This window comes from Varroa jacobsoni, unplaced genomic scaffold (genome assembly GCF_002532875.2).
Source record: "Varroa jacobsoni isolate VJ856 unplaced genomic scaffold, vjacob_1.0 scaffold_989, whole genome shotgun sequence".
Taxonomy (NCBI): Eukaryota; Metazoa; Arthropoda; class Arachnida; order Mesostigmata; family Varroidae; genus Varroa; species Varroa jacobsoni.
The window spans coordinates 1-124,920 of record NW_019213891.1 but is presented as its reverse complement, the minus strand read 5'-3'; the positions used below and the strand labels follow the sequence as shown (position 1 = coordinate 124,920).

At 40.6% G+C, this 124,920-nt stretch overlaps 2 protein-coding genes and 1 long non-coding RNA gene across 7 annotated transcripts; 1 reads left to right on the top strand and 2 right to left on the bottom strand.

Annotated features, from left to right (window-relative positions):
• Window positions 1-12,703: 12,703 nt before the first annotated feature.
• Window positions 12,704-14,294, bottom strand: LOC111265577 (uncharacterized). The gene is made up of 5 exons (XM_022842379.2): window positions 14,158-14,294; window positions 13,740-13,847; window positions 13,539-13,589; window positions 13,182-13,265; window positions 12,704-13,047 (listed from the first exon to the last, which is right to left on the bottom strand). The coding sequence occupies exons 2-5, from the start codon at window positions 13,815-13,817 to the stop codon at window positions 12,856-12,858; spliced, it is 405 nt and encodes a 134-aa protein (XP_022698114.1). The 5' UTR covers window positions 13,818-13,847; window positions 14,158-14,294; the 3' UTR covers window positions 12,704-12,855.
• An 8-nt stretch (window positions 14,295-14,302) lies between these two features.
• On the top strand, window positions 14,303-124,483 carry LOC111265576 (MAM and LDL-receptor class A domain-containing protein 1). 5 transcript variants are annotated; one of them, XM_086970542.1, is made up of 19 exons: window positions 14,303-14,359; window positions 14,693-15,247; window positions 50,793-51,027; window positions 52,703-52,866; window positions 67,898-67,949; window positions 68,158-68,337; window positions 77,192-77,400; window positions 80,537-80,710; window positions 93,592-93,760; window positions 94,682-94,861; window positions 99,131-99,275; window positions 104,056-104,183; window positions 115,923-116,093; window positions 116,328-116,598; window positions 119,984-120,117; window positions 120,399-120,659; window positions 121,356-121,515; window positions 121,814-121,943; window positions 123,225-124,483. In XM_086970542.1, the coding sequence occupies exons 3-19, from the start codon at window positions 50,793-50,795 to the stop codon at window positions 123,342-123,344; spliced, it is 2,883 nt and encodes a 960-aa protein (XP_086826668.1). In that variant the 5' UTR covers window positions 14,303-14,359; window positions 14,693-15,247; the 3' UTR covers window positions 123,345-124,483. The 5 variants fall into 5 exon arrangements, with proteins under 5 accessions (XP_086826668.1, XP_022698109.1, XP_022698108.1 ...); XM_022842374.2 differs by having other exon boundaries at window positions 14,310-14,574; XM_022842373.2 differs by lacking the exons at window positions 14,303-14,359; window positions 14,693-15,247 and adding an exon at window positions 18,421-18,669.
• LOC111265579 (uncharacterized) lies at window positions 29,761-44,218 on the bottom strand. The gene is made up of 4 exons (XR_002683529.2): window positions 43,909-44,218; window positions 40,478-40,543; window positions 39,216-39,328; window positions 29,761-30,433 (listed from the first exon to the last, which is right to left on the bottom strand). It is a non-coding gene; the product is annotated as an uncharacterized LOC111265579 (long non-coding RNA).
• Window positions 124,484-124,920: the final 437 nt, after the last annotated feature.

The window sequence follows — 124,920 nt, the reverse complement described above, 5'->3', positions numbered from 1 at the left end:
GCCCAATTTCAGTAACTAGCAAAAGAAGCTGCTTCTGCAAATGCACAGTTAGAAACAACCAGGTTAGGCATAACGAGGATTATGTATAAAGGCGCTAAAAGAAGTCAGAGGTTTTTCTCTCCACGAGCCCTTCACTGGCATTATGCCCCATGTATTATAATAATAACTTCGCACAGTATTATCTGTTTGCGGTAGAATAGGTTAGGATAGGTAGAGGAACTTTGAATTGTTCTCTATGTATTATTCCAGAAGGCGTAACCAAGGGTAGGCCTAAATAGTACGCAGAAACTATCTTTACTTGATTTCAACTCAGATGGAGTTAATAGTTTTGTGTGTAATAACTTCGAGATAGCCAACATTTTACAAACCTGTACATAGATAGGCTCACCACGAGTTCGAACCAACGACTAGGCCTCAACTCGGCGCAAAGGTCCCTGCACAAATATCTGAGCGTGCTCTGCTCCTGCACTTGTGTGCTATTACGTTGTCAGAGGATCTGCCGACTGGAAAAAGAAGACTTTTATTATAACAGGTTGGCAGTGAAACGTATTAGCCCTGCGACGTTTGCGTCTTTTTCAAGCAGTCGGAAATTGTATGAGATGATCTATTGCGACTGCCATCTCGGTTGCTGCTATTTCCTAACAAAATTTGTAACGTGATATTGGGATTTGTTTCGTAGCCAATTGTCGAAACAAGCGTCTATCGGGAGCAACGGCTTGCTGACCAAAGAAGCCGTAATGGTGTTTTTTTTTTGCTGCACCCTTCTTGCTGATGTAAACCCATCGTTCCTAGCCAAAGGGGGTAGTAAATAGTAAACGGATAGTAATAGTTGTGCTCCTTTTTTCTGGACATTCTAGTTATTTTGAAGCGATGAGTCTTTGCTGATCAGACGTTGCCTCGGTGCTCTAGTTGCTGCACTCCGGCGAACGAAGGACAGGTGGTTCCAATTGGCTAAGTATCCAAAGTGTATCGGTGGTTCATAAGGTAACATACATAAAGTCCGGATAAAAACGATCGTTGGCTACCTATAAGCGTATGGAGTGAGTCGTTTGTAACCCAAACGGTAGAAACGATTCTACGAATACACAAAAACGCTCCAGCGAACAGAGATGTGACGCTAAGGTATAGGGGGGACAGGTGAACTGGGGAAAGTGGCAAAAAAGCAATGAGAACATGATGCAGTAGCACGAAAAATCCGAAAAGGGTCATGATTCCACGGCCGACCGTCGCCTTCGTACCTGTCTCACTGCTTTCGTATCAAACTCGAGACGCGAAAAAGAAGAGAGAGACAAAGCGTCACAAAAAGCAAGCATCTATTTCTTCGTCGTTTTGTTATTTTCGCTTGACTAGCGTTGTCAGCAAAATTGCGAATCAAAGTTGTGCTCTATCGTCTTATTCTGTTCCGCTGCTTTTTTGCTGATACGCAGCTTATTTGAATGACTAATTCTTTCTACCTCTATCGCTTTACAGTTTCTCCCCACTGCCGCGCTTAAAATACGCAAGCACATATCGATACACAAAGGAATAGCTCTCTCTTCTGTACTAGATCACTTCAACCACGTCTGTCTAGAGTGTCTATCCAAAGCTAGAGATGGACTGTTGCTTGACTTTTAGGCCTGGACCTCTTTTTACTTTACCCGATAACGCACGAATGCAAGCAAAGAGTTCAAACAAGTCATTCAAATCTTGCCTGCCTTAGCTCTTTGGCTTTCTGCTTACCGTCTGGAAACGCGTGCAAATTCTTTAAGGTTGAAGAAGCTTTCGCGTGCAGGGAGGTTATTGGGCCGTGGGGCCAACAGAGGCTTGGCGGAGATAGGACAAATCTTTTCATGCAAATCGCAAAGCTGACTGTGCGTTTTTCTGCCCTTTTCTCCCACCATTTGTTGCCAGAACCAGACTCAAATTTCGATATAGTCAGATCCTAGCTCTGTTACTGATCCTTCCTTCTGTATAGGCGCCAATATGAATTGGCGTCGTGTCTCAGACAGAAGGAAGCTCAAAGAAAGAAAAAAACAAAATAAGAGAGGGAAATCGCAAAAGCAAAAGGATGGTAGAAAAAACCGGAGGACCGGATCTGTTGAAAAGAATTGATTTTAAATTCCCATGGTATTTTAAACCGTTTCTCAGTTACGAAATCTTCTGATTCCCGCATAGTGACGGTGTTATCAATTTCATGTGCGCTTTGAAAGACGCTCATGTCTGATCTTTTTTAAAAAAACAGTGGTGTTTTGTGCAATCGATGGACAGATATACTCTAGGGAGTGATGGTGCAGAATCTATTATCAGGAATGCTTTTGAAGTCTCAAAATCTTTACTTTTGCTGTCTAGGTTATCAATGTTTATTACCACGCTTTCTTTTAAGTCGCTTGTGGATTGCTTAAATGCAAACCTCGCCCAACATAGCCAGATTATGTAGGATTCCCGATCTGCAGTTTCCTCGGTGGTCCGATTTGGTGACCCAGTAAAGCCTCTCCCCTGCAAAGAAGTGCATGTGTATGTAAGGTGTTTGCAGGAGAGTTAGACGACCGGAAAAGCCAAGGCTGGCTACGCATGAGCATCCACTCCTATCGAGAAAGCGAAAAGGGGAAAGGAGAAGAGAGAAAGGGACAGAGGTAAGAACAGATAGGTCATCCCATTGCGTTCGCCTGATCCAATAGACGCATAGGTTTCTCTATCTTAAGAACATCATCTACAAATTAACACATTTTCATTTGGATTTTTTCAAACGGTAATATCGTGGGGACCCGTTGGTCAACTGTCGGTAAGAAACCCATTCTCCTTTCCAGCTCCACCCTAAGGATTCCAAAAACGATGGACTCCCAGAAATTGTGCTCAACCAAATAATTTACAGTTCCATTACAAACCTGCGAACAGCATCCGGTGACGTACCTACGCTAAACTTCTGACATGCTTTTTTTTTTGTCCACCTGCTCAAATATCTTGTGGTTCATTCATATACCAGTGGATCCCACGAAACCTATCTAGCGATCACAGTTACTCACCGAAAGAGATAAATCTAAGTGCTTCACCTGCTTTTGCTATAACTATTTGCTATTGTATATTACTTTTGGATTGCCCTCTTAAGTCGAACAGTTTTTCTTCTAACAAAGATACATTCCCAACGTAGATACTCGATAGGAAGCAACCGAATTCATTACTCTGAGGTCCATTCGCGTCGCACAAGATCCTTGATAGACTGCTAGTCACCTAAAAGTCCATTTAGCGTAATATCTAGAATTGAAGCCAGATCATTTCTAGTGTTTTTTTTTTGTGGAACTGCATGGCCACGTAGATTCATGCTTAGGTTGCCAGCCTTTTTAAGCTGGCTGGATGTTAGAAGCTCCATCTTCTCTAAAGCTAGTTCGAGGCCATGGTCGGTAATTCAAGCGCTAACTAGGTTAAAGGTATCGTTGATATCGCTCCCTTCTTCCCTCTAAAGTTCCTTAGTGTCTTCTCCTGCTATTACTACTGCTAGGTTATATACAGACGCCACTAACGAGTCCAAATAGTTTTATTGGATGTCATCATACACTATATTCTAGAGAAGAGGGCCTACCACTGTGTCTTAAGGCGGGCCTCTCCACAGACGATATTTGGTGCCACCGTGTATAATGTGCCTATCATTAAAGTAACTTGCGACTATCCCTTGCAGTAGGATTCGACGCGTTTTCTTCAGACCATTTTGTTATGACCCTTCAGGGCATAGGGTCGAACGCGTTTTTAATACTAACTAACGCAAAAAATGCCTTTTTCCATTTTTTTTATTCTGGCCTTTGAACTTTCCAGAACCGCCGCTACGGCATCTGTTTGTTATCTATCTTCCCTTTTTAAACACGAATTGGTTGCTTAATATCAGATGCTTCTCGTTATATTTAAGCAGTCTGTTGGAAATCATCTTTTCCGCTATCTTATCGATCATGTTCAGTAAACATATCAGCTTACAGGTTGATGGTTTATTCTTGTTCCTACTAATAGAGAAAATAAGGCCTGCGTGCTGACAGTCCGCTGAAAATAACCTTATCACCCGTATCTCGTCCATAACGTTTGCAAATAACCATATTCTATCTTATTAGCTTTTTAAGCAGATCTGCAGGGATGTCGTCCGGACCTTGCAGATTGTTTACTTTTGAAAAATTTGACAGCTCAACTAATCTCCTTTGCCGTTATACGGGACGAGTCAAATTTCTAGGACTGTCATCAGAAACCAATAGTCTTGTTCTAACCTCAACTGCCAATTTAAGGTTTAGATTATGGATACAATTACCGTTAAACATCTTGATCATACGTATATTATGGCCTGGTCCCCGCATCGTTAATTTATGAGTCTGTCCTAATGAAATGACTTATTTCATTTTCTCAACTCGTATATAAGCGCTTGGAATTCTTAACCAGTTTTGGTCCTGGAAGAGTAGCATTTCTTTCGCTAATGATCTTCTCGAATCGAGAGACAATCTCTACTTACTTTCAATATCAGAGCTCAACCAGATTTGCTAGAAGACTTCTGAGGACGCCGCCGCTAACATTTGGTACCACAATTAGTATCAAGTTTGTGTCCAGAGGTTTGTTCAGGCGGGGAACTTGTTAGACAGAAAGTCGTTTGGCTAGTTTATTAAAAGCTCTATGGCATATCCTGGAAATTGATGTTGGGAGCTACACACATATATATAGTCCTTGTTTAGCCTCAGCCTATTATATGGATAATAAGCTTTGTACGTCTCATTAGCGTGGACTCCTATTCTCGTGTCCACAAGAGAGATGAGTATTCCGGTCATGAGAGACTAGTTTTCATTATTTACGGGTCTGCGTAGCAATTCGTTCTCTTCGCATGACACTGCATGTAGGTATGTTATGCAATTTTACAATCCCTCGACAAACGTGCAGTTAATGCGTATTTTTTTCCGCGAGTATTTTGCTGGCTTGGGTGAAAGAAAAACGCTTGTGACAGTTTAATACTGATGGAGTGATATTTTTCTAGCTGTTTGCCTGTCCCTTCGAAACAACAGCGACTCAGGGGTTAAAGGCGATGGAAGTCGAATTAAACATCGGATTATCCATGAAATATAAAGATACAAATTAGACACTATTGGCATAAATAACAAAAACAAAATCATGAACTTCTATAAACACCGAAATTTCTCCTATCCCTCCGAACCTCTTTTCCTTTATAGATGCTTAGAGGTACAGCACAACGTCAGTGCCACAGCCTGTAATAAAGGCTACAGGAGAAAGCCAGATTCAAAACCTAGTCGCCCTTAGACCTTCCTCCGACAATTGTTTTACAACTGAAAACAAACACGATTGTAAAGCGATATATTTAAATTTGTCTAAAGCTACCATTCGTTTTTGCTTGATATAGGTGAAAGTGCTTGCTGTTGCTACAGAAAAATCAACACATTCAACAGATACACTATCCGGCCTAAAGACGGCTCGAATCAAGAAAAATCGTTATGTAGGTCGTAGTACTCATCGTCATCCTTACCTGTTTCTTATGGCATTGGCTTCACTTACAAAGTCTAAATCTATTAAACACGGAACATATTCTAGGCATGCCGAACGCAGAAAGGTGATCTTTGGAGATAATGGCCCTTTATCAAATGTAGCGACAAAGTTTTGGAACATCGTTCATCAAGGACAAACATCCCGCCGTATCTCGGCCAAGGTGTAAGCTAAATCTGTCTTTATCCAGCTAGCGCCCTAAATTATTATTATCACAATATTAAGTGTGCCTATGTAATTACTGTCTTTTACTCGGCGCCGTATATCTAGTATTATCGGGTTAGCCCGGTGCATAGGGCGACCCCTACCGCAGTGAGAAGTTACGAGGCAAATGAGGTAGGACCTGCGAAACGATATCGGGCCACAGCAATTAAGTTAATAACGTCACGCCGATTATTAAGTTTGCACGTATATGGAAACTGCAAATAGCAGGCCTAGAAACTTAACAGCCAATTTCACTTCAGATGGTGAAGCCCATGTGCATGACGGTGAATTGTTATTCAGTGAGATTTTTAACGGCTTTCCTTTAACTTAATTATTTGAAACATATAAAATACTTATTTCATAATAGAACAATATATGTTACGCATAAGTACAACAATCAAAGCATTATTAGTATAGGGTAACATACACATTCGTAGGGCTTATCGTAATAAATAAAGCGCACTAAGTGATCCTCGAGGAAGTTAATCTGAAAATTGGAGATCGACAACGTATATAACCGGGTGCAAACATCGTCAGTTCTAGAACTGATGATGTTTGCACTCGGTTCAGACTAGAATAGATGAACTGAAGGCATATAATGATTATACTCTGGAATATTTCAAAAAAAAAAAAAAAACAAAAAAAAAGAACATTTTTAAACAATAAAGAAAAATATAACTTGAAGCCTGATGTTAGCTTATTCGGTACAAACTTCACAACTGTCAACGTAAATAACTCTATTTTCTTAAGAATTTGTTCGTATTGGCGATCATAAGTAGAACAGAAGGCACTCAAGCATTTCTGTGGCAAGTGAGAAAGATTGCGACTGAAGTTGAAATAAACGGCATGAAAAAATAATAGGTATGTTGTTAAAGCGGCATTGCATGTGTGCAACAATGCAGTACGTTGCTCTTTATGCACAGTCGACATCAGTCCGAAGGCTTTTGCCTAGTGATCTAACTATGAAGCTTCTGGAATTATCATTCCGATACAGGGCAAGTATAGACTCATACTTCGGCCGTTTCAATACGGAACGTTGTTCCATAGGGCATTCCTGGAAGACTGTCTTGTGCCATCGAGGGACATTATGCCACTGAGAGCGGCTATGACAACTCATACTAGGCGTTCCTAGGCGTACGTCTAACGTTCAAAAAAAATAACATTCATGGAATATTCTTTCTCATGGTTCTAATTAATATTGTAATTATTATTTAAAGTATACAAAATATATTAAATAGCATCAATATGCAGTTGTTGAGACAACATAATAGTGTTAAATTTGTATTCGGATCGATGTATGCAGTGTAAAAGACCGTAACCATTTGTAGCATTAGCAACAAACGGGTTCTACAAATAACCGTCATATCTTTTTCGTCATCTTAATCAATAGGCTGACGACAACGCCAAAGGGCCAATTTGCGCGTAAAGGTTTTTTGACGAAAACTCAAACGGCTTTTTATGTTTACGGAAATAAAATAACTTGTTTAGTCAAATGTGAAGCATCTCCAAGCGGAAATGGCCAGGCGACGCCACCCCTAGCCTTACTGTATCGGCAGGTAGCTTCGAGCATAGAATAGCGACCGAGGAATCAATCTCTATTATCAAATCTACAAATTACTAGTCAGTTCGACTTAGCTTAATGTCACCATAGGCATGTTGTGAACTATCGAATAGAACGATGGCACCTGATCGATTAGTCCAACCCTGATTTATTGATACTTTCATTTAAGCCTTAACAAGGCCTATTATCCTCTTCTCCACATGCTCCCCTTTCTTTACTACTCTGACTAAATCAAATAGCGAGACTAAAGCATTACAAACAATGCAGTCAGTCACGTAACTCTACTGTTGCGGGTATATAGTCACACAGTTTTTTTCACGAGGTTTTTAGGCGTGAGACAGATTTGGTTTCCGGAGTACGGCGAATCGAAATCATTACGCCAAAGCAGCGATTGATTAGGTTAGCCACTCGAACCACTGAGTCAGAATGTTCAGAATGACCCAGCGGGAAACCGTGCGCCCATATGATGTTATCGCAATAAACAAGTCGAGTTCGTTTACTGTTTGACGTCAACGAACGTTTATGGGAGACCTAGAAAAATGTTCTGCAATACATTAAAAAGTTTGCATTTTTTTCGAGGAACGCTTGTTAACATGTATGTTCCTCAGTTTAACCAGGGAATCATACGAAAGGAGTCACGTTGTTTTTCGTGGGATTTCGTGAACTCTGTGAGTGTTGTCTCGTTTCGTGAATTTTATCTTGCGTTGCTGTATTGACGATTTGCCACGTTTGGTAACCCTGATCGCTTCACACATTTCTGTTCAGGCGAATGATTTTGACCTCTCAATATAAATACCTGACTTAGCAGATTGCGAGCTAAGCGCACTTCTAGGGCAAAGTCTGCCTAGCTATCTTGAAATACACCAGATTGTGTGATCATGTAAAAGTGTTTTAGGTCGCTAATCCTGATCCAGTGAAAAATTAGAGAATTCAGAGTATATCAATCGGTAGACGTTTATATAAGGCCCATATTTACCCAAACACTAATTGACTATTTGGTAACCATAATGTCCAGCAAAAAATAAACCCCGTCGCGTTTACTAGGAATAGTGCAAGTGGGAGTCTTCCGCTCTTCCTCGCTTTGGACCATTCCGCTTGGGAGTACTAAATTGTTTCCGATATTTACTTCAACAATCGGACTTTGAACGCCGTAAACCGTTAATCGGAACACTCTAGCCTCAATTGAGTAATACATTTGTTTCTACCTTGCTAAGCATGGTAGACGTTTCTGGCGCTTTGAACAGTTACGTATTAATAGGCGATTTTGATATCGCTAATAATGAAAAATGTCTACTTTCATATGGATTTATTGTACAGTATTTTCGCTACGCCGTTTACCGTTCGAGAATTGTCGACCAAGGAATTATCCTATACATACCATATAGACATTCTCTATGTGTGTATATATTCCATATATACATTCACTATGTATATACAGGGTACGCTTCGGCGGCGACAGTAAGCGACCAAAATTTATTTAACCCTTTGTCAACAGGTGTTTGAAGGGTCGATTTATTTAAGTTATCAACATACGGTGTTGCGATGTGTGGCGAATTAGGAATAGTTCCATAGATTTACGTAACCTCTTTTAGTAGTCGGTATGTTTTAAATGGATCCTTACATAACTGGGTTGCTACCGAATGCAACAAGTGCGGAAATGGTACATAGAGGGCAGCGCTCAGCATCTCGCAGCTGCGTCACACTAACCGATGCACCCCCCATCAACTTCCATCTTTGATTAACTTGATATTACTAATCCACTCACATTCTTAAAATAGGCTTCGGACGTTAATAACATAATATTTGTGATACAACGCATATTGTTACTAAAATTCGAATCCGCTAATAAACGTCAATGGCCCGTGTGTATAGATAATGGTCGTAACCAAACCTGAAAAATTTAGACCTCTAAAGGCCTGCCGGCTAAACGTATAGCAGTTGCAGCCTAAGGTGTCCGTCATTTTGGACGCATCTGTGGGGAGAGGGAAAGGTTAGGTGGGTAATTGTACTAGGGTCACTATTACACCCCTTTATCTCGGGGATCTTATATAATGTTCTTTAGACCTGGTCTGTAGTCGGCGTTAGGCAATCGAAGAATAATCGCCCACGTCATCCTAGATTTAACAAGCACTGAACTGGAATTTTGATAAGGCTGAGCTGTTTTCGTATATCTTCGTCACTTTTCATAGCTTACGATGTTCGTCAAGTTGAGACACTAAATTGAAGAAAGTGCTAGAAATTCCTTCTCCTGTTGGGAATTAATAAATTCTACGAAACTTATCTTCGTCCAATCATTGAAATGAGCACAGTCGACCGTGGAAAAAAATAAAGTACGACATGATAATAAAATATACGGATTTACGGAGGAGATTAATCGCTGTGAAACTAGACTAGTCCTTCTTTGCCTATGGCTCGAGGTGTTTCAAAGTTGATTTGCCACGTTCAAAATTCTTCGAGATCAAATTCGCAATACAAATCCCATATAATATTATATGTATCCTACTTCTGTAACTTGTTTTCGCACGACGAGACAGCTGTACTACAGATCAAAGAAGACTGAATGAGATATCAAGATGGTTTCAGGTCGGATCCACGTGAATTCACTCACTCAGCGTAGACAACTGGTTCCATCAAAACAAATACTCTCACGTGTTTATGAGTGAGTGGACATACGCTCGTAATTTTGGGTTGTCTGTCGGTAGATGTGTGATGTACTTGTGAGCCTGTCTTTGCGATCCCACGTAGAAGCTGGGCGTCTAATGGGTGTGTAGGTCCTGTTTGTGATAAAGGCCAAAAAATTGTTCTGAAGTTCTGGATAAATTAACCATATTAGAGTTTTGGTTAAACTTGAACTCAACATAGTAATTGCATTGGCTCAGTGCGCATTATGTAATGCGATGCGAAACTATCTTATACAAACATTTGCTCTAGCCACACATATATTGTAAGTGGTACGCGTAGTTAACGCTATGTGTGGCTTAATGGCGTAATCAAAGCTCTACAGTGTGGCAGACTTCTGCCCAGGGTGGATGCTTTCAACAAGCTAGCGAAAATCGGACATATGAAAGCATCTTGATGATCAGTACTCTCTTACCGGATACGGTCCTAATTAGGTCGCGCTTTCTTCTCGAGTAAGCTTCAAATATATTACGCACACGTGCCCCCCAATATCAAGGAATTGCCTGTCAGAACGACTTGCATAGCAGAGGCCTTAATTGTGAAGCTAAGAAAACCTTTACTTTGAGTTTTACTGTAAAACACACGTACAAAAAAAACAACTGAATAACCGGCTCCTATGTAATAAGGTATTGCTAGGATCAGATTTGTAAATGAGTAGAGTTTTGTGCTAAAACCCATAACGGCCTTCAACAAGCTTTCATGCGCTTACTTTGAATGTGCTTGTTTACCATCAGCACATCGCAAATTCTATAAGAAGCTCGTCCTCCTGCGAAAATCTCCAAGCTAAGGGTGCCCCTGAAGAAATGCAGTCATCCCGTGTGTAGATCACTGAATTGATCTCGAACGACTGCCCGACGACGAACATCTTCTTAGGCTCAGCACCAGGCAAGTGTTAGAGCAGGATTAGATCCCCCCCCCCCCCTCCCCCCCCCTAAACGCTTCTCCGTATCCCCCATTGGCCCATTTCATGGGCCGAGAAATATATTTTTGTGGCTTCTACTAAGAATGGACAGGCAGTATGACCGGCAGAACTAGGACACGCGAGTAGGGCCCTTCATCAAAATCTCGGGGAAGTGAATTAAGTTGATCGCCTGATACTGGTAGAGAAGAAAGCAGGTCGGCCATAAGATCTAAAATCTTTTTCGGGGTCGATAATACACGAGAAGAAGAAATCTCTTCATTTCTTAGCTAGCAAGCTAGTCAGCCATCTGGTGCCACAGAGTTATGTTTCGCTACCCTATATCTTTTATAGTGTTAACTTAAATTGAGTTGCGATGATTTTTACAAGATACTAACGTCTACATGGCTGGCGTTACATTCACGAGTGAAGGAACTATTTGATTTTTTGATATTTTTTTTTCTGAGAACCAAAAACTCTTAGGTAATTCACTGGAATCTGTTAAAATTACCATAGTGTCTAAACCGAATATGTCAGAAATAGCAATCCTTCTATAGATTTTCAAGCGTTGTATGTTATTTTCATCGTTTACTTCTGTTCCACCAAGGTTTCTTCCTGTTATTAGAAAATGCGAAAAACTTCTGTATTTAGTGTTTATTTAGTGGGATGTTTTACATTAGTAACTAGTAATAAATCGCTCTATAATAGCGCTTAAGTGCATTTTGTCTTATGTCAGGACATAATAGTATTTATGGGGGTACTTCTGCATGCAGACGCGCTATCGCTAGAATAAGTGATGTTTGTGCGGGTGTAGTAGGTATATAACTACTAAATTATGGTCTAGATGTACACACCGGTTCATTCGATCTTGGTGCTTTTGCCCGAACTCCAATGAATCTCCAATCCAAAAAAATATAATTGCACCCATATTCCATACGTATATTTAGCTATTATGTTTTATTGCCCTGGGAACTTTCATTGCACAAGCACGCAACGATGAGGTGACATTAACAACGGTAATAGCTGAACTGCTGCCTCTTAACACGCCCACCCCCTAAATACCGTTCAGAGATTCTATAGTAAATCCATGCTATTGGAGCATTTAAAGCAACTACTATTATGACTTCCCAATGCATTATTTAATACAATACTGTTAGACAAACAGGGAATTCACTTACTACTAGAATATCTTTAAAGTTATCGTGGAACTCAAATCAGTCCATTGCATTGATGGATCGTATGCAAGTTGAAAAATCCCCATAGATCTAGCGATGGTTCTCCTCATTTTGCCTCTCTGATTTTGCGGTTAAATATTGTTGGAATTCGGTAGCGGCCAAGGCTCTGCGGTAGATAGTTTCCACGCTGATATCGTTATGCCATACGACGCTTGTGTAAACAATGCGCTTTTTCCATATGCGTCATTGATTTCTACACGTCCAGTCTCAGCAAGTGGCTGAATATCTAGGCGTCGTTCTTACACTTCTTGATCGAATAAAAGTGTGCTACGCATTTTGTAGGACCCTTATTTCGCATATGAATATCTAAGAAGCTATATATTATCATATTCTGTATCAGTTAGCATATTTAGTACGCCTTTAGGCATTTAATTAACCGAATTATCTATACAATCGATATATAATAATATTTGTTGATTACAGACTCGCCCTGATACCTCCAAACTGGATTAAACCGGCAATAATAAGGACCGGTTTAGAGTAGAATGGAACTCGACCAAGAATTTCTACCAAAGCTTAAAATAAATACTAATACGCTCACTAAAAATTCACTGAGGCCATAATAATAATAATGGCCGCTTTTCAGTTGCAAAGTGAAACTATGGGTACAAAAGCCATTTCAAGATACTGTTTTATACAGAAAAAATAATTTTCGACATTTATTGACAGACAGCCATGGGATCTCTTCATATATATTCACTTTACATCATTGGCAACAGATCATTCAGGCAGACTTGTACCGGCTTTGGTCCGCATTCGTTGCTAAATCTGTCTGGTCCTTTTTAGGAGGCGAGCGCCTGCTGAAGGCAAGCCTTGACTTTGACAACGTTCTCCTTCTGCTTTTCGTCGAGGGTCGACTCTTCCCCGTGAACCTTTTCCTTCATGCATTCCTGGAACTTTGTTTTGCGCTCCTCAACATGATCATGGGCAATACCTTTGATTTCTTCGCTGCAAGCAGCGACGAGCGGGCTCAGCTGGACATCGCAATCAGAAACATCACACAAATCATTTATAAGCTATTATATTTCTATATTGATAATACCTTACTCCTTGCTACTAGTATAGGTGCGTTGACGGTAATCATTAAGTGCGCAAAGGCGATCCTAACCTTGGTGATGTAGTCTTGAATGCGTTCTGGTCCGGCATCAGCGGCAACACCTTCAAGGCATTCCTTCGATTTGTCAGCGCTGGTCTAGGAAACGGCATTCACGGAAAATAGCATAGCCATTGAAAAATACTTCGCATTGCTCTTCGCTGTTAAAATCCTAGGTCCCTTCAAGCCAAGAGTCGATCAAACTGGACACATGAATATGCTAAAACATACGCTAGTAAGTAGAAGAACTTATATATATATTGTTGGACCAGCAGTAGACGAACACCTAACAAACTGTAGAAAGCAAAGTTAGCAACGTATTGTCAATTTGTTGTTTTTTTTTTTTCGTACACGCAGATGTGTGTAGCTTACCTTATAAAGAGCCTTGCGTTCATCGGGAATATCGAGATTGTCGATAGCGGTCTGCAAATAAACATTATAAATAAGTGTAAATGAATCTGAACGATCTAGACCTCACGCATGATGAGCGCTGTATTCATATTGGCTGCGCCTAACTCTTCATTTTATCCGAAAATTCTAGCCCATGTAAATATCCGTTATAAAGTAACGAACCTTTAAAGCCTCAATGGCTGGCTGCACATCAGCGATGGCTACAGCCACGACGGTCGCGATAACGAGAAGTTTGAACATGTTGACAAGAGTTTGTAAATTGTAAACTTTCTGAAATCACAATGAACATTCGTAGGCAGACGCCGCTTTACACTTTAGAGCTGAGAATGAGATAAGTTGCATTGGATGTTTGAAAGATAGGAGAAAAGAAAAGACAAATACTAATGAAAATTGTCACTCAAGTTACCGTGTCTCTTTAAAGTTGACGAGATTGAAATACACTCATGAAGTGATCAACTTCAGTTCCCATGCGCTCCATTCTCCGCGATAGGAAAAAGCTGCAGACGTTTTCTGCAGCTTTTTCCTATCGAGGACTTTCGATATGGCTTAAAGGCACATAGAATTAGCTGTTCAGTCTTACCTGGACTGTGACTATTGCTTTCGTCAGTGATGTTCCTGGGGTTGAGGGCAACGTTTATATATGATTCCTATTGTGGATACTTGAGAGAGGGCAGACCACAACGATAGGTTTCACGTAACCGCTTTCTATTTGAATCAATCCCTAGAAAAAGGTTGAACTGTTCATGCAGAGAGCAAGAACGAACCATTGCCGAATGTTATCCGTACGGTTTATTATATAACACTACATACAGTAAATTCTCGGTATTTTGATGCGTCAGTGTTTAAACAACGTATTTGCTATGAAATAAGACGTTGGTTGAAAGTTGAGACTAAGCCCTGTCTGCAAAGTAGAATTTCAAAAAAAGATGACCAACCGATGCTGATCTTTATAGTCGAACGCGCGCTAAGAGAAGGTGTTTCTCAGAATAGAGACCAGGTGTGCTTGTCATCCATTGCTTAGTTCTTGCCATAGCAAAGTGTACGTGCACTTGAGCAAATCCAGAGAGCTAATCTTGTGTACCACTTTTTTAATATTACGTTTAATTATGTGTCAGGTCCAAGGCGGTAGCTCGAACGAGACCCATGGAACATGCATGTCTGTGAAGAACGTTCAGATCGGCTTCTGCTAATGGTATACGTACACAAATGCTACAGGGTTTCGGGAACGTATCATTTCTTGCCGTACGATTACACGTCACGCTCGTACCACTTCCTTTCTTTTGGGACATAATAAAGCGCATTTACTTATTATAGAAGTGTAACATCTAAGCTTTTACGTCCAATGAAACTGAGGCGTTTTTAAATAAAAATAATACATTTTATACTTTTTTTTTAAAATTTATTTAGAAGTATTTGGCTTATTGTGACTATCAGAAAATATATAGCGATTTTACACCGAGAGAGAGATAAGTAATGACGACAAATTTTGATTCGCATTTATATCAGATGTAATTTCACAGTTGGAAGAATGGTAGCTAGAAAAAACCTACGTTGGTATATCTATTTCAGCTGTGAAACCACACCCAAACCTTCCCCTAGGAAAATACTTGTCCAGACATCACAACTGTACACAGACAGTGACTCTGGAGATTTACCTGTATATGTATTAGGTAAGTTTTAAAATCAGACAAAGATCACATAATGCCGTTAAAGTGATCTTAATTTATAGGTTCTCAACACATTCATCAAAAAAACACATTAAAATTATTCACTTTCTTGACAACTGAGTAAAAGCTTCTAGTGTTATATGTTAGGTATTATAGTACGTTGTCAAGCTATTTATAAAGCAGAAGTTTAATAGTCTAGTATTCTGGTGGGTTATGATTGGCCCATCGATAAACCTATTTCCGATTAAGTGAACTTTTTTCATGTCATTAATGCCAATACGAGTCTAAACAATAGTCGTATATAGTGTGTCACACGTCAATTCTCTATTTGATGACTTTCCTTTATTAGAACAACCTCACCTCCCGCAGTGACACAAATATGACAAACGGACGAATCGACTTCACAACACTGTGAATGCTTTGTTACCTATGAAATGTTCTATTCAGGAGATGGCGAAAGGAACCCGACAATATGCGGTGTATCCTAACGCCAAGTGAAGAAGCCTTGAAAGTTTGTTTGAAGCTTAGTCCAGCCGAGAGGTAGAAAAATGTCTGACCGTAGTGCGTACAAGCTTTTAGTTTGACGATACTCACCACTTAAAATACTTCTCTGACCACAACACAGAAATATCCTGTAAATTCTCGTTAATACGTTCGCTCTCAGCACTGTGATGTATGCAAGGGGTGCCTATCCGAGACCAAAGATTTTTCGTATTTTTTACCAAAATTTGTTCTGTTTTTGTGATGATTCTTTAGTTGTGCCGAAATAACGATGTTTCTATTATGTCGACGTTACAACTGTTAGACTGAGGGATGCAAAAGGAGCAACGAGCGGAAATGAGCAATGCAATTAGGCAATGCAGAGCACCCTCCTTTGAGACAGTGGTCTTTTCCTGAGTAACAACCCAGGACACTTTGTTACAAAATTGTTTTTCTTGGCAGTGCAAGTTCACGACGGTATGCCACTGTCCAGAGTTCCTTTTAGTATTATCGGGCGAGAAGAAGTGAGAACATTTAGGACTACAAGTGTACTGGGTTCTTGCTTGCCGGTTGCATCCTGATACGACTGTATTATGCAGCAGGCATCAGGCAAGCCTTGTAAAAAAAACTACGGCTCGCTTTAGCTTCTTAGTAATAATCGTCATATTATAGGATTACGTTGTAGCATAATCTTACGCTGGTAAGCAGCATAGTCATCTAATAACCTCTAAGGTAAGTATTTGGGTACGTCATGTCCGTGTCGGTCGTATGTACTAATGTTTTCTTAGTTTCTAGATAGGACTTATCAGGGATATAGGAAGCTCAGCTGTATTTTCCTTCTGCTTTTAACGGTCCAGTGATCACCATCACCATCGAAAAACGCGGATCAGCTTTTCGTCTTGCTCTACCTTGTTAGGATTCCTTCCGCCAATAAAGTATGTACAGTGAGCACGTACGCTGTCAGTGTTGATTCAGGCGTAAACCACCATAGAAATCAATTTTAGGACACCCTAATGGCTGGCAACAAACTCCAACAGGGGCGAATGGGTTTTAGTATACAATTGAACTCCCACAAGCCGTTTTTTATTCTGGCAAAATATACGCGAAATTACATATGCTATGCAAAAAACACAAAATGTTAGTAGGCGTAGATGACCTTCTTTCTTATTTTGTCCTTATGGACCGTGTACTGCTTGCCACTGTACATCGTGATAGACCGCGATTTTTGAACGGTCTATAGGGCTCTGTATGAGATTAACTTTAGGTTTTACTTGAAATTTAGATATTAGTCAATATTGACTCGTATCTATATGTAAATCATTATATTATTATTAAATGAAACTTAATAATTATTAAGTTAATAGTACTACGATAGATACTTTTCAGGCTTTTGCTTACGAGATGTGAATGGCCCACTCTAAGCTGGCTATGTCTTTACTGATTATTTCCGTTAAAATGAAAAATTATATATTCCAATGGCGACCTTAAATAGCCGTACGTAGGTTTTCGTATCCGTATTCGTTATTTTGTTGGCACAAGAATAGATACAAATTACAGAATGGCCGTCAGAGACGAGAACTACCAAGCAACGCCTTGAAGATGTAATCAATTTTTTTTACTACTTAAGTCTAAACATGTATATGCTTATCATCCGTATCGATAATGCTATTTAGTGCAAACGTTAACGGACGTCAAAATAGAGAAGGTCAGACACGATAATCTTGGTAGCTCGCTATTGCATAAGAAGTCGTTCGCGCTCTTAAAGCGATCTTTTTAAAAACAGTCGATGACTTCAATGCAATAGAAGCTACTTATGACGCTTGAATGCCAATTTTTTGTGCGTCCGTGGCTAGGCAAGTTGTACTATTTTCTGATATTGTTCAGTGGTAGTCAGTATAATTTTTAGATGGGTGGCTAACAGTCAACCATTTTGAGCTAACTAAGCTCGATTGGTCGTATGATTTAATTATATAACTATTATCAACTGAAAGAGACCCCCTATTCCAAATAACAAGCCATAGCCATAAAGCTATTTCCACCGTCTAGCCAAGCCTTCGATTTATACGACTGATGCTAAATGGAAGTTTAAATTCGATGTATCCGACTCAGTTGTACCTCATTTCCTCTATGACACCGCATTTTACGTACTGTCGCAGCGGTTGCTGCCGTGCTATTTCAGATAATGAAGGTCGGTTGAATTTTTCTATTTTTTCTCATTGATCGTTCGTTTCTGGTATCGTCTGTCCAACGTGCCTAAAATAGCCTATACAAAGAGCCTAGAAATGGCATTTCGTCCCCGCACCCGACGATATGTTTACATCCCTGCAACACAAATACACTTTATTATGCAGAAACGGGCATGTGACACTCATTCGTTCGAATCGAGTCTCAAACAACGTTTCCAATCATATCTGCTTATACCTTTGACCGAGTTTTCCGTCTCGCTTGAGGCATATCCTGGAGGCTGCTGATCTTATCATCGGTACCTATGCGCCCGGCTGTGGATAGACGACGTTACAGAATGGTCTGTAACAGACCAGCCCGCTGCATTTTTCGGAGAGAGTAAATTATGTGAGATCTCTGCGTACTTGGGTGGGCTACCTACTGATTCAGTATGCCGTTTTGCCACATTTGTTGTCACTCGGTCGCCGGCTGGCGTACGACGTCCTCTCGTTGCTGACCTTCAGCAGCGGCAGATTGGAAAATTTTCCCAATATAACGATAAAAGATATGGCAGTAACGATGTTCTCGTTCTGGACAACAACACGTGTTGAAATGGTTATCTTTTATACGTGTTAGTAATACCGCTCTCACGGTCTACGACAGCGGCCGTGCGTCTATGCGTGGGATCGAAAACGATTCAGGAAGAAGTGCGTATCCACTGCGTAGACAAACACTAGCATGCTTCAAGATAACGTAGATACCCCGTCAACCTGTCAATATCGGTACGCGACAATCAACAAGCCTATGCTTCGTTTAATCTATACTGTGTCATAGCTAGGGATAGCTAAGGACCAACTAGGGTAGAACGGAAAGCATGATTTCGTATACAATTTGTTAGCGATTTATTTGCCGGTAGGAAGACAATAAACTGCTAATTTTATCCATGTCTTTCGAATAAATAATCACCTATAATAATAAATAATACTATTATAATCGTTATGGGTAGTTTCGCATCGTAAGACCACAATTGGCAACGTTGATCTAGTTGCTCTAGGCTAGCTTTTTCAGCTGGCATTTATTTAGCCAGGCATGACAAAACGAGCGCTCTACTTCAAAACCTCGCGCTGTTTTAGTGCTACAGAAACCATGATAAATCATCGCGCGATTTCTCTCAGATAGTATGTTTGAGGTAAATTGTCTAACGAAGACATCGAAATGAGCCAAGAAGCACATGCAGCCCAACTAAGCGTGTAACTTTATAGTTACCTGCAAATTTACTGGTTAGTATAAACTGAAGGTATTGACTATTATATCAAGCATTATTGTAAGTTCCTGCTAAATACGAAACTGCATTATGAATGGGACAGCTGTAAACTTGTCAACAAATCGACAACGGTACGTTAACATTCTTACGAAACAGTAAATGACGCTGTTTTATTGATTGCCTCCATATACTCTCATTAGGCCTTTCTATTGATTTTTCTCCCAATAACGGCCCTAGTGGGCAATATGCCGTCGCTGCACTCCTATAATTACACTAATAACTTTTCTATTTCTGCAGGGGTTTTTTCAATCACTCAACACATTTGTAAACGAAGCCGGTTCAGGAAACAGGTTTAGAAATATTCAAATCCACTCAAAAAAAAATCCCATAACGACTTTTTCGTTCGAAATTACAGAGTTTGTTAATTTAAGCCAACTTCCCAGGATTTCTGTTCCCTTTCGACCACCATCCCGAAAACGTTGGCTGAAGCAATTTTACGTCAGCTAGAAAGAAATCAATGCAGTCTCTGCTTGCAGAGGTCCTATTCGTACGACGTAAAACATATGGGAGGCTACCTCACTACTGCGTCACGCCATACCTTTTTGCATATTAATGAGGGCATGTCCTGCCGCAAGACCTGAGCGCTTACTTAGCGTTCTAATAATATTATCAATTAACGCTCGAGGGTACAGGATAATATTATTCCTGTTACTGTTTGTGGCTTTAGATCGGACTCGAAATGTGGGCACGGGCAAGCTAATGCATATGGACAAACATTATACAATTAGGATATCAATTGTAGCTGGCTATAGAATTACCATAACTGAATTGAACGTAACTAGGTATGTACAAGTAAAACGTTGTGCTTACCCACATCGTGGATTGGGGTAGCCGAACGCGGCAAGTGCAACAGGCACAGCTGCGAGTCGCAAAGTACCGAACCGAAAAGTTCTACGCCAGTTATAGCAGCGTACTCTTTCATGTCCGAAACATCGTCTGCTAGTTTTTCAAAAAAACATTTTATCGATATATTACGTTTCAATTCGTAAATATCGTTAATTTTAAGCCACCGTTGAACAAGATGCCAATGTGCGTATACATTTTTTTTTTCTTTTTATTATAAAGCATTGGTGTTTGCCAAAGTACCTGGCAGCTAAACGAAAGTACGTATGACAACATAGCAAGAAGTACGTATTTAACTTTCTCATGTAGAAATACGGTATCGCTACACCTATAGTTCGATGCTGTTGTGTTATAATACTATGGTGATCGTGTCATAGCTACGACAACGAGAACCGATTTAATTAGCTAATATAAGAATATCCTGTGGTATGACTACGATATCATATTATGGGACCATAAAAATACTAGTAAAAGTGTACAGTTAAATCCGCCTTTATCGCAAATCCGCTAATTTAATGTATGCGAAACGAAAAGCTTCAATATGTCAATTGTAGAAGGTTTTTTTTTGTCAGGGTTTTAGCGTTTAGACTCCCCGAGAAGCTTTGACATACCGTCAGCTTTTGTTTGAATTCCGTAGATACACTTCCTATATAAAATGGAGTTAAAAAATAAGAAGGCTTAAGTCAAAAATTAGAGCGGTAGTAAAAGTAGGCGCCAATTGGGTCGGGTTCGCCATTTTTAATCTTAATTTGGACACAATTTTATTTGTTCAAATATTAAACAATTTGCTATAATTGTTACTTTAGAAGGATATAATCAGATATGATGTTGCAAAGAAAACATTTACAGTTGTGGGTTATGATAAAGAATGATAGACGTGTGCGCAGGCCCAGAATGTACATCCTTCCAGTAATGTAATTATCTACACTTTGCGAATTAAATGCTAGTAACCCATTTAGGGGCCCAAAAACCACTGCGTCTTAGTGCTAGAGATGTCAGTCGGATGGTACGTAGGAAAAAATGTATGGCATTTTTCTTTGCTTATATATATATATATATATGTATGTATATGAAGCTTTCGGAAATTTAAAAAAAAACTTTGTCGGAATAGTCGCCTAATTTTTTTGAGCTCATTTTGTCTGTCGCCATGGAAGAATCATTATTATCTGTATTTTTTTTTTGCACAACACACATTTCTATTTAGCGCAAAGCGAGCGATGACCATCTCCAAAAAATTGTTTTGTATTAGTTTTTCAACTTGAAGTCTACAAGGTGGCTATAAACTTAATCTCGGCGCAGAAAGGCGTTAGAAATAAATGTTGAAATTTTAACAAGTTACAGCCGCTTATCAACAAAAGGCCATATATATCTGTTACAGAAAAAATGGTCAGGGAGTAGTTTAGCTAGCCAACATTTGCTACAGAGTAATATCGAAAGTATCTCTTTTGAGAAGTATATGTAGTAGTCCAAAATTTATTAGACTGCACAAAACAATAAAGGACGTCTATTAAACAGAACTTTAATACAAATAGTAAAGAGATATAAAGAGTAAATTGATCGGCAATAAGCGGCACTTTGGAATCAATACGTCGTCACACGGCTTTATTGCGTGACAGGCGAGGCACTATAGACATTAATTTTTCGATTCGTATAAGCCAAATATGCTACATCCGTAATTTGAGCGCGTACGAGGTTGCTTAAAGGTAGCCTTAAACAGGTCGATAAGGTTGTCTGGCCTGATAATTTCAGTGCACTCCGTCAAATAAAGAGTCTTGCAGACCACACCGTTCGAGTGAGCTTAAAAATAAGCAGCTGAAAGTTGCGTTCGGCGATGCCCATAAAACCTAAATCTCTAATGAAGTTCCCGTGTTAAAATCATTAGATCACTGTTACGTTTTTCTAACTTACTTGTGTCATCTAGCACAAGGTACGACATAATTGCCATATTATTAGTGACATTAAACTAACTTATTAGAGCTGATAGTCCGAAATTCAACTTGACGCCTGTAACTATCTCTAGGAATACGCTCAATTAGCGAATGGTAAATGGCATAAGGGACCCTTCCCATAATATTGGTCAAAGTTATTTGAGGCGATATAGTTGAGTGTGTTGTTAGCAATGTCCACGCCTAAAGACGTTGCTCGCAACGTTACGAATGGCTCCTTTCTTACTGGGTCATTGTTGAAAGTGTAGGTTTTTAGGACCGACGGAAAGTTTGTGGGCTGTAAAGAGAAACTGATTGTTCCCCACACAAAATATAACTTTGCTTTTTGGGTGTCTTCAGTTGACCTTGAGCTGGTCGAATCCTTGAGAAATATTAGCAAACACTTCAAAAAGATATCCACAGAATGCTATTTGCTTTGATCTCGTAGACTGGCATTGCGAGCGATAATCTCTGGCCTAGTGTGCAGCCAACACGTGGACCACGTCCTCATGGTTCCTTCCGTCGTTTGCAAATGTTTATAATTTTTGTACAGGGTAATTTGATTTTTGGCTTTACTTCGCTTAGGGACTTCACGCGTAACACTAGACATTTTACTAGCTTTTAAGCAGATATCTATATCGTTACTGCGTGAAGTCACAGGGAGAACGTCTGTGGGTTTATATTCTGTGACAACTGAACCAATGTATGGTAGTTAACGTTACTTATAGACATAAAATATGAACTATTTCATTTACAGTAGTAACCCGAAGAACAGCTACTTAAGACCAGCACTAAAGAGGCTGGTTCAGGTAGGCTAAAAGGTGTGCATGAATAAAATTAAGCTTAAAAAGCTCAGCATAGCCTCCTAACCATTTAACAGTAGAAAAAACAAACGGCGCGTTGGAGTTCCTTCTTTGTGCAATTCAATGATTAGGTATTAAACGGCTGCCATTAGCCGACTGTGCATCCTGGGTCTATCCTGCAAGGAAATATCAATGTCTTTGGAATATTACATGCGAACAAATTTCTACCTGCAATCACAGCCATACGCATATATACCTAGACAACTGACAATCGTTGTAGAGAATCATATTCTAATATATAACGATAATAAAATTTCAACCGCACTACTTTTTGCGCTGTTTTAACAGCTTGTAATTAGCAGCCATAGCTTTATTCGCTGTTTTTTTTTTTTTTATCTCTATGATAAACGCTACCTGATGCTTAGTATTCGTGTTCATCATTAACGACAAAGCAAATAAACCCAGCGCCCGATTGAGTCCAAACGATACCGACGCTCCTCTCCGCTTCGTCCGTTTCAATCGATTCGTTTACAGGAAAGTGTTATCTATCGAGGTCGCAGTGTCGCATCGCAATGAACGAACAAGCAGCATTTCGGATCACGTCGCAGGGTACGAGCGGCCAGCGGTCATTGCTCCGATCCGACCTCGATGCTTCTTTTTGGGCAGCGATTCCGCAGAAACACTCAATGAAACAATTCCTATCCGTCTAAAGACTGGCCACGTTCCTCGTGTCACGATGCAGGATCGTATCCGAGCTTTGTTCGGTTCTGTGGCGAGGCGAGAGATAACTGTAGGGACGCAATCAGAGGACAACTGCGAAGTGGGTCGGGTTTCCTTCTGCTTCATGAGTAGCCTGTGTCAAACTGTGTCGTAAATTTCCACCACAACACAATCGGTGGCCTAACAAATTTGGCGCGAAAACAAAAAAAGAAGAAGCTGCAACCGCGCAGAACTCAAGAACTAGAGAGCGTATAATGCGTCGAACAGAATAAAATAATATTGGGGTTTTAGCTAGAAACGGTAAATGCAAGCGAGAACCTATACCACAGCGACGATGCTCACGGTCCCTCTGCCGCTGCTACGGCTGTAGCATCAGGGCTGCACTGTACTGTCGTCTTTTTGTCTGTCCCGCCTTTAAATTCCCTTTCGGGCGAGCGACCGCCGTTCGGTTCTCGCTTTTGCTCGCTGTTTTCCTGCTGCCGCTGAACTGAGAGCTACCATCGTTATCGATGCTTCAGCTGACAGCACAGAGAACATAATAACGGCAAGCCGACGACCTACCGAATTTTTCGTCGTATAGCGAACGGCACCCCGCTTCTAAAGCCAGTGTATCTGCAGATCCTCTAATAAAACTAACTCTCTCATTGAAGAGTTAACTCTGTCAAACTAACGCCGTTCGCAAAAGTGCGGGGTTGCTGGAGCAGCGAAATTCGAATGCGCCGCATTCGATGAAATTCATAAATGCTTGGGGCTTTAGGGTGCTTTATAGTTTGAGGCCCAAAATATGGACATCGTGTAAGATCACTATAAGTCAAACTGCTCAACAAGTGGACCGATTTCTGGTTGTCGGTTTGGTGTTTTCATCGTTGTCGGGCTCCTTTCACACTTGACATAACCGTCACGTTCACATCGTGAGTCACTCTGCTTTCCGGCCGTCCCCAGTGCAATCAGACTAGTTAGGTGTCTAGCAAGCACATCTGTAGGTCACCATCCCCGTTAGGTGCAACTGTCGTAGGTGTACTGTATACTACATAGCGTCCGTATATCTATCAGTATGCAGAGAAAGGGGCGACTAGAAAAAAGCTTCGTGGCCATTAACCATATAGTAAGCTTTCGACCGTTGTCAACTAACGTTCTGTTTACAAATCAAAGTAAGCAGTAGCTGAAAGAATGGGCTTTGAACGTTCGATTTGAAGAGCTCTGGAACGTATCAACAGCTTGTTCGAAGAAGCTGGCTCTCTCGAATGATGTTATACAGCTTCAGGACCTGATGGTAGTCGGGGGAACGTCCTCAGTTTCCTTTCAGAATGGTTTAATCTATTTGATGTCGGCTTTTTGTCGTTTTAACATGCCAGCACGGACGTGGAAAGCCCGGGAGCGGAAAGGCACCAACCATCCAATCCTAGATTGAAGAACTTAGAAAGGAGATAGAGAGACAACGCCATTTTTGATGTTGTCAGAGGAAAAATGTAGAATTACGCGAATTACGAGGTGAGACCACCACTAAGTCAGACGAGGAGCTAATGTGGACTCGATATTAGTAGCCCACACAAAGTATAGTTTATGGCCTTACCTAGATAGTAATCGGGAGGGCAAGTTTATAGTGTTGTGTTAGGCCACACCATCTCTTGTTGGCGTGCATTCGCAGCAGATATTCGACAAAATTCTAATTAAAAGTGTATTTTGAGTCGATCGAGCTTAAAAATCATTATCAAAGCCCCTCAGTTGACTCAAAATAAAGTAGCAAGAAGGAAATGAAGATAGACACATTTCCTTCTCTATGTTATTCACTTGAACAGCATACAGAAAGCTTTATTAGATATAATTTAATCTATATTATTCGTTTTTATGTAACTTGGGTAATCCGTGGCGTCATATCAGAACAGACATATCTATTAGGATCATCGAAACTGGGGAATTACAACTAAGCGATTAGTTATCTCTAATTAAAGTGCTCAGATCAGATCGATAGGCCGATAGTTATATCCTAATAGTTTATCCTACCTGTCAATCTGAATTTTTTCACTGTAAATTACGTTAACGTTGAAAATGAACTCGCCTTTCTGGTAAAGCATTCTCAGCGCTGAGGTTTTTTGAGCCTTCTAAAAAGGGGTCATGGATGTGTCCATGAAGGCAATAATACCACCTGAAGGCGTACGTGCAAATCATCCGCGAACGGGGAAGTTGAGCGGAATTGGAAAGCGAAAACAGGGCAGATATCATAAAGGCAATAGCCGATGCTGTTTTGTTCAGACAACCAATAGTTGAAATGGAGGGGGTTTATACGCCTATGTTTTAGACTCGCTGTCTTGAAAGGCATCCATTATTGGCAACGATAATTGAGAATAGAGACGATGCCTCTGTACTAAATGCCTATCCGTAGCATTACAGACAGAGAAAATCAGCGCCGAGACGTTAGTGCGCCTTCCGAACTATTACGCCGATTGACGTGACCAAAACTCACAAGTTTAGTTCTATATAATCGCTAGACATTTTGCTCTGAGATTATATTTCGATTGCACAAAGCTTAATTTTAAAGGAATCCCCATAAAAATTTGAAATCTTGACCGCATGATGTACATCAAATATGCGGTAATATAAATGGTGACCTGAAGAATTCATTTTTCACTATCAGTATTTTAAATTGAAAAAAGCACCTTAATAATCCAACTAAGTTGGAGAAAAGATTAATTTATTAGTCTATGTTTTCTGTTACTCGTAACTAATGCACCTGTTTCCAGCAGAATTTAGTTATTAAAAAAAACCTTGTTTCAATATAATTTGATAATCTCATTCAGGTCTATAAAAACGCGTTTGACGCATTCAGATTGTCCTAACTAGGACATGTTCTGATATTGAGGCTTTCGCCTTGACCTGTCTGGAAACTTGTTAGATCAGATTATTTCTTTGCGGCTACCTAATTATTTTATTTTTAGCTGGCCTTAACTATGAAGCTGATACATCTTTTTCGCACGAGCTCTACCAAGGCGTAATCACAAAGACCGGCTTTCAATATCACGAAACTGAATCACCCGAGCTGGATATAACGGACAAATTCTACCGCAAGGGATAAATACTGCTAGACGAAGCTTAATACCTATGGTAAACAGCCCATTGTTAGGTGCTAAAATCGAATACGATTGATGTCGACTGACAATGCCAATGCTTGTATAACCGACGTAACGCAAAGGTTGCTCCGATCACTTGCTGGCTGAGTATAAGGCCGTGTTGACATAGGTCCAATGCTATAAACATTCAGGACTAGATCCATACTACCCTTGGATGCACGCCTATATATGCATTTATGTATGATCGACCTATATGTCTAGACAGAGGATATGGATTTCAACTAGTTTACTTATTGATATTACAATGGCACCTTACTGCCTCCTAGAGCTTCCAAAACCACCTAAGAACCAAAGGTATTCATTGCAAACTTAAGCGAATCCCTGAAAGAGAGCATTTGCCACGCCTATTCATTAGCAATAAAATGTCCAAAAAGACCAAGACTGTGTTCCGCATAGTCCATCACGACCTTCAGGCTATGCCATGAATTGATTCGTCTCTTCCATGCCAGAATCGTTTTTGTGCATGATAAATTCTAGCTTTCCCGGTAACGGACGTGTATCTCGGGGCCGTTCGATCAATTGCTCTGTGTACTCGTGTATTCATATAGCTGTTAACGTGAAATAATAACTCCCGATCGGGCTTTCCATTCAGAGCCATCACACCGTAGAACTACAATTGTCTGATCAAGAGCTAACATAGGCCAGCAGAACATTTATCCTTTGTACGCCGTCATGTAAGCAGCGCGTCTTATTCATTAAAGACACCATGTCTACACGGTTCGCTACGCACTAGCAGATGACTAGAGCATTCGGAGCCAACACATCAAACACAGGAGTGACAATAAAAACAACAACTGCATCAGAGGTTGTATGATCGGGCTAGAATCAAACGAAGCAGGCTAGAGTAGGAATCTGATCCTGAACAACCGGATAAGCCTGCTCAAAGATAGAAAAACGATTTCAGTGGTTCACCGAAATCTCAGAAGAGCTTTGTCTCATACTAAAGAAAGCGTAAACTAACTTCAAACGTTACGCTCAGGATCGATGTACATAGTGATCGATGATTTGTTTAATCTACAATACAATTTTCTTATATATACACAGATGGAGTACGTGTTTAATTATTTGGTCAAAAATGAACCGCGATATACTGGGTTGTTGCATAAAATAATGAACAACTCGGAAAAGGATTCCGTTTAGTAAGGAATAATTGGACCTGTTAATGGGCCCGAACGTCTATTAGTAGGTCCTAATAATCTGTTTTATATCGAACGTATAAAATAGCTATAATACACGCGGGTATTCAGTCATCGAACGATGCCTTTATACGTTTGCTTAGTTCTGAGTTTAACACTGAAATCATGGACGATTTGGCAAAATAGACCTACTTTGATTGGATGATCAACGCACTCCATAATATTTTGTTGCATCGGTATTGGCTCACTGTGTGTCGGGTACCGCAGCCCGGTAATCTAGTAAATATTGCCCCACGTTGATCTGTAGATTATTGTGCATCTTCTAATATTAAATGTTTATGTTATATACTTGACTAATGAAATCGAAACCTCACAGGACACCTGAAGACATTGAAACGCACCCTTGTGTCTCGGCCAGTTCGCGTTGCCGGACAGTCTCGGGATGACGAAACAGGTGACTCCAAGATGTCGTTGGAGCATACGATACTAGTCTGACACAAAACGATTTGCAGTCTTACAACAACCTTACTATGAAGACTCTGTCCGAAGCCACATGGCTAGATAGAAGCACAGTCGTTGCCATTCGCTTGCGGGTGTTTATAACTTTTGTAAGCCTTTTCAGCTTGCGGTCCTAAAACCTGAAGAACGCCTCTTGTTTCGTAAAGAAGCTTTTTTTCATTTAAAGTTTGACAACGCCTTGTGCTAGGCCAGGGGCGTGCCTGAAATGCGCTTCAATCTCTCCGAAAATAGCTACTAGTGTAAGACGAGAGTGCTCATCAGAAAGCGACTATTGTTCTTGTTTAGGACAACAGGCAAAATGCATTACCTGACGCGTCACGTAACGCTGGGAACCGAATAGAGCTAGTAGTTGTGTGACACTCTAAAATCGGTTTGCCTAAGCGCGCCCAATTAATTACTTCGATTCGAACACTTTCAATCTCAGTTTAGGCAGATGTTTTGCTCGAACAGAGTCTAGACGCCTCCTCATTAACGACACCTTTGTAAAAGCCCTCAAATTCGTTCGACTCCCTGCATCAGAGAATCGTAATCGGTCTGTATAAAAACGATGGACGTAGACCGCAGTTATCTCTTGACACAAATGTAAGGCACCAATTTAACTGGGTCCTGCTGTCGCCACTCTATCCCGTTCATACATTTACTTCGGAATGGTGGTATCGAGCCATGCATCTTAGTAGAATAAGATAAACTTCGAAGAAATATTCCTTTGACAATGAATAGCTACTTCATCTGTAGCAATTCAAGCCCTGTGCCGGACCAAACTTCCTGCACGGAGTCTCTTGTAGATTTGACAGAATCCCTAAGGCCTAAGTGCCTAGATATTTCATGCTGCAAACGGATGTAGAGCGATGGCGCAACGAAGGCGTGTCCATGAGCGTGATTTTCATGTGGTACGAACAGAACGAAGTAGGATGTTTGTTATGCCATACGTGATTGCATTGCACAACTGTGAGATTTTGTGACATTAACATATGTGATGATGACGACAACGATTTCGCCTGAAAAAGCTATGTAACACATACTTCTGGGTTTTTACGTGTAAACGAAGCTAGTTATGCATCAGCTAACAAAATTGAACGGTTTGAATTTGCATTGCAATTAAGAATTGAAACCCATGTCCCTTCCATATTCCTTATATGTAACTATAGAAAACTGTGTATTTACGTAATTATAGTTCGCCGTGTTAATTCTACCATATATATGTGTAGATGAAGGTCCGTTTAAACTGGACACAAATGGAGGAGCTGGTCAGGAATCGTTCCTTTGGATTATCGTCCTGCTTACACGTATATCTATCTATATATATATATATATATATATATATTTGTATTGCGATTTATAAAACTGAGTATGTAAATATAGGAACGTGTTAAATTCACTCAGCTAGTAAAAAAGATACTGCAGACCATATCCTGGTTTACCATGCCTAAATAAAGACTCACAGATTTGACATAACATTGTATTCTCTCTAATGGTATGCCAGCCGTTTATCCATAACATGTCTATATTCTCTATTAGAAAGACCATACACATTAAAATCTTCGATATATCAATTTTCCGCTGTTTACTTCGCCAACGTTTCTTGAATGATGTCTACGCAGGTCACATTTTCCCGGTTTTTCCCCTTTACAGCTATACGGGCAGTTTTTGTTTTGCCACAGTTTTTTTTTCCTTCTTTTCTTATTTTCCCCCTGACGTTTTTCACTTAGCGGATTTACGAATATATTGAGAGTAAACTAACAGACAAGACGAAAAGGAAAATAGAAAAGAGAGGGAGCTCTTTTATATTTTTTCGAACGCTGCTACCAGCCATCAGCAAGAAGAAAATCACTTGCTAAACGTAGTCCCAACATCGTTCCCCCTGGGTAGTCTCCGGCGGCAGAGAAGACCGCGCAAAGAGGCGCGCCCCGGCGTTTTTCCGTTTGTTTACCCAGTCTGTACGCAACGAGGAAACAAAACGGTGAGAGACTTTTCTTATAGTCCTGTACCTAACAGATGTCTGCAGCTGGCATTGTTGGTCACCAAGAAATGATATTGAGCGGGTCGGCCTGTGCTTCCCGCGTCCTGGTATCACCATAAAGCCAAACCTCCTCTTGTTGCTGTCTGAGGCGCGCCACTGTTTGTAAGTACCATGGTAGACTGCTGTTCCTACAACAAATTTACTGTAAAAGTACAAATCCACAGACACGGGGGGGGGGGGGGTCTATACAGGTATGCATAATAGAGAAAACCATGATATGTATGTACGATGTCTTCAGACTAAAAGCTGCTGTTGCTTTGCTTGTGCGCGAACGTGTCGATACTGGTGACGAAACATTTATTTGTACCGACCATCGGAAAAACCGTCGCTGCTATGTCATCGAAAAAAGAACCTAGGGGTTCACCTTCGTGTACTATTGGACTGTAGAGGCTAGGCAAACGAATGATGAAGGCGGCGAAACGAAGGTGGGGAAGGTCGTGATGGTACTGCTTGAAGTGGATCAACCTCTACACTTATCTCGATTCTCTTTGCTGTACATTCGACACGAAAGCAAACGACTGCGAGACGGATGTTAGCTTCGGCTGGCCTGGTCACTCAGCGTAGTATCGTTATTAGATTGCATTTCGCCTCACCACTTACGCGATTCTGTAGACCCCACTGAAGGCGGTCTCGTATCGCGTTGTGTTGTATAGCTCTCGTTCGAATACGCATGTGTATAGACGCCTACATACCGTTTTGTTATTTCGTAAGTCCTCTTTGTTTGAGACTTGGTAATTCTGGTACGTTATCCTCTATTTTGTATATGGAGGCATTTGGTGAAACGCCAGGAAGGCAATGTCGCGCCGTTCACAAATGAGGCCAAGCCGGCTCTTTTTTTTTACAGCACGGCCTTAACAAAGGTTTTGACAGAAGGTCCGACGGTATCCAAAAAGTCCAGGAGAAGATTCGAGCGATCTAGGCCGACAAAAATCGAAGCGAGTTCAGTCGATTCCGCACTCAAGTAAAAAGTGGCCACGAGAGCAGCAGACCCTGTTCACGGTGTCATCAGACCGTTCGTACAGGCCATTATGGCCAGCCAGCCAGCCAGCCTATCACTTAGTCTTGCCTTTCGGCCAAGGATCTTGGCGGTAGAACAAGATACGGCCGCCGGCTGGATAAAATGAGCCAGCCCGACGAATCTCGGCGGGACTCCATTGCGTAGCCCGAGGCTTTCCACTCAAGTCGAAACGCAGCGCACTTACACAGCTGGCGCCCACATAGAAACCAACAGTACCGGAAGTGCACTCTATGAATGATTCGGCCTGGCTGTCAACGGCTTCGCTTCATCCATCCGCTGCCATAGTAACAGACACGCCAACAGCAGCAGCCCTAAGAGTGCATTGGCGGACTGCGACGATGCAATGTTCTCAAAACGACTGGCTTATGAGTAGCCTGATTCCGACTCTGCTGAATAGTCGGCCTGCTGCATTGGTAGGACACTATTCCACAACTACTGTGTTAGTCTCCACTGGCGCTAGCATTGTCAGGGCTCGCTCTGGTTCAATCTACCGTCATCGCTTCGTGGCCTGGAAACAGATTTCCTCCTAGTCATCGGCTAAGCTAACCAAATGCGAAGTTAAAGCAATCACCTTGGTCATCACTTGTCCAAGTTGCATTATGGTATTATTTTATCGGCTCTGAGAAAAACTTCACCGTGGTCCGTTTGCTGCGCAGTACCATAAGATTCGGCTTCTTCACTTATTCTACGGATAAAAAAAATATTCGATTTCGCCTCTATCTCAGTTTGCAGCTACCTGTTCAGCTAATAACCGATCCATTTACCCGTATCGTACCATCAATTTGTTTGGATACTTCTTGCTAGGACCACACGATCGCACCACACTGAATTGTTTACCCCTTTCTTCCGCATCCTTTTGAGTATTTTCTCCAGACAACTGGAACAAAATTCGCTGAATGTTGTTCAGTGAGGAAAAATTGTATTGTCAACACTAGGACTAGAAGAATAAACCCTTAATATTATATATGACAACGTTGCACCCTTGTGGTCACGATGATCGGGTAACATAGTGCACGTGCATCGAACAGCGCTTTGAAGCGCAAGAGAGCGCAAGACAAATGCAGCATCCAATGAACGATCTGCTTTATACACTCTAGCCACTGCAAAATCCACCCAGCTCCGCTTTCCGGGACGATTCAGCGGGATGTTTGACTACTCTTTAAAGCGTACTCTACTGCCACAGAGGAAATGTGTCTTGCGCTTGTAGCAACAACAACAACAACTGGCAGTGGGCAATACCGTCTCCTAAAGTAAACTCGGAACAACGACAACCTAAGTGGCACATAAGGAATGGGGAACAGGGCAGAAGGGGTAGTAAGGCCAGGGTTGAAGTGGAGTCGTGTTGTCGTCGACATAAGTCCATTACATACATGATTGCCTTGTCGTCGTTTATTACCCTGGCCTTGCCTTTAGGCGTGCTTGGGGAGGCGTCGTGCTACGCTATGTATTCTGGTCCACTGACTTCACGCATCGCACATCCGCTATCAGCACACATCTTCCGTTGTATCATTCGTTGTAGCGGTGGCAACGGCAGTTTCGGGACAAACGGACCCAGTAACCCGTCTCGCGTACCCGTTCTCTAACCCCATCGTTATTTCCTTATCTCTACCCATTGCTAGCCGTCTCTAAACACGATGCTGCCAACCAGCGTGAAGAACGCTACATCTCGCCGACGCGAACTTGCTCACTTGTATGAACTTACTGCAGTTGTAGTGAGACATAACTCATGTAGCCGCTGCTGACATCGTGGATGACATGACCGCCAAAAGGTGTTGCTAGTCTGACGTATATTTGACACGAAGCTAGTAAGGGATGGCAGTAACGATGGCTTTCAGCGTATAAAGAAGCTAAGGCAGTTGTTGTCGCTATGTACATACGTTTCTAGAATACGAGAGAACCGGCCCGAACAGAATCAGAAAAGGAGATGACAGAAGAAGGATAGTGCATGGCTCTCGCTGCTCGATGGCTATGTGAAAGAAACGCGCTCTCTAAGGAGACGTTTAGGCCTTCGTAAAATCAACTTTTAAAGCGAGAAACAGGAAGTTTGTTCATTTGTTGTGGACGCAATGGCTGAAGCAGATGAACACAGTCAAAGTCAGCGCTGAATTGTATACAATGGAGCTGCTGAAATTTGTCCGGTTTACAAAATGTGCTCAAGGCCATTACTGTTTTCACTTGTTAATTGGCCTTCATAGGTTATTTTCAGATAGTGAATTGTCGTATGATAGGACCTCGTGATTTTTTAGAACAGCAATTCAACACAAAAGTGCGTTCCTAAGAGAGAAGAAGCCACGGAAACAAGATGAATGAAGAAAAACCACGATACTGAATGATTGTCTGCGTGGGAAACTGAAGCCAAGCAGAGAGAGCGGCAGTATTAGATTATTACTACCGAAAATTTTCAAGCGTCCCCTGGGAAGAGCGTCTTCAAAGCGGATAACTTCCCCTGAGGCCCCTGCCATTATCGACATAACGATTGTTTGGCTCCGTTCATAACTCTCATGTCAGCCCCCTTGAAGCCACTAGTTTCTAGATTTGTATGCGTTCTTGATTTTTACTACCTGCACATGATTTTCTTCATCTCTAATTATAAATAAAGGAACGTAATTGTTAGTTAACGATTACTCGAAAACCGAAATGACTCTTAAGGTTCTTATTTCTCAAATTATCTTCATTTTCATTAAGGTACACCTTAGGTAAAGCGTGCGCACTGTGGTACATCGTCTGGACGTATGCAAGGGGAGAGGCACCAATAAGCTTACACTTACTATAATTAAAACAGATTAAACTTTCAGTTAGAAAAAAAATGGGTTAACCCCTAAAACAAACGCTACCTTAACTGAAAACCTATTTTCTAATTGAGAAAACTTTCTTTTTCATAACTTTAAACCAAAATTCTACCTGAATATAAGCCTATTTTTGCGGGTCTCACAATATCGTAACCACCAAGAACTTGATAGATCGTCATTATTTAATATATACTATCATATGTTGAAAGTCATGCCATTCCGTTTGTAGAATGCTGTAGAATCCCGCTATAGCGTTGCGCTGCGGGAACATGCTTAGGTCCACTAACCCTGAACGAGAATTTTACACAGGTGTTTGAATTGTGAGGAGAATACCATCCTAAAGTTAGGTTTATGGTAACTAAGTTTAGAAAATTAACGAGCTATTGCAAATACCTGAGGTTTACGATCATCAATAGAGGTTTCAATAAGTTAAATGCCTTTACAGCCTGGAACGCTAGACCTAGTCTGCTTGTTTTTTGGTAAATTTTACCTGAATTCGAAGCCCTAGCGTCTCTTGAGCACGTAGATGTCGCTTCACTTGCCCTAATTCAATAATTTCCATAAACTTTAACGTTGCAATGGTCAATTAGTGTCCCCTTTTCATGTTAATGACGACTATACAACGTCCATCTTCAGAATGGAAACCGTATGTTCAATTGGTTAATTTATTTATTTATTTATTTCCTGAGAGCAATATAAATGTAACCTCGTTTCAATATGGTTGGATGATCGTATGGCTTTTTGCTACGACCAAAATGAAGCCCAACCATTTTCATTTCACGACTAAAAATCTTGTATAACCAATAAGAACAATATCCTATTTGTGGTAGGAAGTTACGTTCTGATCTGGCAAAATAGTGCATTTAAGTTCATAATTTTGAGCGCGGTACATATGCCCATATACCACATTGCACAAGAGACTTGCAGAAAAAGTAAGTTTACAAATAAGTCAACTTTGGAAATTACTATATCAATCGATGTTTATATATACAGGGACGATGATTATAGTTACTATCAAGTATATTTATTATTTTAAGGTGACAGCTTTGCAGGACTAATTACTCGAGTAAACGCTCAGTCCTACTTATTGAAACATCCTGGAGCTACACGCTGCTAGCGACACTTAAACGAGCACAAATACAGGAAGCGTTTGCTTTATGCTTCTGTATGCGTTCACAACGTGCGCCTTACTTTTCAGGCGTTAGTTGCTGCATAGGGCCAACGGTTATTTATTTATCTGCATTTAATGCACGAAATGAAATAATTATATAAAAATTAAGCCACGACAAAAGGCCAGTAGTAGCTGAAAACTCCGCATTATTTATAGGCCGTTTGAACACATATACGGATAATGAATAAACAGTGGTGTCGCGCCGTCGTGATAATACACGTATTGCCTCATATGGGTAGCTGTAGCACTGCAAGTGCCTACTTTTTGCCACCGAATAGATGCCTGTCGGAGGCCTACTCTTCCGCTGCACTTTCGTTAACGCAGAGAGGGAGCTATTTGAAAAACAGCCCATTGATAGTGCTATCCTTTAGAGTCCAATTTCCCTACACTATGCTAAGTTAATTAGGGGCACCTATGATTCGATCGGATTTTCATTTAAAACACGATGCTATACCGTTAAAACCTTCAGTGACTAAATAAGAACGGATTAACATAAAATAGCCATAAAGTTGTCTGGAAGACGTATTAATGAATGCCACTGAAAAGGATTTAACTCGGCAACCTCCTCATTCTGAGCTTTGGCTATGTGGATTGGCTGTCTTATCTCGCTGTCCACATCGTCGCTTCGTATGACGAATGACATCTTGGAACGGACGAAGAAGAAGCAAGCTTTGAGCTTACCACACAACTAGGAGTCAACGTTGTGCAGCTTCAGCGGTGGCCCCAGAAAGGTAACAAACCCGACGATTTGAACCTTCCGTGGGCAGCTTACCCTAGATACTGTCCTGTGTAGGACTTTGGCCCCGTGTTAGGTCAGCCGGTTTCACTGAACCGACGTTAGTCGATGAGAGACTGCGACTGACGGTGAGCAGCAGTACGTGGGGTACGTGTGCACGTACGTGGACTGGATACACAAGTAAGAATGTTTACAACAGGGGCAGAATTACTAATAGCGGTAGCTAATAGTGAAGCAAAGTGAGCCGCCGGCATTGGCGTGGCAAGCGTCAGACTACACAATACAATGCACTCGGCTGTGACTGTCGGCAGCTCTAGCAGCAACGGCAGTGGTAGCAGCAAAGAGTTCGTGTTGTTATGGCAAAAATGCAAGCCATTCTGGCACGTTCTTTAGTGGCGTAGAGATAGCGCCGAAAACAACTTTGGAAAGGAGTGAAGTAGAAGAGCCCGAAGGGCACGCGCAAAGACAGATTTCGCTGAAAAAGGCCACGAAAGATGGAAAAAATAGAAGTGTGCTTTAAAAGCTATCTTTGGTCGCGCATGCACGGTCGACAAACGCGTATCTGCATCGTAGTGGACAGACGCAAGGTGAACTAGACCCTATATCTAGACTCCAGCAAACTCATTCGTCGTCAGCCCTGCATTACTACTTCTTTCTATCTGACACGCTTGTTGTCGTAATGTAAGCAATATATGGGAGCAGACGCTGTTTACTACGCGCCACAGCATCTTCTCGGCGGGAAATAGAACTTCTCCCCAAAAGAACTCAGCGGGAAGCAGACAGAGAGTGTCTAGGTCGGAGGCGGGAACGGTACAGAGATGCGAAGTGGTCAGGCGCAGGTTTGAGCGACCGAATGGCGCAAGGAAGCCTAAGCCGGTGCTCGCATTTTTTAGGTTCTCTGCTACCAACCTCGTTTACGGTGGCTCGGTTTACCTGTCTGTCTATCTCTCTGCATCACCGTACCGAATTATTTTTCCTTTCCTCCGGGCCCTTTTGCCTTTCCCTCTTTGCTTTCCTCTTGCTTTAGTGGCCATTACGGTTCCTTGATTCTTATTATTTTTTCAGGGCGACAGGCAAAAAAAGCAAAGTATCTGCTTGCGTGAGGTTGTTCGTGTATATGTGTGTCAGGGTGTGAGTGTAGATCCTCACTGGGAAAGGTCTTTTTTGCAATTCAACAATACTCATATAACGCTGCCAGGAAAATAGGGACATGTCAGTCTGCGCCTGCTTCCAGTTGGTTGCTTGGGCTGTGGTATTCAAACGCGCTGGAAAGAATCCACGTATCCACGAATAACGACAATATCCGGCCCGGTTACGACCATACTACTGCCGGACTCTGGCCGACCTCGGAGTTCCTTTTTCAGGAACGGATTTCCTTATAGGGTTGTTGCCCCCCTAGGACAAAGCGTTTGATGAGCCCCACTAAAAAACGATAGCTTTTCTATCGTAGCCCGACGGTCCATTCTGCTTCTACCACTCTTGTCATTTTCATTTGTTTTAAGTTTTCATTTTCAGTCACACCGAAACTAGCAGATGAAATCAACTCTATTAATAAAAATTTCCTTTTTCATTTTGGAGCTTTCAAGTATCAGATGGCTCTCTTCCCTCCCACATGCTAGACGGTGATCAATACAATGGCACGGATGATAAATATATGAACGGCTTCGGCTGCCGTAAGATCAAATAAAGTAAGGAAGCAAAGCGGAACCCCTCAAAGCTCACTCGAAAAGGGGCCAGAGCAAAAATAAAGAAGGACACAGTTTTGACTTTAAAATACTGACACAAACGTGTAAAACTTCAACATGATTGATTGTAAGGCACACAGTAACTAGTATCGTAATAACAACAAGAACGATAACAGCTACAGGTAGAGTAACATAAACAACCACTATACCCACATGGCTTCTAAAGTTGCGCTGACGTTCATTGACGGCCTTCAGTTTAAAAAATGAATAATTTAATCAAATATAACTAAGTTTTTCGTTAGTTTTGTTAAAAGTGCATCTATCCGATGCTCTAAGAGGCAAGTCTATGTAGAACCTAGTACAATCTGAAAGAGTACTTTCTCCCCGTAAGAAAGTAATTCTTCCTGTAACAGAAAGTCTAAGTGTTTATTTGGTCGCCAAAGTTGATTTTGAACACCCTAACATTAAAGAAGGAGGCCACTGTTTGCCGCATGTCGTAAAGTCTCGAATGAAACCGTTAAGTCTTATAAAGTTTGCCGCGCAAAGTGATTATGGAAACACATGTTCTCTGTAAACAAAATCGCTTTTTCCTACTCCATATCTGGTTCCAACACCCATTTGTACTCAGTCTTTTTCTAGCATCCTTGGCTATTTCTACTATATGAACAAGGTATCAGAATGAACCTCTTAGGTACACCATCAACGACCTGCCCCTATTGACAGATCAAGCCAAGGTGAGTTTTGCTGGCTTTTCCTAGGGTTTCTCGAAGAAGCTTATAAAACGGCATAACAATCCTATGCCAACGGTAAAATTTGAATCAGTGACTCAACGATATGTGCATTGCTCACCCAAGCCACGTCGCGCTTTAAAAGCTATAGTTAAACATTTTAGTTTTTCAGGGCACTTAGGTAACAAACAGGTATCATTCGTAGAATCCTTCTGTTACGTCGATTGTCTAGTCAACTCAACAAGCGAGAGATAATATCTTCTATCAGTATTTATTCGATAAATCCTTCGAAATAAGATCATTGAACGTACAAAAATTCTCTACGACACTGATAGATTTTTATGTGAGCTCAGACGAGCAGATGTGGACCATTTAGACACTATATAGACCGATGCGAACGTGATGGCCTCAGCCTCATAAGATATATATCATTACAAAATGTTGTGAAATCCATGCATCAATATTCCTCAATGAAAAAGTTTCACTGAATGTTTTTCGTTTTTACCCCGTCCAACGAGACACTCATTGCTATTTTTGGTAGCAACAGCAGTGGTCAGAAAGTTGAGACCTTGGCTTTGTGTTGAATGCTACAACTAAACGATAATCGAAGTATCTAGTTGCCTTTGGATTTAAGTTTGGGCGTGTGATGGTGACTCAGATATAAGTTTTTGCCCCAGGGTATCATTCATTATTTCATCGGTCCCGGATAGTCTATTTGGCCCGTTGTCATCGTTGGTTGCTCTATTCTGAACTGTACTACAAGGAACCGCCGGTGCCACTTACTGTGTTAACACCGTAGCTCGCTGTCTCTCGTAACTTGCTGCTCCTGAAGCACACAAACAATATCGGCGTGCAGTATTTCTCTGCTACCCATTTATCAACAATAGCATTTCAACCTAAACAGCAGAAACAAAAACAAAAAAGTAGTTACATTATTGTGTCGGCAATAGTCATACAGTTATCATAGACTTACTACTGGCTGGTAGAAGATCTATCGCTCACTAGTCCTGTTCAGTTTAGGATCGATAGTTCGGTCAATTGACGTAGGATTAATACCTGTGGATCGAGACTACCCTATCGCAGCCTCTTTCAGCTGGAGGCTTCGAACATTGGGTTTTAGCCAATTGAGATAGACTCATGCAAGCGCCTGTTCGTGGTGAGCAAAAGAGAATGCGATCGAATACTTGTGGTCACTAGATATACTGTTTTGTTATTAATAAAAACCCGTAACTGAAAAACATAAAGATTAACCGTATCAGTGACAAATCCAATAGCTATTATTATTATTACCTTTTCCGCCCAGATTCGACTCACACACGGTATCACTCGAAGCAGGAACTCGTTATTTCCAGAATAAATTGTTTTTATCATTACGTGAAGAAAATAGGTATGGCAAAGGTGTTTATCATTCGAACATTGTAAGTTTGCACAATTATCGGTCCAAATAACAGCACGACACGTAGGCGTACGCATGAATAACGCAAACAACAATGCCACCCATTGAAATTACTATTTGAGTTTAGTATAATTTTTATAAACGGCATCTAAATAGAGCTGGTTTTGATGAAGCGCAAATAGTCTACGGACAATGCTATTAAGCATAGTGGCTGTGTGCACTCGAGAGGATTTGAAAACAACGAGATGCATAATTTCGAAATACGTATAGTAGACGGCGTTGCATCAGATCAGGTACTCCCAAAAGATCAGTGATGCCAATAGTAATTCTATTGGACAACGCGCGTTTACGTAGGTCACCCTGTTGTTCCACATGCGGCCGAGCTTTTCCTACAACAATTCTCGTCTGTTTGACGAGAGCTGCCCGTGCATGTTTGTGCGTAAAACTTGTGAGTGATTGTTTTCCCCGAATGCACACTTTCATTTAATATAGTTTCTAACATGTATTATATTGCTCGCAAGCTAATTGACTCAGCTGAGTCGCCGATTCTAGATATATCGTCCTCGACTGTTATTCAGACGTGCATTGTCACCTGAACGAGTAACAGTAGCAGTTAGGCCAGAGTGTCTTGTCAACAAAGTAAACACACCTTTTTTTTTGTAGTCAATTGTACACGACGGTCGTCTAGTGAACTCGGTCGACGGGCGCTCGCTGCCTGTAAACAATGGATATTGCGTGTTCACAGAGAGATTTCATCCTCTTTTCTCTAGAGTTGCACCTTCAGACACACCATCGTTCGCTGCTACGAGCATATCGCACACTGGCAAACGCCTCGGAATTTCTTTCTTTATCTAGATATAAAAGTTAGCGAAAATATCTCGATTTTGGCGCTAAGGTGAGCGACTCGCGGAATGTTCAAGCAGAGCCTTAATCGTTCTGATGCTACAGTAAAGCAAGATCTAGAATCTGTTGGGTGACAGAATTTAATGGTATCTTGACGGATCTGGGTTGCTTGATCATTGCTATAAAATATGATTCTGAAGAGGCAATGCTGAAACAAATTGTCGTAAGGCAGAGCGAGTCGAGCGAATTACTACTATATCAGTGCCAGCCATCATAGGCCAATATATAGATACCTCAACGCTTGCAGTGAATATTGTATGTAGGTAATGACTTCTTTCTATGTTGCACAGGCACGCATTTTCGCGCGTTACGTGTTTCTTCTACCACCTAATGACTAGCAGATGCCTAGCTCGTCCATCCGGCATTTCATGCTGTATCCATCGATTGGACAGTTTTTTTTCCATAATGGACGTACATGCTATCGCAATGTACGTCTATTATGGAATTTATACGTAAACGTAAAATACGTGAGAAGTGTTCCGATATTTGTGCCGATATTATCCACAAGGTATATTCCGTTGATCTTGAGTGTAATAGATGACCGATTAAGTGCATGCTATCAATATACTCGTAGATCGCCAGGGTTATAGGGGGAAAAGTTGAGGTTAAATCCTAGGGGTGAATAGCTACAGCCTAATGCCGTACTCATGAACAAAGCCGTTGTAAGCATCTTTTTTTTTTTTTGTAACATTTTTTTTTTGAGTACAAAAGTTGCTGTTCCGTCGTTCTATGATTTGTACAGTGCTTCATCTTGATGTGATTGTACTCCATATGACAAACATTTTCAAGCGGCAATTCGCCCTGCAAGAGTATGAATGCCCCTACGGCGATAAAGCGTTACCTAGGGTTAGGTCATTCTTTGTCTAATGAAGAACGATGGTGTACGAGAACGGCTGTTTCGAGAAATTAATTATGACTAAGATTTGCTTCAATATTGATCTTAGAGGAGGGACGTTTCGTGGCACCGAAGAGGGTTCAGACGTGCCCGTCGAATTCAGAAACATTCTATTGAGAATTGCTAAGAACTCAGACCAAGTTGTAATTCGAATACGCTTTCCCTATAAATATAGCAATGGTCTCTAGCACAATATGAGAGAGAAAGCTGACGGCCGAATATCGTTGCCAAGTACGAAGTAGAAGAGTAATTTGACGTATTCACAAAGATGTCTACCGTTAGAGTCGCCGCTAGCAGTATTTGAGTTTGCTTATCTTCGAGAAGACTTGCACAGTTGCGTTCGGAATGACAAAATCTTGGTTAAATTGACGCGTTTTGCTTAAGGCAACGACAAGGGCGAACGTGATTTTGTGGCACGCAACGTACTACTAGTGATCAAATAATCTCGCGGAAACAAACAAGTGCAAAACGTCTATTGCGTGTCTCACATACGAATTTCTATTGCGTAAGTATTATTTCGGCAATGTGCTATTACTTGAAGAGGGAAACAATAGTAAATCTCACCGCACTTAGTTTATTCCCATAATAGCAAGCGTCCTGCAAAACACGTTCATATAAACCTTTACGAACCCAACGTTACGAACACACACTAGCTAGCTCACCTATAGGCCTAGGTAAAAATATTTTCGAGCTATGCGATATAGTAACCTGTACTAATTCAGGGTCCCAAGTGTGATTATTCATGCAGTAGATCATGCTGTAGAATTTTTTCTGGCCTTCTTTTTTCAAATCATTGTGATAGTCGATTGAGACTTCAGAGCTCGATCGTCTTAACAGGCTCCATTTAAGGCCTCGTTGTCACACGACTGATTCAATTAATCAAATAACCTTATTTCGTGTACTCAAGCAATCGCTCACTTGACACCCGCCGTTGGCAGAATTCGACGGCTCCAAAGCTCACCGGTTTTAGAAGAGACATTTCGAAGGCGCACTAACTTCCGTATTCGGTAGATCTGAGTTAAAATTTGATTCTTACTCAGATGCGTCTGAGTGCGAATCTGGCTTGGCGGTCTTTCGGATTCTTTCCAAATGCGATGCACGTAGGAATAAAGCGGGAAAGCGTTGAAAGATATTTGAAATAGTCATATTACAGACCTCAGAGACTATCGAAATCATACTTCAATCATATTTAGCTCTACATAAATAGATTAATAGCAAAAATGCAGCTAACTCTGATCGTAGGTATCTTTGGGTTACCACATACTGTATATAAGCGAATTCGAAGTAGCATTTTCAGCTTAAATGCAAAAATATAAGGCAGCTTGACGAAATGTTAACACTTGGATTGCAATGGAATGGAGCCCTTCGAAAGCATTTGGTAATAACCTGACATAGTAAAATAGGCGCACAAAAGACGTTCAAAAGCGCCCACTACACGAAGGGTCCAACACAATATTTTTAGGTTTATATATTTTTTTCGACGCTTCGTATATTATATAGTTGCTTTGGTTTACCTCTATTGGTTGTGGAACATTGGTAGCGTTTTCGTCTGCTAAATCCAGTAAAAGTTGGTGTAAACCCAGAATTATAGAGATCTTATATGGTAACGATGTTAACAACATTTAAGATAAATTGCACCGAAATTTTCTGTCCTGTACTTCTTGTCAAATAACATGAGTGTCTAATCATAATTTTTCCATAGAATATCATACCCTGATACTTCAAACAAAACACAGGCGCGTAATAATAGTTTTAAATCTATTGTGTACTCTAACCGAAGATGAAAAATAATTATATAATTAGAACCGTGACACTATTTAAAAATATAAAAAGTCCATTTTAAACGTTTTTATCATAAACGATAAGAGATTAGAGCTTAGTACCACCAGCTTCCTCCAAGTTTCATGCTGTTGTTGTTATTATTATTATTATAGGTGAGTTCGAGTAAAATGATGAGGTTCTACTAGGACTTAGTTTGGACATTTGGGTTTATTAAATAGGATCGCTATGGCAGCCTAGATTATTACAAGAGGATCCAAAGTCAACGATCCAGAGGAAATGAACAAGGCTAAACCTCAATTCCGTTAGCTGCATTTATCCCGTTATCGTCTTCGTTTTTTCCGCTGTAATCCACTACGAATCGTATGATCAACGCATTTATAACGCAGTATCTAGCGACCATCTGTGGTCGGCACCATTGAACAAAATGACGTAAGTGAATCCGGTGCGATTGTTGTAAAATGCCGATGGAGGCGGACAAAAGCAGTGAAGCGTCTACTTACCACTCTGGTGTAATATCATAATACGTGTGTGATGGCTCAGTCTACCCTCATTGTCGATTTACTCCAGTTTTAAGTTAGTTCGAGACGACGAATTAGCGCGGGATACCAGTGGCTGCAGTGCCCTCAGCACGTACACGTTCGATGGCAACGTGCTATCTGAAAGCAGTGACGGTTACGGTGATAACCTGCGCGCCAACAAGGCATTATTCAGGATGCCAATTGGCTATTACAATCGGGCCTTTGCGGGCGTGCCGCTCCTGTTCCGGATGTCAATTGTTTCAATGCTCCTAATGCTTGCCAGCGCGCAGCGTCGTCACAGTTTTCACGCGCTTTCAACGTGACATCACCCTTACCATTTCGGCGATAGTCCAGCATAAGCAGTCATACACACATCCAATGAATTAAAGGGGTCTTCAAGCGCATAGTTTCTACCTATTATCTGGTTAGCTATCTGACGATTGCTGTTCAGATGACGATCCGCTAGCTTCGTGAAACAGCCACGATCTTCTCGAAAGTGAAACACTATATGCATTTGGCTCCAGCGCTTCGTCACCAAAACGGCGATGAGCATATTCTAGTAACGTACTGACTGAACAGCACATGGAATACGTCTGATAAGGATTTAGCAGTGAAGTAACGGTTTGCTTTGAATAACATTAAACGTAATAGAGACAATAATGTAACACATGGCAGATTTTCTTCTTATTATTTTGTCCACTAACGAAATGTGTTAAGAACAATTGTGTAGTGATAAGCGCAAGAACATTTAGGACTTACCTGTGTGAAGACCAAAACGTACGTGGCGTTTGATTTTTAGATAAAAATGGATTAGCACGAACATTGTGTCCGTTTGTGTCATCAATGCCAAGTCACATCTGATCCGATCTAAAAACATTTAATCCCGTGATTAAATAGGCATAAGCAGTGGCATATACTCACCTAGTCTACTTGCGGGACTTTGTGTGGTATAAGGGATTAAACAATACTGCAGGATCACTCACTACCAAGTAAAAACAAATACTATCTACCTTAGTCAGGTTCAGACGTTTTACGCGCAAGCTATCCGCATCCAAAGACTCGTATAGGATATGCTCGTAGCCAAGACGGGATGTTGTCAACCTTTCATGACAATGAAAATTATTAGGTGATCTGAGCTACCATTTCGTCTGGTTTGTTTCCGACTATCTTGGTTCGTCGCCGTACAAAAAAACCTTATATCCTTAGAACTCAAAGAGGAGGAAGAAGTGAGCATAACCGCTCCTATTAAGGTAAGTTGGTTCGCGTTCGTTGGGCCTTCTACAGGGAAGCATGCTCTCCCGAACACAGAGTCCAGAAGCAGATTTCTAAATAGAGCAGCCTTTTAAAGTGACCTCAGTTATCGACTCTTCTGTGCTCCATCTGTGTCCCGAACTCCTTAGCTCTCTCTTCACGAAACGGCTATACCTGAAATGTAGCCTCCAACTTCGACATCTGCTGCCGTGTCATTCGAAGCAAGCCTATGCTAATACTTGCCATCCTTCTACCTCGATCTATATGACGATCGTCCTAAGCATCGGTCGTTCTATTGGACAACTATTAGCTGGTATTGGGATGCAATGTCGAGCAGTTTTTTTCCTCATGCCGCTCTGACCAGATTCTAGATATAGATTCTTATTGTTACTATTATTGGGAAGGATAAAACTTCTTCATTATCAAACAAGGAAACGCAATCTCTAGAGTTTGCAGTGGAGAATTATCCGTGACGCAAAAGGAACCGTGTTTTTAGTTTCCGTGACCATCAACGACTATGTAAACGACTTCCGTTGGTGACCAAACAATATAGACACGAACTAAATTATCGAATATGTTGGCATCTGCAATAGGGCAGCAATAAAATATGAAATAATAGATTCGAAGTTGTATAAGCTAAAGCAAAATGACACGGATTATCTTGCCGAACCTAATTATGCCCATGAATCGTATGCATGTGTTTATCAGTAATCGAATGCACCCGTGCAACATCGTGCAGTTCACGGTTTTCCACCCAAACCCGGTGAACAATACGGGTCCCATTTTGACGTGCGTTCCCAATGTGAACGTCTAAAAATTAAGCTATAACGATAATGCTTGAGATTTATCAAGGAACATTTCGCTTGAAGCGGCTCAATTCTATTTCCTATGACTTCTTTCTATAAGAGTCCGCTGTCTTAGGTATCGCATCAATAGGGAAATAAGTGAGCTTTAAACACTAGGTAACTATTTCCTTTTTTAAGGAAAATTTCAACATTTTGTAAAAAAAAAAAAAAAGAGAGTTACGAGTTTTAAGCATCTGCAAGCAGAAATAGAAAAAGATCAACATTGAAACCAGTTGTGAAGTCGTACTGGGGGGTAGGCGTACCCGACGTACTAAATCAATAAGAAAGCGGTTCCTTTTGGTTAGCTCATTTAAAATTCTTTTCGCCTTTAAAAGAGATTGATCTAACATCTATAATTTGTTCGAAGTTTCGCGAGATCGTCAAAACTATATTGGGCCTAGTAGTGACATGCAACAGGATCACGTTGATCTACCATTTTTATTTAGAGCGTTTGCCAGTTTCCATCTGTCGACCTAAGTTTAGCCGTAGTTTTATTGACGGTTTCACGGCGTGTTAGAATTTCTTCATTGATTAGTCCTATCAGAATTAACTCCCATATAGCAATGAGATAACATTGCTGTTTGTCAGCAGGGTTCGAGCGCGAATCCGTAGTAGCCAAAACTAGTAAAAGATGGATCGTTTATAAGCCAGATAGGTGAGCTATCTAAAAATGCGGATAAGTGCCAATGTGACCTGCTATTTACAGATAGAGCAGTAATAAGTAGCTTAAGAATAGAACAAAATATCTTAATCTTCTGCGTGGGGGGTTGTTTTTCATGGTAGTCTTTTATAATGGAAAAAAAATCGTAAATTACTCCTATTGCATCCACAGTACCGAGGACTATCTATCATATGGACCTATTTTTCTGCCGTCCGAACAATAACATGCGTTCTCTTCTGTTCGACATTCTAAGGCCTGGCAACTACGTTTCAACTGATCTCCTACAAGGCTTATTGTTCGATCGTTAACGTTTTGCTGGTGCATGCACAATTAGAAACAAACGTAGGGGGGAGCTCTTGGGGCGATTTGACCAAACTTCCGTGAATACAGCCCGCAGCTCATTGTTATTTGATTGTTACAGAAACACACTAAAAGGTTCTGCTCAGTTGTTTTTGACTTGATACACAATTTGTACTTCTCCAGCGACAAAGTGACACAGAACGCAATGGGCGGCCGAAAAAGAGCAGTACAGAGATGTGGTATCCCGACGATTAGTAGTACATTGCTTCAATATATAATACGTTACAAAATGTCACACAACAAATTTCAAAAAAATAACCACTTTATATATGCTTTGGAGACGAAATTCGTATTTTGTTTAGGCAAGACGCTCCAATTTAGCATGAAGGCTTTGCTACAAATAAGATGTTGCCAGCCTCGTATATTTCAATAGAATCTTCGCTACATGTGTAGCCATTAAAAATGGCGATGCCTCGCGAACAACCTGCCAATAGACCAAAATAGGTCAAGTCACCCGATGGCTTGGTGGGTAGACGTATAGGTAGATACGACGTTTTCCACGCCAATTACGCCCAGTTGCATCGGGCAGCCCTGATAAAAGTACAAGTCAAAGAGGGTTATTTCGTGGCGGGTTCAGAGCCGAAAAAAAAAACTGCTGATGTATCATCGGCGCGCAGTGGATAGATTACGTACAATTAACCCACCTAGTCAATTGTCTACGACTGATAATTTCAAGCAGAAAACTAGAAATATGTCTCTTATAGTTGTTATTATTATTATTATTATGCCAAAAAGTATTGAGAAGTATCAAAAAAAATTAAAGGCTCGGATAATTAGTAGTTAAAAGACTGCAGGCGAAAGTGAAGACAGTTCAAATGTTGCCATGAAAACTAAGCCACGAACTTCATCGCCAGTGTACGTAATCATTACAGATTTTGAATAACACGAAATAAATAGAGTTTGCTTTAAGCTGCTGAGCTACGGCAGAAGATATTCCTTCTATATATAGCTGAGGGTGTACACTCGTTCCGTGATGATTCTACTAGAAGTTTCCTGGTACACTTATAAGTTGAATTCAGAAGGGTCTCTTAAAGGAATGTATACAACGCTTAGTTGGTTAAAAGTTTTCTGGTTGACCCTTTTTCCAAGCGTTATTAACTGCGAAAAAATGCATTCAAAAAAATAATTTGTAGTATGAAAATGTACAAAAAAAAAAATACAAAGGCAACATTGCAGGAATCTTTAGACAGATCCACCTATGTGCCTTATAATGAATCAGGTAAAGGATCGTTTTGAAACGGACGGTACACGTTTACAGAGTTACAAGGCTGCGGAAGAATACCAATGAGCTTCATGAGCTAAAAAAGAATACTGAGAATATATAACAAAATATCCCAACAATTTGTAAGTGAGATACATTAGAAGTTTATCGCATTTTAATGTATGAGTAGAGTATGACACGGACGATGGACGGAAGAAATCAGTTTTCTAAACAACTGTAAGCACGATACACAGTTTTCGGCAGAGTTTATTATTATTGCCCCACTGGACGAACGCAACTCTGTGTGTTACGTGTTATTACACCATGTAAATTTACCAAAAAAAAAAAGTTTGCGATACAGTGCGGCATGTCTGCTTTATCACGAATTCGGTAAAACTTTATGAATTTGATTTCTATCACAGCCATAACAGCTGCAAACATATGTGATAAAAGAAAAAATTATGCATTTTATTACAGATTAACTTACAGTTTAAATATTAGCTAGATGCAAGTAACGACGTTCCGTGACACTGTGTATACATTTTTAGGACACCCTATGTTAGGTGCCGTTTCGAAACCCCTATAAGACGCGCACCTATTCCGCCTACCTATTTACCATCTATCCTAATGAGACTTGTCTTGGCATCTTAATAAACGGCTTCTCATCAGCCTTACTCATGTGTACGATATTGTGCGGATTATCAAAGGCTGGCATCGACAAGAACTAAAGAACTTTACTCGAATCAAAGCAGACGCGATGGCGCTGTCTTCTCTTAGTGATGAACTGGGCTAGTGCTGAACGATGTACTGTAAAAAAATATCTATGCATTTGTATCATTAGGCAAAGGGTATTGCCGGTTTTCCTTGATTCTTATCGTTCGCCTTACCTTTTACAGTCTGCTGAAGGGAATTTTATCTCTAGTTCAGACTAATTCTTACACATGTTTCTGACTCACGTTGCCCTCTGTCGGAATATAACAGCCCAGAATAGTTTCATCGGGTACAGCAGAGATTACATAGCTAACAGAACAACTGGAAGCAGCTTTGCTATGTCTAAAGATAGCATCACTGGCCTAAAGAGTTACTTCAAGCGCTTATTAGAAATCGATAAAGACCTTGCATAGCGAATAACTCATTAAATGGCTAGAATATGGGATGTGTGTGGTCGACTATCGCCGATTTTTTGAATCTATAGGGTTTAGAAGTGAATTAGGAGCTTTGGTGTTACGTAAATTGACAACGACTTCCGATACCGAGTCACAGGTAACCGAAATAGCAGATACCTGTTAGGAACTGTTGCTGGTAACAAAAACTGCTGTCTCTACGCCGATATGAAGCGGAGATATGGGTAAATACACCTAAACCTAGGGCTGAGCCAGCCATCTTTCCGGGAAAGCCTGGCGAAATTCGAAGGGTCTTATACATTAGAACACATTTGAGAAAAACGAATGGACGATGAAAAACTTGATACGACTTATTATTACGACGATATTATTATCAAGTAAACGAAGTAGACAGCTTAGAGTTGCTGTTCTCATAAAGAAAAAATGACTACCGGCACACGTAGCAAAGATAATTGAAGTTCCCCTGCAAGGGTTTGAAAGGGATTCGCTTTGCACCCACCGTATTCTTTAAATATCGCCTCTACAAATTATTGCCTTCTCTGTTCGTTAACGAGTGAAACTTATAACACGATTGTTGGCGATAAAGATGTTTCATAATTAGGCTAAACAAACTTTCCAGTACCACCCCCGAACTCTTAATGTGACAGCTCTTGATAGGTAACGTGAGAAAAGGATAAAAGGCCATCAAAAATTAGATAGATGTCAAATAAATTTATTAGTAGAATTTAAATGAAGCATTGTTTTTCTTCTCTAATGGAAGAAAACATACATAGGACTTTCCAATCAAATGCATTTTACTCGCAACGAATACGTAAAGTAGGAGGATTCGGCGTGCTACAGCTGACCGCCAGAACAATCGGCATGAACCCAAGTAGCGCTGGGTTACACCCAGCAGATACGTTTCTCTTCCTAGCAGGCGTGTGCTGATCACGCAGAGACACCAGAATGTCTAGTTTCGGCACAGGATTAGAGGGTGTTGATCGACAAAGGGGGTAGACTCACCACACTGTCCTGCACAATTTCAGTAGCGAAACCCTAGATACGATGGAAACATTAAAAAATATGGAGTTATTTAAATAATAGTGTGACTAGCAGCTGGTGATTATATGAAGTACCGGGACACGTGCCAAGAGACTGGAACCTGTATACACTGTTTGCTATAGAGAGATAAATCACAAGATAAGCAAGTATAACATGAGATAGATAGTTTTTTTTACCCTGTTTCCTTGATTTATGCTATTTTAAGCTAGCATCAACAAAGTAAGACGTACTTTGAGTGCACTTTTTACGATACAATAATTCAGACATCTTGCGTTCTCTAGAGAAGCAAATTCTAGCTGAAACTGCAGCGGCTGCTAAAAAATCGTAAACGTTATTTTGATGATATGACTAATAAACTGCTCGATTCACGTATTGGATTTTAGATGCGTCCTCTACTGTTCGCATGTATTTTGATGGCGTCTGGAGCTTTCGTGCGATCTGTAACTACTACAGTTGCGCCCCCAGCAAATCTAAAACATATGGGACACGGTCACAGCCAGGAAGGAACAGTTGATTGCGACTCTTCGGAGGAGGAAAGCGATGACGAGGCATTGAAGCGACACGAAATCGTAAAAGCACAGGCTCGGGCCGCTGCACATGCGCGTATGGTTGCCCTCGGTACGTAAACTCGACGTCTGGTTACGTCATATTGTATGCAGGGGGCAAGGGAAGTTCTATGGCAAAAAGGAGAAAGATCTCAAATAAAGAAGCATTGGTCCGCCTAAGCACCTTTCGATTTCATGCCTAAGCTTTATGATGTATGTTTTGTTTTTATGATGTATGACATTCGTTCAAATTATATTGTTGTGTATCTCGCAGTTCGTGTAGCATTTAAAAGCCTATTCGAAATAGCCACCTGTCACCACCACTGAACTGCAATAGGTTCAGAAAGATTCATAATGCTGTTGTAGCAACATATTGCAACCATATTCTGATTTCGTGGGCGTGTGTTCAATTCTGGTATGTACACCCTGTGACCAATCCTTAGTGGCCGCAAACTTAAGTGTGGTTCCCAGGCAACAATCTCCCTGTCGAACGCTGGTCGACGATCAGTAAAGTGCTTCCATGGATCAGAGATAGTTAGACAGATCACTTTGCATCGAATGAAAAGGCAAAATAAAAACTTGAGCCGATAGAGCTAAAGTGAATAAGGTCAATAGTTCTTATTTATATCGGCATACTGAGTAGAGCTACCTACGTACACGTTTCTCTAGGAAATATTTGTCAGTTAGGTGGTCATCATTGGATCCTGCATCATACAATATTATTACCTTTGTAAAATAACGCAGAACATTAGAAACAAACATGGATCGCACACGGTAGAGTCCTATTATCTGTCCAGTGGAACAGGGTCTTTCGTAAGCGGCATGGTGTTCCGAAATTGCTGTTGGCCCCATCCTGACATCAGACAAAGCCTACCCTGTTCCTTTAGCTGCACCCTATCTAGGGTCACTGTTGTCAATGCTAGAAACCGATACCCCGGTTCGATATCGTTTGACTGGTCGAACGTGACTCGCTGGACCGAGCGATCCAAAGGAGTTACGTACTTCGATTTGCAAACTAGGCCATCTGCACGCTGACCTGCCTTCTGGGTCGGGTAAAGCCAATATTGGCTAACTATAATGTATACTTTACTCTTGTAATGGCAGGTACCTAACTTGAAATGCTAGTTAGCCCCACTCCCGTAATCGACGTCATTATCGATGTAGCAGTTAGCCCCCACGTAGACGTGAACCGATCGTAGCTTAGAGATAATTCGTCGTTTCCTTCCTGTTGTTCGCCCTGCTTCGCTCCCTGCGTTTTGCCTGATATTTAGCCTTGAAACAGTATTTTTGCTTGTAATCTATTACTTACTAGGAGCGTTGTCTGTGCAATACGCACCAGAGCACTCATTTATTTATGATAGACTCGTTCTCCGATTTTGTGATAGAATTCTAAATCTTCAGTGAGGTTAACGGATGAGATATTGCATTCAAAATTTTTTTTTGTATGCGTGCTGTTTCTTGGGATTCAGTAAAATTGTGTTCGTCATCCTGATATGTCAACGAAGTCATAATAAAATGAATGTATAAGTTTTCTGTTTGGAACTTGAGACTGCACGACTATCAACCGGTGTGCGGAAAGGCTGCATTGATTATAGTCAACGAACCAATTTTCCTTGTCAACATCAGTGCTACCATTGCTTTTGTGTGGTTGTAAGCCATTACTAATTGGCCTTGAAAGAGGGGTTCTTCCAGTGTCAATAGTTACAGCGAAGGGTGTCATTTAGTAACTGTGCGTCCTTTCTTTCGAGGTCTGAAACCGAAACCGACGCTAACCCCTCGGCCTGCTGTGGAGGTAGAGAAGCAGGCGCAGGCCAGAGCGGCAGGTGAGCGGCAACGGATAGCCGTCGTAGAGGCTAGAACCGCGCAACGAGATGGAGAAAGCCTGAGTATTACTCCAGTCAAAGACTATCTGGTAAGCCATACCCCGTTGAATAGATAGTGTCATTGGCGTCTTCTCTACTTCTAAATTGAAAAGTCATAAATTAACATTGAATGCTCATTAACTAGCAGAAACACTGATTCCTAATTTATGATTTATCTAATTCTATAGTTCTATTAGGCCAGATTAATAATTTCCAATTTTATTCAGCATGCGCGTGTCTATTAAATGTAGCAATTCTGGGATCTTTGAATCTGTTCAGGCGAAAAAAAAAATCATTTGTGTTGTCAATGGAACAAATCAAACTGTGTGGTCAGCTTTATTAGTACCCACTCTTCTGGGGCTATGTATGCACAAAGCCGGTGTACTTCATTAATAAACCGAATATGTCAGGTGCATAAACCGAAGCCTGCGTCAACCAGGATTTGAAAGGAATCGCATAAGACGTCTTGTTTGGCTTAAGCACCTTTGCAATTTACTTCTACCAGGAAATGGCATATTTGAAAAGCTGAATGGGTGCGCATTATGGACTTTACCTAGCGCCGTGGGTCTACCTCCCCCTGAACAGTTCTTTTGCTTGGCGCACCTACGAAACAAGAAGCACACACGCGTACGCGCTCGCATCAGTGACGAAAATATCTAACAAACCTCACTCACATTACTACTACTGTTACTCTTGTAAAACGCTATCATCCTATACTAACATGTCTCATAGCCATAAATTAAAACAAATACATCTTCGCCCTGGTAGTAGTGTTCGAACGTGGACAGTGTACATATTAATTAAACTAGGCACAATGTGTTCTAGTTAATGCGAACCGCTCTAGTCCAGCTCCCGACTAATTACTTCTATGCCACCCCTCACATAACATCTGATTTAGTAAAACCCACGAAATCACGAATTCGCGCAAGCTTTGAAACCGACACTTACGTACTTCGCCGCATCGACTGATTTATCGCATGACGCTGAAAGCCTCGAAAAACCCAGTAAGCTCTCTTGCTCTAGGCAAAAGAGCAGCAGCCTATAGGAACTAGGATCGCGGGTTGGCGATGGTGGAAACGAATTGATTTTGGAAAAGGAAAATATCTAGAAACGTGAATGCAACCATTAATAGCTTTATGATGATTCAATTCAATTGTAATGTGGCAAAGTATAGAGAAAAAGAAGGCCTCTTTACTACACGGTGCATAACGGGTATCGGTAGAAAGGCGCTTCACTATCTAGCTGCTTGTTTAATGTTTTGCCGTCGTAGCTCATGGACAATTCCTATCGGTCGGTATACTGATTTTAGTAAATCCGCAATGAACTGTACAGGAAAAAGAAGTTTTATTATGTTGTTAGAAGCAGAGAGAAATTTACTTGACGGACTGCAATTTAAATAAATAGCAACGATTTACTAACTTAAATTCGTACCTAAGTTTTTTCAGCTACAGTGAAAGCTCAGGAAACCGGTACGATTGACCGGCCTATCTATCGTGCACCTACTTTCACCTGTAGTTCTATGCACTCGTGCCGCATGGTCACGATTCACAGTAGTACTATGTATATCAGTGTGCTCAGTTCGCTGAGAGAGACGGAACGAGAGAAATTTCCCATTGGATCTATACTGTGGAATAATGGAGGCCGTAAACTTTGACTCACTGTGTCATCATTGCTAGCTTTTCATACGCGTCTAATTTTTTTCAAGGTCCTAGAATGTTGCGTGCTTCATGCTCCTGCGCTAACAATGAAAACAAGAAGGGCTTCTAACCGACACAAATTCCGAGCCGAAGTTAAGAAGCGAAACGGTATGAAATTCGTATTGTTCAAAAGACGCTCTTTTTACAATGATGTGATGGCAGGCACGGTCGACTACGTAACACGTATACGAGACAGCAAAGCTAATTTAAAAGCAAAAAAAAAAACACATTTTTACTACTATATCATCATATCATAGTGACATAATAGATATATAGTACATATATATATAAAGGTGGAAAAATATTTTGGTGCACGATGAGTAAAGCGTTCAGGAGAGTGTAACTAAAGAAGTTGAAAAGCTCCGTTGACCTTCTTAGCGATGCGTACATCATTCGAAAATTGATAAATGGTGTTCATATGTCACGATGATAAAAAAACATCGATCTGTCTATGTAAAGTAAAAAATACGAAGATAATGTCTGGACGATTACGAGGCTACCAATAAGCAAATCAATAATAATAGTAGGTCTATTTCAAAGACGTAGAAGCTGATCTCGTTAGAAAATATGCATAGCGTATGTACTTTCTTTGATCTACGTAGAAGTCTAAATATCGTATCGAGCATGGCTACGTCTTCCTAGTTAAACTGAGTTTATAAATTGGCAAAATAGCAAAAGGTCTAGCGGTGATCAGAATTAAAGCTCGCACTGATCAATCGAGATGCCCTGAATCATGACATGCTTCGTGATAAGGTCAAATTTTACACGTAAAGGCATGGCATCTCAGATAAAGAAACGGTTCCTCCATCAGTTCTTTGGTGCGCTAACATCGATAAATGCATCGACAAATATTACTGGCTTAGGGCTCAGTTCTCTTTTGGCGGGCATTTAGTTGATTCATGGCGTCGTCTCCTTTTTTCCGGTTTGCAGTAACGATCGTTCCGTTCCTGTTCTCATTGCCAAAAACTACATGAGAAAAAACTACACGAGAAATCTTACGATGCACCAAAAGCAGATGGATAAACAAATCATTGAAACACTAGCGACCTTTGAGACGCGGGGTATTTTGCCTGAGGACAAATGATAAAAATGACGCAGAAATATCGCTATCATTAACGATTACATTTCGCCTCTCGCAGGAGCAGAAACCTCGTCCCCTTCGTAGGGTATTTCGTTTTCCAAAAGTTAATAACTATGCATTATATAGAGTCATACGTTTTTCTCACTTTATACAAAACCGCAAAATATAGGTCCACCACAGCACCTGTAGACGCCCAAAGATTGACTGCGATCTCGTGTTAAGGCTCCTTTCCATCCTTCCAAACGTTTTTGACCAATAAGTAAATCACTCTATAGGTTGGTTTGAATGAGGTTGTTCCTATTAGGATTTGTTGTCTGCAAAACAAGTCTTTGCAGAAAAAGGTATGCATATCCTTGAGCATACGCTCAATTGCGACTGCCGAACTTACTACTGCAGTAGCTTGACGGAAGTAGCAAGAAAATTAGGAACTAGGAACCCCTTAGTATGCTAGTATTTTAATTCAACTATAGAAAACATGTGACAAGTTCCTAATAAATTTTCATAGCAACCGTTATCGGGTTTCGAAGATTTCACTTCAAGAAACTTTCTTTATTATCACTTAAGACACTTTAAAAGTGAGTCTCTCTAGGTAATAACGCCGAGTGAAGCAGTAAGTATACGTTCGATAATAACGGTCAAAAGCACAATTTGAGTAACAACCTTGCAGACCAAACTTGACATTATCGGAGATAAGCTTCTGCCTTTATCAAACAATAGAACACTGTCCGAGAAGTTTCGATTCAGAGATCATTCGATTGATGTTGAGGCATTATTAAGGAAAGCGGAGTTTGCCGTGGTACATGCCAGGTAAAGACTGGGTGGGGTCTTTCACCCCCGATCGATGATGATGGGAACGATTTAGATTCCTGTGCAGTCTCAACCTGTCGATATGTTCTCCGCCCTTTAGCACTGATTTTACTAAATATCGTATAATGCTCTCGCTGACACTGCTGTCATTGGAAGGTATCATCGAATGAAGTTGATGTCTACGGCTTGAGTCGAGAACCCATTTTTGGCTTGACCCCGCCGTCGAACATTTCAATCACTTAGTGCTGGCCCTAAATTGTACAATGACACAAATCCATTCATCGTTGTCTGTCTAGACTTAGCAGCAGTGAATGTCATTAATGATTTTTTTGACTGATGATAATTTTCATCAAAATTATCACTGATAAAGGAAATGGTCGTAATTGTTTTGTAGTAACATGTTTGCCTACGAATCTTGAGAGCACGTGAAGGGCTATACTTGTAGGCGCAATAGTCGTGCTGGGAAGCCAGCCGTCCAAAGTGCGGCGTCTGACGGAGGTTCCGAACGTAAAACTTGATAGTATTCAATTTACTTTGAAGCACAATGGGAGCAAGATTGAATTAAGCTTATTACAGACTGCTGTGTGGCTTTGTACAAGATAGTTGTCATTCATTCCAGTTACTGGCTCTATACGACGATTACGGCCCCCCGCGTACCACATCGCTTCATAAAGCGTTGCTGTGTATGATGACCTATGACAAAACGCAAAAATAAGAAATGCACCTTTCGCATAGATGATGTATATCGTTCTGTAGAATACTAGAGCCAAACGTGATAAACCGTCTCGAACATTTTCTAACAATATTTAGTACGATTTATAGGGTAAATCGTTGACAGCGCGACACTTGATCGCGAATCAAGACATGGCTGCGATTTACAATCCGCGATCTTCACCTACGCCATTTCGTGATAGACGAAAATTGGCTACGCTGCTAAGACAAAAAATAGAAAAAGAAAACGTTGTCATGCCTCATTTTCCCATTACTCTAGGAGTCAGGGGTCAGGCACTTTTTTTTTTTAATTAACCCTGTTACATCTTCTTATAGCAGCGTATTTTATTTTTCTTAATCTTCGCGATTCATTATCTAGTACTTTAACTAAGTCTATAGTGCTAACGAAACCGACGCGAGGTCGTACTCGGCTCTATCAGCGACATGCTGACGATTGCCTAACTATGAAGGAAATAGCAACTAATCAAGAAATCTGAACGATAGCAAACTTTCAACTTCAACCGAACGGATATCTATCTAATATTTTCTAAGGTCGCGCTCGTTAATCGTGGTACCGATTGCAATTTCTCTCGAAAGGAGACCAATAGTTTCAGTTCTGTAACAAAGCCCACGCTATGAGAGCAAACCGCAGTTTAAACGGTAACGAAGTCTCGACCATCGGCTAATAGATAGATATTTCATCTACGCTTTTCTGAAACTACACGGTTCTGTAAATTTGCTCAACATGCCACGTGCCAGTTCTCTAGAGCGGAACAGATTTCTTGTATTTTACATCCCGTATCGCCGTTGCCTGAATTCTGCAGACCCTTATCGTCTACGTTGTATTAGTTGATTGATTCTATGGTTTCTAGCATGATCGTGCTAGAGATTTGTCTTTTTAGTCTCGTATAGAACAAAAAAGCTCGCCGTTCAAACACGATCGGCGATGGAACAAGATGATAGGAATAAAATGATGCTTGAACGACCATTAACCGTGCACGCACTCGTTACTTACTCTAAAAGGCTACGCATTATACCTCACATTTCGCAAGGCCGTCTAAGGTTTCCGGTTAGAAACGATGATGATTCCATACGGTAACAAACAACAGATCTACTTACGAATCAGATTGCTACTGTCCTCGAACTTCTACGTTGATGTTTTCCTAATTTTAGACCACGCCTGCAAAAGCCCGGAAACGAAACCATCCCGTTTGAAATAAAAATCCGCAGTAGAATCATTTAACGAATTGGGTGTTTCGCTCTAGCTATCCAAGACATTAAGTTTCTAAATATCTAACAAAAAAGACCTCGCAAAAGGATACGAGCAGGCGGTTGTGATGTGGTTAGTAGAAATGGCGCCTGACGCCACACATAAGCGTCGCTAAGGCGTACGTCGCTACTGGCCGCGATACATCCATCAGCGATAGTATGGGCGTTCCCTCCCTTCGATTAGTATACGATTATTTATACTGTACATTGAGGGAAACGCATCGAGTGAAATTATTCAGTCTTCTAGAACATGAATTCATAATTGTTTATTTTTGGGATAGTCCCTAGTGTATATAAATTGATCTGCCGTCAATAACAAGATCTTCTCAATAACAGTAGCATAGATATTTGGCTGGTGACTGTTGTGACACTATTGAGAAATAACGTGACCTGGGTGGTTGGAAGTTATAGAACGTATTATTTATTATGAGCTATTCAATGTCAAGGATGCGCACAAGGGGTACTAACGAAGTGCCTCGACTACTATTTTTGGTTTTGGATGTCGTTTTTAGGATAATAATAATTGATAAAACAATTGCAATGAGCTTATTAAAAAAGTTTATTAAGAAAAATTAATTAAAATAATTAGGGCAAATGTGCTCATTAAATAAAAACACCTTTGATTAATTACTTTCGACGAACATCGAAAACGTTTTTACAATATATTAACTTCGCTGATCTGGGTTCCGCATTGCACTGCACTGCACCGATCAACAAATACACTTGTCTCTCTTGAAATATTTCTTTGATCCAGTTCTACATAACTTACGGAAAACTTTTCGGAAGTCAATTTGTTTGTCTTAGGTCTGATAGCAAGTTCGCAGACTAAAAAAAGGCGTTTTCCCCTTCTTTTTTCGATTGGAAAAATAAGCCTTCAATCAGGACAAAATTTCAGAAAGAGGCAAGCCAATACAAAAACCAATAAAATGACACAGACACATCGAAATAGGGTGCCAAGCGTAGCCAGGAAAACCTGTTCGCTATTGCACTGATAGAAGGCTGAGAATCCGCTAAAAAAAGAAAACGGTTTTTCTAATTTTATTGAAAATTTCGAAATGGAAGGGCACGTCTTATTGAATAGTGTTGAAAGCAGTAAAAACTTTATTGGAGACGAAAAAACCTACGTAGAATATAGCGGGCTTAAACCAAATGTAAGCTTGAGAAACTCATATATATAACCTACGTGGAATAATACTAATAGAATTATATTAATTGAAAAATCATCAATGGGATGTTTTTGGTAGGAAAAAAACGGAGACCTTAAATGGTATGTGGCTTTAAATAAGCAGACGAGGTATACCCTACAGGCCCATATTTCTCATATTTCTGCCTATATTGGCGGCTGTAAGTTACGAGCTGCTAAAGTCTGGAGAAGAAAATTTGGGTTTTTATCGTTTTTCTGGGGTCAAAAATGTTGATGTTCAGACGCATCACCTAGGCTTGGCCTATTCAGGCTTAGTGCTTAGTGATTATGTTCAATTCATGAATCCAAATACGATTCAATAAGAAATCTGACGTACGGGGCGCTATATAGTAAGTCTGTAAGAAGGTCGAATTTTGTTGGCATTTTTAAATAAAAAGTATCGAATGAAAAACTTTCTACCCTTTACTTAAATGAGAATATCCTTCGTCAGTGAACTGAAGATACTCAAATAAGCATCATTCAGTTTTGCAAACATTACGAGTATTATTCAGTGAATACCGTTTTTTTTTCTCCTTATGATGCGTTACTGCTGTGAAGCTGAATAACCTGAGTTTGAAGTTCGAGCATTGGCGTTCGATTTATACCCGAATCTACCCGGCCACTTTACTCACATTAGCTATTTTCTTATGCGATTTATTTGGATCCTACTCTAACGTGACTTTATTTACGAGAAGAAAGGTATACCGACCCAAGCCACTCACAACGAGCAACCGTGCGCGTTAGACGAGCCCTATTATAATTGCAAGCTCAATGAAGCTTAATATTTGGCAGAGCGACGGGTTGAAGAATAGACGTTTTTTTTCTCTAAACAAAACGTCATTTACATGTATTATGTAAATCTGACTGAAAGGAAAGCGTCGAATATTCCTAAAGCAAAAATACGAAGCGAAAATGCAAAATCAAGATGAAGACGATGAGTTTAGACTTCGTTGAGGCTTTCGGTGCTCGAGAATCACTTTTGTGTACGTTTAGAAGAAGGATCGTTGCATTGGGCATAAGCAGAAAATTGAAGATCGGCAAGAGATTCGACGGAATTTAACGTACCTGTAACGTAACGTAAGTTTATCTTGCTCCATCTTAAGCCCCTGTTTTCTTCGATCTGTGTAGGACTAGCGAATTTCAACATTGGAACATCTAAGTCTATAATAGGGATCAATCTAAAAGCATTTCGCTCGGCCCAACAACAACAGGATTTGCGTTCTTATCAAATCACAAGCACAAACAATCGAAATTGATAAAATAAAATTGTTTATACTTAGTTGCTTTCATAGATTTATTAAAATGTTGTCGCCACATTTAATACGTACATTTAGCTTTACATAAAACTTCACATAAGAAAATATAAAGGCTTACATAAAATTATGTAGTAAACAAATAATTGTGTAAATAAAATAACAAACACCATTAACTAATGTTTTACACGCAACGCCCGCTGACTGAATAATTCAAAGTATCGCCGTTTTCTACAGTCATAAAGTTGGTGACCTCATATCGTGCCTAACGAAGAACAACGCCATTATTATACGCGGCCAGTGATTAAGTCTCGCAGCAGTCTATTTTGGGCCAGGTTGTATGGAATCAGCGTATGTAATAGTGAAACAAAACTCGCAAGTGGTCTGAAAGCGGCGTCCTCTCGTTCTGCCTCTTCTCAGTCGTTATCGGCTACTGTCAAATGCCTCCTTTATGACGTCTAGTTAAGACGGGAACTTATCTACAAGTTTCCGTAACGAATTTCTTCTACTAACCGACATTATGTATGGTGAAACTTATACGAAGCTTCTGGTTGAAATCTTCCTGGCTACAGTACAGTCCTTCTAGGATCGGAAACGGTTGGCTCAACAACTTTTTGCTTTTGATACCCTTTCCCTCTCTCCTTTTAAAATACTCTGTCAGAAAACGTACGCGTCACAAAAGCAATAATACCTTCGAAGAGGAAACCTGCACGTAGTCGCTGCACGGAACGTCAAGTTATGCAAGTAATTAACATAATAGGACAGCCTGACAATTTGCCGGAAATGTTTGGGTCAAGGGATACTGCACCACTTAGGTGCCCTTTCTGGCCGCAGTTTGGGAAGAGGAAACATCAATGCAATGCTATATGCTTTAACAAGATCTTACAGTGCAGGAACTATCGCAAGGTCCTCAGACCTACGCAATAAGAAATAGGGGGTTTAAGACCAGCATCTCGATTATTACGTCATTATGGCACCGTACTGGGTGGCACTATTTAGTGCTTGCATACTAGTACATTTCAAGCCTAGTGAAGAGATGCTGCCCTGTTGGTAATCCTTAAAGGGAAGGAAGACCCGACTGCCTCGTCGTCATGGCGGCAAATAACGAAGAAACCTGTTTGTTATAAGCTGCACTCTGAATTGCTGACTGAGACACTGGACAGCTCCTTAGACATCGTACACGCTACTCCAATAGAACAGTATGGAATCCAGAAAGAGTACTCTACATGCAGGATCCTGATTGCCGACGTTAAAAGAGCACTAACCATGCCCCGCAATCCACTATAAAGAACGTTCGTCGACTCGACGACAGCTTCTGACTCGGCGCCCAGGGACAAGGTTACACTCGCGCTGGCCGAGGTAAATGTCCCTATAGCCAATAGGTTCAACTTTCTTGCTGCTATTTCACAGGGGAACAAAATATCCACCGACGACGGAGTGACAGAGCCACCGATTTTCGCACAAATAAGTGATCTGGCTGAGAAGAACAACCTAAAACCCACTAAAACCTAAAACCGAAGACTTCTCTGATCTAATAAGAAAACTCAGCAGGCAATCAGTCTTCTACATAAACGACTTAGTGATAGCTGGGTCGAACAGGTTCCAATTACATTAAGCTTTGCGCGGCAATCAGATCTGCGACTGACCGTAAGACGGGGCGATAAAGTTAAGAAGGAAATGGCAGAACGGCGGCCACTAATACCTTGTGCCTTTCTCGGTCGCCTCTTACCTATGTGAACCATTTTGTGTAGTTGGGGTTGCTCTTCTTTGAGAAGGGCAGAAGGTTCACGTCAAAGAAGTGTGTGCAAGATACATGTTGGCACATGAGCGATCAAATCGCGTTATCGCTTATCTCTCGCAACTCGTTCGTCCTCAAAAAAAGGTGCGATCGCAAGGTATGGGACACGCGTTATTTGCGAAGATTTTATAGCAGAAAACTTCAAACAATTTAATCATGCCAAAGCTTTTTGCGTGACTAGGGGTATATAAAGCGACCCGCAATAGCTTCCGTTTTTCCCAGCTGGCTCGTCACCGCTTTACAATGACTAACGTCGTTGTTTTGAGCTACTAGCTAGGCTATCCTTTGAGAGCAACCTTAGAAACGGGTTGCTGAGTAAAATCTTTAGCCTTTAAACGTCTTTACTAGCCTTTAAAGGTTTTGTATGCATTAATCATTAACGCTTCATACATAAAGGTCATTTAGGACTACACATAGAGCTAGAAATAACGGTTTGATTTGTACTAGGCCACATGAGGCATTTCAACTCATGTGTTTTTTCCGCTAATTTTACAATATTATTAAATATTAGATCATTTACATTAAGCTCACGAGTAGTTGAGTCGGATCTTTCATTTATTAAGATAGAAAATGTACACGCGAGACCACATGGCGACTGGACATCCTCTCTGAAACACTTCGGGAAGGTAGGAGCCACGCATGCTGGAGCCATCGCTTGCTGTTACAGAAAAAGATCGCTCGTCAAGATCTTCCCAAATCAAATGAGCATACCGCGGATCAATCTCTAACAGCCTTTCCTAAAAGTAATGAGTCAATCTTAGCAAACCGATACAGCCGAAGAATTTTTTCTGTGTTTTATCTTTTAAGGGCAGTTTTAAGTAAGATTGATTAGCTATTGCCAAGCAGCATGACTTAATCAACCTAGCGCTCTGCATATTGCATCAGCCTAGTGCTGGCAAGGGGCTTCCGCGCCGAAGACCGGCGAGATTCTTTCGTAAGCACAGTAGGGACAGGAATCGTACGCGTATGCGAAGCGCCTCAAGCATGAAATAACATTTGCATACTTGTAACGGCTGCCGTAACCGGTCCATAAAAGGCCCAGGCATCGCGGGGCAACGGACGGGATAGTCAGCGATCGATGAAAAAACATGGCATATGCCACTTTATATGTGCACTAACACTGCACAATGCCAGTCTGCCCTTCATGAACTTCGACGCGAATTTAAAACGGGCCCGTGCATGCCCTGGACCGGCCTTCTGGATGACCCCCTGTAGTGATACCTATTGTTCTGGTCCAGGATAGTTCGAGGCTGAGAATTAGCCGCAGGTTAACAAAATCATTTGTGGTGTAAGGCTAGATATTTCCTTGCAGAACCTTACCTTTGTTGATCTAATAGTTATTTCATTTAAAAAAAAATGCTCACAAGTTTCAAATACAATAGATATTATGGAAGATTAAATCTGTAGTTGCCTACGCATGACTTGGATCCAATCTTGTTATAAAATATATCATATTTGCGTGCTGTTCAACGAATAATTTGACAAAGCACTGCGTTTTCTGTTGAAGTTGGCGCAATTTGCAGTCATCTTGAATTGTTCCAGCCAGAATTACGTGTAACTATTAGAAATTTTCGCGTAACACGAGTGTTCTCGTAATGGTCTCTGATCTTAGTTTAGTGTGTAATTAGGCGAGCGTTCAGCAACGACCGGTCCGCAATGTAGAGTATGCTTCCGTGTTATCTGTGCTGTAATTTGACTAGAAATTAAAAAAAAAAAAAAAAAAAAACTATTAGTGCTCTTAGCAGATAGTATTTACATGTAAAGAAAGACATCTTTCCATTAATTTTACTTAGGCCAAACATAAAATCTATTAAGGCCACTGCCGGGCGATCCCTATAGCGCTGGCAGCCGCTTTCATTCAGAAAACTAAGATGCATTGTTTTAATATACATCTATATATATTTGCATAGGTACGGCAGTTGTGATCAAAACATGGCATTTACTCATCGTCTCGCATTCGAAAATATTTTTTGGTGAATTTTAGCCCAGAACGTCACCTAAAAAACGCTACCAGTCTCGTTAATAATTTTTATTGTTGACATTGATTTTGTCCGCCAACTATTTGCGCTTATTGGTGCACCCGCGCGGTTCTCCAGAAGAGTATAATATATAATATCACAGACATACGTTCTACGAATGTCAACAATACAGTTGTGTGTATATATATATATATATATATATATGTATATATATATATATGTATATATGTATATATATATATATATATATATATATATATATATATAGCTTTTGCAAAAAAGTACACTTTACTCGAAATAACCCATACAGAAGTTAGGCTACATGCTTGAATATGTGTAGTTCTATGGTCGTGATCGGATGTGCACGCCGCACACAGCAGAGTCGTTTCGACCAGAGACTTCTGGAAGCACGGATTTCGATCCTCTAGAAATAAAGAGTCTCTACTCCGTCCCATTTTAGTCGGCTTACTGACATCCACTCCTAATCAGCAGCAGCATCCCGCTAGCAGTGGTACTGCCAGGCTATAGTCGAAGTAACGACCCTCTAGAGGCACTTCCGAAAGAAGCTCTTATTGTTGTGTGATTGCCTTTTTTCCTGTTCTGTTTCTTCGCGTTACTAGATCCCTAGGAGCCTCTCAGTCTCTTTCCTCTAACTTCCATCTTCTTCATTCCCATTTTTCTTTAGGTTTCTTTAGACTTCTCACTTCTCGCCATGCCTCTCGCGGTATGCGAAGAGCCCTTAGCGAGGACCGGTCGCTCTATGCGCCGCTGGCAGCACGCTAGCAAGCCAGCGGCCAGTTTAGATCCTTTGGTCCTGCTAGACCTACTGCTGGGATCGAAGCAACAGTGGCAGAGTCGACTGCGACCAAGGCTTAGTTCGACTAACGGGGTCATCTCTGCAATATTGCGGTTATAATCGCCTGTACACTAAAGCGCGAGGCACGAGCCGGCAACCGCGCGCACTCGGTCGTCGACTCTTCGACTGCTTGGATTCATCGTACTCCCATGTGCTCCCAGAAACAAGCAGATTGGAACGAAGCAGATTTCCCCTTCGTCGTGTCGACTTCCAAGAACAAACTACATACGGTACTAGATAGCGCAAAACGGACGACGCTACGCCTTGTAGCGACGCACACGTAGTCACTTCTGGCTTAGCCAAACGACCATCTTACACAGAAAGTGAACTACTGAAGGCGGTAGCAGGATCGGCAGAGGAAAGGAAAGAACGGATAATGGATTGTTAGCCCCGTCATTATCAGATGCGCTATTGCTCGGCCAGCTTTCGCAACACCAGAGAGCTTCAACTGTCCCTATATGAACGGACATGCGTTGCTACTGCATATGCATATACTGCATGCGTGCGTGTGCCTCAAAAGCCATAGAAAATAGGTTCTATTTAGACTGCTTGTAAATTTGGGTTCTCGTTGTAGAGGGTGTCTTGAAACTCGAGGTCAACCCTTACCAAAGTGATAGAGCTTAACAAACAAACCATTTTTTCCTGAAGCGATATTCAATTCGCTGTTGAAAATTGAAATTTACTCAAAACGTCATGTGGCAAAATACTATTTTGGGAAATATTTGATTTGAACGCCTGCGTTGCGGCAGGACAAAGCAGGGGCATGGGTTTATACAAGGGAGTCCGTTGTTCCATTTCATATCAGTTATTGCTGCTAATAATAATAATAATTATTATTATTTTTTCCTTTATGAATTTTAATTCATCACGCTTGCTGTTTTCGCTTCGGAATCAAATCGCTTAAAACCATCCATTGTGGCGGTAGTCGTAGAAGAACCTACGTGAAGCTCAACCACTGATTGCTAATTTTGTAGCATCTAATGTGGACTAACGAAACACTGGCAAAGCCTTTAGCTGGAGATAGTGACATAGCATTTTTTTAAAAAGTGTTGGAGTGAATTCGTTTTGAAGTCTGAGGTCCAAGCGTGATGATACAAAGCTTGCATGTGACCGATGGTTATGTGACTTGTTACCGCTAATTAATTGTAAGGCAAAGAGAGAACAAATTCTACTTTATCTGCGCATATCCTTATTTTCTCAGTAAAAAAAACATATATATATATATATATATATATATATATTTGTTATACATTCACATATATTTCAAGTTTGTTTTCTAAAACATTTTCACCGTTAACATCAAAATGAGAATTTTTACTCTGCTTTTATAATCAATTTAAGCATTGGGTAATCCTCTAAAACGCCTAGAAATTTTCCCGTGACAATAACAGCTGTAACAACTGAGCGAGAGTACAGACACTGGCAGCAAAGAGAAAACTAATCGGGGGTAGAAAAAAAAAAAAGGAAAAGAATTGATTCGGTGCGCTCCGGTTTTATTAATTAGGCTATTCAGGTAATATGAAAATTGGTCTAGTCTCTCAGTATCAGTTAAACTACTCATAGATCCCTATGGCTGAAGATGACAAATGCGCGTATTATGAAGCCACCAACAAAGGCTAGACATCGAGCTTACAAACACAAACGGAAAGTGGGGCAATTTCTACAGATTAATATTCACGTATTTGACATTACTCGTGTACGTACGTATGCCGACGCAGCATTGTGTCACTTCATTGCATGATAACTACCTGACAAAAAATCTATACGATCAAATGGAGATCGAGCAGGGATCGACACTTGCTGGATCACGGCCGTTTGCGATGAGGTCAACTTACTTAGATGAATAGTCAACGTCCTTTTGTTCGCTCATCCATCAATCTTGTGTATATGTAAAATGCAGCCATCGATCCAGCCCTAAAGAGTTGGCGCTTCTTAGACTATCGCTACGCAATAACTTCATGTAAATATGATACTTGTCATAATAGTCTTTTAGACATTTTATAGATAACGCCACACTCGGGGACTCGTAACGAGCCTGCTAATGATCCAGGTCCATTATTTCAATGTATCATATTTAGAAGTAAAGCGTAATCAAAATTATAATTTAGAATTTCTTAAATTTAGTAAATTAAAAATTTCGAATATTTTAGATGTAAAAATAGCGAGATCAAGAAATCTTAAGGGGGCTCGTTTTATTTTTGTTACTTTTTTTTATCGCAAAATTCTCTTTTTTTGCATTATAAATAGTGCCACGTAGATTTTCATCTAAGGAAAAACATCAACGAGCGTCCCTGTATTTTGGGTAGCTGACTGGAAGCCATTTGCTAATCTTATATTTTAAGTCCGTTATAGTTGTCTGGCATTTGTTGTGCGTGAAAGTTTTACAACGCATAGGTATCTACGAATAATAGACGCATCCTATAATCGCCATTTTCGTATTTTTTTAGACTCGTGAAAAACGCCAGGAAGACGATGACGAAGAGGAAGACGAATTTTCAAGTAAGTTGCGAAGTTCCGCTTCGCTTTGCCACGAAGCAAACCTGTCATGCTCAAAGTAAGCGTGACAATTGCGCTTCCTGTACATATAGGTTAGTGTAACTGTTAAAGTTTGCAATATGAAGGCATGTAGCATCTTAAAGATTACATTGTATATCCGTTGGTTTGTATCGCACTTCAGTTACCCTCCTATTATTACTGCCAATTACAGAACTGATAGAGAGGCCTGAACCTTGCGATTTTGGAACGGGTGAAGAGCTTCGCGCCTGCGGATGGGTCAATACACCTAACATAACGGCTGCGCGAAGCATACCCTGGGTTGCCTCTAGGGGCGATGACGCTTTGTTCCGCGGTGGACCACGGACAGACCACACGGAGAACAACGGCGCCGGTATGAATAACTTCGGTTCAATTAATACGAACTAACTAATTCAGTTTAACTAATTAGCATGGCACATATGATTACCTTCGAAGCTAAGTTAACTTTAAAGCGTTTATCTATTCCGTAATAGTCTACTGTGAAACTGATATTTGCGTATAGAGATGGTTTTCAGTAGAAAGAAATTCGGGGCATTATAGTCACAGATTCGAACAGCGGGTGAGAAGAGACCCTATTCAAATACATGTCAACTAACATATCACAACGCGAGCCGGACGGTCAAATCTGCCGAGACAACTCCACGATCGCTTTAACGATCAGACACTTGAATGGAATTTACTGATGAGATGTCGACTATGCCGGTTGCACCATTAGGATTGCTAACGTTCACGGAATCGGCAGTGGATTCTGTTATTAAGGCGGTGTCGTTGTTATTCTCAAACTATATACGTATAGTGAGACGAAAATGTTTATCTAGTCCATTAATATGTGTGACTGAATTTGTACGCTTCCTTTGTGAGATAAGCTAAGCTTGATAAATCGTTGTTTCTCTATGGGCAATCGGCTATAGCAGAAGGCAAGAATTGACTACTTCTAGATGTCACTGATTTAGCGCCGCTGTGGAATGGAGCAGTGTCAACACTGACCTCTAACGTCATATCTGACAATTTTCATATTAGTTTTCGTTTGCTGCAAATATCCCTCTGAATTGGCATATCTGTTAAAGACCGAAAAAAAGAAAAAAAAGTCAAAGTCTCACACGACGCAAGCGGTAAAACGTCCAGCATCCAGCTAACTAAATTCTTTCATGCTAATTACGTTATAGATAACTTGAATGCAATTTTGATCAAATAATAGTAAGGGGACGAGGATTGTTAGTGGCTCGTGAAGGGAGACAAGATGTAGGGGCGGGAAAATGGGAAAATTTCCTGAAAACGCCTTGTTATTTAGTTGAATAACAGGCAACGGGAATAGATTAATACGGGGGTCATTAGGATAGGACAGCGGCAGTGCTCAGAGGAATTTATGCGATGAATAATGAAAGAGTACCGTTTATGCCGCTCCAATGTGTTTGGTTGGCCACGAGGTCCTATTTTCGTTTACTTTCGTTCTGCTGTGATTTGCGGGAAAATAACAGCAGATGCGCGTACACGAAAAGTACGTGAAGTTGGACACACAATGTATACAGATTGACGTACACAGGACTTAATGCGTGCACGGCTCAATTGCATTAAATACAACCGGCGACTGCAGCTCTCCTGAGTCGAAACCTGTCGGTGAAAGCTTGACGTCAAAGAGGTTTCTCATAGTATTCATTTGCTTTTATGGATGAAGTTTAAAAAAAAGGCGTACGTTGAAAGCCTACGACGCTTTGCGTTGGTTGTTCCTAACTCGTCCTTGCCGCGTCCCCGAAAGGAATAACAGCATCCTTTTTACCTCTTCAATTGTATGATTATACTGTACAGACTTAAAGAAATTTACAGTGCATCCAGACAGGGCGTCGATTCCTCCTATCGCACGCTCGATAGATATCAACACTTAGAATTAATTACATAACAGCATACGTATGCATCGTAACAGATGTACATTGCTTAAAATTGTCACTAGTAGATAACCTGCAGACTGCTTTTGTTTTATCAGATATCAAGCCATCGTTCGAGAGACTTGAATAAGGGCCACCGCGTAGATGCTCAAAGCAAACAACAACATTCTTAATACCGTCTATGACGGGAACTTCCCAAGTTACATTTTAGCAGTCGAAAATCACATACGGCAAGCGTTGTCGCCATTGCTTTTACCTGCTGCTGTCACTGTCGTCTGGGCGGTACTTGTAACATGACATTGAGCAAGTCATGATCGGGCTGGTGGATAAGAGGAAATCTTCACTGCATTACTTAATCGCGGCGTTGTGCTGTGAGTAAAAAGTCTTCGCAGAAGGCATCCCACCGTAAAGATGTCGTGTAGTCGTTCTCTGAAAGATGAAGAGATCTGCCGCGTTCGTCAAATATGTACGGGCTATGTTGACACATCTCTAAGGCTAAAAAAGCGGCATGCCGTTGGGGCGGACGTGGTCGACAACTAAGTAAGCCGACACAGTAAAGGCGCTGTAACCTGTCGAGAAAGTTGAGAAGCCAGAGTCTCGTATATTTTTGTTGGAGTCGAAGCTGTCGGCCCATAGCGATTCTGTATTGGCAAAAAAAGCAGAGACTTTTATTTAAACTGGCCCTGCGAATTTCTCTATGTACAATAAAAACTAACCACTGCAGAGCAGCAATTGTCAACTAATTATACGCGTTGCATGATTTTTGCTACATACATTAACATACCCCTATTAACAAGATGGCAGGATTATATCGAACTAGCAAAATGTAGGTAGAGCTGCCGTAGGTTCAATGCGAGTCAGTGTCGAAATATGGCTTATTTATATACAGAGCTAAAATGACATTTTAGTTTGGAAACAATACCGAAGTGAAGTAAAGGTCAGGCTAGCTGATGTCGCTGGCCGCGCGCACGTCTCTTCTTCTCTTGAAAACTCATAGCCGATGAAGTTTGCCCACTCTGAGTTTTGTTGTCGTTGGTCCCGGCAGCTCGTTTCGAAATGATAGTGCGGCCCCCTAGTTTTTTTTTCTAATGATGATTCGAATAGAAAGGGCATCCGGCGGAAATGGCAGATCAGTGCAATTCTCAAAGCGACAGTCATTTTTGTCATCTGTTGACAGAACGTTCAACTGGTTCCAGCCAACACGAACCGACAATAACAAAAAAAAGAACATTTTTCTCTATCTCGAAATCATTAGCTTATTTACAGGCACACGACAAACGATGACACTCAGTATCATCATTAGTGGATAGGCTTACGTCTAAAATTCGCAAGCTGACGGCCACCACTGTTGGTGGCATATTCTATAATTAGTTAGTTTTGGATACTACCACTGGCGCCGATACTGAAATTTGCTTTATTCAATTTGATTAATATAACAATAGTGTTAAGCCACATAGCTGCAGACGCCTCACTTCTGTATAGAAGCACATAATGATAAAAACGTACCGGGTGTAGGGCAAAGACAGTGAGCGGCGCCGTCTGTCGAGTAACCCTTTTAAATGTCGCAGAATTTTCATGAACAAATATCCGTCGTGCTTTGCTACGTCACAACTATCTGTGGTTTTTTTTTTTTTTATTCACTACCTAAATTAAGGATCGTCTTTTGATTGAATTCGGAATACAAAAATGATTGTATCAGTGTCGTATCTGCGTTTTGATGGGAAGACACATAAATCATAGACCTTACTTCTGTTCAACATCTATAAGAATTGGCAACTATAGTTCCATAGCGGCATCTGCACGTTCCTGACTACTGCGGACTATTGACATACCGGCAATAAATCGTAGGTCGCCTTATTTCCTATCATTTACGATATTACGCCTAGCTTGGCACTGTTGATCGACAACGGTTTGAAAAACGAAGCCTGGAAACGTAGCGTTGTGTACCACCCGTGTTAGAAGGCTAACTAGAAAAAAAACTTTATCCATTAAAAAGAATTGATACCAATGGTACTTCAGAATAAGAATCGATACCGCTAGATAATGCCACCAGTATCAACCATGATCGGATGAGTTGGGCGCTAATTCAGTAGAGCGAGCCAATTAATAGTAGTACATATGCAGATCCCAGATGCCTTTTGGGCTTATAAACCATTTCGCAACTATTCAGTGGACCTGCGACCCACTGCTTAGTCCTCGCGCACCTAGCAGAGACGAAGTCCACGACCATGCCTAATGTTATAAGCGCTCACTGGTGACCTTCTGGGCCATTGCTGCCTATCTGCTATTCTTATAGTCAGGGAATGCCGGGACAGCTTCGTGTAGAGTCCACTAGATTTCCAAGCAAGTAAACTATAACACCAACGATGTACTATTACTCACTATCCAGTTAAAATCAGTAATTGGGCCGTAATTCTGAAGTATATCTTTCAAACAGGAGTAAAAAAACTCGGTTTCAGCTGTCTTTAATCCCGAGCAAATTTAGCAGAAGCAGAGGCAGTCCCTGCGATAGTTTACTGAGTAACTTATTTACCTGCTAACCTTAGGGACACGTTGTGGTCTAAGTTCAAATCCAGGCATAGACATACGGTCCGTTTTGTGGTGGAACCCACTCGAAGAGGTAGCCTGCGAACTCGAGTTCGATAACGATTAATATGGGAGGTGTTATTGGCACCGTTGAGACCAATATGTAAATATATGACTCCCAAGAAACGTACTCGGAACTAATCCATCATGTTACCATAAACAAAAAGTGCTACTTGCTGCTAGTTGCAAGAATTTTATTTTCTCTATCTAAACACACGTATACAATTTGTATTTTAATGTATAGCCACACGAGCCGATTTCATGATATCACCCATAGTGTATGGGTACGTGCAATTTATTAGTAACGTATTCTGTATGCGTTCGTTTGGTGCATATATTGTCTGGCTGCGTTCATGTAGCAGTCATACGAATTTTTTTCCAATGCGATTAGTTCTCCTTAAAGAGTCTTATGTGGGCAAAGTTATGAGAATGCACTGTATAAGTAGCAGTAGGGGAAGCAGGCCACGAGTTGAACAAGGAAACAACGGGCATGTATCGATCATCGTTATCCTAATTAATCCCATGGTAGCAATTGTACTTTTCCAGAATTGTAAGTATGCCTGATTGTGTAACTCTTAGTACCTTGAAAGACAGTAAAATCTAAGGGTACCAATCTTCCTTGGCCAGCGACGCGTTATCAATGAAACAGATTTTTTACAGGTTAAGTACGGGTTTATTTTTTACAATCCATCCGATGCACAATACGACTAACTATTATAAGCCAGAAGAAGAGATGCTTATATTTTTTCCGTCTAGATAATATGTTTACAATTCAAGTTCAAAATTTTGTCTCTGCTGGTGGGCCATTGCGGCAGGCATGTCGTTTTATGCCTGCTAGCGTTATCCAACAGCTTTGTTACTGCATGAGCTACCACGAATCTCTCGGATTTCCTCGAAACACCGAGTCCCAACCGAGCGGATCGCCGACAGAGTCTAACGCCCGCACGTCGTATCTTTATTCTTCGAGTTTTTACGTCCGGTATCTATTGCTAGTAAATCTGCAATTTCATATGGTAAAGCAGATCGTTTATACCATACAAGCAGCTGGCAGCGGACTTTGCAAATGTTGGAGAGGTTATAGCGAGCTCTGTTGCTTCGTATTAGGTATATATTGCCCATCATTCGGGATTGTAGTGGTAAACCATGTAGCTATTGTTACTTATATCGAATATAGGACGTTGACCAGTTAGCAGTCCGATGGCTTCGTTTTCTCTCAATAATTAAAAAGGTAAAAAGAAAAACGACTTAATGTTTTAGTCATTATTGATCTGAATAGAGATAGATAGGTTGCTCATATGCTCTACGTGAAGCATAATGCTGAATCTATAGAACCGTTACCAATTGCCAAAGTTACAAGGTCTACGGTACGCCACCAGAGGTGGGGCCGTCGACATAGTTTTCAAAAAGAGGGCTTACAATTGGCAAAAATGAGCTAACAGTTATTTGTAAGCAAACGCTAAAACTACTTTTTCCCGACGGTACGCTTGCGTCTTCGACCAGTCTGCGCCTCGCGCCCTTTCTTGGCTCCTAAGAGTCTAACGTCTCGCTGAAACTCAGCTTATCTGGCTGTTTGTTCGCCTCTGTATACACGTGCAACCCAAATTGATTTCGTGAAGTAATTGCACGCTTAAATGAAATCCTGACCAACTGCAGAAGGGTACTGGATCCGGAATACGTAAAATCCGAGGTCGGTGTCGTGTGTGCGGCCAAAGGTAAATTTGTTTGGATTTTGCTGGCAAATTTAAAATTGGACCCGGTTGTTTCTTCGCATCGCGGAATATGTGTAATGCATTAATCCCATAGGAAAGTGGGATCATTTTAGCAGGGTAATCAATCATCACTGGAATGAGTTAGTCAACAGGGTAACGTGTTCGGTTATAATAAGCTAGGAGCCAAATCGAAGAAACAGCCTCGGGAGCATTGCAATGTCAGTCAGATATTAGGACAGACTGATAGCAATCGATTGACGGCACTACATCGATAAGACAGTTGAAATAGAATAAATAAAGGAATCACTGCACTATTTTCATAGGTTCACCAAAGGTTAGGTTAGGTTAGGTTAGGTGCGACCAATCGCTGGAACAATGTAATGAGATAACTGTACAGAAGCAAGACTGAATTGAGTCAAGCTCGTTAAGGCAGATAGGATGCTAGTGAAAGAATAATGAGACGCGTATAGCAGACGGGTAGGTATTATAGCATTACTGTTGCTACAGGCTATACTTTACGTTAGGCTGAATTAACACAATGTGTAAGTTAAATCCAACAACGATAAAATGAGCCCGGGGCAAAACTTCTCTGAGTCTATTCAGAATCTAAATAGCATATGTAGAAAATCTATTTCATTGCTCGTTTAAGTAGCACCGTAATAATGACAGCGGAGCGACGACTCTTGTTACGAGAACTATCCGGCTGATAAAATAAGCAACGCTTAGGATTTTGGATCGATGCATTTTCACTAGGACCCTTTATTTTTAGGTGTAACTATGTCATTGTTAGCCGAGAGAAGGACTAGCGACAAAATGTTTCACACCGTTTCCTGCAACTCACCAAGTCTATCTATTATATGATTGTACGAGATTACTTGGCCTCTACTCAAGCCAAGTAGAAAATAACGTTATCATGTAATCTCCCTCCATATGACAATACTAAGCAGTGTTTCCGAACACAATGGCCCATAGGCCAAGATCTAAAGATGCACGAAGCTTATAGACAATCTAATTATATTAATTTCTACGGCGAAAGGTTCCAGCCCCCAACGAATAATACCAAATGATGAGAACCAGGCGCTTCTTCGTTCACGCACGTTAGACCGCACAGAAGTCAGCCACGGCTGTTCATTACGCCTGCCCCCATGCAATATGCGTTGGTATAAGGTTGCTACCTACTAAATGGGCAATCACTATAGAATGGACTTGAGCACAGTCATCTGAATGTTCTAAGTAGACTCTCTCTGTCTACGAAACAAGCCGTGGTCTATTCACGAAATATTGGACATATATTCTAACGTTTTTACGTCCGGTTATTGGCTGTTCGATGTTCGTTTGATTGTTATAGTCTCATTACGCAAGCTTCTCGTTATTGGCGTCTCTAGCTGCAAACATTCGATAGTTTGATTTTAAGGGCGCACAATCGTAGAACAGATAAAACAGGCTTTCAGTTATTTCGGATGCGCGATGCTATTCCCGTTCATGTATTGCTTACTATTTACTCAACGCTGCTGGTGATGCTAGCGTGGCAGAAACAGACGTCAGTCTGACGGCTACGGTAGTAATGTTTACTGCCAAGTCCTCGTTTATATAACGACAGTTAAGCGCTTGGTCGAACCACCCCATACCCGATATCCGCGATGGAACTCGTAGAGAGCCGACGTGCCGCCTATGGCATTCCCTTTTTATTCTTACTCTTATGCTCTCTCCCTCTAAGCCCTCCCACCCTAATAGAAGCCCCCTTTTATAGTCTTACAGTCACCTATAGCCTTGTGTAAGGTCCAAGGAATAGCGTCTTCTCTCTTTTTCCCTGGTATAGCTCCCCCTCAAGCTCGGGGTTCTGAGCAACTCAGGACAAACGACGACTGTTTCTCATACCCACCTCATTCTTTCCATAGGGACTTTTGGCCTGTCCTTGCAATCGTTGGTGTGTGTCGTAGGCGACTTGAAGAACGAACTCAAAACGGAAAAACGAACAGACGACCAACACGCATATACACATAACTATAATTGCATACTGAATATATGCCGATAAATAGTCGTGCGTGTATGCACAAAGGCCAAAAATTAAGACTCGTAACGCTTCGGGCGCCTTTGTTGCTGCTGCTGTTATTGTATGCAAAGGTGGTTTTCGATATACTTCCCAGTCCGCCTTTAATCAACTAATATGAAGCCAATAATGAGCTAAGATCCAAGGTCTCGAGACTCACCAATGATCAAGTGACACATATAGTCTTTTTGAGTGGTGCTTAATAGCTCAATAATGATTGTTTAACGTTAGCTTATTGTTTAGCAACTAATTGGGCGATTTACACTGTTTAACTGCTATGGGAACACAATATATATATATATATATTCGAATTGGTCCTAACCCTATAATTTAATGACAGTCAGCCTTTACGCGCGAACTTGTCTTGACAGATTGAGTTTGAGACATTGTTGCTCCTATAGTTGCATCTTTTTTTCTACCTGGCATCTACTACATAGTGGTGATTATTTGCCTAACGTGTACGCCTACGAACACGAAATTTCAAGAAAGCTTTTCAGAGTTCTGTCAACTATCCAGACGTTATGAAAACCTTATGACCTAAATCATAGTATTGCATGCCGCCGGATAAAATCCGACGGCTGCTCACTAAATCTCTATCCTCCTAATCTCAGATACTTACATAAAAGATTACAATTGTGCTTGCTTGTAACCATCTCGGCTGTAGGCGATGTACGTAATTGATGATAGGTAACTAGCTGTTGATATTTTCAGACTTGAAAGACTCTACTCTCCAAACTTGTAAGGGCTGAAATGTACGGGTATTGAAAAACATCTTCTCGGAAAGATATTCATACAATATATTCTAGTATAGTTGACGACTAAAGTTTACTAACTCCTTTGTAAGGGTTTTATTCAGCGATTTTATAGTTAAGACGATTTAATAAGCCATAACGCGTCTGCATGTGATCTTTCATATACAGTGTTTGTATTAACACTCATACGATCGCGAAGTAGTGCAAAATCTGTTGTGGTTTTCAGGTGGATACATCTATTTTGAAACGTCACGAGAACCTCCACGCCAGCCCCCTATTTTACCTGGTGGAGTGACAACCGAATCGAATAATATTGATGTTGGAGGTGGGGCAGCCGCGGGAAGTGTCTCTGGGGTCGTCCAGCCTGATGAACCTGTCAACGATTTCGAGTCCGCAGTTCTCGCCACACGAAACATCTCGGCAACCGGGCCACAGGTTGGATTATAGCGGTTGCTGTCACAATATATCTGCGTTGTATAAAAGCACTGCACTAACCGACATATAAAGATAACCGAATACTCTTTGCACAACGTAATATTATGTGCTCTCTTGAAGTTTTGCTATACGTCATTGTATATGGACTAATTACACTTAAATGTATAATATTCTGGGCCTCATCTTGCAAGTTCCCGGCATCTGACGGTCAGAAGCACTAATACAACGTCTATAACAAAACAAGATAACTGTGACACTCATTTTGACGAATGTTGGGAGAGTTACTCGAAGCGGTCTGACTGTCTGCGATAGCTTAAGATATTTATTAACAGTCGATAGGTTCAACTATGCAGACCTTTATGCAACAAGAAGGGAGGGAAAATCATTTCTAAAGAATTTTCAGCAGACTAAGCTACAGAGAAAGTATCATTTGGCATCTCCCTTACTAACTTAGGTATTTTTATTGACTGAGCGGTAATACTCCACCCTTTAACCTTTTTGTTTACCATTGGTAATATCGCCCGTGCCTTGTGTGAGACCTGTACAGAGCGACTTTTCCCGTCTTTTAAGAAGCTTAGTCTGTAGATCCATAATTTTTATGTATTTGTCTCGATAGTGTCAGCTTTCTCGAGCTGAACTAATAAACTTCATTAAGTGTGCGCCCTATTTTTAGTGCCTGGTCCTATGTCAGAATTTGATTGAATTCTACGATCCCGTTGGGCTTTTTCCGAGAGTCTATGTTACATAGCAGCTCTATGGATTTGCAGGGAGGTTGAAAAAGGTTACACAACCTATGCCACTGTATTTTGCAAAGTATATTGATTTACTACAATCCGATGCGAGTTTTAACCGTATTGAAAAAAACGATACTGAAAAGCTGACTAAAATCGACTTTCTTCAAGACGTCAAAGAAGCTGTACGTCAAGATGTTTCAACACGAAACAAAGCCGATCAACACGAGAAGCTCTTCCAGTGTTTCAACAGAGCATTTAAGACAGCTTATAAGAACCATTTTTTCAAACAGCACAAGGAATTTTTTAATCAATAATGTATCCAATGTGAATAGTTATCTATATTATTCGAAAACGTCTCTCTTAAAGATTAGCAATTAGTCTCGTTAAGGGTAGCATCGTAAAAATGAGGACAGCTCAATTTTGAATTTAGTCCTTACTATGGATATGAACTTTCAGTGATAAACCTACCGGCTATTGTATATGCACGTATTGTGCATTTCGTATGTGCTTATGGGCCAGTAGCCTCGAGGCTAAACTTCAAAGTCTCGATTCAACCTTTCGTATGACGACGTCGAAGCAGCGTTCTCACGGTCTTGGAATGTTCGAAGCGTTCAAATGGTCGGAATGAAAAACCCAGCAACTACGGCCCGGCTTACCTCAACGTCTACCCGCTAAAAAAACAAATGGAAACGTACATGATAGAGACACTGAATCGTAAATTGACATGCCTTGTGGGTGATCTAGCGCTTCTGTAAGAAAAATGTGTGTGTATTTTCTGCTAGTTCCGTGTAGTCTGTCCGTAGAATATTTTCAATATGTAAGTTTCCGGTCAAGCAATGAGACAGCAACCTCGTACGGCGTTCAGGCGGCTGGCTGTTTCGAGCGATTAATACTCTGAGAGGTTACGAGCGCGTTTAGATATCTTAGGGTCTATCGGTTGCCAACTTACTCGCTCTCTATTAAATAATTGCCGTCGGCGAACAGTTCTGTTCCCACTGTTTTCGAGCTACGAAAGCTTTCGTTCAAGAGGTCAGACTTAGATAAATAGACATGGCATAAAATGTATATATATACATGGCGTCGGCGCGTTTCCGTACAATCAGCAATGTGCAAGTGAAAGCCTCTTCTAGCGCTTTTACTCGACTCAATCACCTTCGGCGCTCGAGAAAGTCTTGGAGATATCGGGCACTGCAGTATCTCACTCAGTATTTCGCTAGGTCATCGTAGAACCGAATCTGCCCAAATGACTACTTACGCTTTTTCATAGTAAAGGAGATTATGGCCTGATTACTTTGATAGTTACCTCTAAGCATAACCTTACCAGATTATCCGTACCCGTGATCCACACATACTTAGTCATGCCCAAAAATGTGTTCACATGAAACAAGTGAAGTTTCCTAGTCATGCGATGCCACTGTTGTTACATATCATATTTGCCTGCTTGTATATAATCACTACCTCTACATAGAGTCTATCGTTTGCTTTCGGCACACATTAGACGGGATTTTCAGCATCGAATTGGGCGGGGAAAGCTTTAATGGCCCCAGGGTTCACATTTCATTGTGATCATCATACACAGTTAATATATTGATATAACTGTCGATAAAAGCGATATACGACGAGTTTACTCGACCTACCATCCTGTTCAATATGCATTACGCCTTATAAGCTATGCATGTATGTGTTTGCGCACGACTCTATGTGATTTGTACGAGAATCTTGATGCATTTCTCCAAAAAGGCTCAAATGAAACAATAAAAAAAGCCTTTTTGCCCTGTTTCCGTCCTCCGATATATTCCTAATCAAACTGGTCCTCTTTTTAGGACGGCTGGAAGGTGGGTAGGGAAAGCATTTATCCTGTTTGAGTGAAGTCCAGCATAAGGGAGCACCGATGTTATAGCCTAGCCTTAGTGTCAACAGTGGGCGTGCGGCAGGTTGATAGGAGCTTTCGCATTCTTTTAAGCCTAGAATAGAGATATAGGAGCTTTATAAAAAAATAAAAAAGAAAATTGTAAACGTGATTTTTATTAAAAAAATATATATGATTTGTCCAAACCGTTTACACAACTTGCATATAAACACATAACTAAAACAAATTCTTCTGTTGGTCCTTCAACGTTGTCTGCTTCCCGCCACGATAGAGCCTTAACAAAAGATTTTAGACTGAGAACAACTAGGTGCAAAGTTGTCCTGTGAACATAAGGTATGTTAAAACGTAGTTAAGGCTTCCATTAGGCACCAAATTTTGCTTTTCTGAAAAGAAAATATCGACGGCAAATACTTAATTGCCATCTGCTGTTGTCTATTACTGCCTTTTACTCTAAATACAGTACAAAAAACATGAAGCGTGAAATATCAAATCTAAACGAACAAAGTTTGCATGTTACTTTGTTAAATTGCAGGGTTTTTGCATATCCTTCTTTTACGCAATCGAAGGTCTCTCGGTAGACCGTTTGCGGGTGATCGTCATGGACGTGAACACATTTGAAAACATCACCGTCTGGGAGAGCGACGACAACTTCGATGGGAAGTGGCAGAAGGGTGAAGTCGCGTACACTTACGGGTGGCCTCATCAGGTACGAACAAATCGATGGCAAACTTTTGCTGCCCCATTCCTATTACTCTTAAGCTTCTTCTCCCATCCGTATATACTTCAAGTTGGATGAAAGTGAGAAATGTAGGGATGGAATCTATTTAATATGGAGCAAACTCAAAATAACATCAACAAAAAACAGCAAAATGTGAGTCTTTTTTTTATTGTCAACTTCTTACATTTAAGACCTTACTTAAATAAAATACCAATAAGTTTGGCTTTTCTTGGCTTTCTTTATAGCAGTTATTTTTCAACCTAGTTTCTGATCACTTCTTCACGCGTCTGGTTCTATCACTGAAATGGCGACACTGATATTTTAAGGGAATTCTAAGAAAAATAAGTTTGTTCACCGTTTCTGGATTGTCTTAAAATGAGAATCCCCCAGATAGCCGAGAAAAAAGATTGCATCTTAAGAAATCACTGTCTGTTGTGCCATGTAAGCCTCTTTTCCGATGAAATTTCCGAAAAAAAAACTTTCCGACCGCTATCAGGGGATAGTTTCAGGTTCCCTTGCGCCCCAAATCGTTGAAAAGGATTTGCAGGACACGTAACTTCAGCGAGATGGTCTCTTCCACAACATCTTTAACAAGATTACGTTACTATGCTCAACTTTTGGGGGTATCAGGTGTATTACGATAACTGACAAACGGACAAGTTTGGAAAGATGGAAAACTTCCATATCGGTTTGGAAGGTTGGAAGAGAAAGAATCTCTACTGGCATTACGTGACTATTATCCCGATGGCTGTGGCGGTGATGGCGGTGTTCAGAAGCGACGAAATCGGCCCGCCACAGAGGTTGCTTCGTTAGTGACTTACCCATCCGTTGACGATAACCTGCGCCAGCCATCGAGTAGATGGCTTAATTTATCGATTTTGACCCTCCAGGGTCATCTCTTAATAGTTTTCCCCGCTTTAAGGTCCCAAGACTCTGAACGCGGAATAAAAAAGAAACGAGAATTCAGAAAGTTACAGAACTCGAGCGAGGCATGAGAAAATGAAGTACAAGAAAGGGCAGAAAGTGAAAAAAGAGGCAAAGATTCGTACAGATTCGCAACGTCCAAATTATGTAAGGGCAATGATGACAAATGCTGTTTACGTACCGTGAACTGGACTTGAAGCGGTTTAGAGGGAGTTACTATAGATACCGGCCGTGTATAAGACCGAATGTGTTTCTTTACGTTATTTCGACCTGTTATAACGAATACTTTCTTTTTTTAGCTGGGTTTTTGGGACAACTTTTGAGACGCATTGCATTAATTGCACGGACCTCTCTTGAGAACAAGGCTTTCCGATCCAAGATCAACTAATAGCTAGGGGCTTTCCTTATTGTTTATAGGCCACTAGAGTTAAACTTACCACCGAGCTGAACCTATGCATCAACTTGGATACGCATAGGATTCTACGCAACGCTATTTCCTAGATAGAAAATAATGAAGCAGTCCAAAAGGTAGATAGATAGATAGATAGATAGATACCTAGACGAATCGTGAAAAACAACCCGATTACTCTACAATTGTGATCTAAAGCAATTTCCAAATATATTGTTTTAACATTGACATAAAATTATTGTTATATTTCTATTATTCCATGTAACATGACGGGTGTACTCTTGATACGCTACTAGAGAAACTAACACTTTTTTTAAACATTAAGTTCTAGTTTTTTTTGGTTGATTTACATTTTTATTTCAATCCGTTCACTCGGAATAGAAATAGACAAGACTTGGATAATGATCGGACGTTGTGTTTAGGTGGCAATGTTTTGTTGACAATACTACTATTGCAGAGTGGAACTGTTGTGACTAGGTACTAGGTATGTACCACTGCACTTAAGCGGTTCTTATAGTTTAGCGAATGACACCTTCACAAGCACTTCCTGACTGCTTCATCCTCGTTCCTATTTATCCAGGCTTCTTTTTGACGATTTTTGTAGCTCAAAAACTCGAATTTATTTGCCGTCGCGGGACGCAATCGGGCTCCGAAGCAACCCATGTCAACTGTCAATGGGTCATGTGTAAGTCACTATTTGCCGTTTGAATGGCTGCGTCGGCGTCGTCGAAGACGTACGCCCATGTACTGAGGTAAAGGAAGCCTTCACTGCCGACGTTGTTAAAGAAGGAGGCACCAAAAAAGCGGAAAAAGGGGTCAGAACGGAGGTGAGATCAAGTAGAGCGCGGAGCAAATAACCGTGTGGCGGAAGACGACTCTGGTATCGGTCCTGCATGGCTGAAACCGCCTCCCGCCGACCGAGAGCTGGAAATAATTTCGCGCAATTATTTTCAGTGCCCCAGACCAAACTGAGCGGGACTGTAATGAAGGCAAGTTTCGATCTGGTGTACCTTGGACGCATCTTAGCAGGAGAAATAGCACAATATCCAAATGTCTATTTTTACTGAACTATATAGTTGCTCTGTAGTTCACAAAAATGGAGGAATTTCTATTAATTTCGATTCCTTCGATTACTGTTGTTAATATCATATATAAATGAATGCAGAGAGTGACCTATAGTTTTACTACTTTGCGACGACAGAGACTGGTTTCATCTGGGTACCGAGTAAGGGCCTGTACGGCTAATTTGATAAAGATACAATAACACTAAAAAAAAAAAATAGGACAACTTATTCCGATCGAAATTTTGTCACAAGAGCTTTTGTGTAATTTATAACTATATAATTTAAAATTCAGCTCTTGAATGCTTTACAGTTTATAAGTGTCTTTTCACCTTGGCTTCTGCCAGAATCATTGGCCCAGCAATGTTATGTTATATAGGCACAATAAGCACTAATGAAACATCGAGAGCAGTGGCATTTTTATAGTTCATGAACCAGGCAAACACGATTGTCGGTATGGACGGGATAATTGCATAGAACCTTCATGTGTACGTTTGAGCCGTGCGCCATAGGTTACTGCAGCCCTACTTCATTTGAACTGTTTTGCTGGCATCATCTGGCCGTCCCAGTAATTTCTCACTGCTCCTAGCAAATTCTTGTTTCTTCTCTCATGGGAATACTTGAAGTTTACGGCACCGGAAAGTTAACTGCGTCCCGAGATCGCCCATGGGGTAGGCAATATTTATCCAGCATGGGCCCACTCCAAATCAAAAGGATCTCTACATTGTAGTGTCGTCTAGGGAAAGCTTACGCTTAAGGAGAGAGCCATGGCTCTCTCAAATCCAAAAAATTTAACACCGACGGAAGTTTTTACCCCGAAACTAGCAACTTAGCTGTTTGTTGCACAACATATACGGCGGGTAAGTTTTACTATCATGTCCTGTGGACTGCATGTATCTGAATAGTTACGCGGATAGGTATCGTGCAGCCAGAATACAATACATCGATTTTTTGTGGATAAATTGGATAAAAATTGCCCACAAGCAAATTCATATATATTTATATATATATAAATATATATTCATGACAAAGTAAGAAAGGCCCAATGAAATAAATGTTTAAACTTGGGTTGAACTGAAGTAATGACGAAAATGTAACACACGGCGTCCCTTTGCCAAGCGGTATCCTGCATATGCTGGGATAGATAGCCACTGTAGACACCAAGACATCTGAAGCAGGAAGCATGCCTTTATATTGGTGGATCTGAGGGTTTCTGATTCGTGAGTCACGACCCTACAATTGGAAGAAATTTAGACTAACATCTGAAACAAGTTTAAAAGGCTGTTCCGGCTGTGTAATAAGCAAACGATAGAGGACGAAATACAACCTGATTCGCTTCTGAATTGTACTTTTGAGGTAATCATAACATGGCAAACCCCTAGAAAATAGTAACTTAGACACTCCGCTGGAAATAAAATATATTTAATTTATATTAGGTCCTGATTTGTCCATTTGACTTTACGCTAGTATCAATATACTCAAACTTTACCTTCGTATGTTTATAAATAACTATATATATATACTATATATATATAGTTTATATATGTATATATATATATATATATATATATAAAACTATATATAAACTACAATACTGAAAGGCTAAATGCCGTTATTCCACAACCTATCAAAGATAAACAGTAGGGAAAACAGCTGGTGTTAATTTCGAGTTGAGCACTATACAATTACAGAATAATTTTTCGCGAGTTAGGAGACTTATTTATTTTCCAATGTGAAACGGTGCAATACTTAGATGAAACTAGGTTCAAGGCTGGTGCACTTTTGTATTCATACAACTTGCTAATTTTATACTAGCATTAAATAGAGACACTAGACGTCGTCGGCCCGAGACAAAGGAAGATAGTTGCAGTTAAGCCTTTTTAAAAAGAAAAGGCAAATTGATTATGTACAGTTAAGCTTGATGACTAAGATATACGGCAAAGATTGTGTAGGAGTATCGCTTATCTAAATCAAAGCTCTTCTACGCATCTTACCTTCAGGGACAGGGGCAAGGGAACAGTTTCAGGATTGTTAGTTTACATTACTTCAGAGTTTCTCTGTCTAGATGCCTTACGTTGCAACATTTACTAGGTTTATTACCGGCTGCTGAAGGTTTTTTTGTAAGCAACGGTGTACTCTGTGTGCTTAATGCGTATTTCTTTGAGTGGTTTACCATGGCAACCATGAACATTCGGCTATCACTGGTTCATGATGTTGGATAGGCCAGTTAAAGAAACCTCAGACAAGTCCAGCAAGATCCATCCCGATTAAATCAGAATTTAAAAAAAAAAAGGTCTTTAGGTCGCATTGCATTGCCAACGTACATATAACGTGGCGCGGGACATATAACTGTTTTTTCATGAAATAGGCTACAAAGTCTTGACATGTGAGGTCACTAGGCCGGCTGAGGGTGACGGTCAGGTGCTACTCCTCGCACTTAAATATGGCCTTAAATTGCTTCTGAACGTCGCCATCCTCGTCAAAGTTGCATAGACTGTACTTCACGTTAAAGGTTTTACCTGTATCGAACTTATAGGCCTGCAAGGAACCGCGTTCGATCGAGAACTGGTAGAGCGGGTACGAAAGGCAAGTGTGACTTTGCTTAAATCAAAGGCTTGTTTTGGCTATAAGTGCTCACTTAAAATTAGCATGGGACACCCTCAGGCACCGTCTCTAGGCCGAACAAAGCCCCAACTAGAGACTGTTTCGTTCCCGTGGCGCGACATCACTAGCATGACCCGTGTATAAGGCATGCGAAGTGCGATATGTATGTGTACATAATAAATGCCAGTTTTTCTTTCGTGCAAACCTTAAAATAATCTCATCCAACTAATAGCACCAAGAAAACAACAGGCAACATATATGATAATGTATTTAGTATAAGTTGAGGCAATTGTTATGGTGAGTGTTATAGTGAGGCAGGTGTTATATCATAGAAACGCAACAGATTTGAATAAGGGCGGGATATAAACAAGCTAGTTTTTTTCTCAATAGTTTTCAAAATAACACATTGTTTTGATTAATTGTAACCCAGCGAAAAGATTGGACCAACACGTTCCAACATACGCACCTTGATCGATTTTGACATATATTACGTTTTTTTCATTCACCACTAATGATCATTAAGCTTGTGGGATCCAGCCATTCTGATTTCATCAGCCGGCAAGGGTAGGCGCGCTCACATAAGCTGTAGTCTGCTCTTTTCATTTCCAGATCAACTTTGAAGCTATTCTTGATTAAGATAACTTGAGATTTAAATACAATTCAAGATTTAGTATATCGGAAAACATAAACAGTTCGGATCCGTGATTGTTCAAATGATCCGACGAAGGCTATTTTCTCTGTGAAAAATACGGTTGCCACCTCTAATGCACACAACTATTCCTTCTATTAATACTAAACTCCTGTAAATAATAACCCTATAAGTTAAATATAATAGTAAAAAGATCAGGTAAATTATCGTAGTCTATCATAGCGATCGTTCTTTATATCGAACAGGTAACAGAGAATAAATAGCCTGTTGCTGAATTTTGTGTTGTACATAGAATGTTACTGAGTTTCTAATTTAAAAAAGCCAGGAGTGGCTGTGTCAGCTCTTGAAGCTCGATATTCCTGTTAGGGTCCGGAACCGGAATATAAAAGACAATATATAATACAATGATAACTCCAGCTAATACAATTCAACTTTTCTAAATTGACTAATCAACAGATGTGAAATGTAGCTCGTGGTAGAGTTATGTGAAAAAGAATAGTATTGTTTATAAGTTAACTTCGATTTAAATATTGGTAAGTTTTGTTCTAAGTGCCAGAAACTCCATTCGTCACCTTTATGTAAAGCAGTCAAACAAAGTTCAGCTGTAGAACTACGTGTTATGGAGCAAGCGTTGTTAGATCCCCATTGATAGCAGGGTACGCCCCAATCGATTTCCAACAGATATATGGTGCGTCCGCTGAGATGTACTTTATGCACTGAAGACCGCGTTTACCGCTAACGTTTTTATGTTAACATTTACTATGTAGACTGCTGGTTCTACCCTTCTCTATCTTTTCCCTTCTTACTGTCAATTTCCATGCTTTTGTCTGACAAGCGTCAATTAGCGAGATTTATTAATAAATCACATCAGCGAATGATAAGCAACAGGCTAAAATTTTACTATGAAATCAGGGGTGAACAAAGGCCACGTCAGCGTATAAGGGGCAGTGAATCCATTGCACAAACGATGGACGTTACACGATGTGTACGTACAAATTGCTCGTAACACTGGAGTCAATGGAGCTGGAGACCTATATTAATTGTTAGATACAGTTATTCCCCAGCTCCGTCCGGACGTTTGCGTTATAAATGCCCTTATCAAATTATCTTTCAGAATGTAAAACGTATACATTTGTCATGCGGACGCTGTTTGTAACAACAGCACTGCTTAAAGCGAAGTTATATTCGCTTGAATTTTTGCACGGCTGCCAGTTTTTCTGCACGCAATTTCAGTATGTTTTCTAGAGCACATGGCGAAAAGTCGCCACCATAATTGATTGGAAGCTTCAGCTCTTACTTCATACTTTTCGTCGGGACAGATTCTGATGCTATCCACGCAGACAGTTATATTCCCTGTAAGGTATTTTACTATGAAAGCGATTTTTAATCTTTTTTAAGCGATTCTACTCAGACGTCCTATAAAGTCTAGTATAATGAAAGTAATTGCGCTTCTGGACCCAGGCGTTATCCAAATGATGAAATTGCACGAAGTAACTGTCTTAGACCCAACAGGTCAAGCAAGGCGTTTAACTAGGACGACGGAAAAAAACGCAATAGAAAAGCTTTAGGAGGACAAAAAAAAAAGAGAAAACAGTGCGGTATTAAAATAAAAAGTTTGGAGTGGAGAAAACTCCACTCTCATATGTACATACAAATGTAGAAATATCATTTTCATTTTGTAGCAGATATTGTATGTTTGGTACAATATCTTCTATAAGCAAGCCTTCATAAATTGTTTCAAGTCATGCATTTGCATTTTACGCGAGTGTCCAAACTCTCTTTCTCCTAGTTAAACCGATACTTACCGGCTGACTTGCCTAACGTGTACATATCTGAACAGCTGTCAGCCTTACATAGCCTTGCGGAACATACAAACGGTTATCTGGCTCCCAATATGCAGATCTAATGAGGGTTACGGATCGCGTATTCACTCGTTTATAAATCCCTACGTGTGTGTGCCCTCTATGTGTCACAATGGAACAGCGTCCTCTGTACTTAAAGTTCCCGTAACTGTTGTCGTTGTGCGATCCGCGCGATGTACGTTAAAGTACCCGACAGTAACGGCTTAACACGAGTAAACCTGTTTCGATATTGAACCCAAGAAATAATGACATTATCTTATTCTCGTCTAGTTTTTTTCTTACGGTGATGGCGGCGGGAAAATTGCCTACAAAGACGAACCATGCTTTATAACGTCTTTATTTTTCGAGCTCATTTATTCAGTTCCACAACTTATCACGAATCCTAAAGCGGCTCTTAATGCGTGCGTCTGAGTTTAAATGGTTGACAAGTGCTTCTCTCTGAATACCTATTGGACTTCAAGACTCATAATAAGGCCCAGATCAATATATCATCTAACGTCGTGATTCATCTAAGAATACTGCAGGCCTATGAAACACAATACAAAGAGTATACATTCAAGATAACAAACATATGGTCATTTCAGATAAAAAAAAAACGTCAAAAAATGATTGGAAATTGAAGAAAGTTATATCACAGAAAAATTCATTACGAAACACTTACCTCTATGTGTTTTTTACGGCCCAGTCGAATCGGGGTACTTTTTCATAACGTTAGTTAAGCTATGCCGCAGCCCAGACAGGAGTAGTTGCAGAGCCCCGAAGCATTGGGTAGTTGTTTGAGAGAACATGAATACAATACTATACAAAAGTACTTCCACTGTCAACATCAACCTTGCTGTGAAGATAGATGTACACAAGATTGGTAGCATCTGACAGATTTCTTATAGCAACTAATGGATTTACCGCAATAGGTGCTCAATCCTAAGGAGGAACTTGTCAGAAACTTCTGCTTCATGCTAAGCTGTTGGCACACAGCACAAGCAGACAGGTACTTGTTAATGTTCGACAATGTTGTACAGGCTCTATACATTAAAACATTGGTATCTTCCAAACAGTGAAGGATAGAACGTACTATGTAACTAGAGCAGAATATCTACAGTTTCCTTCATATGTTCCTTCTACTGAGACAACTTTCATAGTCGGCGTTTTTTTTCTAATAACAAAAGTGAAATTTCCTTCTTGAGTCTCTAGCTATACAATAGTAGAGGATCAGGGTATTAGGTCGATCAGGCAGGCCTTCGCTGGCTAGATATAGGCGTGCTGCGAGTATTGCTCGGCCCCAAGTCCTTTGCGCACGTTCGTAGGGAACTCGTCTAAGCGAATTTGTTGACGAACACGTTGCAAAAATACCAGTATGCCGTTTTAGGTGTCTGTGTGTGTGCGTGATAGAGTACAAGACAGCAGCGTCACTCTCTACATCGATTGGTCTATGGTAATCTTGACGGTGCTCAAGCGGACGCTAACAACAAGCTATAGGACGCTGTTTATGCCGGTTAAAACATTAGGAGGTAGTTATTACAGAAGTTTCAAGATACAGGCGAGTGATGTCTGGGGGCGTCAATTAGTCGACAAAACACGTTTGCTTTGTGCAATCGTATTCACTGTTCACACAGATGTCGTCGACCGATTCATGTACATCAATTCAAATATATGCATTAACCAGTCGAATGTAGAGCTTGTTTAGATGCAACTATTCCATTGGCAAGGTTCTGCATGGCCTAGGTTCGTACTTTGGACACATCCACACTACTGAATAGCTGTAGACAGCCGTATGCAGCAGGACAGGTCATAGCACAATACATAGGAAGCTATGCAACATTTCGCAAACTGCGTATACCTACGTGCTACCATGTCGTTGTATATTTGGCTTTAGAAACGTGCATTCGTGCATGGGGGGGGGGGGGGTATATGGTGGGACGAGCTGGTCGGGCTTACTGCAGTACGCAACGATGCTTGGAACACTAGCATAAAAGCACCAGGTAAAATAACGAGAGCAGTACTCGATCGTTTTCGATGCCGTGGAGATACTTTTCTGATGAGCTTGCTATGTTGCTGCTACTGCTACTACTGCTGTTTAGGTGAATTGGTGCCGTACAGAAGGAATATCATATGTAGGGAGGTTCAAGTAAATTCCTATAACGTGGCTTCATCTATCTGGCCGTGCGGTCAGCCAGTTAGAGGTCCAACAGGCAATTGCCCTAGGAGGAAGCCTATATTCTGTGGAATAGTCTTTTCTGGCCGAATGAGCTTATTTGACCCATGAAATACAATCTTTATGCAGAAGTGTGCTGAAATAGGCGACGACAAAACAGAAGATGAAGTACGGGAAACTGCTAAAGGCTAGGATGTATTCCTTGACTGGGCATAGTATAACACTGGCTTATACCTAAAAGACCTGTCCACTTTGTTAACAAAGGATCTTGAACACACATTGTTAGGCCATACGTCGATACGGAGGCTTCTATTTACGTGTTGGACGCAAACCGGGCCAATGCAAATGATGTGAAACTTGTTTGATGGTTCACCGTGGAGACAAGTTTAAATTAGATTTTGCGCTATACCGTACCGTCTTATGGGTCGCTTGATCACGGATTCGCTCCCTGCTAGTAACTGCCTGTAAATCTAGTAGCGATAGAGATTTTTCGGAAAGTGTGCTCTATCAATTTAAATTTATTTTTTCGTTTTTGCGTTACAGGACGAGCTGAAAACGACAACAGTACAGATTTAAGAGAACGCCTTTTCTAGCAAGATTAACGTACGGTTTGGGGCGAACTACTGTTCCAATATAATTTAGACACGTTTTTCTAATAAGTAAGTTGAGTGTTCGTGCTGATATATTCCACAAATCCGTGACAGATTCAGACCTTCCATACTTATTGCATTCATTTCGAACGAACTTCGAGTCAATCATGAAAAGTTACAGCAGACATATACCAGCGGGTCTCCGCTACCCATAGGCCTCCATAATGTGTGTGCGTATCGTCTTACATGTACCGTGCGGAAGACGTCTAGAATATGACAGACTCAGTGTGCAACTCGAGATATTTGTGAGATACTCGACACACGCTGGCTGTTATCGTTCCGCTTGTTTAGGCATAACGGGACTAGAACAAAGAAACAAACACAACGGCCTCTGTGGTTTACGGACGCTATGTGATCACTACAGAAAGTATTGTTCTCCCGCGTCATTTATCTGCCAAAAGACTGACGCAACAAACAAAAGGGAGCGACAAACAGACGTAATCCCACCGTGTTAACTTTGCGAAAAAAGACGTTATGCGTCCTGTACCACATTTTATAAACGTGTATATTATACATAAAGGACCGTTTTTCTTTTATTTTAGGACAAAAACAGGTGGCTTTTCTCGTTGTACTCAAAATGATCAGGAAATAGAGCTCCTTATAGTATTTGCATGTCTACTAGCGGCCGATTGAATGCTTGAGGTGACTGAGTGCTTTTCCAACTGAGGTTCTTCTAAAACTTGTATACTTTGTATGCTCTTGAAAGTCGTAACTGCGCAAGGTTATACAGAAGTGCTCGAAGATACTATATACCATCCAATACGGTATTCTGACATTTTAAGTATTTGAATATTTGCGAAATGTTAACCGCAAACTCTTTCGATGCCACAGGACAGCCGTGGCACCAATTGACGGCGGTTTCGTTTTTAAGTTGTACGGTTTGAGAGTACGCTCGAAAAACTGTTATGCTCGCTAGATTTTCCTAAATACTTAATTTAAACTAAGTGTTTAAATTTAACAGATGAAAGCATTGTTTTTGCATATCTTGTTAATGATTCTTGCAAGTTAACTTTATCGTATTTTTTCCAATGCGAACCTCGTGCGCCTATAAGTCGAACGTTTACTGATCGTCACTTCGTCACGAATATACAGTTTCTTGGAAAGTCTGATTTCTATTAAAATGTCTAAACTATTCAGCTTCAATCCGATCACCGCAACGTCGGTATTTTTTCCCCCTTTCACGTTTGGTCACCAGTTTCGATGACCGATATCAGAATCGCTCCGCGGCATATGTGAAGCTCCAAGGATGGTACGTGGCCAGTGTTAATCATGAACTAAGCAATGTTCGACAATTATTATACACTCAGATATTAGGCAGTTATATATACACATATAATCGCCTAATATCTGGTATAATATATGTAATAATACGGAGCGGACCACGAGATTGCGGGTTATTCTGTACACCGGAGGGACACGGAATCAACCGGCCGCATACGATCAGGTTGGATGACAACAAACATCTAGCTTGTTTTCTCGCGCACTGTCGCTTTCTACGTTCGCCATTAACGGCATTTCAAAGCATACAAACTCATAACATGACCGCGTTCCTCGGAGACTTCGGCGCTATGACTTCCTCGGATTACGTGTTTTCAGTAGCTGGCGGCGAACAACAGTGAAGCCTGTTCGTCAATGCTATATGAAAAGCATAACAGGTACGATACGTACGGGCTTCAAATGGGCGTCTGCAAAATCTTCACGGCCAAGAATTTTCTATGTAGAAAAAAATCAACGTAAAACGATCCGTAACGCAACTTCATTCTTTTCTCCTGTTTTTCGCACGATTTGGGCTAGTCGGCCTTCGACGCGGTAGACGTTTGAAGCGGACAGAGGCTTGAATTTTAAATAAAATTTTTTCAAGAAAAAAAGATTAAATATCTGGCTATCCTGGAAGGGGCAGCACCGGGCGAATCTGTTCATTGTACCAATTAATTAAATCGCAATGGAACAATTCGAGGGAATAGGTTCAGATGAAAAGAGAACGAAGTAGGTCTAAACGAGAACGACGTGGCACTCACTCAAAGGCGCTGAAAGTAGTGCCTCGACGTGTGTCATTCCGTTGAAATACCCAGAAACAAAGGTGCGGATCCTCGATTGACGCTATGCGTATGAATATACATACAATGCAAGCCACGGAAGCAATGAATGCAAAAAACGAAGATATGCGGTCGTCTATTGAGAATATCAAGAGGGCGTACTTTGTTTTTTTTTTTTGAATCTTTTCAAAAATTATGCGAGGTTGTTCGTATCCAGAGGAAAAAAGTTCTTCCCATTACTGATGTATGATTCTTATTTTGTCAACTTTCCCACTGCGTACCTTTCGCTATTAATTACTTCTCTTTTTTGTTGAAGTTCTGCTTTTGATAGCTATTCGGATTGCTCTTCAAATTTGGACTCACTGTATGGGGTTAGTATACGCATATGAAACGTTAGGGATAATCGTTAATAACATGTCGTTCGCGTTGCACGAAAGGACATCGTCCAAAAAGCTCTACACCTCGCAAAAGCTTAGGAAAATTGTGCAGTCTGCCACTGCGTTTTCCTGTGTTTTTTTTCAGATTTGGTTCGAGGGGATTCCTAAGAGAGCCAAAGACCCCAGCCGGCGGTTTCGTGGCTATGTGGCATTGGACGATATAGTATTCGACAAGATGGAAGAAGCCGGTGATAACTGTCTTGGTCACTGCACCTTTGAAGGCGGCTTCTGCGGATGGACAAACGCGGACACAGGTCTTTTATTGTTTCTCTACCTAACTGATTAAATGAAATCGTCCATTGAAAGATTATCTTCTCGTCTACTTATCTAGGTTCTGCAAAGAAGAGCTGCCCTTTAGACTGATACATTAATTTAAGATAAGTAAATTCAACAGCCTTTAATTAAATAAAAAAAGTTAAACGGATAGATGCTCAGTGAATGACTATTCGAATACTAGTACGTGCAGTCGATCTTTTCCCCTGGATTAGCATGAAGCAATTTCTTTGTGGAAACTGTGTTTTGAAAATACTTGTCTGGCCGAATTTAAATAATGGATTTATTGACTGTCCAGGCTGGGGCACGAGTGACTGGCTAGTGTCCCGTGGGTTCGCTGCCTTCGCAAGTTTGACTTTAAAACTAATAGCCATGCCTGAACCTTGTATCCGTTATAGTTGCCATATAATCATCTGTGTTGCAAACGTACGGCCTCACTTGGGTTAGGCAGTCGAGGGAGTAAACAATAGCACCTTCCAGGGTCCACAAGCTTGACTACCAGCATTACCGTAACAACGGAGCTACGAAAAGAAAATGTATACGTGTGCATGCGGCCCTTTAGTCTTTCTACTAATATCCGTGCGTCATTTGCACCTTTCGCTTTCAACGTTTATAGATTAATTCTACTGCCAAATTCAATGTTGAACCAAGTCACCCTCTAAAAATAACTAGAACAATGTCCGTCTGTTAGTCTACAGTGCTCACGTTGTTCACGCTAGATCTCTATTCACCGGTACACTTCGAGCGAATAAAACTTTCATGAGCCTTAATCGACGTCCGACGTCTTCTTTGAACAGCCTTTCTCCCGCTACTCAATAGGATCTTCGATAGTGGCAAGGATAATTTACTCCATTTGAAGAGAACGTGTCTGTGTGTCGTTTTTTCAATATTATATATTTCAGGTGATGACTTCAACTGGGATCAGGGTCGTGGCTCACAGAGCTTTCTTACGGGGCCTCAGAGAGATTACTCATCATTTGGAAAAGATGAAAAAACAGGTGGTTACATTTACATTGATTCTCAATATCCTCGTCGACCCCAAGACAAGGCCCAGCTCATAAGCCCAACGCTCAAGGCGACCGGTCAGTAGTCATTTTCGTTTCATTATAAGTCAGTTCTCATAGCCCAGTTTTCTGAACTGCCCAAACGCGAGGCCAGACGCCGAAGTGGTCCCTGTGAGTGCTTAAAAAAGATGTAAATTAAGCAATGCACCGTTTATATTTCGAAATACTTTCAGATCTGCTGCCATCGAATATTCAGTTCTACCAAAGGGTCCAAGAGAGTTTTATTGGCTTTATGAACGTTTGGATTTTACGTAAATCATCCTGAGGATAATCTAAATCCTTAATAATACTATTTACTAAATAGAACTCTGTTCTGATAGAACAGTAACAGCGAATTCTCTGATTTTTCAAAGTGTTTCGCGAATATTTTTTAAATATTCTGTGCGATATGACGCAAAATCAGTTTTTTGCTCTTGAGCATATTTTTCTGAAGATGATATTCTTCGAGAACATGGGCGACAGAATGACGCTGTGTCGTTAAAAAAAATCATAGCCTCGGGACCTCCCTGAGCATCATCCCTCCCTATTCGACAGATTACCCTTTTCTGAACCCATCAGGGGCCTGGACAGGTAACCTCGTGCTTTTGCTAAGTACAAAATTGCACTTACAAGCTTTTGAAGCGCAGCTTTTCGAGGCGAATAAACTTCTCGTAGATATACTGAAGTATAGCAAATTTCATAATCTAGACATATTTGTCTACCTTTTCCCACGTTATTCCTTTGTGAGTGACTTTCCACAAATGAACGCGATGAAGTTTCAGCGCAACAAGCATCTCGATAAAATAACCTTAATAGTATCCGTTATATAAGCGAAGAAGCTTTAGCCGGCAGTGCTGCTAATTAAATTGACGGAAGAAAATTACCTGAGCCCGACCTATCTATGTTACAATATATATATATATATATATATATATATATAATTGATGAAACGCACTTTTTATCTTAATTATGGTATTATTCCATATAAATAAAATTGAATTAATTAAATATGTTGTCGTTAAAAAAGGATTGTCGACTTTATTTTGGTCGACAAAGCCTCCATTTGATTGATAGCGCAGACGAACGCGAAGTATTTCGTCAGAAATGAAGTCCTAATATTGCCTCTTAAAAACGCTACCTTTACGTCAACTGATGTAAACTAAGGGTTCTAATTTGAATAAATAATGGAAGACCGAAAAAAAAGCTAGTATGTTTGTTTACATCTATCTATGGAAAGGTACATTAGAAAAAAAACAGTGGAAACGTGCTTTTGAGGCCTCGGCTGAGCAGGCTGTTTGCTAATGGCGGTCAATGGCAGAAATTCGCCATGTCCAGTTATTATTCACAGCTTCATGTCAGCAGACCCAGTTATTATGTAGTCCTATAAAGAATACTAAGGCTTTTATAATCCCTTCGCGAACGGTCTGCTAGCAGTGATCGACGCAACTTTGCCGCCATACTGACAATGTCTATATGACATTCGCCTCGTTGACCGCCTTCGCACGAGAGCAGATTTTTCGCTATTGCTACGAAGCAGCATTACTGCCATCGGCATTATAATTTCTACAGAGACGTATTTCTGAAGGGGATCTGTTCGAAAGAAATCATAATGTAGCTATAAAGGCTCCAGCACCTACTCACGTTAGGTCGTTCTTTCAGGAAGGCAATTACTGCGTAATTAGTTATACTTTGAGATTATATGTGCCCTGAGGGATTTTCGTGTTCAGGAGGTTCGAATTAGCAGTCAAATTGAAAAACGAGAATTTTGTTGTTTGGTCAGCTTACTATGCCAGAGTAATATATATATATATATATATATATATGTGACCAAGCGGCCGTTCTTCTCGTCTTATAGATCGCACGCCGAGTTTCTGTATCGGTATAACAGAAGTGTTCATTGAGCATCCGTTTATATTGACTCATCACCTATATGGTAGACATACAGTTATGATCAACCTTATCGCGTCATTATGCCTCGCACAGTACATGATGGAACACAAAAATACGTCCGACAAGCCATTTTTGACGTACGTATGAAGCTCTAAAGTCTATCACACAACGAGAAATCAGTCAAAGCCATGCTGGGGTTTATGAAAAGTTCGCCATATATGTCCCGGCTGATATTTGCTCAAAAAGAATTCGCAATATCGCATCTGCGATCTTCAGTATGTAATATTGGCAAACGCCAACTTCTTCGAGAGAGCTTTTCATGTATGTGCAAACGTTCGCTCTATTAGTACCTGATCAATTGGCCATACAGATCCGTCTCAATCGAAGTGCATTGGTCGTTACCTCGAACATAAAATTCGAGGTTAAAAGAAAATTGATGGAGGCTAGTTTTCTCTTGTTTAATAAAGACAGGGTAATATCGCAAAGAGTGAAAAGTCTCGTTTTTACCTGGACCATAGGCGGAACTTGACCTGCTTGATATCTGCCCCTCGGGAGACTGACGTTTAAAAATACTATACATAGATATGATATCATTGTTTGCTAGGACGTGCTTATTAAGTATCTAGCTCGTTATTTCGTTGCACTTTAACAAAAAGAACGAAAGAAAAACAGTTAGACACCTGTCACATACGAACCACTAGCTGCACTTCATACATAAGTAACTACTAAATTAGATAGTTTGGCAGCTAGGAAATATTCCAAGTACATTCGACATTTTCATTCGAGTGACTGAAGATCTTATTCGTTGGAGGTGTTGCGAAGTAATCTCATATAGATTTATTCCTAGCCGAAAGATGTATGTAACGAGTTTAGCTCTATCTGGAGCCTCCACAGATTGTTTACTACGAGCAAGGTACTTTATCTATGTTACAGTTACTTGTTATTTGAGTGTCATGGCCAAATAAAATGACTGACGTAAACAGTAGTAAGTAGTTGCGGTCTTAAAGCTGACTTCAATGAGCTAAGGGTAAACAATTGGAAAATTCCCTGTCGATTGTACTAGGGCATAAAGATTTCCATAACGCCCTACGAAGGTCTTCGAGGTATGCTGTATTATTTAACTGGGAGAATTGCACTAGTTGTAAGAAATTTTTGTTTACCTCACCTCATAGGGCGATTGAGATCATATAAGAGATAGCGCACTATGCGTCTCGTAACATGAAACATCCGAGGTAATTTCTAAAGCCAGTCTTTTCAAAAACAACAGTGATCCTAATATTTTTATTCCGACGTCTCGGGTGACAATTAGTTCTACCCTCAAACTAACGAAGCGTTTTCCGGTACATAATCAGTAAACGCAAGTCTGTGAAAACAGATTTTCTACCATACGCCGATAATTTCGCACTTATAGGACAAGTCGCTTTAGAGTCGGTAGATATTAGACTGCCTTCAAGGGTACGTAACGCATGCCAACCTAGAAATTAATTAGGACAAGAACAAAACTATATAATTACGAAAAGCAGGGCCACTAGTAGCAAATGACATTCTCCAGGTAACTTCTAATCCCTGAATTACATACAGAATTTACGTTATCCAGGGGTCACTCTAATTGGTTTTGGGGCTTGTTATATTGACTGCGCAGTGAACTAGTAACGAACGTTGCTGGAAAGCCACCGTTCCCCTTTCTGAATACGGCAAGACGCCTCTTCAGTGTCAGGCTAACATTAACAGCCTCATATGGCATCAGTTTCACCTGGTGCATCCTCAACGCATCCCAACTATAGGCTAGATTAAATGAATCCTGCTTTTCTTAAGAAAGGGCTGAGCCTGTGTGCATCCTGCCGTAACTGCAGTAATCTGTGTATGCTAGCGTATACACCGCTGCATATCAAAAATATCTAATGCTTATTAAAAACGCGCTCTTTCCTGCAGCGGAAGGAACAAATGATGAAAATAGACCCAAAATTCTTTGACAGTGACGTTATGGAAATATATGCGGAACATAGAAAGAACTAGGCAGAAAGAACATACAATGGCCCGCTACGCTGTGTACGGCGGTTCACCTTGTTATGCGCGTTAATGGTCTATACCATGAAAACAAAAGGTTCATTTGGGGAGGGTTCTGTGAGCGATACCATGCAAGCTCATACTTAAGGACGCGTTCCATGAATAGCGCGGCTACATATTCATAGTGCTCTGTGTTTATATTATTGTTTGTATACAAGTTATTTGATAAAGGTGAAGATAAATGACAACAATATGGATTGTGTTTTTCTTTTTTTTTATCAATCTAATTGCCTCCCACAAATCACATTACTGAATTGGCTTAATGGATTCGTCGTTTGCTTCTTTTAACGCTTTCATTGCGAGTGCTTTCCTGACCCATGCAATGTATATCGATGCGTGCCTAAATTTTAGGGGTAAACAATCCAATATGTATGCGGTTTGCCACGCATATGTTCGGTAATGGCGTGGGAACTCTACGGGTGCTGACGCGCATAGAGGGATCGGAAGAGCCCCCGAAAACTCTATGGGAAATGACAGGAGAGGCCACCAATCAATGGTAAGTAAGCGCTTCATAGCTTTTAACGTCGAATTACTGGAAGGGGCGGTTCAATGATTAAGATAGTTGCCGCGTTCTGAGCAGTCTCTTGCGGTTCATTTATTTCAGTATCAGTCGTGATAAATAGATGTAATTTTGTTGATATTATTAGCTCAAGTAATAATGTCTGGATCACACACAGACTTCGAGGTATCTTCTAGACATTAATAGCCCCACCGAAACGGTTGACTGAACTGAGATGAGTCTGAAGGCCGAAGAATTACGTATTCGGACCAATCGGCAAATACTTATTATTCTTTAGCAGTACGAACTCACCAATTAGTTGAATTTCCCTACAGTGTATACCTTCGAAAAAGCCACGCGTTCCTATCCCCATTCTCAAGTGGGCTATGGAAGTGTTGTATATGGTTAGCTGTCTTTTACGAATATGACATGCTACTATGCGCTCGTCCGATCGGAAGATAAAGCAGTTAGACGAATGCTCGAAGAAATAAACATCTCCCGAAAATTAGAAGTGTGGACAACAGTTGATACCTCTAGGTATGTAGCTCAATTACTGCGTGAAGATCTTTTATCCTTAATAGTTAAGTAAAAGTAATTTTGCCTCTAGACAAATTCTTGAACAGTGTCTAAATGTTGACTGATTCGTAGTTAAGCTATTCTATCGAGTAGATTTGAATGGTCACCGATGAGTAGTGAATTTTGAACAAGTAAGTACACCTCTCATTTGGCTGTTACATGGCAGAGTGGCTACGATTAGTATAATCTAACACCCCCAGCAACGACCTACCTCGTTCCCTTTCCATAGCTATGTAATCCACGTAAACAGCGTAAATTTGGAACGTTGGTGTATCGTCGGCGTGGGAACTTCGCATTGCATTATGCTACTAACAATGTTTCATCATCGACCGTCGTTCCCACTACCACTGCTCGCAATGACCACCGTTGTGGTCGTTATGTACATACCATTTATGCATAGTGGCATATCCACTTATTACGAGTTGTTCTCCTTTTACCGTTCCGCATCGAGATGAGTGTTCGACTCGAGTGAAGTAGGTCAATCACCAACTCCTCGTTTCCTTCGGCTCGTTCGGTTCTCCTACGATCATTGCTTCCCGTCTGCAAATGCTGCTGTGCTTGCGGCTGTTGTTTCTCTGCCTTACCGCTGCTGACGTCGTCATGTTAAACTGGAGAGGGAAAACCGCTGAGAAAAAGCTTCTGCGACGAAAATACAAGGACTGGCCGGACAGCGAACATCGGATTCCACTTTGTTCGACTTTTCAGGGAAGATCTCGAACGATGGTGGCGATTTTCACCAGAAGATCCTTCTCTAGCTTCTTTGTTTTTTCTAGGTCTGTCTCCTCTGTATTTGCCGTCTTCGCTGTTTGCTCCTCCTTCCTCTTCCTCGCTTTGTTGCCGTTGCACGTGAAGCTACTCGAATGGGATGGGTCAGAAATGCAGGAAACAAACAGAAGGCTTCGACAAGGAGAAATAAGAGTGGAGAAACAACGTGACGTTATTCTTAGTGTAAGGAAAAGTTACTTCCACCACCGCTACTACCTTCTCGGAAATAGGGAATCCGATTAAGCTTTAAATGTCACGGGCGGCCAGCTTTCGCAGCTTTGGTTGAAGGAGATCTGGAGCTGCTAGCCAAGATTTAGAGCTGCTTCTGCCTTCGGTGCTTCTGAGTTTGAAGGTCAAGCATAGCCGATCTAGTTGTTGGCATGCGGCTCGAGGCAGTCTGTTTGCCTGTGCTTAAAATGGGCGATCCAACGGAGGTTTTCCTACTGCTTCGAAGCATCTTATGGCAGGTCAGAAAGCCTGCTTGCCGCCTGTGTACTATTAGTAGATCTCACTATTACTTCTGCTAGTTGCTGAAACCGTATCCAAGCTTCTTCAAGGTTTCTAGGCTTCTACTGTAGGAGGTTGCTTGTTTGTGTGGAGCGCAAAGGCACAGTACAGCTCAGATGCAACAGCTATTGGAAAACCAACGGCAGGCTGACATTTTAGTGTGTTCTCGAGGGGAGTATTGACTAGGCCTTTTTCACCTTTCGGTGAGCCTCTGTATTTGGAGAGATGGGAGGAGAAAACTTTCTAAGAGATCTGTTGCCTTTTGAGGCGCGTAGCAGCGGACAAGCCCGAGGGCGCTGATGTACCCAAAATACCACAGCAAAAATGACGACGGAAGCTACAGCAAACAAAGCGGCACTCAGACGACGGAATTCCATACTTTCAAAATAATGCTCCCCCCCAAAAGTAGCACGAAGAAGCTTCTTCGGCTGAAAGACATGGCGATATGCATCTACACTTATGGTGGAGTTTTTCAGCACAGTTTTTGGGGAGTTCTATGGTCTCAATTAATAAATGCAATGGACATACCTATTGCCTTATACGTCATTTGTTCTACGCAAAATATCTAGTAAAGGTTATATAGGCAACGGCGTCCAGAAGTACTGAAAGTAACATTTAGGGAAAAAAACCAACAAAGGCCCTACATTGTGCCTATGAGATTCCACTACATTAAAAAGGAAATCGACGAATTTTATTTTTCCAATGCAGAAGCGTTTTCTATAACGCCTACGTTGCATGAATACTATTCGCTTTTTTTTGATGTCTTTAAAAACTCTGGGAAACCTAGCTGTCACGAATCTTCAGTTACGTTGAAGATTACTTCGAAAGACACCAAAATATTTCGAGTAAAAGCGTAAAGTCCCTACCTCAAAACGTGCCTTTTTGAAACTAAAAGACATCTTTAATGAAGGGCGCGAAGTCAAACGACGGTCGCATTCGAGAGATATAGCTGAATTAGAGGATAGGTATGACGTAATAAACCAAATACGTCTTTACTAGATTCATTTATCTGAAACAAAATTCTGGGCTACGAGTAACGTAGAAATACACAAACGTTCCAGAGTTACCAAGGGTTAGAAGGCTACTATTTTATCATGTACTAGCGAAGACCAACAATAAATTAAACGATACATAAAATGCTGTATACTATCAATGATATTTGGTTTCTAAATAAACCTGCGTGAATGAGATATTTTTTGAGTAATTTAGATCTATGAGCAATTCGTACGTTATATCGAAACCTACTTGATGATCACTGCGGTGAGCACAGCATCTCTAAAGTATTAGACACTGTAAATACTTGACTGTTATAAATTAAATGCATTCATACTTTTTTTTTAATTTTTTTTTTTTTTTTTTTATTAGAATGGTAGTTTAAACGTGTCTATGTAACACAATCTTATGGAAAGTAAGCCAAGTTTCACTTCCAAAGCTTCGTTACATATATGTTTCCTATATGATGAGTCGTGTTTCGTGGCTATTCATCCAGGCGATCGGTGATTCTGACTTTTCTGCTCTGTTCGCGCTTCGGTCTCTGTGCTGCCTTTGTTCTAATGACGCTAGTACAGTCCATTCGGCACTTCAATACCTAATTTTTCAATTTTTACGTTGAAGTAGGTCGGTTGATCTTTATTATTTCCTGACAAAAGTGAGCGCTCTTTGGTAACTTTTTCGTTTCTATAGTCGTAAACAGATAATTTTCTCTATATAAATAACATAAAATATTTCGTTCATTGCATCTCGGTTTAATAGTATATTTACACACTCCGCAGCCAGCGCTATTCGTTACGCTTGAACTTACTAAACTTATCGCTTCGGAGCGACCGGTGGTCCTTTTACCGCCTTACCTGGCCATAATTTAGGAAACGTATGGCCATAGGGCATTAGAGCAGAACCGAAGTTTCCGAGTGGCAAGTCGAATAACATGTGCCACTCCGTCAGGGCCTTCACTGAGCTTGCTCGTTCCCTAAATGACGGGGTCGCGCAATCTGTGCGATTGCTGTAGATACACTGTAAAACATGAGTTCGTAGATTATGGAAAACGTCACGCCACCAACCTTCTTGGGTCTTCGCTAGACCCAGATGATTTTAATGGGAGGCTGCAAACGCTGAAGCTTCAACGGGTCGCAGCAGCATCTTTTCGGGTCTGATTGACCGGCTCCCCACATTTTGCATCTACATTGCATTTCTCATTGCCTTGACGAGATACACGTGAGTTTCGGCGGTGGATAATACCGATACTAGATGAAGTTTGCAAATGTGCGGAACCGACATCCGGAAATTGTGACTTTCTGACGTTTCGTCTTAGCCGTACCTTCTCTTATGACAACGGCAGCAGACTGCGCACTGCGTTTGTCCTCCAGAGAGAGCATGCGGCGTTGTTGAACGATCCTGATCTTCCAAGCATCTAGTCACTATGCTCAGTAATGCACTGTGGAAATATAGACCCAGCGGCGTTGTGATCAAGTAAGCAAAAGGGAAAATTTCTATTATTGATGTATTGCTTTCGTTGTTGCATTATTTAGCGTCTTTGTTGCAGCGGATGCGTACTACAATAGACATCAGTTCCCGACGAGTAACGAATCTAGGGATTGAGTAGTAAAAGTTGATGTTACGATAGATAGATCGGCTGCAACATCACCGCGATAAACTGAAACAACCTGCTATAATACTGATTTTAGAAGGTTTTTCATTCAATATTGAAAAGGCTCCTTTTTATATAAACAGAGAACACTTTTCAATTTTTCTATCTAAATAGTTCCTAGGGAAAAAAAAAAAAAAATTTAAAGTAAAACGCTTGCCGCAGAAGTAATTAGTAGTTCTCTCTGAGAATGTGCATCACATAATCCGTACTCTACGTAGCTATGAAGTGTGGCATTGACCTAACGATATGAAGCGATTTTTCGACTGTCCGTTATTTTTTTTTCAGGTACTTAGCACAACTACAAGTAGCTTCAACGGAGCCGATTCAGCTCGTACTGGAGGCTACAGTCGGAGCCAATTCCTTGGGGAACATAGCTATCGACAACATCTCCTTCCGCCAGGGGACATGCCCAAGTGAGTCATAGTTACACTATAATCCGTAATAAACCATTAGGGTTTCATCTATTTCCTTGATAGAAAATATGTCACAGACAAGACAATTAGATAGTGACTCGTTTCTCAACTAGTCCCATGCAGATTAAATCGTGAACTTCAAAACATCACGAAAGCTTCCCTCTAATCTTCCTATTACATTTTTGTTTGTGTACATCGTGTCCGTCAAACTGTGCACTACATCGATCTATAAAAGAGCTACGCAATCAGGGTCTTTCAGTCGTTTTGTTCATAGCAACTACTTATATAAGTTACATTGCAGACCGTTAAGTATTCCCTATTACAATCGACACTACAGGACTATAGGAACAGCTGCTAATATGTCTATTCCAAAAGTGACATCAAGTGGCTTTTATGCCCCCAGCTGACATGTCCCTAAGAGAACCTTCGTTCACTCTCTCTTCGAGAAACTATTAGGTTAGATCAATCTACACGACATGTCAAAAAAACGACCGTTATATTTCGTATCCTGAGATATAAGCCTGATTTCTTATCCGTATAAAGGATGATCCAGGTAAAGTAAACGTTACAGGGCAAAGTACCCGAACTTTCTTTCGATAGACAGCGATGTATGAATGTCGCTATTAAGTTCGACTACAGAAAATAGTACGGTCGCAGAACGAATTTTCATACATTATCGATTGTACGCGATGACTAAAAGATACAACGCGAACGCTAGTCACAGTGTGATTCTTACAAGTAAATACGATTCTCTGCAATAAGATAGAATACTTTTTAATACACAGACGCATTTTGTTTGACATATAGGTCAGAATCTTTGCTTTGTTTCATCTGTACAATATCGACGCGATCGTTTCGCTTCTAATCTATTTCACCAAATGCATCAGAAGTGGGTTCCCTAACATTTTACGCGCCAAATTTGGAAAGAAATATGTCTGGATGTACATAAGCCGCAAACAATTTCCAAGAAAGATTGGGCTTGAAATAACTTACGCAATATTGAAACAGCCAATTTCCTAATTCCGGATAAGATAACAAAAAGACCGTAATCTTTTTCAGAAGGAAAAATATAAGCTTTATCCCATATTTTCCTGTATTTTTTTCTTGGGAAAATGAACGATTTTAGCAAACCATTCGTTAAAACACTAGCGAGGCAAACATTCAACCTTCCCATGAAGTACTTCTTGTACAATATGCAGTATTACGCGACATGTGCATTGATTTATGTTCTTGACAATGCCAAAGAAAATTAATCGGATGAGCAAACAATACGAACTTGAGCCCATATTGCACCATTGGAATTATGTAATACTTTTTAATGGGTTTCCCTTCATAAAGAGTCTGCGTCGGGTGCATAAAAGACCTGGGCTTCAATGAGAAGTGTATGAGATAATGGGATAACATGCAATTTACGTAACAACCATCCCTAAGTGTATTGCTTTGGAGCTGCGCCTAGTTTGCATTTAATTTTTTTTTCTATGGGATTAGTTCATGATGATTGGTAAAGAGAAACGGTGGACCTTAGTTTAAGAATGTGAGGTCACTTACTAGGTTAAGTATACTATATTCAGTTTGTCGGTCTCCAAGATAGAAGCCAAACAGCAACCGGTACGATAAATTGTTATTATTTGGAAAAATTTTACTATTTATTTAGTTTACAAGGTATACCAATACTAGGCGAAGGGAAACAGGCCATTCCTGATGAACAAGATATACTTTATGTATTTTAAAGATTTTCTCGAAATCGAGTTAGAACTTGCATTTCTCGTAAGTGTCTATACGTACATGTTACAAGTTTGTATAAACTTGTAACATGTACATGTTTGTATAAACACTGTATAGTGTTCTCTGTTCAGAGTAGAGGCACAGTATATTATATGTTGCGTAGCGAACATTTGTTTGACTTCGCTATTAATTAGAATCCGGCTAAACTAGCTGGTAGACGTGTCTGGATTTGGGACTTCATAGTCTAGTTCAGTTCAGCTTTTAATTAACACACGCAGCAGTTTTAATCTTGTATTTATTACTTGCCTGGCTTAGCTGTTTCAACGCGTGTTCACGTACTTCGTTATCTAAAACAGCTCCTGATCCAACTTCGGTAATTCCTTAGTCTATCCCACGTATTCTTCCTAAGCCCGAATGAACATTATGCAACTAATTTCCCTAAAGATCCTATTTCAGTAATATTAAACCAGTTTCAATATAGAAAGTAACTTAGATAAGCGTTTTTACTCAGCACTTTTTAATTATGGACTTACTACCCTCAATAGAAAATTAGCATCGTGGGGCGGACAGAGAGAGGCTTGAGCCGTTACTGGTCGTACAGGCAGATTTGGTATAATATTATCAACTAAATAACTGTAAGTAATAGAGTGCCCTTATTTTGGCTCACAGTTAACTTCTGTGAACTACGCGTCCTGGACGTATGTCTAGATGAAGTATTATGGTGTGTATAGGTGTACATACGCTCAAACTTACGCCCATTCGATTGCTGTTCAGCGGTCTGCCCGAGAAAGAAAAAAGTGGCGTAGGATAAAATAAGAGAAGGCCATATTAGCAGATGGGTGCTTCCGGAAGTTCACGCGCGTGTAACATCGACAGAAGAGTGCCAAAGAGCAGATGGTTCAAACACAAGAGAGACTGAGTGGAAAAACGAAGTCCGTCGTTTGAAGAATACTGCATCGTTTACCATGCCACGATTAACCACAACGCTGTGGGAAAGACTTGGCTGATTGAAAATTGACAATGGTAATTGTGGCTGGAACCGAATGATTCAGTAGTCAACTATAGTTGAAATGGTGAGCTAATAACGGCTACTACTAATGAAAGCGCCCTCTGTCATACACGTGCGAGCTGCAGTATTAACAACAGTAAACGGTTTAAAGTACTTTACTTCATCTGTTGACCTTTTTTTTTTTTGGTTTCGTAGACTACGCTTAGCGTCGATATGTCGCCGTTTCGTCAGACCTACTATACTGGAAGGCACCTATCTGTGTCGTATACGTTGCATCTGCGTTGCAACGGAACGCAATATATGCTAAGAATAGTGAATATACGTAGGCGATAAGGTACCTTTATCTCGCACGCGATCCATTCTCGCCTAATAAGTTAAGCAGCGTGAATGAGATTTTCGAATTTATTCTATAACAAGCAATGTGAAAATAGGGAAATATAGTTAACGGTATACGGAAAGCGCCGAATATTTCCAATCAAAATATTATGAGAAAAGTATATGGGTGTTTTATCTTTTCATAGAGCTTTCTAGTATTACTCTGATGGCACCTGACTAGAGGTACACGTAAGTGTATTGTAGGCCTATCAGAAGTCTTTGATACGTTTTCGAGATGTTATGTATTCCAATATCACATGAAAGCTCTGGCCAGTACAAAGCTAACGCCATTTCCTGTTTCACAGCCATACGGCAAATATTGCTTTATTAGAATTCCGCGCAGCCACCGCTTCACCTGAACAGATTTTATATTTTATATATATAACGGGAACGGATCTCCATAGATCCTTAACAAAGATTCAAGTGTTCGGTGGGTGCGAATTTCTTTTTGCATATATTACTGCTTTCTAGAAATCTGTGAAGGGACAGTTTTCAAATAAAACCTTGTCACGCGCTCAAAGCATCCCTCTGCATTTAGCAGACCAAGAAAATGGATATACGTGCACCCTTAATGGAGAATGCCGTGTTATAGACAGGGGTTCATCTATTCCATGTACGAATACGGTTTTGTGAGATAATTCATGCACACACCAAAATATAATTATCACTATTTTTCTATAATATTTATTTATAACACTATATTATTTTAGTAAACATAGCTAATCGAAACATAACGTTACAAAATCTAATAAGATTTTGTTAGTAGGATTTTTTTGTGTGAAATCGTATATTTTTTGCTTGTTTTTTACATAGCCTAACTTTAGGCGTTATTGTGTCGTAAAAGAAGTAGCAACGATGGAATCCGGTTCGATATACCTCCAACTATCATACAAGCAGGAACAGGGAAGGCGATCAAATGCGTGGCACCGAATTGTAGGGGGCGATGCGGCCTTTGGCGATCAAACGCTCATCGATACACAAAAAGCCTAATATGGACTATTTTGCTGTCGCCGTCAAGTCAGACCTTTGTAGGTGACAATACTCATTCAGTGAGACACCACCCTCAAACGATTGCTGGGCTCAAGCAGTAAAAACACGATCAAATCGAGACTCATATTTTCGTTTGTATCATCCAGGTTCATCATACATAGGACGAGTGGCTAAATGTCAGCCTAACAATATCACATGCAGCTGGTTGAAGTGAACCTAGCTTTTTGGTCGTGACATAAGGTATAGATCGAAGACAAAGAAGGTCAATAATCGCAACTGTATTTTTTGTAAGGCTGTATGGTTATAGAAGTCAACAACAAGACAAAAATCCATTATACATTCAATAGAAATATACCGCTACCTTTCTTCAATGCCTAAGTTTGTTATCATGTTGTATTGTAGGTGTTTGGTATTCATTGTATCATTGTTGCGGTAAACGCTCTGCCCGGCAAAAAGGCGTAAGGTTTTGAATGCGAGCCGTCCCGAACTCCCTATCTGGTCTTCCGTTACCACAAAGCAGTTGTCGAATACCTGGGGGTTAGTGCCTAGATGATGATGGAAAAGGTAAAAAACCTCTTAGTCTGCTCTCTAGCTATCGCTTCTTGTAATACGGACGGTTGCTTCTCACACAAGCGATGACATGGCGACAGCGACAGCTGCAGCTACTAAGTATCGTCATACATCCGTGAAACTCGTTCACTTTTACCGCTCGACGCCCTCAGCAACGATTCTGAGTAAGGATTTGGGTGCGTTCCAGGTTAGAAAATCTTCTCTGGCTTCCGTTTCGATCAGGGGGAGCGGTGCGGTGGGTCGTAAGATGATGGAGATGGGATATAGTCTAGTCACGAACGAGACACGATGGCAGTAAAGGTGTCCCAGATTGCCATATTCGTCATGTTCTTCCTTTAAAAAAAAGGCCTCTGCTTATTGGTTTGGCGCTTGAAACACTCCTGCACTGCATTGACTTACCCCTTATTTGGACAACATGGTGTGTGCATAATTCAAATGCAGTTAGGTAAAAAATATTAGGTCTATGTAATTCAGGACACGGAACTACCCAGCATTGGGTCAATTTGGTCGAGCGGCGGCAACTACGATTGGCTAGCTCAACTGTTTCGAATAATCCTCGCTTTGACAATTATCGTTTGTTCAGGTTTTACAATTTCCTTTTTCGTTTGATGAAGGCAGCACGTCGCGCTAGAAGTTGTGTTAATTGAAAGCTATTGTCAACTATGGGTTCGGAGAATATCTCTGTTGTTCCAGGAGGCACAAAACACCATCGTTGTCTTTTACAATAACGTCAACAGGAATTTTTAGATTAAGTGGGTATTATGGTTGTAAATAATGGCGCTCGCGTTTGTCTTTCTGGTAAGTTTGTTTTTATCCAAGGACATTCAAAGGAATCATCCCCAAGGACAAGTCACAGCGGAGATGATGGCTCGCGTTAAGGCACGCCTATTCGTAGTTGCAAGCATAATGGCACGATTCCATTCGTGTTGAGTAATACGTTTCAACCAGCTAGCAAAGCCATCTAGCCAATAGGAACAAACTCTTCTATAATTGTGCGATAGTTTTTGTGTATCAGCTCGTATGTTGGATTAGACTCTCACGAATACTCAAACATTTTAAGGCTTTAATTTTTTTTTACTTTTTTTTGAGGGGGTGCCCTATGTTGTGATCAGTATGCTTGATTTATTGCACCCTTTTGAGGCGAGCTTGTACAATGAATGTCACCTATGTGAAACAAATATATATAACCTGAAACATTACGACTGCTCTATTTAAATCCACTACTTATCAGCAAAATAGTTTTTTTTTTTATGGGTAAGTGTTGTGATCGTTAGAAAATCCTTAGAAAGTGCGTGGTGAAAAATTCTGAATCCTGAATGATTTCAATGCATTTCGTAATAGCTCCTTTTACGTTCCGTATTTACGTGCTGTCGCAAAAGGCTTTCTACCATAGGGCATAATTATATCTGTTTTGTCAAAGCTTTACGTAAGGGGCAACTGTTCGAATTAAAATTTACCCGAGCGCAGTGCCATCATCGGCAGTGGTTTTAGTGTATTCTTGACGACGAAAAGTGACGACAAATCGCAAATAGTCGGTAGATCGGGCTGGGGGTGCTTGGATGTAGCACTAATAACCGGGGCCGATGTCGGCTGATTCCTGACAGGAGGGTCTTAGCCTTAAAAAATAGCTAGTTCAGGACAACCTTCTTCAGAGCAGAATTGTTAAAAAAAATCATCAGAAAACGACATTTTTAGTTTACTTGTCAATTCATGTTTGTCTTTTTTTTTAAATAAACCCAGCATAGGAATTAGACTACATACGCTTGGGCAATTTTTTAAAGCGTAGCTGAGGTGTTTGTCGAACAGGTGCACTCTACGAATGTTTCGTTTATCCTCTGGCGGTGGGATATGATATGGCGGGAGCGAGATCAAAGTGCATCCTGGGCATAAGACATCTGGATTACTCGTAGAATCCACCGCAATGAAAATTGAAACAATATATAAACAGGAAGTTGCTCATTGCTATCACACATATTGAACATATAGCTGATGGTCAGTATGCCCATAGGACTACCAGTCAAAAGAGTGTCTTCATCCAGCCCTGAATTCAGGTCGCTTATCAAAATCAGGTGCGTCAGCCGATACACGACTTATTGAGATCGATTTGCTTCGCAACTTACCACTGAGACCAGCGATGAAAAATGCAAGCAAACTTGTTATATCTCGGTCAATGCACTGCACAGGCATGTGTATTCGAAGAAGTGTACCTCGGCTATCGGTACATCATCGTTTCGTTAGACAGTTGCAGTTACCGACGCTAGGATAAATCAGCGACTCTTCTAGTAAAACGAGCCTAGTGGCACCTGGATGGGACTAGCAAAATCAATAACAAAAATTGATTGCTTCATTGATTATATCGTCTTAATAGTTAAGATGATACTATCAATGAAGCAATGGCGTACCGCTGTCACCTTCGCAGCGCCTTTGCGAATTCAGTCAGGATGATGGGAAAAAAGACATTTTGCGTGACGTTATTATATGGTGCTATAAAATAGCAGCGGCAGGAGTCAGCAAGAAACGTTTCTCAGAGTGGCAACAATGTCAGATAAGGTTATCAGGGGCAAAAAGTTAACCGACAATTCAATTTAAGGATACCGTTTGACAGTGGGTATAAACGCATAAGCAGTCGTCCACGTTAATTTTCGATTCCGTTAGTTTGTACGAATCAGCCCTGATATTAAAGGAAGCTTGACCCGCTAGTTGGTCCTAAAGAATAAAAATTCATAATGAACAATATATCAAGGTAGAATGTTAAATCCAACAGTTGTTTCCCTTGTTACCTGAGGAAACAAATTTCTGTATTAGCTGTCCGCAGGCGTATATTCATCTAAGGTCGATTGTCCTGAAAATCTTTACCCAGGTATTACAATGTCTGACTAAAGATTAGTCACGTGATAGTATTAGCTCATTTATTTAAATAGTTAGAGAGTGCATGGAACAACCAGGAACTGCGTGTCAAGTTCAAGCAACGTATAAATTTACAAACGGCTTTGGTCATAGGGCATTTTTTTAAATTGATGTAGCATTAAGTTATTTTTACATACTTTGCGGCCAATAGGCCTCCTTCATCGATAAACAGGAATGATATTGACTCTGTCCCTTTTGTTGCTCTCCATGTATTTCCAAGCGTAATTCACACTGAGCCAAAATGTGCTTGTGTAACCAACGACAGCCGTTATTTCTACGGAAGACAAACTAAGAGCTCGTGTGCGTATAGCCACTTCCGATTACAGGGAGCACTTCGCAAGCCTGCATTGGGTGCAAGCAATTTCTTAAATTAGATACCCTTACAGCCCCCAATGAAATTTTATCTTGAACACCCAGTCAGATTTGAGTTCAATCATGTACAACTTAATTAATATAGGCTGCCGTCTAGGCAACTGAAAAAAAAACGTCTCTAATTTCAAAGATACACCGTACTGAAAGACTGCAAAAACCAGGAAAAGTAGCCCAAAAGTTAATAATAATTTTACAAAATTGCTCTCGTTAGTAAAATTAACCTTGGTCGCTTTTGCTTTACGTATGTTCCGGCTCGATTAGATATAGAAATTGTTACGGGATGTCAAGCCACTAGCGAGAGTATTGGTAAGGGGTAGACTAAGTTATTAATATGCTATATTCTTTCTCAGACGCGAAAAAAAAACTCTGTTATTAATGGTTCGAGTAATTGTTCGCTGATGTGCCTTGATGAATAGTCGTTGATGCGAACGGCGGATTTCCGTTGACAAATTCTCGTAAGAATCCAGCTGTGACACTTGAAGATAACAAAGCAGGCCCGCCGTACTTTACAATACCTTGCAAAACCTCTATCCTTACACTAGTTTTATCTCTTGATCTATGATAACTCAAGTGTTTACTTGGTAAGTGGTTGTAGTTCGATAGCTGCACTCCTAATGCCACGCTGCCGCTCAATTCCTAACATTTTTGACAGTAACCAACAAAGTATGCCGTCCTGCTCGATAAATGTTACTGCTACTTGTGTCCTTGACATATTACCCTCTCTCAGATAAGGCTTGTAACTACGTAAAAAACGTCACATAAACATTCGCTAAACCTAACTCTATGGGAATTACTATATATACACATGGGTATCAAGAAGTTGGCCAACCTGAGGTGCCTACGAGTAAGCCGGACTGCGAATAACTACACAGAGAGTGATCCGAAGGTGCTACGTGATAATGTTAAACACTGGAGATACATCGTATGGGGATTTGAAGCGCAGCTCCAACAACGGGAACACCACATCTACGACGATATTCATCTTCAGAAAAGCCAAGCACCGTTTCAAGGACACTAAGACGAGATATATCGAACAATCAAAAGGTTCAGTCAAACAAATCTGAAGAGTGCAGCAAGGATCTACACAATGTTGTAGATACTTTACTACAACCACATGATGACCCCATGCATCCTATTGAATTAATTAAATTTGGTAGAGGAATTCGTGACCAATTAAGAATTGGTGCAAACCGAACCCATTGGACCAAATTAGTAATTGTATGGGGTTACCCTGGCCCAGGTAAATCTTATGATGTAACGGAGTTGGTAACTGAAGATGCGATGGGTACTCGAACTATAAGGCGGTGATTATGGATGACTTCTACGGATGGATTAAATACGATGAACTATTAAAAATAGCGGATAGGTGCCCTTATAAAATACCAATTAAAGGGTCCTTTGCTAATTTTGTTGCTGAATGGGTATTTGTTACAAGCAACATTCATCCTGAAAATCGGTATATAAAAAAATAATATTAGATACAACTTGTTAACTCTCCATAGAAGAATTGACATATTAATCCATTTACCAAATCCTGAAGAACCTTTAAATGTAAACAACAAAAATATCGTTACCATTATACAGATACTACTGTAAAAAAAAATTTATATTATATATATATATATATATATATATATAAAATAACGGGCGAAATTTGTCATGCCTGCGAAACAGCGATTCAAAATTGATCCGGTTGCTCGTATTCTTTTTGTAGCTAGAAGAACTGCATTAAGGGACATTGGCGAGTCCTCTAAGAATACGACAGAGAATGGCTATCTCAGTAAGTTGTTACTTAGAATCGCACTACAACCCAGCTCAATCCGAAAGTTTCTCTAAATTGGTCACAATTAGGGCTTTGCGTAATAGGCTCGCTACGACCTGAATTAATATGGCCATGAGTATAAGATCATATGGGGTATCAAATACGTTAGGGTCGTGCAATGGTGGCTCCGATTGTTGAATGAGTTTAGTAAAACCAACCCTGAAAATACCTTAATTTATAATAAGTCTCAAAAACAAAAGCATCGAGTCTTTAGCAAAGCAGGCAAAAACGGCGATGCCTGTCTTACAGGAAATTCATAATAAGATATGGTAATAAGAGATGACGACCGCTAGTCATACAAACAAGTGATGCTTGCGCAGTTCTGTATCGGCGATATAGAATTTTCGTTATGTTAACGCAATTTACCAGAACCCTGAACAATTAAGCATATCTGACCCTATTCGGACGTGACTGCAATGTAGGATCGTGAAAGCTTCAGTTTTTCAGATTTACTGATTTGAAATCTAGGCAGAACGACCCTAATTACTACTAGAATTTCTAGAATTCTAATAACAATGTACAAATCTTGCCGTCATAATAATCTCCTTCAGGTATCTCTACGCATACAATATAGATACGAAGCAGAATTGACGTATACAGTATAAGGAACCTCGTTAAAAATAGTTCATATAAAGCGATCTGTATACAGTGTCGGACGCGGTAGACATATGTTATCTACTTTGTTATAATCTAGCCATCCAGTGAAAATCTGAACGAAAAAGATGCGAAAGGCAGAGGAAACTGTTGAGTCGGAGCCAGTCGGAAGACAGCCAGCCCCCCACCTCCCAGTTATTTCTTTACCATAAAAACTCGGTTAGCCACTGCCTTAAGCTTGAATGGCTACCCACTACAATTATGCTATACATTATATACCTAGCATATATGGAATGTATTTGAATCACTGCTATAAGCATGCATCTTTAACAAACTATGACAGATGGAATAAAAACGAATAACCCCGGTAGTCTTCTGTTTTTTGACCACACAATATACACTAACTTGCCATACATCAGAATTTCTATATATTGGTATCAATAAGATTTTTCATAGGCTTTGTTTTGTTGTCGAATCTATATTTAAGCTCGAAAATTTGAAGCGAGCACTCAATCAACAAACAAACGCTATCGCTTTTGCGCTATGTACGTACTAGAATTGGAAAATTTCTATTCATTACGTTAACTGGCAGAGCTTTTTTGATTGTACAGCTCTATGAAATAGTGCCCGTAAGCTTGACGTCTCGAGACTCGTTTTTTTTATGCTGGTTATTAATTTGTGTCTATTAGAAGATAGCATCGTCCCACAGTATGCTTCGACATGAGGCGTCACTTGACTCGTCCTCAGAAAAAGATAAATCTGCCGAGCGTTCGTTGCAATTACTTTGGGTTTTAATTTGTCCAGCAACGCTTGTTACCCACTGCGAGTTTTCGGAAACATTCTTGCCCACAACACGTTCTGCTAATCTTTGCTCACCCCATAGAAACGCTCACATAGTTTCACCTTAAAACTCCCCCATTTTACCATTTTTATTAGCAATGCCCCAAAATGGATCCGGTAAACCACCATTCTGTTACGTAATTTACCACTCGCGTTTATGCACAACGCGAAAAACTTCTACTTCCGAGCTTGTCCTAATGAACATCAACCCGGGGAAGTCCATTCAATCCCGTTTGCTATTGAATGATGCTTCTTGCCAGATCACTTGGCCGGAGCACCAATATACGGCCTATAGCAGACTACTCGAGCACGTGGCTTCCAGTCCTATCGCTATTGTCGAATCTAGAAAGTCTGATCGCTGGGGTCACACGTTGCTCGCAATCAGTAATTAGCGCTTAGAAGCCATCCGCTTTATGGTCGCCGATGGACTTATTGTCGTGAAATCAGATTAGTCTATATGTTCTAACCTGTTTTTCCTCCTTATGTCGGTCGAAATATAACAAAAACGTATTTATTTCCCTGTCAATCATCACAGTTTCTCCACAGACAGCAGCTCGCAATTCGGGCGATTGTAACTTTGAGGAAGATACATGCGGCTGGATGAACCCGCATCCAGCCGATGGCTACGATGACTTCGACTGGGCACGACAGTATAGCTACGGATTAAATGGACCTCCTCTAGATCACACTAGAAAACGGGCCGATGGTACGCGTACTGCCTGTTGCTTATCGGGACCAATCGAGAATATTTGATACAAGATGCTTGCTTCAATTGCTCCATGTCTAACGTAAAAAAAATCACTGCACTTATCCCCACTATACTTTTGTGGAGAAAATCGTTCGCACCTACTGGACCGAGGCAGCTAGTTAATGATATATGTTATCAGGAAGCATATCGCTAATTTCGTCGTACTTGTATCCCGCTGGTGCCTTCTAACAGGCTACTTCATGAACCTAATGAGCAATACTGCTTTGCCGGCACGAGGTGGCTCGAAGGCGTGGCTGATCTCGCCTAAGTTCTCGACTGATGCAGCTCCACGATGTATGGCGTTCTATTACTACATGTTCGAACGTACCATCGACCCTTCCGGTCCGTCGTTGGGATCACTCCGAGTTCACGTCCTGCACCATCCATTGGATGGCACTAAGAAGCCGTTAACTACCATCTGGAGGCTAAATAATCACCAAGGACACCGTTGGCTCATGGCGAGGTAATCTGTATTTTTCCATTGAAGCATATGATAAAATATTTGTGATGAATAGGAAAATCAATATGAGTCGTACGGGTATGGAAGCCAAGAACGACGAAATGGTAGGTGGCAATTATGCCAACATCTGTGAATCATTCTTCTGAAGATCGCATATGTCCAAGTCTAAATGACAATGCTTTTTATTGATTAATTAACCATTGAATGTCTTGTGTTAGTCTAATAAAAATAACAGGACAAGTTTTTCTTACGAGGCCGCTCTATAGCACCGCGCTGTTCGTTGTTTTCGCGAGTCTTGGGAGCAATATTGGGAGCGTTTCCGTCTAGGCAGAAAAAGATACTCAATGACTTTTACGCTTGCGCACTGGCTTATTCTATGTACTTTCTAATGTCGAACGGTTCGTGAACTTGTCAACTCGTTGATTGGGTGTTCGGGTAAGACGGAAGTAACGCGTTCTAACATTAGCAGTTACTTTACATTATTCTGCAATGGGGCTACGTAGTGTCATGAAACCAATAATAAATTTAACTTCTCCGTTTGGCGTTTCCACGTGAACACGGCTTAGAGTCCTCGCTTTGCGTGGTGCTGTTCATAATGAAGATGCCTCGAGGGGGATGGACTCCAACTTTTCGACCGGAGGTCTGGTTATCAAACCAACTTTCAGCCTTTGGAGAAACTCCACTATCGGTATAGTGTGTGGTCTATCCGATGGTACGCCTAGTGAATTATCAACATCTGGTGCCTGAATCGTTCAAGCGAACTTTGATTTGTATAGTATTGCTTTTGAAACTCTCGTTCTGTCGCCCGTCGGACGCGATTTGCCCATTTTGCATGCTGGATAATTTCGTCCAGCTAGTTTCCCGTAATCGTTCATCACATTTGCATTAACGCGGCTGATTTACCCAAAACTAATGCTTTTCCATTGTTTTGTGCTGGTCGTGGCTTACACGATGCTAGCGTTTGCACTTTTACTAGACTATGTTGATGTGGTTGAGGTGTAACGAAACGCAAAGCTCTTTCTTTAAATTAATGATATCTTACAATGCAATTACAAAATTGGGAGGAAACTATTGTACACCTCCAACAGGAGATTGTACACCCCCAACAGGAGATTACTGAAGGCAAATTGCCGTCGAACTAGATTTTAGCCGGTCACGTTATTTGGGTGGTCAACGCAAGTTTTTATCCAAACTCCTATGTTATTTTCAAAAACGAACGATAAAATGATGATGATGATGATCTTTTCCTATCGATATGATCGAAGAATATCAAAGTCTCCAACTACCGATCATCTTTTTCCTTAACATTTTTTCCACTTTTGACAAAATACCTGACACGTTGCAAAAACTGGTAAATTAACAAATCTTATTGGATCCAACGTAGCACAGCATACAAGCGCCAATTAGAACTTGCATACTATTAGTCTAAATTAGCATATAAATTATTTAATATATAACCTGTGGTGTATTGCCATATACTAAAGGCAAGGCCTCTTTGAAGTAAAGTTTTGTGCTTATATGTACAAAAAATGCCGCCGACTCAAGTCCACTACAAGCCAAAGCCGATAAAGATTTACAGATCATTCCAATGAACTGTTCTAAGAGAAGACCTTCTCTTAGAACAGTTCATTTAACAGAAAAAAAATTATCTTCGTAACAATCCAACGACAGAAGGTTCTTGTTTATTTACAGAAGCTAGAGTTCGTGGAACAGTTTGATTGAGGCAGGTTACGATGACGTTGTCGGTTATAGGTCGAACCTGGCATAGGCAGACTTCGTGCTGGGGGGTTAGCCGTCCGCCTGATGGAACTATGCCTACCGGTGATACGGGACCTAAAACTCGCAACATAGAGGTTGTTACGACGACGTGGTGGATTAGTGGATAACGTGTTTGCATAAGGGCGCGTTGTGGTGTAGGTTCGGACCTGGGCGTAGACGAGCTTTGTTTTAGCTTTCTGACGGAATGATCTAACAGCGATGCTGGACGTAAGACACGAAACAAAGAGTTTATGACGACAGAGCGAATGTTGCTCGAAATGATCTACGACAAAAGCAACCACAATAAGCGATCCGATTCGGTGAATAACAGGCCACATCTAGAAAGGCCTCGGAGCGAATAAACAGAGCGAAAGTTTCAAAGGCAGTTCAGAAAGTGCAAAGAAGGACCGACCACTTCCATACAGTGTCCCGTTACCAGCCGCTCGTTCAACAACATATTTTTGCCGTTAACAGTGGATGCTAATTTGAACATTAGAGACACTGTGTGACCCTGGCAGGACATTTTTTTGAGCTCAGCACTCGCCCTGCCAGCCATCATGGTTTCGAAGAACGCGGCTCTCGAGAGACCACCACTAGCAGCTGAGCCCCCTCCATTACCACTTCCAAAATTTCGTCAACGATAATTATTTAGAAAGTGAAAGTCAATATTCATGTAGTGATCGATCGAGTGGATCGATCACAAAGTGTTTTAATCCGTGGTTCGAAATACTCGACGATTGATGTCTTGAGAACACATCTAACTAACACTATAGACATAAACAAACAGGGCTCAGTATAACAATAAAAACAAAACAGGCTACATTTATTCGTAATCGAATTCGCAGAAATCATTGAAGTTATCTGTGCACGTTTTGTTGCCGCTAATCCTCGCTTCATGTTCGCTCGATTTGGGCTGGAACTCGCCATACCATGCTAGCTTAGTGAAATATCGAATCAGAGAACCTGTTTGATTTCTCAGATAAGAAAAAAACAGCTATTCATGTTGCCCCTCTCAAAAAATAGGCTACATTGCATCGTACAAGAAAAAAATCAAATAAAAGTAAGAAATTGCTAAAATCAGAATTCCGAAGTATCCCAGCAGCTTCCTGCTTATCTGTTAACACAGCCACGGACCTAGCCTTCTGAGCTGTGAGCTCACAAATGCGAAAGAATCAACGATCATTCTTGATCTATTGGGGAATTGGCCAAACTCGCTAACGTCAGTTAGTCAGTAAATCCATAGCGCTGGAAGCACTCGTGAGGATACGGCTGTGATATCATTATATACACATTTAGTTCTAGGTAGACCACGAGAGATCTACCAGTGGGAATCGTGGATTCGCCTCACGGGCAAATCTAAGCTCATTTTACTTACTGTGAAATATTCTGAGGACACACAGATGGAAACCTTACTTCCGCTGTACGTCATAAAACGTCGTCATTTCAATGAGAGTGAGAGAGAACGTTTTATTTTGTCAATTCTTCTGAAAAGTATGGTTTTTTTTGTGCGACTAGCAATATTTATGGCTATCATTTTATGTTCCGGTTCTATTTCAATATATTTATTAACGCATGCGTTAGCGGGATGCTTGTACAATACCACTCCATAAGCGTCACTTTGGTATTATAGATCGCCAATTCGAATGCCGGACGGCTTGCCGGTATCGGAACCCTATCAGGTCGTTATCGAAGGCATCTGGGGCCATGGAAGGGTTGGTTACGTTGCTGTCGACGATATAAGTTTTTTCGATGGCGATTGCACAAGTAAGTTAACAATACTGGGCTCATAATGCGCTTCGATCAAAACAGCGAATAGGTCGGTGTTAACTTCTTTACTGGGTCAAGCGATATTGAAAAGAACGAAACATGCAGGTAGCTACTAAACAATATGAATCTAGTTCGTCTAATACCTACGAATACAACCCTATCTATCTGCTGTAGCTACTAACTTGAACAAAGTAAGTATATCAAGATAGAAAAAAGCGTGGATAAGAAGCGTCATTTGGATCCAGTATTAGAGATCTTTTCTCATTGACGTTTAACAGCGTTTCCCGAAAAAGCAGCGGCTGTACCAGGCGAGTGTTCTTTCGAACGTGACATGTGCGGATGGCAGAACGCAACAGGAATACTAAGCAAGGAACAGGCCGCAGCGCAGGCTCTACAGTTATCCAAGCAGATCGTTCAAATCCGGCCGTCGAATCTCATTGGACGAGGCGGCATTTCTCCAAGAGCATCGCTCACTTGGCGACTGGCATCCACCGTGTCTCGGCCAGCCAATCTCCAAGATCACACATATCGGGCTCCGAGTATGAAAACAATTTAAATACTTATTCAGCAGAGTTTGGCAGTGATACGGAAGTGTTTTAAGAAGGATACGAACATAAACGTTGATTCGTAAAGCTGTCTGCATCTTAAAAACAGTCAGATATGCATCAATGATATAATACTGATTGTTTCCTATAGCACAAGATATAAGGGAAACGAATTTAGTGACATGATACTTCCGTGCACAAATCGTCCCAGCTCATGCACGGACATTGCTTTCTTTACTGGATTGACCATTGATGTCTGTTGTGCGGAGCGCAGTTCACGTAAACGATACCCCATGAGCCCCCAAAAATGAGCTGAACCCATGTATTCTAAGCATAGATGTAACTACAATTGGCTGTAATTATCCTTGGGCACTGCCAATTTCGATTGACGGTTAGATCAAAATAACCTATGCTATACTAACAACAATATCCGGCATCCAGTAGCAACCTCTAACGGCAGGCTATTTTTCGCATGCTTGGCAAAATAGACAGAAAATAAAGCCTTAGTAGGGCATGATATGGGAAGAATATAGATTTTACAGTGCATTACAGCGTTGTGTGACATGTGGCCGACTTGACTAATCTGAATTTCTGATCGATTACGCAGCAAATAGGTACAAATCGCGCATAACATATACACTGGCGCCTTTAAAATCGTTCATCTGTGCTTTTTTCATTTGATCCTTTCAGCGGGATACATTTTTTTCGATATATTCAATCAAAATTCCGTTCAGAATCCAATTCTTCGTTCAACCGTAGTTCAGTCTATCGATTCTGAACCTGATCGATGCGTCTCGTTCTGGTTTGCACCATTTGGAAGAGGCGAGTCATCCACGCTTACTCTCTTCAGGTATGCACGCATCATTGCATGAAGCGGATAACAATTAATAATTACTATTGTTATTACTGTTACTATTGCTGTTATCCAGGCAAGGTCAGTGGGGTACAGCATGGGCAGTAGTTAACGACACTATGACGTAGTATTCTGAAAGCAAAACGAAAAAAAAAAAAAAAAAACTTTTTTTTACCTATTTGTTATAAAAACTGCGACGCACGTTGAACAGTAGCATTACGAATATGGAAATGTCCACTCACTCAGTTTTGTCTACCCTGGTTCTTATGATTCTCGGGACTTCGTCGCGTCCCAGAATTGAACCTGAAATCACCGAGGAAGACACTCGTATGATTCTATGGAAATTTACATCACGCAGATCCGACACGATTCGACCAGATTGGAGATACGGTCAGGTGAAAATACTCGCCGACAAACCGTTTAGGGTAAGTTATGAAATTATAATAGAGTGACGTATTGAAGAGGTGTACCTCGGGACCGGGATCTAAGATTTACTCGAAAGACATCAAAGTCTTATATTCCTTATAAGCTTAGTTAATTTCATTTTCTATTGGTATTTTTTTCAGTTTTTGGCTTTTTACAATCCCACTGGTTTCCTAAGAATCTGTTCTCAATAATCAAAGCCACTCTATGGCTATAATCCTCTGGCTAATCCTATAAGAACTCTAGCCTGTTTGTTTTCTCTTTTAACTGCATTATTTATACAAAAATAGGCTGGCCTTATTATATAATTCTGAAATAATACCTGATGACATTTCAAGTTACGACAACAATAGGTCTAGGCCAGGACAAAACAATGGCACAGAAATGCTTTTCCGTCATTTGCCTTGAGCCAGCAAAGCATGAATGGAACCATACGTAAACGTTGCTGAGTTTCATATTGTTATTAATCCCATATACATATCTAGATCATTTGCTCAGTGATCAGGGAACTTTTTTGACGTAACTGCTATAGCATTATTCTAAAACGGTTTGTTTAGGTTTAAGTTACCTTAAGTATGGTTATGTAATCATACCGTTATGAAAACGCGACTAGGCCTTTGGAAGTTTAACTTAAACTTCCAAAGGCCTAGTCTCGAAAATGCTCGGGGTGGTAGCCCGTCTCCGCCATTTTACTGGTGGCTTGTTTTTATTAGACAGCACTGATATGACGCGAAGTTGTCAGCATATGTAATCATTCTGGCAATAAGGTCTGGGCTGCAATTTCAAAATTAGGTTACCCCACAGCTAAACAACTGTGTCTACAACAACATGCGCCTATCAGAGATGTTGTCAAAACAACGACCGGACCGCTACAGCCCGAGCTATTAGTTAGCGTTAACTTACTACTACTGCATAAACTAACTGTGATAGAAATGATTTTGTGTTTATGAAGTAATTATATTACATGTATATAAATTAGCTACTGCTAGAGCCTATGGCGTCTTTAGCTGGATCAGTCATTTGTTGACTGTTATAAATAAAAGACGCGGTAGTACAATGAGCCAAAAGCAAAAAGAAAACCTGCGCTGCATAATTATGAAAGGTTTCATTAACAGCTACTTCCTTTTTCCCTTCCAATCGTTTTTTTTTCCTTTTTTTTATATTTAGCTATATTTAGGCATTTATATCATGTTAAAACTATGATTAGTTGTTAAGGTTGAAATTGCTACTAACTATACGTTTTTTTTCGGAACTGTATTTTGCTTTGGTCAATTTACCTGTAGATCCAATTCGAAGGTGAGGCGAACGACGGCGGGTTTGCCCTGGACGATATCACTTTTTACAATGGAGACTGTGAGACGCGACCAGCCACAGCAGTTGTCCTGCCAGCGGAGCCCGTTTAGGTTGCGCTGCGGTTTTAAGGCCTATAAACCTACGAATTAGCCACGTGGGAGACAAACCTTTTCGATACGCACGATCAGCCTTGCGATGTCGCTTTATTCATTTTTTTTTTCAGTCAGCTGAGATACGATCTGGCCTTCTGTGGAAGAAAACTAGCCAAGCACTGGGTGTTTTAGTAGAAAACTAGGCCAAACCAGTTAACTAACTATAGCTAACCTTCCTCTTGCCGTTAAATGGGGCAATATCCAAGCAGACCACCATGTCCAATACTATAGGTACACGTACTCGATAAAAACTTCTATTTTATTTAAAAATATTTGTTAAATCTTTTTAAATAAAATGGAAGTTTTAAAGGAATAAAACGGTTCGATGAAAAACGTCCTGTTCCTAAACGAGATAAGGGTTATAGTTATCACAGAGACTACAATAGAATAGGATTCGGATAATGGAAAAAAAGGTTCATAAGAGTTATATCACAAATGAAATCGAATCGATATGGTTATTTACCTAAAGGAAGGTGTACTGGATAAAAAAAAAAAACAACCTGCATTTACATTCTATAACGAGTATAAGTAACGAAGTAAGTTCGTTACTTGAACGTTTTCAGCTCTAAGTAATGCGTTGTCTTCCTAATTAAGAGTAATTGGTCTGACTAGTTGCCGTGTAACTCGTTCAACGGCCATCTGTGGATAAAGACATTGTTGTGCAGTACGTTGTACCTATATGTACACAGTAATATGACTGTTATAGTGAACGTGAGGTTATCCGTTCCTTCGACTCCAATCCAGTGACTGGACCAGCGGTCAGGATCAGACGGGCTAATATAGTTGCTAAATAATTTCCTCTTATCACTGGATGGAGCTCCGTGGGTGAAAGCCGTACACTTTAGCTTGTTGTGATGACTATCGCTTCCCCAATGAAACAAAGCAACAAAAATGCCGGAAGAACTGTTCCCACAGTGAAAAAGCTTACAGAACATAAAGGAAACGATCTTTCAATTCGAACTAAACTTTTACACATAATTTCAGTTAAAGTTACAGCTCACACGCAATCGCATACAACATATTATATAGTATATCCATATATACATTGTGTCAGCTACACCTTTGTATTGTATATTAAATCTTTTATAATTTGTGAATCGCTTCGTTTTCGTTGTTTCGCTTAATCTTATTAACCATCTGACCTAAATTCTATATCTAAGTTTTCACTTGCATTTATTATTAACTTAGTACGAATTTAAGACACGGGCGCCAAATGCAGCTATCAGCTAAATTCGTACAACTATAACGGAGTTCAAGATGTTGCTCACTATTGATTTCTACAACTTTCTCTCAAAAAATTTTTGACAACCTTCACATGGCAGGAAAAATTCTCGAAATGAAGATTCTCGTACTTTTTAACGTTATAGATCAAACGATTGTAGCCAAAAGAGGTGACACCCTAAAACCAAGTCAGAAACCGAAACCCGATCAGACGCAGTCCTTTCAGCACTTTTTTCACGAGGGCCTTGAATTAGAAATATAGTTGATTCTACAATAACCGGATTAATCGATTATTTCTGCTAACTAAACCTTC

What these genes read in the sequence shown, in the direction of transcription:
- LOC111265577 (XM_022842379.2), bottom strand. Translation starts at nt 13,817, where the DNA reads ATGTTCAAACTTCTCGTTATCGCGACCGTCGTGGCTGTAGCCATCGCT. An exon ending in CAGCCATTGAGGCTTTAAAG is followed by an intron (nt 13,590 to 13,739) that starts GTTCGTTACTTT and finishes GTTTATTTGCAG; the next exon opens with ACCGCTATCGACAATCTCGA. An exon ending in AACGCAAGGCTCTTTATAAG is followed by an intron (nt 13,266 to 13,538) that starts GTAAGCTACACA and finishes GCCGTTTCCTAG; the next exon opens with ACCAGCGCTGACAAATCGAA.
- LOC111265576 (XM_086970542.1), top strand. Translation starts at nt 50,793, where the DNA reads ATGCGTCCTCTACTGTTCGCATGTATTTTGATGGCGTCTGGAGCTTTC. An exon ending in CTCCAGTCAAAGACTATCTG is followed by an intron (nt 52,867 to 67,897) that starts GTAAGCCATACC and finishes GTATTTTTTTAG; the next exon opens with ACTCGTGAAAAACGCCAGGA. An exon ending in CACTAGAAAACGGGCCGATG is followed by an intron (nt 116,094 to 116,327) that starts GTACGCGTACTG and finishes GCCTTCTAACAG; the next exon opens with GCTACTTCATGAACCTAATG.